The 138333-nt window shown below is 48.4% G+C and overlaps 9 protein-coding genes across 15 annotated transcripts; 4 read left to right on the top strand and 5 right to left on the bottom strand.

Annotated features, from left to right (window-relative positions):
• Positions 1 to 1290: 1290 nt before the first annotated feature.
• Positions 1291 to 10491, top strand: SFTPB (surfactant protein B). Of its 2 annotated transcripts, XM_054475385.2 has the most exons (11): positions 1291 to 1393; positions 1704 to 1831; positions 2325 to 2396; positions 2694 to 2819; positions 3496 to 3684; positions 3912 to 4001; positions 5446 to 5629; positions 5802 to 5947; positions 7178 to 7258; positions 7751 to 7832; positions 9594 to 10304. In XM_054475385.2, the coding sequence occupies exons 1-10, from the start codon at positions 1291 to 1293 to the stop codon at positions 7811 to 7813; spliced, it is 1182 nt and encodes a 393-aa protein (XP_054331360.1). In that variant the 3' UTR covers positions 7814 to 7832; positions 9594 to 10304. The 2 variants fall into 2 exon arrangements, with proteins under 2 accessions (XP_054331360.1, XP_054331361.1); XM_054475386.1 differs by lacking the exons at positions 7178 to 7258; positions 7751 to 7832; positions 9594 to 10304 and adding an exon at positions 10417 to 10491 and having other exon boundaries at positions 1327 to 1393.
• Positions 10492 to 20041: 9550 nt separating this feature from the next.
• USP39 (ubiquitin specific peptidase 39) lies at positions 20042 to 64603 on the bottom strand. 2 transcript variants are annotated; one of them, XM_054475390.2, is made up of 14 exons: positions 64389 to 64603; positions 48859 to 48928; positions 46600 to 46694; positions 44057 to 44193; positions 42144 to 42296; positions 36875 to 37100; positions 31967 to 32044; positions 30648 to 30715; positions 28726 to 28914; positions 28173 to 28315; positions 24232 to 24367; positions 21307 to 21393; positions 20470 to 20562; positions 20042 to 20306 (listed from the first exon to the last, which is right to left on the bottom strand). In XM_054475390.2, exons 6-13 carry the CDS (start codon positions 37014 to 37016, stop codon positions 20515 to 20517), a joined length of 891 nt encoding a protein of 296 aa, XP_054331365.1. In that variant the 5' UTR covers positions 37017 to 37100; positions 42144 to 42296; positions 44057 to 44193; positions 46600 to 46694; positions 48859 to 48928; positions 64389 to 64603; the 3' UTR covers positions 20042 to 20306; positions 20470 to 20514. The 2 variants fall into 2 exon arrangements, with proteins under 2 accessions (XP_054331365.1, XP_054331363.1); XM_054475388.2 differs by lacking the exon at positions 64389 to 64603 and adding an exon at positions 51677 to 52009.
• On the top strand, positions 55481 to 60849 carry C12H2orf68 (chromosome 12 C2orf68 homolog). 2 transcript variants are annotated; one of them, XM_054475396.2, is made up of 4 exons: positions 55481 to 55693; positions 55785 to 55903; positions 57983 to 58134; positions 58502 to 60849. In XM_054475396.2, exons 1-4 carry the CDS (start codon positions 55587 to 55589, stop codon positions 58622 to 58624), a joined length of 501 nt encoding a protein of 166 aa, XP_054331371.1. In that variant the 5' UTR covers positions 55481 to 55586; the 3' UTR covers positions 58625 to 60849. The 2 variants fall into 2 exon arrangements, 1 of the variants encoding a protein (XP_054331371.1); XR_010123236.1 differs by lacking the exon at positions 58502 to 60849 and adding an exon at positions 55998 to 57203 and having other exon boundaries at positions 55490 to 55693; positions 57983 to 58099.
• A 138-nt stretch (positions 64604 to 64741) lies between the features above and the next one.
• On the top strand, positions 64742 to 68920 carry TMEM150A (transmembrane protein 150A). 3 transcript variants are annotated; one of them, XM_054475391.2, is made up of 8 exons: positions 64742 to 64863; positions 65401 to 65581; positions 65982 to 66029; positions 66357 to 66443; positions 67052 to 67119; positions 67451 to 67578; positions 67767 to 67944; positions 68152 to 68920. In XM_054475391.2, the coding sequence occupies exons 2-8, from the start codon at positions 65517 to 65519 to the stop codon at positions 68391 to 68393; spliced, it is 816 nt and encodes a 271-aa protein (XP_054331366.1). In that variant the 5' UTR covers positions 64742 to 64863; positions 65401 to 65516; the 3' UTR covers positions 68394 to 68920. The 3 variants fall into 3 exon arrangements, with proteins under 3 accessions (XP_054331366.1, XP_054331367.1, XP_054331368.1); XM_054475392.2 differs by lacking the exon at positions 64742 to 64863 and adding an exon at positions 65029 to 65169; XM_054475393.2 differs by lacking the exons at positions 64742 to 64863; positions 67052 to 67119 and having other exon boundaries at positions 65177 to 65581.
• A 958-nt stretch (positions 68921 to 69878) lies between these two features.
• Positions 69879 to 71715, bottom strand: RNF181 (ring finger protein 181). 2 transcript variants are annotated; one of them, XM_054475395.2, is made up of 5 exons: positions 71586 to 71715; positions 70812 to 70942; positions 70530 to 70639; positions 70283 to 70357; positions 69879 to 70016 (listed from the first exon to the last, which is right to left on the bottom strand). In XM_054475395.2, the coding sequence occupies exons 1-5, from the start codon at positions 71669 to 71671 to the stop codon at positions 69957 to 69959; spliced, it is 462 nt and encodes a 153-aa protein (XP_054331370.1). In that variant the 5' UTR covers positions 71672 to 71715; the 3' UTR covers positions 69879 to 69956. The 2 variants fall into 2 exon arrangements, with proteins under 2 accessions (XP_054331370.1, XP_054331369.1); XM_054475394.2 differs by lacking the exon at positions 70530 to 70639 and having other exon boundaries at positions 70283 to 70508.
• Positions 71716 to 74062: 2347 nt separating this feature from the next.
• Positions 74063 to 83210, bottom strand: VAMP5 (vesicle associated membrane protein 5). The gene is made up of 3 exons (XM_054475398.1): positions 82964 to 83210; positions 75593 to 75730; positions 74063 to 74505 (listed from the first exon to the last, which is right to left on the bottom strand). Exons 1-3 carry the CDS (start codon positions 82964 to 82966, stop codon positions 74296 to 74298), a joined length of 351 nt encoding a protein of 116 aa, XP_054331373.1. The 5' UTR covers positions 82967 to 83210; the 3' UTR covers positions 74063 to 74295.
• A 2166-nt stretch (positions 83211 to 85376) lies between these two features.
• VAMP8 (vesicle associated membrane protein 8) lies at positions 85377 to 90216 on the bottom strand. Its single transcript, XM_054475399.1, has 3 exons — positions 90083 to 90216; positions 88573 to 88731; positions 85377 to 85832 (listed from the first exon to the last, which is right to left on the bottom strand). The coding sequence occupies exons 1-3, from the start codon at positions 90083 to 90085 to the stop codon at positions 85692 to 85694; spliced, it is 303 nt and encodes a 100-aa protein (XP_054331374.1). The 5' UTR covers positions 90086 to 90216; the 3' UTR covers positions 85377 to 85691.
• Positions 90217 to 102553: 12337 nt separating this feature from the next.
• GGCX (gamma-glutamyl carboxylase) lies at positions 102554 to 115031 on the top strand. Its single transcript, XM_054475400.2, has 15 exons — positions 102554 to 102729; positions 103131 to 103301; positions 105043 to 105201; positions 105513 to 105678; positions 107854 to 107932; positions 108524 to 108630; positions 109811 to 109974; positions 110623 to 110888; positions 111050 to 111181; positions 111553 to 111704; positions 112129 to 112298; positions 112500 to 112630; positions 113025 to 113172; positions 113347 to 113542; positions 113971 to 115031. Exons 1-15 carry the CDS (start codon positions 102687 to 102689, stop codon positions 114161 to 114163), a joined length of 2277 nt encoding a protein of 758 aa, XP_054331375.1. The 5' UTR covers positions 102554 to 102686; the 3' UTR covers positions 114164 to 115031.
• A 3789-nt stretch (positions 115032 to 118820) lies between these two features.
• MAT2A (methionine adenosyltransferase 2A) lies at positions 118821 to 129934 on the bottom strand. The gene is made up of 9 exons (XM_054475401.2): positions 124719 to 129934; positions 122939 to 123016; positions 122722 to 122844; positions 122354 to 122466; positions 122127 to 122270; positions 121726 to 121944; positions 121352 to 121534; positions 121063 to 121196; positions 118821 to 120427 (listed from the first exon to the last, which is right to left on the bottom strand). Exons 1-9 carry the CDS (start codon positions 124807 to 124809, stop codon positions 120325 to 120327), a joined length of 1188 nt encoding a protein of 395 aa, XP_054331376.1. The 5' UTR covers positions 124810 to 129934; the 3' UTR covers positions 118821 to 120324.
• Positions 129935 to 138333: the final 8399 nt, after the last annotated feature.

A 138333-nucleotide genomic window follows, 5' to 3' on the forward strand; every position in this document is an offset into this window, starting at 1 on the left:
GTGCCGGGAGACTGCCCATCCCAGGGACCAGGAGCCAGGACACCCTCAGCTCAGTCACATGTTTAATGGCCTCACACTCCCAGACCGGAGTGCAGTGGTGCAATCATGGCTCACTGCAGCCGCGACCTGGTGGGCTCAAGCGATCCTGCCTCAGCTTTCTGAGTAGCTGGGACCAGAGACATGCACCACCACACAAGGCTAATTGTTTAATTTTTTTGTAGTGATGGAGTCTTACTATATTGGCCAGGCTGGTCTCAAATTCCTGGGCTCAAAGGATCCTCCCTCCTCAGCCTTCCAAAGTGCCAGGATTATAGGAGTGAGCCACCACGCCCAGCCCCATCTCTTTTCATCATGGTACTAATTCCTGCCCTGTCGACCCACAAGAGCACTGTAGTGCTTCCCGAGTATAGAGGCCTGTGAGCCTCCACTAGGGAGAGGGCTCCTGCAGAGATCAGATAAATTGATCACAATGGCCGGGGTGGTGGCAATGTGCTAATGCTCTCTTCTTCCACTCGAGATATCCTCTGTCTCCCTCAGCCTGTGAGCTTTTTCTCCAGTGTGCTCTGCCAGTGGGGGCCCTGCCTGAGAGCCCCTGCAGCTGCAGAGGACAGTTTCTTTCTGCTGAACCCTCGCAGCTATGCCCCAGCCCCTAACCTGGAGGGGTCCCCAGGGGCCATGGGCAGCACCTCCTGTATAGGGCTGTCTGGGAGCCACTCCAGGGCCACAGAAATCTTGTCTCTGACTCAGGGTATTTTGTTTTCCGTTTCGTGTAAATGCTCTTCTGACTAATGCCAACCATGTGTCCATAGAACCAGAAGATTTTTCCAGGGGAAAAGGTAAGGAGGAGGTGAGAGTGTCCTGGGTCTGCCCTTCCAGGGCTTGCCCTGGATTAAGAGCCAGGCAGGAAGCTCTCAAGAGCATTGCTCAAGAGTAGAGGGGGCCTGGGAGGCCCAGGGAGGGGATGGGAGGGGAACACCCAGGCTGCCCCCAACCAGATGCCCCTCACCCTCCTCAGCCTCTCTCCCACGGCCTGGAGAGGTGGGACCAGGTATGGAGGCTTGAGAGTCCCTGGTTGGAGGAAGCCACAAGTCCAGGAACATGGGAGTCTGGGCAGGGGGCAAAGGAAGCAGGAATAGGCCATCAGACAGGACAGGTGGTAAGGCGGGCAGGAGTGTTCCTGCTGGGAAAAAGTGGGATCAAGCACCTGAAGGGCTCTCCAGAGCAAAGACAAACACTGAGGTCGCTGCCACTCCTACAGAGCCCCCATGCCCCGCCCAGCTATAAGGGGCCATGCCCCAAGCAGGGTACCCAGGCTGCAGAGGTGCCATGGCTGAGTCACACCTGCTGCAGTGGCTGCTGCTGCTGCTGCCCACGCTCTGTGGCCCAGGCACTGGTGAGTCTCCCCCAGCCTCCCCTCTCTTAGGCAGCTCCACCACTCACTGAGCACTGCTTTGTGCTAGGCATTATCCCAAGGCTGTCCTCATTTTAAAGACAAGGGAGCTGGAGCTCAGAGAGGGTTCAGAGCTTATCCAAGGTCACACAGCTGGTGGGTCCAGGAGCAGGTGGAACCCAGAGCTGTCTGACATCCACATGTTTAATGGCCTCACACTCCCAGAAAAATTGGATCTAGAGGTTGGGTGAAATCATGATGCCAGGTGTGTAGCCTGGATCCTGATTAAGGTTGCTCTGGCCCCGAACCACAGCTGCCTGGACCACCTCATCCTTGGCCTGTGCCCAGGGCCCTGAGTTCTGGTGCCAAAGCCTGGAGCAAGCATTGCAGTGCAGAGCCCTAGGGCATTGCCTACAGGAAGTCTGGGGACATGTGGGAGCCGTGAGTACCACCAAGGATGCATGGCAACTGGGGGTCTGAAATGAAGGGTGCTGGGTGGGCTCTGGATGGGCAAGAGGAGAGTGGAGCCCCCATAGGGGATGGATGAGATGAAATGGGATGAGATGAAATGAGATAGGATGAAATGGAATGGGATGGATGCGATGGGATACGATGACATAGAATAGATGGAGTCGGATGAATGGGATGGGATGGGATGGATGGGAGGGGAAGGGATAGGATAGGATGACATAGAATAAAGATGGATGGGATGGGATGGGATGACACAGAATAAAGACGGATGGATTGGGATGGATGAATAGAAGAGATGGATGGGATGGGAGGGATAAAATGATATGGATGAGATGGGACTGGTAGACAGCTGCTTGTGCCTTGGAGTGCTCTGTTGGCCTCTTCCTGAGAGAACCTCCCCATTGGAGCTGGGAGCCTGCCCCCCACTCATGTGTCCTCCATCTTGGGGCCCCTCCCTCCCCAGGATGACCTATGCCAAGAGTGTGAGGACATCGTCCACATCCTTAACAAGAGGGCCAAGGAGGCCATTTTCCAGGTAATGAGGCCCAGATCCTGGATGAAGGTTGGGGCCCAAGAGATGAGGGACAGAGCAGGGAAGAGCTGAGCCCCCTAAAGGGGCCATTTCCAGGCTGAGGAGGAGGCCTGGGTGCCTGGGAAGTCCCAGCTCCTCCTGGCTGGGAGCAGGTCCTGGCCCTGAGCTCAACAGCACAGCCAGAGATAGTCTTCCCTGGGGGATTAGGGGTCGGTCTGCCCTGGTGGGGCCTTGTGTCCAGGGACTTGGATGGGGTAGACCTCAGAGAGGCCCAGCTGACGGCTCCCTCTGGCCTCCCAGGACACGATGAGGAAGTTCCTGGAGCAGGAATGCAACGTCCTCCCCTTGAAGCTGCTCATGCCCCAGTGCAACCAAGTGCTCGACGACTACTTCCCCCTGGTCATCGACTACTTCCAGAACCAGATTGTGAGGGCTGCAAGCTCACCTCCTGCCTGCCTCCTCACGCAGACCCCTGTGCCCACCCATGGGGAGTCACGCACACAGCACCCCAGCCAGCCAGACACACACACACACAGCACCCCAGCCAGACACATACACACACAGTACCCCAGCCGGCCAGACACACACACACACACAGCACCCCAGCCAGCCAGACACACACACACACAGCACCCCAGCCAGACACATACACACACAGTACCCCAGCCGGCCAGACACACACACACACACACAGCACACACACAGCACCCCAGCTGGCCACACACACACACACCCTGTCCACAAAGGGCCCAGGAAACTATGTGCCCTTCAGCCATGCACCCGACCACGGGCCCCCAGGTTCAGGTGCACACGGTGGGCCCGTACGCTCACACACCCTTACACCCTCACTCTCACACACATGCTTACACACTTATTCATTCTCATATATATGCCCATGCTCACACAATCCCGGCCACCTGCCCTAAAGTCCCCACACAGCCCTATCTTTGCCTTTTGTCCCCCCACATAGAGTTCTAAACCACAGCACCCCCACTAGGCCTGCTTCCTCCCATTCCAGTGGTCCCTGAGCCCTTGGGCCAGCCTGAATAGGGGTGGGCTTCCCTCCCAGACCCTAACACTCCCACCCTGTGCTGTGCCCCAGGACTCAAAGGGCATCTGTATGCACCTGGGCCTGTGCAAATCCCGGCAGCCAGAGCCAGAGCAGGAGCCACGGATGTCAGACCCCCTGCCCAAACCTCTGCGGGACCCTCTGCCAGACCCTCTGCTGGACAAGCTCGTCCTCCCTGTGCTGCCCGGGGCCCTCCAGGAGAGGCCTGGGCCTCACACACAGGTGAGGGAGGCCCCCACAGCCAGTTAAGTGGAGATCCAGAGGGCTAGAGCCGCCTCCGAAGCCCATGGGCACTGGGCCTTGGGAGAGGCAGAGCCGGGAAGGTGATAGGAAGCTCCAGGCAGGGCCTAAGGGAGGAGGGAGAGAAAGGGAGGAAGAGCGAGGGGAGGAGAGCCTGGAGGACTCTTCTCCCAGCATCCAGCCTGGCCTCCACCTGATTCTTTCCCCAGGACCTCTCCGAGCAGCAATTCCCCATTCCTCTCCCCTATTGCTGGCTCTGCAGGGCTCTGATCAAGCGGATTCAAGCCATGATTCCCAAGGTGAGGCATCCAGGTCCTCACAGAGCCCAGGAGCACACACACACCTGTAGCTCCCCTGCAGCTCCCACCTCTCTCCCAACTCACACCCTCGTCAGGACCCAGCTGGCTTCCAGAAGTTAGGAGGGGAGAGAGCCACTTGTGCATTGCCCCCACCCAGGGGGGCCCTGGGGCTCAGGCTCAGGCCTGGTAGGTGCCAGGCCTACAGTTCATGCAACAAACATTAAGCCCCCACTGTACAGAGGTGCCACGCCAGGAGCCAAAGTACAAAAACGGACAAGACGCAGCTTTGTCCTCCAGCAGCTCACCATCTGATGGAGAAGGATCCCCAGAGGTCTCTGTAGAAAGGTTGCTTTGATCTTTCAAGAGGGGAATTTCCACAGATAGATTCTCCATCCCTGCCTGAGTCTAACTTGGAGTCTTCCAGACCTGCAGTGGCTGTTGTCCAGTGGCCCCGCCAGCCCAGGGCTACCCTGCCCAAATTGGGGCCCAAATGAGGAAAGGCCCTGCCCCCTCAGCCTTTCCCAGATAGGGTTGCGTGGGCCACCGGGGGCACAAGGCAGCAGGTGAGGTTCCTGCTGAGGCAGGTGGTTCACTTGAGCCCAGGAATTCAAGAACAGCTTGGGCAACATGGCAAAACCCCGTCTCTACTAAGAATACAAAAATTAGCCAGATGTGACAGGTGCCTGTAGTCCCAGCTACTCGGGAGGCTGAGGCAGGAGAATCACTTGAACCCAGGAGGCGGAGGTTGCAGTGAGCCGAGATCATGCCACTGTACTCCAGCCTGGGTGACAGAGCAAGACTCCGTCTCAAAAAAAAAAGAAAGAAGGAAAGATCACTGCAGAGATTGCAGTGAGAGGCAGTGGGACAGGGACGGAGCTGAGGGCTGGCCTGGGGATGCATTTGGGAGGTGGGCCCACTGCTATTGGGCATAGATGGGCCTGGAGCATGAGGACCAGGGAGGACTCCAAAGTGACTTTTACACACTGGCCAGAGCAACCAGCCCTCTGTAATGCCAGCAGCTGAGATGGGGAGACTAAAGAAGAAAACAGGTTTGAGCAAAAAAACAGAGAGCTCCCTCCTGGCCATGTTGAGTTCAAGATGCCTGTGTGAAGTACAGGAGAGGAGAGTCAGGCAAGCAGCTGAATCCCAAGCACTGGGGGAAGGTAAGGTCCAGCATGTCAGTCTGAGAGTCACTAACTGTGGGCCAGAGCCTTTGGGGCCAGACGTAGGTCTGAAGCTGGCTCCTATACTCAGTGACCCTGTGTGAGTCCCCTGCATCCCCTGGACTCTCTGATCCCCAGTGTCCTTATTTGTGAATAGCCTTGCCCTCCCTTCTAGAAGAGAATGAGGGAATGTGTAGGAAGTGCCCAGCTGGGTGCTGGGCGGAGAGTGGAGGCTTGCCGAGTGAAGGTCCCATGCTGGCCTCTCTCCGCCCCTGCCCCAGGGTGCGCTAGCTGTAGCAGTGGCCCAGGTGTGCCACGTGGTACCTCTGGTGGCGGGCGGCATCTGTCAGTGCCTGGCTGAGCGCTACTCCGTCATCCTGCTCGACACGCTGCTGGGCCGCATGCTGCCCCAGCTGGTCTGCCGCCTCGTCCTCCGGTGCTCCATGGATGACAGCGCTGGCCCAAGTGAGCCCACTGCCCCCTCCTTAGCCCAATGCCTGCTCTCTTCCTCCCCCTACCCTGCCCCTGCATGACCCTCTCCCTCTCTGGTCCCGCTGCAATGCACCAAGGAGGACAGAAAGCAAACACCTCTGCAGGGTGGCCTTGCCTGCTTTCCCCCTAACGCTTGCATCTCCGGGGTCGCCGACAGGAGAATGGCTGCCGCGAGACTCTGAGTGCCGCCTCTGCATGTCCGTGACCACCCAGGCCGGGAACAGCAGCGAGCAGGCCATACCACAGGCAATGCTCCAGGCCTGTGTTGGCTCCTGGCTGGACAGGGAAAAGGTATGGGTTGGGCACATGGGGACTCGTGGTCAGGGCCTGTTCAAGGCAGAAGGCTGAGCCCAGGAAAGGCTTTGCAGCCAGAGACACCTAGGATGGGCCAAAATGGAGCACAGACAGGCAGACAGGATGTGGGGCAGACAATGGTGGGACTGTAAGTTAGGGCAGAGCCTGCTAAGGGTTAGGAGTCGCCTCTGGACAAAGGGCTGTGGGCTCCAGAGGACCAGCAGGCCCCCTTCACGGGCTGAGTGAGCACCAGGCAAGGCTTCAGAGGCCTGGTTATCTACCAGGAGATGAGTAATGTCAGGGCCAGTTCAAGCCAGGAAAGGGACTAGCCTTCCCTCCAGGGTCCTGATCCCATTACTGCCCCCGCACTCCTCAAGGTGTGACTCACTCAGGACAAACCCATCGGCAAAAGGAGAGGGCTGGGCTTGAAGGTCCTAGGGCCCTTGCCAATGCTCAGTCAATGACAGGAAATCCCCTTCTTTTTTTTTTGAGACGGAGTTTTGCTCTTGTTGCCCAGGCTGGAGTGCAATGGCGCAATCTTGGCTCACTGCAACCTCTGCCTCCGGGTTCAGGAGATTCTCCTGCCTCAGCTTCTTGAGTAGCTGGGATTACAGGCATGTGCTACCAGGCCCGGCTAATTTTTGTATTTTTAGTAAAGACAAGGTTTCACCATATTGGTCAGGCTGGTCTCGAACTCCTGACCTGAAGCGATCTGCCCACCTTGGCCTCCCAAAGTGCTGGGATTACAAGCGTGAGCCACTGCACCCGGACAGGAAATTCCCTTCTTAAAGCGAGATCCTGTCCTGAGGAAAGTCAGCTGATGCTCTTCCCAGGAGGCAGCTGTCCACACTGTGCTCCCTGCTCAGCAACTCCCAAGCCTCCCCACTGCCCATCACATCTGGTCTCAAGGACCAGATGAACGTTAAGGTTCCTTCTAGAACTGAAATGGAGGTGGAGGGAGGGGAGGGTGGTGGCTGAGATTCCACCCCTCTGCCTGAGTCCTCCATCTCCAGCATCGCCTGCTTTTCTGATGGAAGTCCTCCATTTCAGCTGGCTCCGGTTTGTTAAGGGTTTTAACTGCAGCCAAAGCTGTTCCATGAGGGCTGATGGAGGAGTCAGGAGGGAGCGCTAGAGTGATCCAGAGAAGTGGAGAGGCCAGGACCACACGACAGGAGAGTCCTGCAAAGGGCCTGGGTCCCCTCCACAGCTATGTGTCTCCTTCCTCAGTGCAAGCAATTTGTGGAGCAGCACACGCCCCAGCTGCTGACCCTGGTGTCCAGGGGCTGGGATGCCCACACCACCTGCCAGGTACACCCACCCCTCCCAGTTGGTCCTAGGACTTCCCTCGGCTCCCAGAGCCCCCACCCTTTGGGCCCGTGATCCTCAGAGGCCTCACTCCCCTGGGTCCAAGGTGGTCCCAGGTGCACGGGCCAGGGACTGGGAGGCACCCCTCACTGTTTCCATGTAAAAAATCATGAGAGCATGGAAAGGGGGGATGGGAAGGGAGGGACGGCCTGAGGAGTGGGGCTGGATGTCCATTATGGGATGGGGTTGTGTTCCCTGGCCAGTGTGTGCTGGTGGGGTGGGGTACAAAGTGGGTGTTCTGGAGTGAAAATCTCACCTCCTCAGGCTCTAAACCCTAAGGCCTGTGGCTCAGGGAGTGGCCCGAGGGGTCTACGGAGTCACACTGGGAGCACCAGCTAGGCAGGAGGTGGAGTGAGTGCTGTTCTTTCCCGGAAGAGCTGGGTGTGGGGAGCTGAGGGGGCCCAGGCCTCAGCCCTGGTGCTGTCCCTGTGACAGGCCCTCGGGGTGTGTGGGACCATGTCCAGCCCTCTCCAGTGTATCCACAGCCCCGACCTTTGATGAGAACTCAGCCATCCAGGTGAGTCCAGGACCCCAGTTGCGGGGAGGGAAGGGGGCAGGTCCTGATCATCAGGGCATGGGAGGCCCTTCTGCTCCCCAAGCAGGAAGAGGCGGCCACTCCTGCCGGCTGCTCCATCCTCCCTCTCACCGCACAGCTGGAGGCTCCTGAAGGCTTCTGGCCGGCCATCAGGAAAACGCCCTTTCCGGACTCCGAGCACTGCCCTGCCCAGAACCCCAGTCACCGAGTGCCCAACCCCCAGCTCCCCACCCCCCACCCCCACCCCCGCCCAGTCCCAGGTATCCCCCTCAGACCTTGCCCCAGGGACTCTCTGGCCCTCAGGGTTCAATGTATTCTGACCAAGACCAAGCTTTCCTGGGGCTCAGGGGAAATCACACTTTGCTACCCGAAGCTGTGTCCCCTCAGATGCCAGGAAGGCCGCGATCATCTGACTCCACCCTCCTGAGACACATTCTTTCCCTGACTGTCTTGTTCTAAGTCAGTAGAGCACCTTAGGATGGAGGGGTGGAGGCGAGGCCAGATGCAGCCTCTGTGAACAGGTGCCTGGGGGCTGGGAAATGACCCTGAGAGGGCAGGACACAGCAACCGTGGGTTTAAGGTGACCTTGAGAGCAAGCTTGGCCCACTTTACAATTCTGTTCAGAGCCAGCCCCTAACATGGTGGTCATTTATTCATTTGTTCCCTCATTTTAAAAAATGTAAGGCCAGGCACGGTGGCTCACGCCTGTAATCCCAGCACTTTGGGAGGCCGAGGCAGGCAGATCACCTGAGGTCACGAGTTCGAGACTAGCCTGGCCAACATAGCGAAACCCCGTCTCTACTAAAAATATTTTTAAAAATTAGCTGAGCATGGTTGCGGGCACCTGTAATCCCACCTACTCAGGACACTTAGGCAGGAGAATCACTTGAACCTGGGAGGTCGAGGGTGCAGTGTGCTAAGATTGCACCACTGCACTCTAGCCTAGGCGACAGAGCACAACTCCGTCTCAGGAAAAAAAAAAAAAAAAAAGGTATTTCTTTGCCGGGCGCAGTGGCTCACACCTGTAATCCTGGCACTTTGGGAGACCGAGGCAAGTGGATCACTTGAGGTCAGGGGTTCAAGACCAGCCTTACCAACATGACGAAACCCCGTATCTACTAAAAAACTAAAATAAAAAATTAGCTGGATATGGTGGCACACACCTGTAATCCCAGCTACTTGGGAGGCTGAGGAGGAGAACTGCTTGAACCTGGGAGGCGGAGATTGCAGCAAGCCAAGATTGCGCCACCGCACTCCAGCCTGGGCGACAGAGCAAGACTCTGTCTCAAAAAAAAAAAAAATGTAGTGAGTGCCTGTGGCCAGGCCACATCCTAGGGTAAGGGCTATGGCTGAGCCCTGCCCTCCTGGAGCTCACAGCCAAGTCCACTTCTTCCGTCTAACGCAGGGAAGCCAGCCCTGTTCCTGAAACCCTGAATCACAAGCCCCTGTGGGAGGCAGTGGGGAGGGGAGGTCCTCCCCCACTCAGACCTGACCCACAGGGACCAGTTTAATGTGTCCTTGCCCCACTGATGACAGCTGGGGACCTGGGGGTGGGGAGTCACCCAGGACCCGGGCAGTCGCCTTTCCCCAGCTCCCAGGGCTCCCGGCCTTCCCTGCTGAAACAGCAAGACCAGTGGGTTGGCGTGGGAGGCCTGGGCTTCAAACCCAAATCTGCTATCACCTGGCTGTGGGTCCCCAGGCAGGACATACACACAGTCCCTCTCTGGCCCTCATCCTCCTCAGCTGCAAAGCAAAAGCCAAGTGAGACGGCATCCGGGACCATGGTGACCAGGCTCTTCCCCCTGCTCCCTGGCCCTCGCCAGCTGCCACGCTGAAAAGAAGCCTCAGATCCCACACCGCCCTCCTCGCCACCCTTCCTTGGGAGTCACTTCCACTGGTGGACCACAGGCCCCCAGCCCTGTGTTGGCCTTGTCTGTCTCAGCTCAACCACAGTCTGACGCCAGAGCCCACTTCCATCCTCTCTGGTGTGAGGCACAGCGAGGGCAGCGTCTGGAGGAGCTCTGCAGCCTCCACGCCTACCACAGCCTCCCAGGGCTGGGCTCAGGAGAAACCAGCCACTGCTCCACAGGACAGGGGGTAGAAGCTGAGCCCCGCCTCACACCCACCCCCATGCACTCAAAGATTGGCTTTTACAGCTATTTGCAATTCAAAATTCAGAAGAATAAAAAATGGGAACATACAGAACTCTAAAAGATAGACATCAGAAATTGTTAAGCTTTTTCAAAAAGTCAGCAACTCCCCAGCGTGGTGGAGGGTGGACACTGCACGCTCTGGCATGATGGGATGGCGACCAGGCAAGCTTTCTTTCTCGAGATGTTCTGCTGCTTGAGAGCTGTCGCTTTGTTAAGATACAAAAAGGGGTTTCTTTTTGTCTTTCTGTAAGGTGGACTTCCAGCTTTTGATTGAAAGTCCTAGGGTGATTCTATTTCTGCTGTGATTTATCTGCTGAAAGCCCAGCTGGGGTTGTGCAAGCCAGGGACCCATTCCTGTGTAATACAATGCCTGCACCAATGCTAATAAAGTCCTATTCTCTTGTATGAGAAAGAAAAAGACACCGTCTTTTAAAGTGCTGCAGTATGGCCGGACATGGTGGCTCACACCTGTAATCCCAGCACCTTAGGAGGCCAAGGCAGGAGGATCACTTGAGGTCAAGAGTTCGAGACCAGCCTCGCCAACATGGTGAAACCCTGTTTCTACTAAAAATACAAAAAATTAGCCAGGTGTGGTGGCGTATGCCTGTTATCCCAACTACTCAGAAGGCTGAGGCAGGAGAATCGCTTGAGCGCAGGAGAATCACTGCAGCCCAGGAGGCGGAGATTGCAGTGAGCCGAGATCACACCACTGCACTCCAGCCTGGGTGACAGAGCAAGACTCCATCTCAGTAAATAAATAAATAAAAAGCGCTGCAGTAGCTGTGGCCTCACCCTGAAGTCAGCGGGCCCAGGCCTACCTCACTCTCTCCCTTGGCAGAGAAGCAGACATCCACAGCTCCTCTCCCTCACAAGCGCTCCCAGCCTGCCCTCCAGCTGCTGCTCTCCCCTCCCAGTCTCTACTCACTGGGATGAGGTTAGGTCGTGAGGACACCAAAAACCTAAAAATAAACAAAAAGCCAAACAAGCCTTAGCTTTCTCAAAGGCTGAAATGCCTGGAAATGTCCCTTTATTTATAAAATAACTTTTGTCTTATTTCTTATACATGTTTCTTGTAAGAAATTCAGAAACTACAGAAAAAAAGAGAGTGGAAATTACCCACTGTCATGCTTCTGAGCCCAAGCTAAGCCATCATATCCCCTGTGCCCTGCACGTATACATCCACATGGCCTGAAGCAACTGAAGATCCACAAAAGGAGTGAAAATAGCCAGTTCCTGCCTTAACTGATGACATTCCACCATTGTGATTTGTTCCTGCCCCACCCTAACTGATCAATTGACTTTGTGACAATACACCTTCCCCACCCTTGAGAAGGTACTTTGTAATATTCTCCCCACATCTCCTACCCCCCCACCCCCGCACCCTTAAGAAGGTATTTTGTAATATTCTCTCCGCTGTTGAGAATGTACTTTGTAAGATCCACCCCCTGCCCATAAAAAATTGCTCCTAACTCCACCGCCTATCCCAAACCTATAAGAACTAGTGATAATCCCACCACCCTTTGCTGACTCTTTTCGGACACAGCCCACCTGCACCCAGGTGATTAAAAAGCTTTATTGTTCACACAAAGCCTGTTTGGTAGTCTCTTCACAGGGAAGCACGGGACACCTACAATCCCACCTAGCCCCGGAGAGAGCTATTGCAGGGTGTGTATTTTGACACTGAGTTTGGGGCTTTTTCAATCTTCTCCCTGCAGCCTCTGGCTCCACACCTCCACTGTTGAAGCGCCAGAAAGAGCTGTCTATGCAGCCTGCTCTTGGGCTAGTGATGAGACACACAATTCATTGGCTCCTGGATTTTAACTTTTAAGTAGACATTTGTAAATCTATAGCTAACTACTGTCCTTAAAACCATTGTTTCAATTACAAAATCCAACTCTCTGAGAGAAAAGGGTGTTTTAAATTTAAAAAAATAAAAACAAAAAAGTTTGATTGAGACAATGAAGAGCCAATGTTTGAAGAACTAGAGGCATTAATAGTTTATCCCAAAAATAAGAGTGGGAATGAGTGCCTGATAATGAAAAAGGAGGCTTCACTCAAAAGGAGGCTTCACTCAAAAGGAGGTCAAGAGTTGACAGACTTTGGGAGGCTGAGGTGGGTGAATCACTTGAGCCCAGGAGTTCAACACCAGACTGGGCAACATGGCAAAACACCATCTCTATAAAAAATATAAAAATTTGGCTGGGCATGGTGGCTCACACCTGTAATCCCAGCACTTTGGGAGGCCGAGGCGGGGGAATCACTTGAGGTTAGGAGCTCGAGACTAGCCTGACTAACATGGTGAAACCACATATCTACTAAAAAAAATACAAAATTAGCTGGATGTGGTGGTGCATGCCTGTTATCCCAGCTACTCGGGAGGCTGAGACAGGAGAATTGCTTGAACCCAGGAGGCAGAGGCTGCAGTGAGCCGGGATTGCGCCACTGCACTCCAGCCTGGGCAACAAGAGCAAAACTCCATCTAAAAGAAAAAAAAAAAAAAAGATACAAAAATTAGCTGGGCGTGGTGGCGTGTGTCTGTGGTTAGGAGGCTGAGGTGGGAGGATCGCTTTAATCCAGCAGGTCGAGGCTGCAGTGAGCCGTGATGATGCCACTGCATTCCACCCTGGGTGACACAGAGAGATCTTATTTCAAAAACAAATAAATAAATAATTTTAAAAAAGAGTTGACCAGCTGGTAGGAGGACAGAATTGGCAGGAAGTGGCTACGCTTGAGACTTCTAGGGTCCCTGAGAAGTGTCCAACATCCTGCACCTCTGCTCTTAGGAGAGAAGTCCCAGGAGGGATTATAGCCCAAGAGGAGCAGACTTATTCTTCACTTTCCAGGGTGTGGGCTTCTAAGAGAAGCCTGCCTCTCACAGGACATCAGAAAGGGTGAGGACGCTAGCCTGAGGGATGGAGCTAGGCAGCTGGCCTGAGGTCTGCCTCACAGAGTGTCCCCAGTGTGATGTGGTTGCAGAAGAGCAACCTCAACCCACAGACCTAGAGGCAGTCAGAACTGGCTCTGGACAAGATGGTTGCACCTGTAAGAGCCCATGGTTGGGGATGAATCTGTGACAGATTTAGTGGATCTTGAGATGAGCAGAAATCAGATGTGTAGCAGTGATGGCACAAGAAGATGATGATCAGGCAAGACGAGAGACACTCCAGAGAGACCTGGATGGCCAGGGAATGCTTAGTCCTAATCCCTCACCACAGGGCAATCTGTAAATCATTCCCAGGGAAAGGGGAAAGAGGATTCAGTGGTTAGTCAGCCAAGAGAGGCTGAGTATTAAGAAGGGAATGAGTTACTCCAAAATGGAAATAATATGTTTTGAGGGCTCATGAGCCAAAATGAGTTCAGTTATAGAGAAATAAAGACAATTACATTATGTCCCCCTAATGAATAACTGAAATTTTAAATCCACGACATAATCATTATTAACATGTTATTATCTATAATTCCAAAGCTTTCTGTGCACATATACAAAAACAGATACAGCAGATCTACAAAATGGAAACATCCTATACATGCTGCTTTGTAACCTGCACTGTTAATTTAACAATAACTTTTTCAGGTCAATAAATGTAAGTATCTGCTATTATTGCTAATTGCCACATGACAGCTCTGTCTCCCAGGCTAGAGTGCAGTGGTGAGATCACTCCAGGGTTCAAGAAATCCTCCTGCCTCTGCCTCCCTAAGTGCTGGGACTACAGGCGTCAGATACCATGGCTAGCCCTTACTTTTTTTTTTTTTTTTTGAGACAGAGTCTTGCTCTGTCACCCAGGCTGGATTGCAGTGGCGCGATCTCAGCTCACTGCAAGCTCCGCTTCCTGGGTTCATGCCATTCTCCTGCCTCGGTCTCCTGAGTAGCTGGGACTACAGCGGCCCGCCACCACGCCCAGCTAATTTTTTTTTTTTTTTTTTTTTTTTTTTGTATTTTTACTAGAGACGGGGTTTCACTGTGTTAGCCAAGATGGTCTTGATCTCCTGACCTCGTGATCCGCCCGCCTCAGCCTCCCAACGTGCTGGGATTACAGGCGTGAGCCACCGCGCACGGCTGGCCCTTTCTTTTTTTAAGCAACTATTAGAAATGATTTGCGAAAAATAAAAATCCTTGCACTTACATCTTTGTTTGTCTGACTATCTTCTTAGAATCAATTCCAAGACATGAAATTTGGGGGACACCTTTACTTTTAACAGAGGCTGGGTTATCAATCTGGGCCTCTGTGCCAGCTGTACCAATTTCTATCCCAACAGAAAACAAGTGCCTCTTTCCACTCTCACCAAACTGGGGTATTAACAATCTTTCAAACTTTGCTAATCCAAAAATATATATATATTTATATATACAGGCTGGAGTGCAGTGGCACGATCTTGGCTCACTGCAGCCTCTGCCTCCCAGGTTCAAGCAATTCTCTTGCCTCAGCCTCCAGAGTAGCTGGGATGACAGAAGCGTGCTACCATGCCTGGCTAATTTTTGCATTTTTAGTAGAGATGGGTTTTCACCATGTTGTCCAGGCTGGTCTCAAACTCCTGACCTCAGGTGATCCACCAGCCTTGGCCTCCCAAAGTGCTGGGATTACAGGTGTGAGCCACTGCGCCTGGCCTATCCAAAATATTTGTTTTGTTTTGGTTTTGTTCCTTGTTTTTTTTCCCGCTAATCCAAAATATTTTTAAATGATGTCTCATGGTTGTTCTAATTTGCATTTCTTTAGTTACCAAATAAACACCTTTTCACATGTTTATTGGCCATTTATATTTCATTTTTGTGAAATGCCTACGTGGGTTTTTTGCCCGATTTTCTGTTTAGGTTTCTTTTTCTTATTGTTTTACCAGTAAAAATAAACTAGGTATATTCATTTATTTACTGTCCTATACATTGCAAATTTTTCTCTATCGTATATCTGGGGTATTTTTTCCGTATCTATCTTTTCCTCTGTGATTTCTGGCTGTGGGGTCATGCTAAGAAAACATGAATTGAATTTCACTTCTTCCCCATGTGTGGTTCAAACTCTGGCCAGACCTTGAGGTCTCCAAAAGAGGAAGGGCACGCTGGGATCAGCTTTGAAGACATGCAGGCCAGGCCCCCAGCCCAGACAGCAGTGGTGGAAGCAAGCCATGTGTCACCCACAAAGGACCTCGAGATCACACAGGATATGACAGTCAGCTCCAAGAAATAGTCCCTAAACTTTTAAGTGATAATACCTATTTTCACCATCTTGGAAAGGTATAAAGAGACAAAATCATTTGTGCAAAAGGACAACACAGAGAACACAAGCTAAGTACTAAAGCATTTACTCAAAAAATACGGGTGATTGGCCAGGCATGGTGGCTCATGCCTGTAATCCCAGCACTTTGGGAGGCCGAGGCGGGCAGAACACCTGACGTCTAGAGTTCAAGACCAGCCTGACCAACATGGAGAAACCCCGTCTCTACTAAAAATACAAAATTAGCCGGACGTGGTGGCACGTGCTTGTAATCCCAGCTACCTGGGAAGCTGAGGCAGGAGAATTGCTTAAACCCAGGAGGCGGGGGTTGCGGTGAGCTGAGATCATGCCATTGCACTCCAGCCTGGGCAACAAGAGCAAAACTCCGTCTCAAAAAAAAAAAAAAAAAAAAAAAAAAAAAAAGCATGATTGACTTCCAAGTGCCAAGCATTTCCCTAAGGCTGGGCACAAAAGTTTCTATCTATCCTTTGTAACTTGAGAGTTTAGTTGGAAAAATAGGCCTTAATCAAAGAATCACAGAAAACAAATTCTTCAGGTGCAATAAGGGCTATCAATTAGAGATATACAGGGTATTAAGGATATGAGAGGTCATGGAGGAGAAAGAATTAAACGGGAAACAACGCGCATCCCTCACAGAGGAAGCAGATGGTACAGCGGCCTCATGTCATGTGGTATATCTGAGCAACAGAATGAAGCTCAGTGAGCCTGGGCTCAAGAACAAGCAGGGGCCAGGTGTGGTGGCTCATGCCTGTAATCCCAATACTTTAGGAGGCCGAGGCGGGCAGATCACTTGAGCTCAGAAGTTTGAGGCCAGCCTGGGCAACATGGTGAAACACCATCACTACAACAAAAATCAAAACAATTAGCCCAGTGTAGTGGTGCAAGCCCGTGGGCCCCGCTACTCAGGAGGCTGAGGTGGGAGGATGGCTTGAGCCCAGGAGGCGGAGATTGCAGTGAGCCAAGATCATGCCACTACGCTCCAGCCTGGGTGACAGTGCCATACCCTGTCTCAAAAAAGAAAAAAAAAGTAGAAACTTCCTGATAAATTAGGCTAGCAGCTGAGGATTTCACTTGCTATCCTAAGAGCCAGTGAATTGTCTTTAAGCATGAGATCAAAGTATGGGGGAGAAATAACTCAGGTTTGTGTTTTAAAAGATTACTCTGACTAAAGCATGGATAAACTGGGGGTAGGAGGCAAAGAAATGTGGAGAGACCTATTGAGAGCACTGCAAACAGAAACTGGCAATAGCTTAAACTAAAATGATAGTGGCAAAGGGCCGGTACAGAAGTCTGATGGATCTTGGAGAATGACCGTGGACTATTGTAAACTTAATCAGAGTGACTCCAACTGAAGCTGCTGTCCCAGATGTATCTTTTTTTTTTTTTTTTTTTTTTTGAGACAGTGTCTTGCTCTGTCACCCAGAGCTCAAACTCAGCTCACTGCAGCCTTGACTCAAGTGATCCTCCTGCCTCCCATGTAGCTGGGACCACAGGTGCATGCCACCATGCCTGGCTAATTTTTTTTTTGTAGGGATGGGGTCTCACTTTGTTGCCCAGGCTGGTCTTGAACTCCTGGGCTCAAGCAATCCTCCTGCCTTGGCTTCCCAAACTGCTGGGATTACATCTGTAAGCTACCACGCCCGGGGCCAGATGTAGCATCTTTACTCATATACAACAGCTCTTGGCACTTGGTATGGAGCTACCAAGTTAGAATCAAATTGGTAGAATCAAATCTACCAAGTTAGAATCAAATTTCTCCATACCAATTTATAAGGATCACCAGAAGTAGTTTGCTTTTACCTGGCAGGGCCAACAGTATACCTTCACAGTGTTACCTCAGGACTATGTCAGTTCTGCTCTCTAGCATAATACAGTTCACAGAGATCTTGATCATCTTGACAATCCACAAAATATCACACTATGCTGTTGGATCTGATGAGCAAAGTACCAAGCACTTTAGATGCCTTAGTAAGACATAAATAAGAAGTTGGGAGTTAAACCCAAAAACAATTCAGCGGGCCAGGCGCAGTGGCTCACGCCTGTAATCCCAGCACTTTGGAAGGCCAAGGCGGGAGGATCACGAGGTCAGGAGATCGAGACCATCCTGGATAACACGGTGAACCCCCGTCTCTACTAAAAATACAAAAAAATAGCCGGGCGTGGTGGCAGGCGCGTGTAGTCCCAGCTACTTGGGAGGCTGAGGCAGGAGAATGGCGTGAACCCGGGAGGCGGAGCTTACAGTGAGCCGAGATCGCGCCACTGCACTCCAGCCTGGGCGACAGAGCGAGACTCTGTCTCAGAAAAAAAAACAAAAACAAAAACAAAACAAAACAAAACAAAAAAAACAATTCAGGGACCTGCCACCTCAGAGACATTTCTCGGAAGTCAACAGTATAATGTCAAAATATCCTCTCCAAGGTAAGACAGGTGGCTGTACCTCATACCACCTCACACACACACACACACACACACAATGTTTGATAGGTTTTACACACACACACACACACACACACACGTTTGATAGGTTTTTCTTGGCTTTTGGAGAGCACATATACATTTGAGCAGCACAGGCACCCAGTAGCTCCACCTGGCACTCTCCTCCCTGGACAGTTTTGTAGCAGAGGCCTCCAGGGAGACACCTGTGAATGGCTTTCCTGAGTACACTACAAAGCAGATTTTTAACGAGGTTCAGAGGGCATATTTTTAGCAAGGTCTGGATCTCAGCTTTGGACACTGTCAGCCCCAGAACTAGTGGCAGCTCTTTGTATCTGTTATTCCTACATTCTTTACTTTACTTGTTACTAACTAAATCCCGTTTCTACAAATCCATTGTAGTTAATAATTATTGAAATTAAACTTTCCCTGAACAGATTATTATACATGAATTTCTCTAACTGGATAAATAGTGTAATCTTCACCTCAAAAATAGCCAAGTTTGAAAGAGAAACTCATGGCAGGGCACGGTGGCTCATGCCTGTAATCTCAACACTTTGGAGGCCAAGGTCGGCAGATCACCTGAGGTCAGGAGTTCAAGACCAGCCTGACCAACATAGTGAAACCCCATCTCTACTAAAAATACAAAAATTAGCCAGGTGTGGGGCGCACACCTGTAGTCCCACCTACTCGGAAGGCTATGGCAGGAGAATCACTCGAACCTGAGAGGCAGAGGTCGGCAGTGAGCTGAGATTGCACCACTGCACTCCAGCCTGGACAAGAGTGAGACTCCGTCTCAAAAAAAAAAAAAAAAAAAAAAGGGAAACTCACAAGCTCAACTTTTTTTTTTTTTGTAATGACAAGGTCTTGCTCTGTTGCCCAGGCTGGAGTGCAGTGGTGCAATCACGGTTCACTGCAGCCTCAAATCCTGCGCTCAAAGGATCTTCCTGCCTCAGCCTCCCAAATAGGTGGAACTACAGGCACACACCACCATGCCCAGCTAACTTTTGTTGTTGTTATTGTAGAGATGGGGTCTCGCTATGTTGGCCAGGCTAGTCTTGAATTCCTGGCCACAAACAATTCTTCCACCTCAGCCTCCCAAAGTGTTAGGATTACAGGCAGGAGCCACCACACCTGGAAAGCTCAGTTCTAAACAATGTTAAGTTTGAGTTTACTTTAAAACACCCAAAAATAGGGCCGGGCACCATGGCTCACGCCTGTAATCCCAACACTTTGGGAGGCCGAGGCGGGTGGATCACTTGAGGTCAGGAGTTCGAGACCAGCCTGGCCAACATGATGAAACCCCGTCTCTACTAAAAATACAAAAATTAGCTGGGCACAGTGGTGGGCGCCTATAATCCCAGCTATTCGGGAGGCTGAGGCAGGAGAATCACTTGAACCCAGGAGGCAGAGGTTGCAGTGAGCTGAGATCGCGCCACTGCACTCTAGCCTGGGTGACAGAGCAAGACTCCATCTCAAAAATAAAATAAAATAAAATACAAAAATTAGCTGGAAATCACTTGAACCTGGGAGGTGGAAGTTGCAGTGAGCCGAGATTGTGCCACTGCATTCCAGCCTGGGCAACAGAGCGAAGTTCAAGAGTTTAGAAAAATCTGGGATTAAGGTGTGTTTATGAGTCATTTCCATAAAAATGCATAGCTGAAATGGCCTAGGGAAAAAGTAAACAGCAAGGAGAGTGACGCTAGGACTGAATCTTAAGAAATACCAAATTTAATGGCTGGATAGAAGAGATAAGCCTCCTAAGGAAATACTGGAGCTTCCAGAAAGGTAGAGGAAAGTGAGGACAGGGTTGTGTCCAGGTAAAGGGTGGCACCACAGGAGTGCAGGGCTCCTGTCTCCCTTCAACAGAACTTGCTGAGGCTGACTGGCTGCCTCCAGCTGCTTCCCATATCTTTGGACCTGCCACAGTGCTCATGCCAAGGCCACCCTTCTTCTAGGCTGCTAGAGCCCACAACTGAGCTTGATGGGAGCCATTTCTGCTGAATTGTCCGACAGGGAATCTTTGCCCTGGGGCTCCACACTGGACTGGCTGAGACCACCTCAGAATTGCACTGTAGTGAGAAGCGCTTCCTATTTCCTTTCTTTTCTCTTCCCTTACTCATTCCTGCACTGCAGCTGGAAACTGCCCACCTCTGGCCTTCTAGTTAAGCACAATAATAATGTATCCCCTTGACTCAGGTATTTTTTTACTTAGAAACAAATGCATCCTAACTGACACACCACCCACAAGCTGACAGGAAAGGGCGAGTGTGATGTCCACCAGATGTCAGACTGTAGGGTAGAGAGTTTGTGAAGATTAAAAAAGAAAATATTTTCCTCAGCCAACCACCAAAGGAAAAGATATAAAACAAGAGGCTGGTTTAAAAACAGGAGAATATTTAATCCATCTAAAAATACACATCAGGAAATGAGGGGAATCACAGGAAAATCCTCCACCTCTAACAGAGCGAGGTTACTGGCTTTCTGCTTGCTCCAAGAATCCCAAGGCTTGATGTTTGGAAGAAATTATCTGTTCTTCAACTACTCCCAGATACTCAGACATAAGTTACACACATCCGGAGAAGTGTTCTGCCCTGCTGAAGCTAGATGGAAGCTCGATGCATGGGAGAAAGAGCATCAATCTAGAAAAAAATGATCAAAGAACAACTGAGTGACAGTGTGGGGCCATCCCAGGCAAGTGGGCTCCTGGTGCTCTGGTGTAGCCAGAACCCATACAAGCTGGGCTGGCCTAGGGAGCCCACCAGCCAGCCTGTGTTCAGCTACAGCTTCTGTGTTGTTATTTACCATCATCAGCCACAGCCCTTGGGAGCAAAGCCCTAGACACCTCCTTCAAGCCCCCTGCTGGTTGGTTTCATCATTATCTCGCCTCTTCCAAATCTGTAAGAAATGAAAACACAAACTGAAGTCTAGGAGGCATTCAGTCAACAGACACTTGTCAAATACCTATTCTGTGCCAGGCCATGGACAACTCGTCACCCCATTTACAAATCTGCTATACCCCATTTGGAAATCTGCTACAGTGGCTACAGCCACTGAGGAGAAAAAAGTTATCTCTATAAGGAGAGGTATCACTTTCTTCTTACAAAGCTATGGCTTTTGTCTCAATCTTCCTTCTTTTGCCAGGTACGAGGGCAGTTACATAAAGAGAAGACAGAGATGCTCTGTGCTCCACGGGTCAATCCAATGGAGAGGACAGACAGGCAAAGCGATATGGTCGGCACTAAAACAAACATCAAGTAGAAAGCATTGTGGGGTCACAAAGCTGCCTGGGGCTCTGGGGAGCACTTCGTGGTCGACTTCTAGCCAGCCTCCCTGATGAGTCTAGGTTCTTCCTCCCCGAAACCAGACCGCACACTTCTGCAAAACTAACCTGGCCATAATCACAACTTTCTTTGCTCACTCATACATTTTCTACACTTCCTTATACTTCTTTTCTGAAAATCTCTGCTTGACTTTCAGGGCCATACATTCTGGCCCCAACTCACTACTAAGTATTTCCCAATAGGTACCTGGCCCTCCAACCAAGGTCCTAACTCTATCCCTCTTTCTGCCTTGGCCCACTCCTCTCACTGGCCCCATACCCCACCTATTTGTGGCTCACTAAGCCTGTGGCCAACCCACCTGAATGTAAGCCTCTGACAGCGTGATCATCTGGGGAAGGATGTCAGTCACCTGGAGGTCTTGTAATTCATACCATTTGCCTGTCCCCTGCAGAAAGTATGAAGAGCTGGGTTAGTCTGCTCTCTAAAACCAAAAGGGTGTAGAAGGAAAGGATCATAGCCAAGACTAGAAAAATTAGAAGAACAGCCACTAGACATCATCCAGCAAGAGTCATAAAGAAGAGGGTACATGACTTCTGCTGGGCATGATTCAATTAATAGGACTTTTGGTGTGTCAATCATGGCAAACTCAATTCCTGTTGGGAATTTTTTTTAAGTACTGTTTTTTTGTTTGTTTTGTTGTTTGTTTTGTTTTGTTTTTTGAGACAGGGTCTCACTCTGTCACCCACGCTGGAGTGCAGTGGTGTAATCACAGCTCACTGCAGCCTTGACCCTCTGGACTCAAGTGATCCTCCCCTCAGCCTCCCAGGTAGCTGGAACTACAGGTGTGTGCCACTACAACTGGCTAATTCTTTTTTTAATAGAGATGGGGTCCCACTGTGTTGCCCAGGCTAACTCCTGGTCTCAAAAGATCCTCCCGCCTCAGCCTCCTAAAGTGCTAGGATTATGGGTATGAACCACTGCGCCTGGCTCCTTGAAGTACAATGGAGTCTGAAACACTTCTGTACATCTTTTTAAAAGGAATTTAGTGGACACTAAAGATGAGAAAAGAGGAAGCCGTCTAATCATCACCTATGATGTCTCCTTCCTGCTCAGAAATGACAGACTAGACATTCTCACTTATGAGGTACACAGTGTCAACCACTGAGAGAACCTTAAATATGGACATTCCTGGCTGGGCGCAGGGGCTCACGCCTGTAATCCCAGCATTTTGGGAGGCCGAGGCGGGTGGATCACTTGAGGTCAGGAGTTTGAGACCAGGCTGGCCAACACGGTAAAACCCCGTCTCTACCAAAAATACAAAAATCAGCCAGGCCTGGTGGCAGGTGCCTGTAGGTCCCAGCTACTTGGGAGGCTGAGGCAGAAGAATCACTTGAACCCAGGAGGTGGAGGTTGCAGTGAGCCAAGATCATGCCACTGCACTCCATCCTGGGTGATAGAGTGAGACTCTGTCTTAAAAAAAAAAAAAAAAAAAAAAAAGCAACAGGTCATCAAGAAAAGGTGTCCTTGGTGGACACTGTCTATCACACTAACCTGATTCCTTTGGCCTAAGAAACTAGTGCTACAAATACAGCAAAATGTATCTCACTTCATGCTTCCGTGAACAAGGAAAAAATGTTTCTAGATTAAGGCAGAGGCACCTCTGGCTGCCCACCTGCCTTAACCAACCAAAGTTCTAAGAAATGCCAAAGACCACTATTGTAGAATATAAATATTCCAGATCCTCTGGCTACTACAATAGTTGAGAATATAGGAAACATAAAGAAAGCTCAGGATCACATAAGCAAGTTCCCATTCCTGCTTCAAGGACGAGTTAAGAACATGGGCTTTGAAGCAGAGTACCTGGGTTCAAATCCTAATTCTACTGACTTGAGGTCAATTACTGAAACTCTGAGCCTAGGTCTCCTCCTCTGTAAAAAAGATGATACTGACATCTGTCTTGGAGGTGTGTTTTAATGAAAGAAATGAGATTAATGTACATTAAGTAACTGGCGTACTGCCTAACCACAGTAAAGCACTTGATAAACAGAAGCTAGTTAAGATTAAACCCACAGTTCCAGAAGAGACTAATCAAATGAGAACAATTTATGCTAATAATCTATGTGATATCAAATATATCTCAAGTACATATTTTATCTGTTTTCAGCTTGAGACAAATTCACAACATTTTTAAGATGAAAGGGAGCCTCTAAACCAGTGCTTCGCAAACTTTAATTTCTTACAAATCACAGGGTCATGTTAAAATCCAGGTTCTGATTTAGTAGATTTGAGGGGCCTGAGAGTCTGCATTTCTAACAAGCTGATTTCTAACAAGACTGATGCTGATGTTATTGGTCCAAGGACCCATCCCACTTGGGTGGTAAAGCTCTAGTCTAGGGCAGAGGTTCTCAACCTTGACTGCACATCAGGGTCTCTCAGGGAACTTCAAAACATCAAATGCCAGCCAGGCACGGTGGCTCATACCTATATAATCCCAGCAGTTTCAGAAGCTGAGGCGGGAGGATTGCTTGAGACCAGCATGGGCATCATAGCACAACCCCATCTCAATTAACTTGAAAAACAGAAAAGACATCCACCTCCAGACAATCTAACACAGTCTTTAACCTTAATGCTGACTGATGTTTAGGGCCAGATAATTCTTTGTGACAGGGGCTATCCTTCGTGTTGTAAAATACATACCAACATCCCTGGCCTCTGCCCCAGTTGAAAACCACTATTATAACCAGCCTGGTGTGGTGCCAGGCATTGGGATTTTAAAAAGCTCCCGGTTGGTGCGGTGGCTCACGCCTGTAATCCCAACACTTTGGGAGGCCGAGGCGGGTGGACCACAAGGTCAGGAGTTCAAGACCAGCCTGGCCAAGATACTGAAACCCCGTCTCTACTAAAAATACAAAAACTAGCCAGGCGTGGTGACGGGCGCCTGTAATCTCATAATCCCAGCTATTCGGGAGGCTAAGGCAGAGAACTGCTTGAACCCAGGAGGCAGAGGTTGCAGTGAGCCAAGATCACGCCACTGCACGCCAGCCTGGGCTACAGAGAGAGACACTGTCTCAAAAAAAAAAAAAAAAAAAGCTCCCAAGGTGAGTCCAATGTGTAGCCAAAATTGAGAACCACTGCCTTAAACTAACTACTGACAGCACTGTTACTTGCAGAGTCCCAAAGCCAAGGCCAAGCAAGGACAAACTGAAGGGAGCTGCCCTCTGAGATGCCAAAGAAACAGCTGTTTTTGCCACTCTGTGCCAGGAGACAGTCAGCAGCCACTCACATGATGAAGCACGTGGATCCGGTAGGAGCCCTCGGAGGGCTTGCCGTCATGCACGATGTTGGCAATGAGGTCATAGGTGGTATTCTTGTGTACTGCTTGTACTTCTTCAGACAAGTATTCTCTCAGATCCACATTTCTGTTAATGGTGAAAATAAAGCCGGAATAATCAAACAAAGGCTGTGAGGTTAAGGAAACTGTCCTACACAAACGGACCACTAAGTTGTTCAGCCCTATTTTAGGACCCTTGGTCTGGGTAGGCCTGCAGAGTCAAGAAGGTCCAGCTGTGTTAGAATTCACAAAATATGCCAAAATGAATGACAGGGTTACACAGCTTCCCATATGATTAAAAAAAAAAAAAAAAAAAAAGAATGACAGGCAGTGGCTCATACCTATAATCCCAACACTTTGAGAGGTCAAGGTAGGACTGCTTGAGCCCAGGAGTTCAAGGCCAGCCTGGGCAATGTAGTGAGACCCCTACAAAAAAAAAAAAAATTAGCCAGGCATGGTGGTACATGCATGTGGTCCTAGCTATTCAGGAGGCTGAGGTGAGAGGATCACTTGAGCCCAGGAGATTATGGCTAAAGTGAGCCAGGACCACACTATTGCACTCCAGCCTGGACGACAGTGAGACCCTGTCTCAAAAAACCCCCAAAAAGAAGAAGAACTTTCAAATAGTTAAAAAGGAAAATGCATAGACAGTTAACAAGAATATTAAGAGACTATTTTAAATACATAATTTTAGGAAAAATATATCATTTTGGAGTCTACAAATACTTATAAAAACTTAAACAATACAAGGTAAAATAAAAAAAAGACATTGCATCATAAAAGTTGTCTGAGTGCTACCACTCATCACATGAAACAAAACCGTGTTGTCACTGGAAGAGTTCACAAGAAACAGCTAATGGTGGCCACGTCCAGTTATATATCTCCCTTTGAAGTTAGACTGTGAACATATTAACTGTTCAAAATTACAGAGTTTAAAATGTAAACCATGCGGTAATAAACAAACATACAACTTTGTTATAATTATTGTATGTAGCTTTCTATGTATTGGTGACAGCTATTTGTTTCTACAGACTGACAGTGTCCCATATATGATGCAGTCAGACTGCAATAAATATTCACTGTTAAGAAAATGGAGGCCAGGCACGGTGGCTCATGCCTGTAATCCCAACACTTTGGGAGGCCGAGGCGGGCAGACTGCCTGAGCTCAGGAGTTCGAAACCAGCCTGGGTAACATGGTGAAACCCTGCCTCTACTAAAGTACAAAAAAAAAAATTAGCCGGGCGTGGCGGCGTGCACCTGTAGTCCCAGCTACTCGGGAGGCTGAGGCAGGAGAATTGCTTGAACCCAGGAGGCGGAGGTTGCAGTGAGCCGAGATAACGCCACCGCACTCCAGCCTGGACAACAGAGCGAGACTCCATCTCCCACAAAAAAAAAAAAAAAAAAAAAAAGATGAGAGTCCTGAGTCCATGTGAGCTCTAGACAGCCAACCTGCCTTCCTGCTGCTAAAAGCTGACTTCTCATTTTATTTTCTCTTCAGCCTGAACAAAAGCTGACTAGACTTGTCTGAATGAGTATCAGAGAAGTCTTTTTTTGTTTTTTTGAGACAGAGTCTCGCTCTGTCGCCCAGGCTGGAGTGCAATGGTGCTATCTCAGCTCACTGCAAGCTCTGACTCCCGGGTTCATGCCATTCTCCTGCCTCAGCCTCCCGAGTAGCTGGGACTACAGGCGCCCACCACCACGCCTGGCAAATTTTTTGTATTTTTCATAGAGACGGGGTTTCACCGTGTTAGCCAGGATGGTCTCGATCTCCTGACCTCGTGATCCGCCCGCCTTGGCCTCCCAAAGGGCTGGGGTTACAGGCGTGAGCCACTATGCCTGGTCCAGAGAAGTCTTTATACTCAAGATTTCATGACTGAACCAAAACTCTCCATGTGGCAAAAGAGAAATACTACGTTTAATCATTTTGTGCTAGTAAATAAGAAAAGGAGCGAACTATTCATTTTTTTTTTTTTTTTTTTAGTAGAGACAAGGTCTTGCTATGTTGTCCAGGCAGGTCTCAAACTCCTGAGCTCAAGCAATTCTCCCACCTCGGCCTCCCAAAGTGATGACATTACAGATGTGAGCCACTGCGCCCAGCCTAAAAGAGCAAACTATACTCATCTCCCAACCACAGCAACAGACCAGTTAAGAGAATGGCTAATTACCTGAAAGTGAAACTTTAAACCTGCCCTCAAAAATCTCTATCTCCAAATAAGCAGAGGGTGCCTAATCACTATAAGTCTGATAACTCTCTGACAAAAAGAGGATGTGTTATGAATAAAACATAGAAGACAGGTATGAAAAAGATCCTTTTCAAGAAGTATCGACAATGAAATGATCCAGAATTGTATTACTCGAAGTAATTACAGCACATAAAATAATGAAAGTGCAAGTTTCCAGAATTAGTCACAATTTGATGTTCTCTAAAAGACTGCCTAGTTAAGAAGCAATCTTTTTAACTTCTCCGAAGTAAGCTTTCTGAAGGACAAACTTTTATATTGGGCCTACTCTAGGCCCATAAAAGAAACCAATGGGGCAAGGAAATTTCTGTGGCAACTGAGCAGGAAGTACCATTGATACACAGTCTTCCTCCCTCTGGAGCTGCCCTTGGAATCCAGACTGCCCCTACCTACCAGGAACAGACAGGTGACTGGCAATTCACAAGAGGCTAGTGCCAAAATAAAACCTTGATGCACGGACTTTCGAAGAAAGCACCTCTGTCATCCTACTCAAGGAGGCAGAGAACAAACCTCCATGTCCCCCCATTTAATTCTACTGTCTCACAAACAAGATGCTAGTGCAGAAAAGTGTGGGAAAAGAGAAAAAGAAATTCCCCTGTAATTCTCAACTGCAAATGTTCTCTCTCCTCACCCTCCATGGTTCTAAGAGTCCTGGCAATACTATAATAAGACGTTACACCTGGACAAACCCCTAGGGCTCAGGCCCATTTACTCCAAGCCTCTCATTTTATCTATGAGAGAACATATCCAGAAAACATGCAAACTATGGGTCTGAGCCCACCACTAAGACAGCCTAAAACTCAGGCCTCTTAATTTTAGATATTACCTTCTTAAACGCTACATAGAATTTAAAACTGACACTATTTTTTTTTTTGCACAGTCACACTCTGTCACCCAGGCTGGAGGGCAGTGACATCATCTCAGCTCACTGCAGCCTCAATCTCCAAGGTTCTAGCAATCCTCCTGCCTCAGCCCCTCAAGTAGCTAGGACTGCAGGTGTGCACCACCACATCTGGCTAATTCTTTGTATTTTTTTGTAGAGACGGGGTTTTGCCATGTTGCCTAGGCTGGTCTTGAACTCCTGAGCTCAAGCAATCCATCTGCCTTGGCCTCCCAAAGTGCTGGGATTACAGGCGTGAGCCACCACACCCGGCCCAACATCTTCTCAGTGTGAAAAACCTTGTCTCTTGAGAACTGAAAACCAAGAGTCTACCCCCAAAAGGATCTTGCAGAAGTTTTCTGAGTTAGAAGAAAGCAAACTAAATTCATCTAGTACAACTCTAGTGTGCAAAAAGTGTGATGGCCAGCAAATAGATGGGCAGACCCTCACTACTCAGGACATCTTCCAAACCAGGCAGAATCCTACCTGTCCTATCCTACTTGCATCATTTCTTCTTCTCTATGCAGGAGGACTATAATTTCCAGCTAGCAACAGGAGAGAAGATAAAATAGGGATTGCCTCCCAGTAAACATCCACCTTTTGTGGTCCCTGAAATAAGTGTATCCTTCCAATAAAAACTCTTATCTACTGTAGGTAGGCTCTGTTCCTTGTAATCCCCAACTAAGACAGTCCAAAATTAATACTGGTAAAAACACAAGAGAAGAAATCCAGGTTGACTCCCCATGAGAAAAGTGAGGCAGGATGTTACTTACGTAATAGGGAAATTGACAATAGTTGGATTCTTCTCAACAAAGAAGTTGTTCTTAGTGAATCTCTTGATACAAAAGATTAGATATGGAGGCAGCTTGGTAAGCTGGAAGCGCTTCAGAAAGTTCTCCTTGTAAGTCTTATATTCCTATAGAAAGAAGAGAAAATTCTCAAATTAGTGCTGAAGTTCAGTAGTATTAGAGCAGGGGCATGAGTTTTTCATTTCAGTTTTCTAAAATACAATTTTGCCTCACACTTAAGTTCACAAGACTCCTGGTCCCAGAAATTATATATGAGGCTTAGGATGTGCAGTTTGGCTAAGGCTGTTTAAAAAAAAAAAAAGGCCAGGCCTGATGGCTCACACCTATAATCCTATCACTGTAGGAGGCCGAGGCAGGGGGATCACTTGAAACTGGGAGGTGGAGATTGCAGTGAGCCGAAATCATGCCACTGAACTCCAGCCTGGGTGACAAGAGCAAAACTCTGTCTTGAAAAGAAAATGAAAAAGTCGAGCGAGGAAGGATAAGTATAGGCAGGGCAGGTGTGTTAATGGGCTACCTTCTCAGTGATGCCATTGAACTTGGCCAGGATGTTGAAGAGTGGCACTTGGGGAATGATGAGCTGCTCCTTCTCGTCCTTGTAGAGGGGGGCAGTAGGAAGGTCCAGCGTCAGGTACATAAAAGTGGACTCCACCATCGTCTCCTGGTACTCGTCATTATGGAGCAACTGCTCTTTTTCTTCTGCTGGCTAGAAATGAATGAGAAGAAAAGAGAGGAAAGGAGTGTGAGGGGTACAGGAACAAACACAGCACCAATGTTTCACTACGCTGACATTTCCGTCATCTGAAAGAACAAAGAGAAGTGCCTGAGAGATTGGGCAGTTTGGCATGCACCATCTGGTTAGATTAACTTAAGAACCAACAGGTTTCCTTCTTTAAAGAGATTTTGTTTATATACCAGACTATCTAAAAAGCTCTGAGGCCAACTGTGATGGCTCACAGCTATAATCTTAACACTTTGGGAGAAAAAGGTGAGAGGATTGCTTGAGTCCAGGACTTCGATACCAGCCTGGGCAACACAGTAAGACTCCATCTCTACAAAAAATAAAAAATTGGCTGGGCACGATGGCTCACACCTGTAATCCCAGCACTTTGGGAGGCCGAGGCAGGTAGATCACCTGAGGTCGGGAGTTCAAGACCAACCTGACCAACATGGAGAAACCCCATCTCTACTAAAAATACAAAATAAGCCAGGCGTGGTGGTGGCGCCTATAATCCTAGCTACTTGGGAGGCTGAGGCAGGAGAATCACTTGAACTTGGGAGGCAGAGGTTGCGGTGAGCCAAGATCGTGTCATTGCACTCCAGCCTGGGCAACAAGAGTGAAACTCTGTCTCAATAAAATAAATAAATAAATAAAAATAAAAATAAAAAATTAGCCCGGTGTGGTGGTGTGCATCTATAGTCCCAGCTTCTGGGGAGGCTGAGGTGGGAGGATCACTTGAGCAGGGGAGGTTGAGGCTGCAGTGAACCATAATCAAGCCACTACAACTCAGCCTGAGTGACAGAGTGAGATCTTGTCTCAGAAAGAAAAAAAAAATCCATTAAAAAAAGAAAGAAAGTGGGCCGGGCACGGTGGCTCATGCCTGTAATCCCAGCACTTTGGGAGGCCAAGGCAGATGGATCACCTAAGGTCAGGAGTTTGAGACCAGCCTGACCAACATGGTAAAACCTCCTCTCTACTAAAAACAGAAAAATTAGCCAGGCGTGGTGGCACATGCCTGTAATCCTAGCTACTTAGGAGGCTGAGGCAGAAGAACTGCTTGAACCCGGGAGGTGGAGGTTGCAATGAGCCGAGATCATGCCATTGCACTCCAGACTGGTCAACAAGAGCAAAACTCCATCTCATAAAAGAAAAGCTCTAAGACCATCTAGGAAGCTTAGCTGAGGGCCAGGCACAGTGACTCATGCCTGTAATCCCAACAGTTTGGGAGGCCGAGGCAGGCAGATCACCTGAGGTCAGGAGTTCGAGACCAGCCTGGACCAACATGGTGAAGCCCCACCACTACTAAAAATACAAAATTAGCCGGGCGTGGTGGCAAGCGCCTGTAATCGCACCTACTCAGGAGGCTAAGGCAGGAGAATCGCTTTAACCCAGGACGTAGAGGCTGCAGTGAGCTGAGATGGCGCCACTGCACTCCAGCCTTGGCAACAGAGGGAGACTGCCTAAGAAAAACAAAAAGAAAGCTTAGCGGAGCTTTCTGAAAAAACACAGCAGCACCACCTAGTGGCCAGAACACTTAAACCAGCAGAGTACATCCAACCACTAAACTACCAAACTGAAAAAGCTGCCACTAGTTAAGTGCTTTGTTGAACCTCTTCATGGGGCAAGCAGGCTTGTCAGTTCTCTAAGCATCTCTTCATCTCCCCTAAGTCCCCTCATGCAATATAAATCAGTCCAAGACCCAGGCTCAACTAACTCACCAGATCAGGATGGGGAAGCTTTTTAGTGAAGATCCTCATGGACCCCTGGAAAACATCAGTCACAATAGCTGCACAAACAGGAAGCAAGAGACAAATTCTGTGAGGATGGAAAACATGTCTAAAATATATTTCCAGCTTCTAAATTTCTGAAATAAACCAGCATCTTCCAGCAAAAGACCCAGAGCTCTCACTAAACACAGAAGTTTCGTTTTGTACCATATACCACCAGGGTACCTTTATAATTATTTGTGTAAATAATTACTTTATTTCTCTTAAGACAACTTTTTATTCTCCATCACAGGGCCTGGTCCATAAAAGAAAAGGTAAATGTGTTCAAAATGAAGGAATGACTTACAGAGCCCGGTGGTACATGAATTACAAAAAAATTCACAAGCAAAACAAGGTACAGCCAAGGAACTTCCCATAACCATAAGCTACTTTTAAAGGGAGACAATGTCCAAACTGTAATGAAGACAAGAGGACAATGACAGACGAAGACATGGGCCAGAACAGGATCAAAGCAACAAGAAAGCACAACCAAGTTCTAGAATCCTGCCAAGACGCAAGTTAGAGAGCTCAGAGGGTTAACACAGGCTGAAGACACCTGGTAGAGACGGCAGAGCGATCCAGTGGGGAAAGCAACAGGCCACAATCCCACATCAAGACACCATCACATCTATAATCCTAGCACTTTGGGCAGATCACCTGAGGTCAGGAGTTTGAGACCAGCCTGGCCAACATGGTAAAATCCCATCTCTACTAAAAATACAAAAACTAGCTGGGCGTGGTAGCAGGTGCCTGTAATCCTAGCTACTCTTGGGAGACTTAGGGAGGAGAACTGCTTGAACCTGGGAGATGGAGGCTACAGTGAGCTGAGACCGTGCCACTGCACTCCAGCCTAGGTGACAGAGCAAGACTCTGTCTCAAAATATATATAAAATAAAATATCATTGGTACTATAACCATATTCTAGCAAAAACTATGGAGAGGGGCCTGTTCAGAAAGAACATTTAGTTTATCCATAACATAGATACTACTCTACCCCAGATAAACAGTTAACAAAAGAATGGGAAGTTGCCTCAGCCTCCTAAGTCGCTGGGACTACAGGCACATGCCACCACACCCGAATAACTTTTGTATTTTTGGTAGAGATGGGGTTTCGCCATGTTGGCCAGGCCGGTCTCAAACTCCTGACCTCAGGTGATCCACCCATCTCGGCCTCTCAAAGAGCTGGGATTATAGGCATGAGCCATTGCGCCCGGCCGCAAAGTTTTTTAAAAGGGAACAAAAGAACTCCTTTTTATAAGTAAATGACTTACTCTTCTTTTTCTTCTTTGTGCCCCCCAGAGCTGAGTGCAGAGCATTCAGAAACCAAGACAGAAAGTCGACTCCATCCCCTGGAAAAAAAGGAAGGGTGGAAAACGTTGAAGTTAAGTGGCATTAGAGTTAACTTAAACCATGCACTGGTTGGCATTCCTGGTTCTCCCCCTTCCTCTCTGGCCATGCCATCCCATCCCAATTCCCGTGCATCCTCCTCTATCTGATCATTAAATGCTGGCACTCCTCAAGGTCAAGCTCTAACTCCTCCGATCTTGACTCTCTCCATAGGCTCTCTGATTCATACCAGGACTGTATTGCATCACTCAGTGATGACCAAAACAAATGAATATGACCTTTTAACATCCACTTTTCTCCAGAGTGAGCTCAGACTTCCTTCTTCCCTTCTGCAGCTCATGAAGATTCCTGTCTTTTGGGAAAGTGACTAGCACCCAGACTGAGAAGGCATACAGAACAAGGGGTTCTGGAAACAAGCAGATTGACAATATTCCATGAAAATGCTGTCTACGGAGCCTGCCACTCAAGACGTTTTCAGGGATAGTGGCTACTATTTTTTTTTTTTTTTTTTTTTTGAGACAGAGTCTCGCTCTGTCGCCCAGGCTGGAGTGCAGTGGCATGATCTCAGCTCATTGCGACCTCTGCCTCCCAGGTTCAAGAGATTCTCCCACCTCAGTCTCCTGAGTAGCTGGAATTACAGGAGCCTGCTATCACGCCCAGCTAATTTTTGTATTTTTAATAGAGACGGGGCTTCACCATGTTGGCCAGGCTGGTCTCGAACTCTTGACCTCAAGTGATCCTCCCGCCTCAGCCTCCCAAAGTGCTGGGATTACAGGCATGAGCCACTGCGCCCAGCCAGATAATGGCTTCTTTCTCATCAACTAAGATTTGCTTCTATTTAGTTCCTCTTTGCTCACGCAATTAAAATCTCAAAGACTATAGTATATCTTCCTGAACTTCATTTCCCTAAACCCAGAGGCCTCTGACAACTCCATAGAATGATTTTCTTTTTATTCCCTGTACACAGAATGCTTTTAGGTGACAACAAACTACCACAGCAAGAAACACTTCACACATCTGAACACTCATAACCTACTAGGTCTCAGAGATGGAGAAAATTATGTTTATGTGACATCATAACTATCATAGCCAACAGTGGTATAAGAGAAGAAACCAGACACATTCATTCTCAGGGTACCCTGATTTTTCTGCAACTCTACAACCCAATTATGCCTTAACTTTCCAAGCTGCCAAAAGCTCACAGGCCCCACTATCCACCTTCAGGCCATAAGTCACCTGTGGAACACAGTGAATGCTGACACTGATCCATCCATCCATTCATGGTCCACAAAAAAATCATTCTCAACACAAATCTCTTCCTTTCTTGCAGCCTTAATATAAAACCCTGGGAGCTCAGGGAGTTGGTCCAGAAACAGAAATGTCCCTATAAACACAAGATAACCTAGCCACCTAGTTCTTGGGAATTAGATGGTCCTACAAAGCACACAAACAGTCTGTCACCTGTTGAGAAGGGTGAGGCACCCAGATTTTTTTTTTCCCGACACAGCGTCTCGCTCTGTCGCCCAGGCTGGAGTGCAGTGACGCAATCTCAGCTCACTGCAAGCTCTGCCTCCCAGGCCCAAGGAATCCTTCCACCTCAGTTTCCCAAGTAGCTGGGACTACAGGGGTGTGCCATCATGCCCGGTTAACTTTTACATTTTTTGTTGAGAGGGAGTCTCACTATGTTCCTCAGGCTGGTCTTGAACTCTTGGGCTCAAGCAGTCCTCCCACTTCGGCCTCCCAAAGTGCTGGGATTACAGGCATCAGCAAGCGTGCCTGGCCCCAGATTAAGATTTCATTGGCCATGTTGTAACCAACCCAAAGTGTATCTTATTTCCTACTAATCCTGAAACAAGTGCTCCATGGGCCCCATTCCTTACCACCTTGATTCCTCCTATTTCTCTTTAAGTACCAGAGACCCTTAAAAGCCACTACTTGACGTCCCCTCTAAGTCAATCCTCAGCCAGAATAATGTTTTTCTTTTTATTTTACAGACAGAGGTCTCACTCTGTTGCCCAGGCTGGAGTACAGTGGGATGAACATGGCTCACTGCAGCCTCTACCTCCTAGGCCCAAGCGATCCTCCAACCTCAGCCTCTCAAGTAGCTGGACTACAGGTACACGCCACCATGCCTGGGTAATTTTTAAAAATTTTTTGTAGATACAGGGTCTCACTATGTCGTGCAGGATGGTCTCTAACTCCTGGGCTCAAGTGATCCACCCACCTTGACCTTCCGAAGTGCTAGGATTACAGGTGTGAGTGACCATGCCCAGCCAGAATAATGTTTTAAAAACAAATTCATAAGTCTGATGTCACATCTTTGTTAAAAGCCTTCAATAAGGCCATGCACGGTGGTTCACGCCTGTAATCCCAGCACTTTGGGAGGCCGAGGCGGGTGGATCACCTGAGGTGAGGAGTTCGATACCAGCCTGACCAACGTGGTGAAACCCCGTCTCTACTAAAAATACCAAAAAATTAGCCAGGTATGGTGGTAGGTGCCTGTAGTCCCAGATACTCGGGAGGCTGAGGTGGGAGAATCGCTTGAACCAGGGAGACAGAGGTTGCAGTGAGCCAAGATCACACCACTGCACTCAGCCTGGGCAACAGAGTGAGACTCTATCTCAAAAAAAAAAACAAAAAAACAAAAAGACAAAAAAACCTTCAATGACTCCAACTATTTTCAGGATATAATCCAAACTCCTTATGGTAGCTTATAAAGCAGGCCATCTGGTCCCTCCCTCAGGATCTACACCTTGGCTCTCCACTGACCCCAAGAGGCCAAGGGTCCAGCTACTGGCAGTCTCTGACTATGCCAGGCACTTTTCTCTTCTGCCCACCATGTCCTCTCTACCTAGAATGCCCACTCCCCATCCCAATCTGCCTCCACCTCCACCTAAAACTCAGGGTCTCTTCCTCCACTCTGATCTCTGATCTACCTCTCACATGTTCAGTTGAGGGGGTCCTTACTCCATGCTCCCCTCCCATAGCACAGCACTTAACATCTGTAATTACCTTTTCTTAAAAAAGATAGTTGAGCCGGGCGTGGTGGCTCACGCCTGTAATCCCAGCACTTTGGGAGGCTGAGGCAGGCGGATCACAAGGTCAGGAGATCAAGACCAGCCTGGCCAACATGGTGAAACCCCGTCTCTACTAAAAATACAAAAAATTAGCCGGGCGTGGTGGCAGGCGCCTGTAGTCCCAGCTACTTGGGAGGCTGAGGCAGGAGAACGGCGTGAACCTGGCAGGTGGAGCTTGCAGTGAGCCGAGATCGCACCACTGCACTCCAGCCTGGGCAACAGAGCAAGACTCCATCTCAAAAAAAAAAAAAGATAGTTGAAATTTGCTTATTGATTTTTAAAGACAGGGTCTTCCTCCGTTCCCCAGATGGAGTGCAGTGGTGTGATCATAGCTCACTGTAGCCTTGAACTCCTGGGCTCAAGCAATACTCCTGCCTCAGCCTCCGAAGTAACTCAGACCACAGGCTTGTGTCAGCACACTCAACCTTTCTACATAACTATTTCCCCACCAGACTGGGAGTTCTTCAAAGAGAAAAATCGTGTTTCTTATCCCTGCTGCTCTAAAACCTAGCACCATGAGTGAATGCTGAATAAACTAATATGGATGCTAGAGGATACCACATGAGATTCAGGTACTAAGTTACACTGTCCGCTTTACTCATAAGACAGTAACAAATTGGGTTTGGAGAGAAAAAAACAGTCAAAATAGTTCATCAGAGGCCGGGCGCAGTGGCTCACACCCGTAATCCCAGCACTTTGGGAGGCCGAAGCGGGTGGATCACTTGAGGTCAGGAGTTTGAGACCAGCCTGGCCAACATGGTGAAACCCCCTCTCTACTAAAAATACAAAAATTGGCTGGGCATGTTGGCGGGCACCTGTAATCCCAGCTACTTGGGAGGCTGAGGCAGGAGAATCACTTGAACCCAGGAGGCAGAGGTTGCAGTGAGCAGAGATCACACCACTGCACTCCAGCCTGGGCAATGGAGCAAGATTCAGTCTCGAAAAAACAAACAAAACAAAACAAAAATATCATCAGAATACCCTAATGTGGGACACGAAAAAATGAGGATACGTGACAGGTGTTTAATAAAAGCTAGTGTCTTTCCCAGCCTCCTGGTATTTCCCTAAGCCATACAGTTTAATTTACCAAATAAGACCGACTTTCTATTTAGCTAGAATCTCCTGGGACTCTTAGCAGGGCAGATTAGTCAGAGAAGAATGAGGAACCTAACCACACTATCCACTGGACACTCCTGGCTACTCTCAAGATTCACTGCAGCTGGGGACAGTGGCTCATGCCTGTAATCATAGCTACTTGAAGCTGAGGCAAGAGGATCCTTTGAGTCCAGAAGTTCAAGGCTGCAGTGAGCTACAAGTCCCGCCACTGCACTCCAGCCTGGGCAAAAGAGCAAGACTGTCTCCTAAAAAAAAAAAAAAAAAAAAAAACGGCCAGGCGCAGTGGCTCATGCCTGTAATCCCAGCACTTTGGGAGGCCGAGTAGGGTGGATCAAGAGATCAGGAGTTCGAGATCAGCCCGGCCAACACAGTGAAACCCCGTCTCTGCTAAAAATACAAAAATTAGCCAGGCGTGGTGATGCGTGCCTATAGTCCCAGCTACTTGGGAGGCTGAAGCGGGAGAATCGCTTGAACCCTGGAGGTGGAGGTTGCAGTGAGCTGAGACCATGCCATTGTACTCCAGCCTGGGTGACAGAGTGAGACTCCATCTCAAAAAAAAAAAAATTCACTGCCAAGTGGAAATAAATTTGTTCATCAAACTAGTTTTGTTGTCCTGAAACATGAATGACTTGTTCTTACCTTGTTTGGTGATCTGAAAAGTCTTCTTACTGCAAAGTACAACCGCCTGAAGCATCTCATGGGGAGACACATGTGCCTTGAAATTTCGAGGGTTCCAGAGCTTTCTCATCAGCTCTCCAAAACGCTGGACCAACAAGAACATGATATCCCCTGGAGGACGTTTGATGTTCTTATAATTGTCTTCTTCCAGAAAGTAGTTCCGGAGAGGAGGAACATTAGATAGAGCCTGAAAATCAAACACTCCAATTAACCCAAAGCCCCTTTGTAGGACCCCTTGAGCCAAGCTCTTCCAACTAAAGTTCTCCTAATAGAATCTTGTGATGTGCCTGTGATAGCCTTACAGAGCCAAAAGTAAATGGACCCTTGGAGAATCCTATCCAGGCTCACATCACAGAAACATCATTAACATTAGGTTTCATATGAACTCCAGTTCTGCAGACACTTTGCTGATGTGGATACCACAAAGAAGGTTAAAACAAAACAAAACACAGGTATTCAAATCTCTATCAACTTATTCAACAATTTCCTTTTATTACTCTAATTATGCTGTGACAATACTAAATTCATAAGGCAGAAGGCTAAAATCCAAATACTCTTTCCTTCATCATCCATTTTGGCTGAAGCAAAAATAACTACCTAGGAAACATAGTTCTCCCATCTCTCAACTCCACACTAAAATAATATGAAAATTACCTTAAAATTTGATGTTTTCCCATACTAAAACCATATAATTGTACATAAAAGTAAATATAGGGAGCTGTGAGGACGCAAAGGTGTAAGAATGACACAATGATCTTTGGGGACTTGGGGGAAAGAGTGTGGGGGGTGGTGAGGGATAGAAGACTACACATTGGGTACAATATAAACTGCTCAGGTGATGGGTGACCAAAATCTTAGAAATCACCACTAAAGAACTTATTCATGTAACCAAAAACCACCTGTTCCCCAAAAACCTATTGAAATTTTTTTTTTTATTTTTGGAGACAGAGTGTTGCTCCGTTCCCCAGGCTGGAGTGCAGTGGCACAATCTTGGCTCACTGCAACCTCTGCCTCCAGGCTTCAAGCAATTCTCATGCCTGAGCCACCATGCACAGCCGAAATTTTTTTTAAAAAGTAAATATACTCTGTTATGATGGAAAATGGTCGGCCAGGCGAGGTGGCTCATGCCTGTAATCCCAGCACTTTGGGAGGCCGAGGTGGGAGGATCACCTGAGGTCAGGAGTTCAAGACCAGCCTGGCCAACATGGTGAAACCCCCCGTCTCTACTAAAAATACAAAAATTAGCCGGGCATGGTGGCACACGCCTGTAATCCCAGCTACTCAGGAGGCTGAGGCAGAAGAATCACTTGAACCCGGGAGGCGGAGGTTGCAGTGAGCCAAGATGGCACCATTGCACTCCAGCCTAGACAACAAGAGCAAAACTCCGTCTCCAAAAAAAAAAAAAGAGAGAGAAAATGGTGAAAAGGTTTAGGACAATAAAAACAAATTGGATCTCATTAAGCAGAAAGATAAAAACTAGCCATATTAGTTTCAGGAAGAAACACAGGCTCATTAGCCTGAGCTATAAAACTGGGAGGAGGGGTCTGGGCGTGATGGTTCACGTCTATAATCCCAGCACTCTGGGAGGCCAAGGTGGGCAGATCACTTGAGGTCAGGAGTCCAAGACCCGCCAGGCCAACATGGTGAAACCGTCTCTACTAAAAATACAAAATTAGCTGGGTGTGGTGGTGAGTGCCTGCAATTCCAGCTTCTCGGGAGGCTGAGGCAGGAGAATCACTTAGACCCAGGAGGCAGAGGTTGCAGTAAGCCAAGATCACGCCATTGCACTCCAGCCTGGGCAAAAAGAGCGAAATTCCATCTCAAAAAAACAAAACAAAACGAAACTGGGAGGAAGAGGACCAAAGACACCCTAACTAAAAATGCAGTATCCCCACAGGTCCCTCCCGACCAGCACTGTGCTTACCATGAACACACTTCTTTCTTAAACAAGGTCATCTATTCAGGGAGTCAGCTAGAAGTGTTTCTGCTAAATGTAATAACCCAGGCATCTCTAAGGAAGACAACTCAGAACACAGAGAGCACTTTAACCACAGAGGAGATTAGGAAAGCCCCGACAAGCTAAGCTCAGCTAAAGAAACAAGGACTTCCTGTTTGTAGAATAATTACTAAAAAGAGAGATTCACTCTCAAAACAAGAGGATGGATAAAGTTTATCCTAATTCTCAATAGTCTATCTTGTGGAGAAAGGTTGCACTCTGGCCTCAGCAACAATGCAAATAATATTGAGCATCCTCAGAGAGGAATTATCCACCCTCCAGATGGATGACCTGGTCCAGTCAACCCTATTTTAGTGGAAACATCATCATACAGGGTTTGTTCATCCATTTAGTTTTTATAAAGAGACCTTCCTACGCAATCTAAAATTCATCAGAAAGCCAAGACTAACAGCTCTGATCAAATCCAAATTCTATCTGTCCATCCTATAATAGTTTTCACTTGGCGGGGCACGGTGGCTCACACCTGTAATCCCAGTACTTTGGGAGGCCGAGGCGAGCGGATCACGAAGTCAGGAGATCGAGACCATCCTGGCTAACACAATGAAACCCCATCTCTACTAAAAATACAAAAAATTAGCTAGGCATGGTGGCACGCACCTGTAGTCCCAGCTACTCAGGAGGCTGAGGCAGCAGAATCACTTAAACCTGGGAGGCAGAGGTTGCAGTGGGCTGAGATTGTGACACTGCATTCCAGCCTGGGCGACAGAGCAAGACTCCGACTCAAAAAAAAAAAAAAATCAGTTTTCACGCAGCCATGAGAGGATTTAAGAGGAACAATCTGATGAAAAGTCTCCCTCTACCTAAGAATTTGACCTTTACAGAGACTAGGCATGACACCAAGAGCAGATAATGAATGTAAAAAATATGGCTTTACAGTTTTTTGTCCAATTCTTCATGGCAAAAATATCACTTAAAAAAATTTAAAGGCCAAATAAGAACTAGCAGAAAACATTTGCAACATGTGCAACAGAAAAGGGCAGAACTTTATTATATATTTCTTAAAGCTCAGTAAGATGAACTAATAAGAAAGGAGTCTGTAAGGCCCAATAACTCAAGAAAAAAATATAAATAATTAACTTTAGAAGTGATCCAAGGCTAGGTGCAGTGGCTCACACCTGTAATGCCTGCACTTCTCAAAGTCCTCAAATTTCTCCAACAGCCTCAAACTCCTGGGCTGAAGGGATCCTCCCACCTCAGCCTCCCAAACAGCTAGGACCACAGGCATGCATGCACCACCGTGCCCAGCTAATTTTTTTTTTTTTAAATAGAGACAGGGTCTCGCTATGTTGCCAGGCTGATTTCAAACTACTGGCCTCAAGGGACCTTGCCACCTTGGCCTCCCGAAGTGCTGGGATTAGAGGCATGAGCCACCATGCCCAGCCCCTCACAATTTAGACATGTTTTCCCCAATAAGCCTGTGTTTATGATTATAATTTTTTAATCATTTTCTTGGTGAAGTAAGATTATTGTTTTCTTATTATACTTACCAACATTTAAAAATTGGCTGGGCGTGGTGGCTCACACCTGTAATCCCAGCACTTTGGGAAGCTGAGGCAGGTGGATCACGAGGTCAGGAGTTCAAGACTGGCCTGGCCAACATGGTGAAACCCCATCTCTACTAAAAATACAAAAATTAGCTGGGTGTGGTGGCAGGCATCTATAATCCCAACTACTCAGGAGGCTAAGGCAGAAGAATCACTTGAACCTGGGGAGCAGAGGTTGCAGTAAACAAAGATCGTTCCACTGCATTCCAGCCTGGGTGACAGTGAGACTCCCTCTGAAAAGAAAATTTCTACAGTATGCACCTATTACTCGTAAAATTTTCTTAAAAACAACTTTTAATTGAAAATAAGGGATGGGCACGGTGGCTCATGCCTGTAATCCCCACACTTTGGGAGGCCGAGGCAGGTGGATCATGAGGTCAGGAGTTCAAGACCAGCTTGGCCAAGATGGTGAAACCCTGTCTCTAAAACTAAAACTACTAAAACTCTACTAAAACCCTGTATCTACAAAAATTAGCCAGGCGCAGTGGCAGGCGCCTGTAATCCCAGCTACTCGGGAGGCTGAAGCAGGAGAATCGCTTGAACCTGGGAGGCAGAAGTTGCAGTGAGCTGAGACTGCGCCACTATGCTCCAGCCTGGGCAACAGACTGAGACTCCATCTCAAAAAAAAAAAGAAAAGAAAATAGGATAACTTTGGTTTTCTGCCTTTCCCATTTCAGGGTTATGAGCACATGGGCAGGAGAAAGTCATTGATCAGCCAGCACAACAAATATCTACACCATTTTAAAAAAAATGCATCTGGCATGTTTCTTACTTGATACTGCAAGGCAACACAGATTCGGTCCCTCATTCCCTGGAAGTTCCAGAGGCCATGAGCCAGAGGCTAGAAAAAGCCTCACCATTTGACAGCAGCCCAGTGAGCAAAGGAATGCTCTGCCTGTTGCAGAACAATTACTCAAGTAGAGTCCTTAGCAAGACTTGGTGTCTGAGGATCATCTGACTATACTCTACAGGAAGGCAGTAATTTCTTTTTTGGGACGGAGGAGTTTCGCTCTTGTTGCCCAGGCTGTAGTGCAGTGACGTGATCTCGGCTCACGGCAACCTCCACCTCCCAGGTTCAAGTGATTCTCCTGCCTCAGCCTCCCGAATAGCTGAGATTACAGGCATGCACCACCAAGCCTGGCTAATTTTGTATTTTTAGTAGAGATGGGGTTTATCCATGTTGGCCAAGCTGGTCTGGAACTCCTGACCTCAGGTGATCCTCCCGCCTTGGCCTCCCAAAGTGCCAGGATTACAGGTATGAGCCACTGCGCCCGGCCAAAGGCAGTAATTTCTTGGCCAGTACACATACTATTTCCTGTCCCTCTCTTTTTTTTTTTTTTCTTGAAACAGAGTCTCACTCTGTTCCCCAGGCTGGAGTGCAGTGGCGCGATCTCAGGTCACTATAACCTCTGCCTCCTGGATTCAACCGATTCTCCCACCTCAGCCTGCCGAATAACTGGGACTATAGGCTTGCACCACCATATCCAGCTAATTTTTGTATTTTTAGTAGAGACAGGGTTTCACCATGTTGGCCAGGCTAGCTCAAACTCCTGACCTCAGGCAATCCACCTGCCTTGGCCTCCCAAAGTGCTGGGATTATAGGGGTGAGCCACTGTGCTCAGCCTTCTGGGTGTCCTTCTCTTCCTCAATGTTCCCGTCTCGATCTTACCTGAAGGACAGCGTTGGCATAATCATTGGCCTTTATGTTATTCAGTCCCACGATACCCGGCAGGTAAGTGGTACCATCATATGCCCGGGACAATTTGGCTTGCTTGTCCAAGTTTGCAATTTGCTGCTTTGTGAAAGTGGGCTTCAACACATACTGCAAAGCAAAAGAAAATGCTAAGTTGTTTAAGAGCTGAGTTCACAAGAAATGTCTGTAACAGTAATTTCTACAAAAATAAAAAACACTTTGGCCATGAACATCCCAGCACACACAGAAAAAGAGTCCCAACCAGTAGGTGTAAAGATTGAAGTAACACAGGGTAGATCCTCTCCCATGGCTAATCTACAAGGGGATCTCTGTGTCTATCCCAAAATCACTGAATCTCAGATCTTTTTGCAGACCTCAGGTCTGGTCAACTCATGAAAACTGACTGCCAGAAACTATACAATACTCAAGTTCCTAAAGGCAGTCTAAGTCTCAGATAGAACCTCCCAGGAGTAGCACATGGACCTAGCTTTGGAGCAGGAGAGTTTCCTCCAATCTGGGTGGGACTGAGGATCTCCATGAGTCCCTGGTACTGGAAGAGCAGGATCAGACTCTTCCCAGTCACAGAGTTACCAGAGTCGTTACGTCACAGACTGGACAGAGATCATCCCAAACTCACTTTGAAACACTGAATTTAGCCCAGTTTCTCCCTCTATAAATACTGACCATAATTTTTTTTTTTTTTTTTTTAGATGGAGTTTCGCTCTTGTTGTCCAGGCTGGAGTGCCATGGCATGATCTCAGCTCACTGCAACCTCCCCCTCCCAGATGCAAGCAATTCTCCCGCCTCTGCCTCCCAAGTAGCTGGGATTACAGGCATGTGCCACCATGCCTGGCTAATTTTGTATTTCTAATAGAAACGGGGTTTCATCATGTTGGTCAGGCTGGTCTCAAACTCCTGACCTCAAATGACCCACCTGCCTCGGCCTCCCAAAGTGCTGGGATTACAGGTGTGGGCCTCCGCACCAAGCCTGTCCATAACTATTTTAATCTCAACAATTAATAATAGGCTTATAAAACTTTTACAAGTAGAAAAAGCAGTATTTCAAAGACTAAATACCACGCTTTCCTTAAAAATAAACAGAGCATGAACAACCTAGGCAACACAGTGAGACTCCATCTCTACAAAAAATTTAAAAAATGTATCTGGGCATGATGGTAAAGCCTACAGTCCTAGCTACTTGGGAGGCTGAGGTAAGAGTATCACTTGAACCCATGAGGTCGAGGCTGCAGTGAGCTGTGATGGCGCCACTGCACTCCAGCCTGGGCAACAAAGTGAGACCCTATCTCAAAAAAAAACCAAAAACAAGAACAGAGCACTTGGCACCATGAATATGCCCCATGTGCTAAAAAGGAAGATAATAATCAAAAGCCCAACACTAATCAAAGCCCAAGAGGACTTTCCATGCTCAGTACAATGAGTGTCTCTTGGTACAGGTCACAAACTAGAGCCCACAGATGAGACATCTGTGGCTGGATGCTCTGGCCACATCGTATGTTAAAAGCAGCCAGGAGCTGGTGGGCAGCTTGGTAAATACTGTCCCTACACTGGGACCAATTCATATCCCTGCTTCAAAGTGTGGAAGAATAATTTCACAAAAACACTTTAAACTCCATCAGAATACACTCATATTTCTTCAGTCCTAGCCCTCAAAGTTACAAGTAGAAATGACAGTTAAGTTACAGACTACAGGCTGCAATTATGAATTCTGACCTTACTCAGTTTCCCCAGTTCTTCCCAAAAAGGAAAGCAGCCTCTCGATGCCTAAAGGGACTGAGATTCTTCCCGGTCCTCAGGTGGGGCAGTCCCTTGGGAGCCCTGGGATGGCTCATTAAAGAATGGACCCCAAACCAACCCTCTTAGACACACACCGTGATATCCTCCAATGAGGAATCAATGATCTCATAGTTGTCTGGAAGGCAGTAAAACTTGAGGGTGTGGAGGTTGAGGAAAACATGGTGGCTAAACTGGACACTGTGAATGTAGGCGTGAGACTTCAAACCTCGGCCTGTAGGGAAGGGTGAAAGGCTGTAATAGAAGGGCAGATACTAGAATGCGCAGATCAGGTTTGCTTTTCCTTTCATTATTTTCTACCGGAACATGTTAATATCCGCAAAAAACAAATATTATGCCATTCATAAAATGAATCCTCCACATGAAGTTCTCTCATAAAAAAATTAGCAAGAAAAACTAGCACATTAGTTATTTCATTCTTTAGATGGCATAAGACATTGATTAGGGAAACAAATTTCACTATTTTTAACATATATATAAAACATATATAACACATATATAACTATATAATACATATAACTATATATTCATATATATAGTTTCCTATATATATGAAACTAGAAATATCTATGCATACATGTGTGCACAAATACACATAAACATAAATACATATCCTATGACAGTCCATCATCACTCAGTCCTGAATTTCCAAATGCCCATATTCAGGACAATGCTGTATCTATGTAACTTTTTTCATGTTGCTACTCCTTTCTACAATCTCTTTCCCTTAACCATTCAAACTCCTATATCCTGCCAATTCAAGTCCCACCTCAATTCCTCCATGAACTCAACATAAACACTCCAGCTAACATTGATTTTTGCACATTTCAACTCCTATTGCACTTATTTTTACTCAGTGCCACAGTCCAGCAGTAATCTTTATGGTCTAACAGAACTCGCTGGTTGTTTTACATGTCAACCTTGACTCCTTATAAGAGCAAAGAATATAGTTTTTATCTCTTTTTTTTGAGACAGGGTCTTGCTATGTTAGCCAGGTGGGTCTTGAACTCTTGGCTTTAAACAATCCTCCTCCTCGGCCTCCCAAAATGCTAGGATTACACGTGTAAACCACTATGCCCGGCTGTTCTTACCTCATTTGAATCCTCCACTATACTACGTACATGGCATCTGCTTGGTGTGAATGAGTTGAAATGATAAATTTTCAGAAAAAAATGGAATAAAAAAAGTCCTTTGAGCTGAAGAATACTCCAAAAAAAAAAAATTGTAGCCTGGGTAACATAAGGCCTTGTCTCCACAAAAAAATAAAATAAAATAATTAGCCAGACAGCAGGGTGCAATGGCTCACATCTATAATCCCAGCACTTTGGGAGGTACAGGCAAGCACACTGCTTGAGCTCAGGAGTTTCTAGACTAGCCTGGGAAACAGAGTACGATCCCATCTTTAAAAAAAATGTGGCCATGTGCGGTGGCTCACGCCTGTAATCTCAGCACTTTGGGAGGCTGAGGAGTGCGGATCACTTAAGGTCAGGAGTTCAAGACCAGCGTGGCCAATATGGTGAAACCCCGTCTCTACTAAAAAATACTGAAATTAGCCGAGTGTGATGGTGCATGCCTGTAATCCCAGCATCCCAGCTACTCGGAAGGCTGAGGCAGGAGAATCGCTTGAACTTGGGAGTCAGAGGCTGCAGTGAGCCAAGATCACGTCACTGCACTGCAGCCTGGGCGACAGAGTGAGACTCCATCTCTTAAAAAAAAAAAATTAGGCCGGGCGTGGTGGCTCACGCCTGTAATCCCAGCACTTTGGGAGGCCAAGACAGGTGGATTACCTGAGGCCAGGAGTTCGAGACCAACCTGGCAAACATGGTGAAACCATGTTTCTACTAAAAATACAAAAATTAGCCAGGCATGGTGGCAGCCGCCTGTAATCTCAGCTACTCCGGAGGCTAAGGCAGGAAAATTGCTTGAACTCAGGAGGCGGAGGATGCAGTGAGCCAACCTGGGCAACAAAGTGGGACTGTCTCAAAATAATTTTAAAAAAGTAAAAATTAAAAAAATACCTATATTAGAGATTCGAGAACCCAGAGTCTTTGAGATTAGTCTTTCATATGACTAGCTCTTTCTCCCTTTCAGATACATCCAGGTTCTGACCAGTCAGAGAACCTCTTATTGGTTTTCTTTTCTTTTCTTTTCTTTTTTTTTTGAGACGGAGTCTCGCTCTGTCACCCAGACTGGAGTGCAGTGGCGCGATCTCGGCTCACTGCAAGCTCCGCCTCCTGGGTTCACGCCATTCTCCTCCCTCAGCCTCCTGAGTAGCTGGGATTACAGGCGCCCGCCACCACGCCTGGATAATTTTTTGTATTTTTGGTAGAGACGGGGTTTCACCGTGTTAGCCAGGGTGGTATTGATCTCCTGACCTCGTGATCCTCCCGCCTCGGCCTCCCAAAGTCCTGGGATTACAGGCGTGAGCCACCGAGCCCGACCTCTTATTGGTTTTCTAAGAATATTTCCATTTCCTGGGAACAAATAGAAATTATTAGATATGATTCCTGAGAACAGCTTACTTTCTTTAAAAAAAAAAAAAAAAAAAAAAAAGTCCCTCTGGAGCAAATCTGCAGCTAGCTCTACACACTTAAGTTTATAATTCCTAACATTCATTTACCTTGAAAGTACTTGCCACACACCAGACAGGCGTAAGCATTGATGTGTGAGAGGGAGATAGAACACAGTTTCTCAAAGTCGAAGTCCAGCACACTCCTAAGGAAACAAAACAGAAAAAAATAAATAGGATGGACATGTAGGAAGGCACTCAAATGAAGCAGTGTTGGCTCTGTGACCCATGATACCACACAACATCCTTCAGAAAACAGTTCACAACCATATATACACCATGGGGGACACTGATTATTCCTCACCTCCACCCACCATGCTCCAAAGCACTGTTGAGGTGTCTCCACCAGACACATAATACCCACGAGCCTCTTTCTCATTAGTGTTTGTAACCAGTTCAGGACTTTCCATTGCAGTCACTTTCTCTAGAGGGAAAGCTGCAAGTCAGACTAAGGTAACAGTACCCCAACAGCATTCTGGAGGTGGAGAGGACATAAAAAGGGTGAATAAATCCTTGCATAAAAGAAAAACATATCACTTAAGCCCAGGAGTTTGTGGCTAGTGAGCTCTGATCCACCACTGCACTCCAGACTGGGATACAGAGTGGGATCCTCTCTTAAAAACAAATAATAATTAATTACAAAATAAAAATGCATTTTTATCCATAAAAACAAATGGAAAGCCTGAAGAATTTCAGAATACCTACAAACAAACCTATTTATTCAAGTGCAAAGTGAGTACTGGGGAGTAAGGAACAAAAACCTTACCTCCACTGAATCCACAAAGAGATTTATTCTCAAATAGTAATTCTTAATTAACTGATAATGATCCCGAAGAGCTATGTTATCTAATTTATTAGAGGCCACTAGACAAAGTGGCTATTGACAATTAAAATACAGCTGTTCCTCAGTAGCCACAGGATACTGGTTCTAGGACCCCTTCAGATACCAAAATCCACAATGTTCAAGCCCCTTACAGCTAGCCCTTTGTATCTTCAGGTTCCATATCCTGATACTGAAGCTAACTGTAATTCAATTAAATAAAATTAAAATTCAGTTCTTCAACTGCAGGAGCCACTGAAGCCACAGGTAGCTCATGCCTACCATAATGAGCAGAGATAGGGTCTCGCTTTTGTCATCCAGGCTGGAGTACAGTGGCGCGATCTCAGCTCACTGCAGCCTCAACCTCCTAGGTTCAAGCAATCCTCCTGCTTCCGCGCCCCAAGAAGCTGGGACTACAGGAGTGCACCACCACACCTGGCTAATTTTTTGTATTTTTTGTAGAACTGAAGTTTTGCCATGTTGCCCAGGATGCTCAAACTCCTGAGCTCAAGCAATCTGCCTGCCTCAGCCTCCCAAAGTGCTGGGATTACAGGCATGAGCCAGAGCACCCGGCCATAGCTTTTTTTTTTTTAAGTTTTTTTAAAAGATGGGTCTCGTTGGCCGGGCGCGGTGGCTCATGCCTGTAATCCCAACACTTTGGGAGGCCAAGGCAGGTGGATCTCCTGAGTTCAGGAGTTCAAGGCCAGCCTGGCCAACATGATGAAACCCCATCTCTTCTAAAAAAATACAAAAATTAGCTGGGTGTGGTGGCGGGCACCTGTAATCCCAGCTACTCAGGAAGCTGAGGCAGGAGAATCACTTGAACCTGGAAGGCGAAGGTTGCAGTGAGCCAAGATCGCGCCACTGCACTCCAGCCTGGGGGACAAAAGTGAAACTCCATCTCAAAAAAAAAAGATGGGTCTCATTATGTTGACCAGGCTGGTCTCAAATTTCTGGCCTCAAGTGATCCTCCTGCCTTGGCCTGCCAAAGGGCTGAGTACAGGCATGGGTCACCACACCCAGCTCTTACAAGAGTAATTATATTATTGTAGAACATTCCCCTACAATATAGGTTGAAAAACATTCTACATGACACCTGGGAATCAGAGAAAAGAATGCTATGAGGTAAACTACCTCAGCTTTCAAACAAATTTCTGTGTTTTTTTTCTGCTGAATCCCAGGCACCCAAAATAGTATCCAGCACATACTAGATACTCCATAAATATTTCAATGTGCTACTGTTATTTTAGGATACTATGCATCCTGTTATCCCAACATACAAATGCAAAATAAGCTAAAAGCTCTTTTAACAACATGTGTTCTGACACTTTAAATCAAAGAATAAAGAGTAACATGGCAAGAAGCACAACTCTCTAGACAGGTTTAAAAAAAGGAAAGTTTGTCAATGTGCTGTTCAATGTACGGTCCAAAAACTTTCTCCATAGATTCCATTGTTCTTGTGCTATCCTCAGCATCTCTGTCCTACTGACCTGTTAATGGTGTCCAGGTATGGGCAGTGGCGGCTCCTCCGGTCCTCAGAATCCACTCGGCCATTCTTTGCTGAAAGGAAAATCATCACAGGCTTTGAAAATGGGAAACCTATACTCAGGGCCAACTAACAGAACAAAAAAAGAAACAGAAATGGGAAAAACTAATCAAGATGAGTTCCTATTGTTTGGGTGGCAACAATATCGAAAAAAAAGTCCACTAGCCGGGCGTGGTAGCTCACGCCTATAATCCCAGCACTTCGGGAAGCCAAGATGGGTAGATCACCTGAGGTCAGGAGTTCAAGACCAGCCTGGCCAACCATGGTGAAACCCCATCTCTACTAAAAATACAAAAATTAGCCAGGCATGGTGGTGGGTGCCTGTAATCCCAGCTACTCAGGAAGTTGAGGCAGGATAATCGCTTGAACCTGGGAGAAGGAGGTTGCAGTGAGCAGAGATCGCACCACTGCACTCCGGCCTGGGCGACAAGAGCAAAACTCCGTCTCAAAAAAAAAAAAAAAAAGAAAAAAGTCCACTAATAGAACAAGCCACAAACTGGGAGCATATATTTGGTATACATAAAATCAACAGAAGATTTGTTTGCATTTTACATAAAGAAATCCCATAAAGCATGAAAAATATGAAATATGTCACAAGCACTAAAATAAACTAATTGTAATACAAATGTACTATATAGTTGTGTTTGGTTTTTGTTTGGTTTTGTTTTTTTTGAGACGGAGTCTCGCTCTGTCCCCCAGGCTGGAGTGCAATGGCGCGACCTCAGGTCACAGCAACCTCTGCCTTCCGGATTCAAGCAATTCTCCTGCCTCAGCCTCCCGAGTAGCTGGGACTACAGGCGCACGCCACCACACCCAGCTAATTTTCATACTTTTAGAAGAGACAGGGTTTCGCCATGTTGGCCAGGCTGGTCTCGAACTCCTGACCTCGCGATCCACCCTCCTCAGCCTCCCTAAGTGCTGGGATTACAGGCGTGAGCCACTGCGCTCGGCCACAAATGTACTACATAGTTTAAAGAGTGGCTGGGTGAGTGGCTCATGCCTGTAATTCCAGCACTCTGGGAGGCAGAGGCAGGCGGCTCACCTGAGGTCAGGAGTTCGAGGCCAGCCTGACCAATATAATAAAACCCCATCTCTACTAAAAATACAAAAATTAGCTGGGCGTGGTGGCATGCGCCTGTAATCCCAGCTACTTGGGAGGCTGAGACAGGAGAATCGCTTGAACCCAGGAGGCAGAGGTTGCAGTGAGCTGAGATCGTGCCATTGCACTCCAGCCTGGACAACAAGAGTGAAACTGTTTCAAAAAAAAAAAAGTAGAAGAATGTACATGTGTATCTATAAATCTATCACTTGTCAAAAACTTGAGTGGGTCTCAGATCTTACCCTACTTGCAAGCTAACAAGTTAGCCTGTCACAGTTTTATGAATGCTGATGGAAAGCATGTGACTACCTGGCCTGAAATAAAGGACAGTTTATTAGAGCAATGACAGTAGCCAGAATATAGCATTGGAGTCAGTTTTCCAAGTGAATTCCCACAAGGCAAAGTGAAAAGACCCCATGCACACAGTGAGCTGCCTTACAGGAGAGGAACCCTGAGCTTAGAGAATCTGAACTATTAACCATTTTTTCAAACGATGTCTCGCTCTGTTGCCTATCCTAGTCTTGAACTCTACCTCATCCTATAGAGTAGCTGCGATTACAGGTGTGAGCCACCACACCCTGCCCCAAATCTTTTATAACGGATTGTACTCTTGTCTCCTCGTTTTGTAGGGAGACACCATTTCTATCTCCCAAGGCTGCTCACTACACGAACATCCCTAACGAGAGTCCAGGAGCAAAGGGAGTCAGGCAATGGTCGCGGTACGTGCACAAACTCAAGAGACTAATGGAGAATTGGCTCTAGACTTTATTCAGCTTAAAAAGTGCTACATAATCCATACTTTAGTGCAGGTGCCTATTGCTCAAGCATTCTGAATATCTTGATTACAGAAATTACAAGACCTTAGATGTAAAAACTGCGCACGGTGGCTCACGCCTGTAATTCCAGCACTTTGGGAGGCCGAGGCGAGTGGAACACTTGAGCCCAGGAGTTCGAGACCAGCCTAGGCAACATAGCGAGACTTGCCTCTATCTTAAAACGCAAAAAAAAAAAAAAAAAATTCTTTTTTAAAATGGAAGGAAGTAACACTGGTAAAATCAGCACTGAGCCCCCACATCAGGCATTCGATAAAGGGAAGCTGCTGTTGTTAACGACTGTTGTAGTTAGAAATACCATACGGTTGGCCAGGCACGGTGGTTCACGCCTGTAATCCCAGCACTTTGGGAGGCCGGGGCGGGCGGATGACGAGGTCAGGAGATCAAGACCATCCTGGCTAACACGGTGAAACCCCCGTCTCTACTAAAAACACAAAAAATTAGCCGGGCGTGGTGGCGGGCGCCTGTAATCCCAGCTACTTGGGAGGCGGAGGTAGGAGAATCGTTTGAACCCGGGAGGCCCAGGTTGCAGTGAGCCGAGATCGCGCCACTGCACTCCATCCTGGGTGACAGAATGAGACTCCATCTCACAAAAAAAAAAAAAAGAAAAGAAAGAAAAACAGAAATACTATACGATTATTGAGAAGGGTACTGTCTTCATCAGAAGAAGTCAAACAGCAGAACCGTCGAATCTGGATCTCTCCTCCTCTCCACCCCATCCCCACCCCTCCCCCAACTCCGGCGCAGGGACCTGGCAGAAGATTACAGACAAGAAAAAAGGGCGCGAAAAAAAGAGGCTCTCGCGCCTAGCCCGGCCCGGCCCCGCGCACCTCGCACCTCCCGCTCAGGCTCCGAGTCCTCATCGACCTCGCGCTCCCGCTTCACCCGCACAAACGGGACAACAGAAGCCGGGGCCTCGCGCGCGCTCGCTGGCTCGACCTCCCGCTTCACGCGCACAGGGCTGCCCCGGGAGCTCGCCGCCTCAGGCTCCCGCTCCCGATCTCGCTCCCGCTTGACGCGACCGGAGCTGCCCCGTGACTCGGACTCTCGCTTCCCGCGGGTGGAACCGCGAGACTCCCGCTTAGACCGGCCGGACATCTCCAGTACCGGCCGAGTCGTCCAGCGCAGGCGCCAAGCACGCTCGAGCGCGCGGCACACGGCCAATCAGGAGAGGGGCTGGTAGCGAGCCCCGAACTCTCTACGAGTCGCCACTGGGGACAAATCACGCTGCAGAAAATTTGTGGGCGGTGCTGTTCATGCAGTGGCTTCCTCTCCCCTGACAACCTTCTGTGGGCCTACTGTCGTTTACTGAGACGGGAACCTTTACTGGCGACAGTTTTCTGGATAAGCCTGTAATCCCCACACTTTGGGAGGCCGAGGCGGGTGGATCACCTGAGGTCGGGAGTTCGAGACCAACCTGACCAACATGGAGAAACCCCGTGTCTACTAAAAATACAAAATTAGCCCGGCATTGGGCGCATGCCTGTAATCCCAGCTGCTCGGGAGGCTAAGGCAGGAGAATCGCTTGAACCCAGGAGGCGGAGGTTGCGGTGAGCCGAGATCGTGCCATTGCACTCCAGCCTGGGCAACCAGAGTGAAACTCCGTCATACCTACACCGCACCGCACCACACCACACCTGGGCAACCAGAGTGAAACTCCGTCATACCCACACCACACCACACCACACCACACGTGAAACTCCGTCATACCATACCACACCACACCACACCACACCGTGTGCAATTTACTGAATTCTGACTTGAGGTATATGTCAGAGGTATATGCCAGACCAACTCCATCTTGAGTGAGGGTTAGGAAAATGAGGCTGGGACTTGCCAGGCTGCATTCCCAGGAAGTTAGGTATTCCTAGCCTAGAGATGTTTACGGTTAAGGGAACAGAGAGATAATGTTTACTAAACAGATCCAGACTTGGGAGTGTCCTAATATCCCAATATCTGGAGAATAAAGGCATTCCTAATTTTGCTTTAAAGATAATAATATTTCTTCTTGCAAAATATAATAATTAATAAAATTAATCCTTTATCACAAACCCTTGTAGCAGAGCACATCTCCCCATGATCTTTTTATCCTATATATAAACAAGCATTGTAGCCATGGTGGATGCGTTCCTCCTTTTACTTTCAGGAACGCCCTATTCTGTCTATGGAGTAGCTGTACTTTCACTACTTTATTTTTTATTTTTTTTGAGACAGAGTCTCGCTCTGTCACCCAGGTTGGAGTGCAGTGGTGAGATCTCGACTCACTGCAACCTCTGCCTCCTGGGTTCAAGTGATTATTCTGCCTCAGACTCCTGAGTAGCTGGGATTACATGCACCTGCCACCACGCCCGGCTAATTTTTGTATTTTTAGTAGGCACAGAGTTTCACCATGTTGGCCAGGCTGGTATGGAACTGCTGACCTCAAGTGATCCGCCCGCCTCCCCTTCCAAAGTGCAGGGATTACAGGCATAAGCCACCACACCTGGCTACTTTACTTTCTTAATAAACTTGCTTTTACTTTGCACTGTGGACTCACCCTGAATTCTTTCTTGCACAAGGTCCAAGAAGCCTCCATTGGGGTCTGAATACAGATCCCTTTCCTGTAACATATACACCCATGAAGCCATCACCACAATCAAGAGAAGGAATCTGGGCCCAGTACGGTGGCTCACACCTATAATCCCAGCACTTTGGGAGGCCTGAGGCAGGAGGATCACTTGAGGTCAGGAGTTCAAGACTAGCCTTGGCAACATACAGAGATCCCATCTCCACAAAAAAATTTTAAAATTAGCTGGGCATGGTGGCATGCTATTCAGGAGGCTGAGGCAGGAGGATCGTTTGGGCCTGAGAAGTGGAGGCTGCAGTGAGCAGTGATTGCACCACTACAATCCAACCTATGCGACAGTGAGATCCTGCCTCAAAAAAATAAATAAATAAATAAAAAATTTAAAGAATCTACCCAGCCCCAAAGATATCCTCTTCCTCCCAGAGAACCCCCACAAAAATCAACTGATCACTCGGTCACTATAGATTAGTTTGCACTTCCTAAAGTCTTATATAAATGGAATCATACAGAGTCCTTGGCCTCTTTCACTGGGCATATTTACTTTATGATCCATCCATGTTGTTGAGCTACAGATCTTCCTTTGGATTGCTCAGTAATATTCCATCGTGTGGCTGGACCACCATTGGTCCCTGTTTTTTGTTTTTGTTTTTTGTTTTTTGTTTTGAGATGGAGGTTGGACTGCAGTGGCTCGATCTCGGCTGACTGCAACCTCCGCCTCCCGGGTTCAAGCAATTCTCCTGCCTCAGCCTCCCAAGTACCTGGGATTACAAGCGCCGGCCATCAAGCCCAGCTAATTTTTTGTATTTTTGGTAGAGACGGGGTTTCACCATTTTGGCCAGGCTAGTCTCGAACTCCTGACCTCTTGATCCGCCCGCCTGGGCCTCCCAAAGTGCTGGGATTACAGGCGTGAGCCACCACGCCCGGCTCTTTCTTTCTTTTTTAATGTATTTTTTTCTTGTAGGGACAATGTCTCACTGTGTTGCCCAAGCTGGTCTCAAATTCCTCCCTCCAGCGATACTCCCACTTCGGCATCCCTAAGTTTTGGAATTACAGACATGAACCACTGCATCCAGCCGTTTGTCCCTGTCCTAATCATGAATTCCTGATTTTGACTTTTGTAAAAGGACTTGAGAATTTTACACACTATGACGTGAACCCAGTGGTCAGAAAAAATAGAAAAAAAAAAAAAGGGCCAGGCACAGTGGCTCATGCCTGCAATCCCAACACTTTGGGAGGCCGAGACAGGCGGATCACCTGAGGTCAGGAGTTCGAGACCAGTCTGGCCAACGTGGTGAAACCTCATCTCTACCAAAAATACAAAACTTAGCCGGGCGTGGTGGCATGCGCACGTAGTCCCAGCTACTCGGGAGGCTGAGGCAGGAGAATCGCTTGAACCCGGGAGGCGGAAGTTGCAGTGAGCCGAGATCACGCCAATGCACTCCAGCCTGAGCGACAGAGTGAGACTCCTCAAAAAAAAAAAAAGGAAAAAATAAATAAAAAAGAAAATAATACACCCGTAGGTCCCTCAAAAACCCTGGGTCCTCCCGCGGGGACAGTTAAGCCATCGGCGCCGTGAGCAGGAGGCAAGCCGGGCCAGGAGAGCCTTCGCGGCGCCTTCGTGGAGCCTGCGGCCTGGGCGCCGCTGTGTGCCCTGCCTGAGCATTTCAAGGACTCACAATCTATTTGAGATAGGTGCTCTAGGTGTTCCCATTTACTAATGAGGAAACTGAGGCGTGGCAGGGTTACACGGTCAGCCAAAGTCACGCAGATGGTGATGGATTGCACAGCATCCAATTACCAGAAAAAAGACGGGAAGGCACCGCCTTAAGCATCGAGTTGTGTTAATAGATGATTTGCATTTTTCTGAATGTTCTGGTATCAGCTGTAAGCCGAAGTCCTTGTTTCCTATTGATATGTTACGAAAAAACAAACAAAAAAAAACAAAACCAAAAGCCCTCTGTCCGGGGGTAGGAAGTCAAGCATACCCTACTCCACCTAACCCGACCAGACCCGAAAACTCCGCGCGCCGCATCGCTTGGCCAGGCAGGGGCCTCCCAGACCGGAAGTCAGGATGCGGGGCCGGAAGCTGAGCGAGGGGCGGCGCGGACCTCTGGGGGCGGGTGATTGTTGTTGGGGCCGTCGAGGCGGCTGCGACTCTGCGTCCCCGGCTCCGGATGGAGGCGGGGCCGCATCCCCAGCCGGGGCACTGCTGCAAGCCTGGGGGGCGGCTGGACATGAACCACGGCTTCGTGCACCATATCCGACGGAACCAGATCGCTCGGTACCGCCCCGCCCTGCGCCGCCGCCGCCGCCACTCCTGGCCTGGCCTGGCCCGGCCCAACAGTCCCTGACTCCCGCTCGGCTCCCCGCAGGGACGACTATGACAAGAAGGTGAAGCAGGCGGCCAAGGAGAAGGTGAGGAGGCGGCACACGCCCGCGCCGACGCGGCCCCGCAAGCCAGACCTGCAGGTGTACCTGCCGCGACACCGAGGTGAGGCCGCCCGCCCCGCCTGCCTCCAGCCCGCGCGCTCTTCCTGCAACGCACTCCCCTTCTCTATAGGGAAAAACCACTTCTTATTCCTAAGGTTCAGCTCACCTCGTCTCTTCCCGGAACCTCCACCTCAACGCTCCCAAATCTCCGCTGAATGATTCTCCCCAAGAACTGGGACGACTCATAAGCCCCCAGTTAAGCATCGCTGTCAGAGTATCGGGGAGCCAGCAAGAAGTTTATCTGCCGGTTTGCCCCACCGTGCTGTATTTTAGTAAGGTGCTCCGCTACCTAGCAAAGAGAAAGTCTGGCACAGCGATGAGCGACCAGCACATAATTGTGGAATGAACCCAGTAAATGGCCTTTGCCCAGCTTCCCTGCTACCTAGAGATCACACTGGTTAACATATGACACTCAATTTTTGTTAAGCATTATTACTTTTTAAAAAATGTTTTTATTTTTGAGACTAGGTCTCTGTCGCCCAGGCTGGAGTGCAGTGGTGCGATCTGGGCTCACTGCAGCCTTAGCCTCCCGAGTACCTGGGACCACAGGCGTGTGCTACCACACCGGTTAATTTTGGTATTTCTTGTAGAGAAGGGGTTTCCCCGGCTGGGCGCGGTGGCTCACGCCTGTAATCCCAGCACTTTAGGAGGCCGAGGTGGGCGGATCACGAGGTCAGGAGATTGAGACCATCCTGGCTAACACGGTGAAACCCCGTCTCTACTAAAAATACAAAAAAAATTAGCCGGGCGTGGTGGCGGTCGCCTGTAGTTCCCAGCTACTCGGGAGGCTGAGGCAGGAGAATGGCATGAACCCGGGAGGCGGAGCTTGCGGTGAGCCAAGATCGCACCACTATACTCCAGCCTGGGCAACAGAGCAAGACTCCGTCTCAAAAAAAAAAAAAAAAAAGTGAAGGGGTTTCCCCACGTTGTCCAGGCTGATCTCGAACTCCTGAGCTCAGGTGATCTGCCCGCATCGGCCTCCCAAAGTGCTGGGATTATAGGTGTGTGCCCCTACCTTTGTTAGGTATTACTTAAAGTGCTTTTAGATCTTATGTATATTAATTCATTGAGTCTTTATACAACCTCATAAGAAAGCTTCTACTGTTTCACAGTCAGGAAACAGGCACAGAGAGGTTAAACAACTTGCCCAAGATCTCAGCTAGTAAATGGCAGAGCCTGGATTTGAACCCAGGCAGAGCTCTATCCACCCTTCTGCTTTCCAGTACTTTTTGCTAGACAAATGTGCATTGTGTACCTACTGTGTGACAGGACTGTGCTGGCCTCAGAGCAGGGATGCAAAGGTAAATAAGTCCTTGATTGGCAGCACACCAAACGCTTACACTGGGCCGGGCGCGGTGGTTCATGCCTGTGATCCTAGCAGTTTGGGAGGCCGAGGTGGGCGGATCCCTTGAGGCCAGGAGTTTGAAATTAACCTAGACAACATGGTGAAACCCCATCTCTACTAAAAATACAAAAATTAACCAGGCATGGTGGCAGGCGGCTGTAATCCCAGCTACTTGGGAGGTTGAGGAAGGAGAATTGCTTGAACCTGGGAGGCAGAGGTTGCAGTGAGCTGAGATCTAGCCACTGCACTGCAGCCTGGGCAACAGAGCAAGACTCCGTCTAAAAAAAAAAAAAAAAAAAAAAACACCCCACTTACACTGGACCCATAAGAAGATTGGGGCAGCTGGGTGCAGTGGCTCACGCCTGTAGTCCCAGCACTTTGGGAGGCCAAGGTGGGCGGATCACCTGAGGTCAGGAGTTCAAGACCAGCCTGGCCAACATGGTAAAACCCCATCTCTACTAAAAATACAAAAATTAGCTGGACGTGGTGGCACTTGCCTGTAATCCCCGCTACTCAGGAGGCTGAGGCAGGAGAATCGCTTGAACCCGGGAGCGGAAGTTGCAGTGAGCCGAGATTGCACCACTGCACTCCAGCCTGGGCAACAGAGTGAGACTTCGTCTCAAAAAAAAAAGAAGACTGGGGCTTTCTTAACCGTATATTTTCCTGCAGCATCTCTATGGGCAGGGCCTTCAGCAGCACCCCCCTCTTCTTTCTTACTGTGGTTCATCCTTCCAGATGTCTCTGCCCACCCACGCAACCCAGACTATGAAGAGTCCGGTGAAAGCAGCAGTAGTGGAGGCTCTGAGCTGGAGCCTTCTGGCCATCAGCTCTTCTGCTTAGAATACGAGGCAGACAGTGGAGAGGTCACATCAGTTATCGTCTATCAGGTACGCCTGGTGGAAACAGCTGCAGCCTGAAGGTCCTGGGCCATGGTAGTAATCATTGTCAGACCCTGAGCCCTGTTTTCCTCAGGACCCCCAGTGGGAAGCGTCTGCTCCACATGTGAGCCTAGGCCTGGCGGGCAGTGCTTTTGAGCACAAGTCACTCCCATCTCACAGTGATTCTCAGTAGGGGAACAGGGAGGGCTCTTGGCCCCCAGTGGAGAATCACTATTACAGGGGACACCTGGGAAATGACAGGTGCTGGCAAAAAGCCTGTAGCTAAATGGAGTTCTGTGAGAGTGTTTAGGGACAGGGCAGGTCACCTTTCTGGAAGAGGCCAGGCCCTGAGCCTCCTGACTCTTCCTCCACGTAGGGTGATGACCCAGGAAAGGTGAGTGAGGAGGTGTCGGCACACACGCCTCTGGATCCACCCATGCGAGAAGCCCTCAAGTTGCGTATCCAGGAGGAGATTGCAAAGCGCCAGAGCCGACACTGACCATGTTGAAGGCATTCTCTCCAGGCTGGATTCACTGCACTCGGAAGAATTCTGCCCAGGGAATTTAGTGTGGGGGTACCAGGACCAGTTTGACTGATCTTGAGACCCCCAGAGCTGCTGCATCCATAGGGTGTTGCAGGACTACACCTGGCCTGCCTTGCAGTCATTCTTTCTTATATGTTGACCCATTTGCCCAGCCTGATATTCCGGAATTTTTTTTTTTTTTTTTTTTTGAGAATTTTGTGTGGCTAATGTGTTCTAGAAGCAGAGACTCCAGGGAGAAGCAGAATTTATGAAGCCTCGTGCCAACATGGTGCTTTCTCACTGAGGTCATATGCCTGGCTGCTGCTGTTCCACTCAGCTCCATGAGCCATGTTTGTTATTTTATGTTTCCTCTGTGCTTTTGCTCATTTCCACCCATGTGTTCATAGACCTTTTTTCAGCCCTTTTTCTTTGTTCCTTTCCCTCATCTTTTTGCCTCAGGTAGAATCCATCAGTTCTCCTCCCCCTCCAACATGACTGTGTACCTCCAGCTGCTCAGGACTTTGGAGGTGGGGGCGGGGCCTGGGGATCTACCTTTCTAAAAAACTCTCCAAGTAATTCTGATACCAATAAAGTGGGAGACCTCCATTTTTGAGGCCTATTTGCAAGCATGTCTCCCTCCCTTTCCATGGCTTTTTCGTTTCTCGCATGTTCCACTGCTTTGCACTGTCTAGACAGGAAACCTAGGAAGATGTTGGTGCTAAACTGCAAAGATTTCTTACAGCAAAACCTGCCTCGGCCAGGGCTACAGAATTCCAACTTTCAACTTCATTCCTAGCCGTGAACAGACTGTCCTCTGCTCAGACTAAAAGGGAATTATAAAACAAGTGGGAACTTACTCTCCAGTTGTGACTTAACAGTTCTGAACATACCTACAAAGGGAAAGTCAATATTAGCAATAATTGCCTGATTGACAGCACGCCAGAGGGAATGAAATGAGGCCTTCTTTCCTACCTCCCAGGAGTACGTAACTCAGATCCTTAGTATAAAGATCCCCAGGAATACCACTGCTCTAACCCGGTGAACATTTTTTCTAATGCAGGGTTAGGCTTACGTCTGAATTCCACAAGACATCCTCCCCCTCCAGTACGGAAGTTCCAAGGCACTTGTTTTCCAGCATATCAGCCTAACCTCAGTGCCTTGAAATATGGCTTTAAGCCTTTGAGAACTGAGATTTCCTGAAACCATAGGCCCTTGCCCCAGGGGTTTCTCCACATCCGGGTGTTAAGACACCTGATGGCACTGTTGGTTTGTCCCCTATACCCCAGAAAATCTATCCTGCAAGGTAGCTACTTCAATCATGTCATTAAAATGTGGCAAGTCACAGCTCGCAATGCCAAAGGAATGCTGGGGCAGTAAGTGAGGTGGATAAGTGAGAAGGGCCTGGTGGTGAAAGCGGCCAGGGACCAGAATGCTCCAGACCTACAAAGCTGGTCAAGGTTAAGTGCCTTAAACTTACCAATCCTGGGCTCAGTTCTCCTTTGAAAGGAGAAAGTCTTTGTCCTCTACTTAGGCAACCGGGCTAGAAGTGCCTTTTGACTTCTAATGTTAACTACCCTCCAAAGCCTCCTGGTCAGAGAACCAGTCAGTCATTCCAGTCTTCCAGTCCTCAAACTGATCTGATGACTTGGAACATAGGATTTCACTGCAAGTCTGGCTTTTTAGTCTGGAAATACTTTTGAGGTCTTTTCACAGCTGGATCACCTGTTTCCTGGTTTTATTACACAATTCAGAAGGCTAGAAGAGGAGTTTGGGGGCTTGGCACATGAAAATTTAGAGCCCATTCTTAAGGAAGAGGTAGGGAGGCCAAGGCGGGTGGATCATGAAATCAGGAGATCCAGACCGTCCTCGCTAACACAGAGAAAACCCGTCTCTACTAAAAATACAAAAAATTAGCCGGGCGTGGTGACATGCACCTGTAGTCCATCCCAGCTACTCGGGAGGCCGAGGCAAGAGAATCGCCTGAACCTGGAAGGTGGAGGTTGCAGTGAGCCGAGATCACGCTACTGCACTTCCGGCTGGGCAGCAGAGCGAGACTCCATCTCAAAAAAAAAGAAGAAGTAAAAGGCAAGGCAGCATTTAATAAGTACCTGTTGTATCCTTTTAAGTGTTTGTTGTGGTAATCTTCACAAAGACCGGGACTGATGGAAACTCCTTGCTATTAAACTTTTTTTCTTGAGGAATTTTGCTTTTCAAGTGCATATACACTATTAATATTTTCTACCCAAGAAAGCATTCTAAGCTAATTTATGCAGTGTGACTGTATTAAACATTAAGCTTCCTTCAGAGCTGGCCTATCGGAGATTCTACTGCCCTTTCTACAGGTGTATCTGAAATGCCTGCTCAAGGATGGCCCTTAGCCAGTTAACAGCTTTATAGCCCATCCTCATTGCTTACTGCCACCCCTCAGCTGGGGTCCAAGGCAGTACTATCCAGTTTATTCACCAGACCTGCCTCCAGACATCTACTTCTTTCAAAAATTAGTGTTTTCCATCAAGGAGCATGTTCCAGAGCATTTCCCACAGATGTTCCAAAGGACACTGTCCGGTGCTGTGGTGTACAGTGGCAATAGCGTTAGACTAAGTGGAACTTCCCAGCAGGCTGCTTTAGAATCCACTCATTTGACTAGATACGATGTAATTGGCTGTCTTTAAAAAACACACACACACACACACAATCTGATAGGCATATCTCATGCCCATTCAATATGGAATGTTTTTCGCTCACTGAATTTAAGCCTGTATTTTAAGGTTTTGTGGTTCCTCGGCCACAATGGGTGATGTCACTGATAGAACGAAGCTGAGTTTGCAAGGGTTTGGGGCTGTGCAAGAGTAAACACTAGAGCTTGAGTTGTTACCCAGCTGGCAAGCACGGAAGTCTTTGAAGAATGTAATGTAAGAAGGGAAAAGAATGTAAAGCGTTTTGTACCAAATGAGAGTTGGAGCCCAGCCAACAAATGCTTTTCCCTGTGTAAAAGTCTCTCTGGAAGGGACATTCCATCTCCATGGTGCACTCTGAGGGGCACTGTCAACTAGAGATTGGCCCCATCCAGGTGGGAGGAACCCCTTTGGGATGGTGAGTATCCAATCTGCTATGCATTTGACAGGATCTCTGAATGGCTAGGTAATGGATCCCAAGCAGGCTCACAAATTTAAATGAGGACTTTGTGTGCAGAAAGAGGAATAAGTACAGATTACTTTCCTACCACTAGATTTTTGGGGAGAGTCACCATGGAATGTTGACAATTACTTAAAATATTTTAAGCTCCCTTGCTGAATTCCTGTCCTGTCCCTGAGGAATCAGATGGTCATACAACCATAGGCACCCACCCGAAATTTCCCTAGGAGTTGGAGTAATGCTAGAATTGAAGACCTTCTGAGTAAAGGGCTTCTCTGCCTTCTCAGAGGCAGGAGAATTTGCACTGGTTGTGTTAAATGTATAAAAAGCTATATGTTCACCAGTTTACTCATTTCCAATGTGTAGATGAATAAAATGTAGTGTGCAAATTATTTGAAAATCCCAGAAGGAAGGTACTTTTCAAATACAGTATTTTTTTAACAAATAAACTTACTATTTTTACAGCACTGTTTTTGCTAAGAGTTGTGAAATAACTTGTGTACTTGGGGAAGTGGAGGTTAAATACCTGCCCTAAAGTCATTCCACCACCGAGTCAGCACTGGAAATCTCATCTCTTGCTTTGCCACACTATTTTAAGAGTTGTCCCTGTTGGAACATAACAACTAGACAGACTCATGTAGCATTAGAGTTGGAAGGCCTTTTTAAAGGCATCTGGTCCTACTTCTTACATGATACACAATTCCCCCTACCAACTACCCATGAAGAGTCCTTCTGTCATACGGAGCTCTATTCTGGGATAATTCTATTTTAGGAACTATTAGATTGTCATACTAAGCCAAAAGCTGCCTCATGTCCCAGATCTGGACTACTATGCCTTGCCCCCACATCATGTTAGAACTTGAGTAGTCCTCAGGTCTTCATCTTGGTTGGATAGGGACTCAAACCCAGCTCAAGATATAGTGTTAAGAATTGCAAAGCTTCCAATTAGGGTTCACAGCCCAATTGGGCAGATAAGGTGCCTGCTCAATGGGAATGCAGTTGGGCAGGAAGATGGTTCCTGTCAATTAGCAAGGAAGCACACCCTTGTCCTGAGGCACAAAGCATAGCCAGAGGCAGGTGGGCTGGATTTTATCCCCCACTGGTTTATTCAGCCAGGTGTGCTTGTACAGTGATCACTACACAGCCATACTTCTTGGCCCTGTTTTAACTACTTGTCCTAATGTGATTAAGGACAGGGCTCTCCCGCTGGGTGTGGTGGTTCACATCTGTAATCCCAGCACTTTGAGAGGCCAAGGCGAGCAGATCACCTGAGGTCAGGAGTTCAAGAGCAGCCTGACCAACATGGTGAAACCCCGTCTCTACTAAAAATACAAAAAAATTAGCCGGGCATGGTAGCAGGCACCTGTAATCCCAGGTACTCGGGAGGCTGAGGCACAAGAATCACTTGAACCCAGGAGGCAGAGGTAGCAGTGAGCCGAGATTGCGCCATTGCATTCCAGCCTGGGCAACAAGTGAAACTCCGTCTCAAAAGAAAAAGGGCTCTCCAACAGGTTTTCTGCTTCCATTTCTACTTTCCACTGGGTCCAAGAAGGTTTCTCCCTCTTCAAGTCATTGTGCAGTTTATTCTGCTCTACTTCTCTAAAGCACAGGACTCTGTTGTTGCACATAGCCTTTGCCTCACCAGTGTTGCCAAACTTCAGCTCCCCACACCAGGCAGCCTGCGCCTGTGCACCATTCAGGTGATGATCTGTCATCTCACAAGGGCTCCAACAGATACTGGGACCGCCTTTGAGACAGAATGCCAGGCACACTTCTGTTATGTGAAAGTATTTCCACCCTTGCGATAATTTAAGAAACATCCGGGCCGGGCGCAGTGGCTCACGCCTGTAATCCCAGCACTTTGGGAGGCCGAGGCGGGCGGATCACGAGGTCAGGAGATCGAGACCATCCTGGCTAACACGGTGAAACCCCGTCTCTACTAAAAATACAAAAAAATTAGCCGGGTGTGGTGGCGGGCGCCTGTAGTTCCCAGCTACTCGGGAGGCTGAGGCAGGAGAATGGCGTGAACCCGGGAGGCGGAGCTTGCAGTGAGCCGAGATCGCGCCACTGAACTCCAGCCTGGTCGACAGAGCGAGACTCCGTCTCAAAAAAAAAAGAAACATCCAGGAATGCACTCATAGCCTGTAAGTTTTTGGTGAAGCTGGTCAGTAATTTTTCCCACACTATCCTGTTTCCTTTTCCCAGATTCCTCCGGGTCTCTCACTTCCCCTCTTTGCTTACCAACACTGGCCATGTTAATCCATACCTACTCTACACTGACACCTACATGTGTCTATTTAGAATGGATGTCCTCTGGTCTCTGCTGCCTTATTTCAAATAAGTGTTGATCAGTCGGGAAACACGTCTTGGACACTGATTTCTGGCTAGTACATTGTGTACTTGTATGCAGGAAAGCAAAAAGTATCTAATGAAAGCAGCCCTCCTCCGGAGTTTGCTGAGCCACAGGAACCGTAAGCCAAATCCCAGGCGCTTGGATTTCTTAAGAAACAGCCAAGGCATTGTGTCTGCTTCTCTGGACCCACCGCAGCCCTGGCCAGAGGCAGGCATGGGGCGCCACGTTGAGAGAGCTTCCTAGAGGACTCACCGTTAGCCGGTGCAGGCTGCAAAATGTGCGTGGCGGCGGAGAGACGCTCCTCCAGCCATGTGCACGGCGACAATCCTAGATAGAGCTGGAATGCAGGCTGCCCCGAGATCCCCACCTGCTGACGCTTCCCGCGCAGGAACCGGTTAAACGGAACCTCTAGGCATCTCGGTTTTAGAGCGGTCTCCACGCCACAGCCCTCCGCGCCCAGGTCCTCCGAAGTTGGGACACCGCCCACGTTTCCCCCGTGACGCGGGCGCGGGGGCTCGGGAGTTGTAGTCTCGGGCAGGGCGCGGGCACCGAGGCCGGGGCTGCGCGGACTCCACGTCCCGGCGGGCGGCGCGGCGAGGCCTGGGGCCGCCAGGGGCGGGGCCGCTCGGCCCTTTAAACCTTTCAGGGCTGCTCCGAGGGCCGCAGCTAGAGTCGGCGCCACGAGGGGGCCGAGCGGGGTGCGGCGGCGGCGGGGCGCTCCGGGGAGGTGCGTACTGGGCTCCTTCCCTTCCTCCGGGCTTCCAGGAATTACCTGGGGAGTCTCGCGTCCCGGGTCCTGGGGGGTCGCCGGCCGCAGGATCCGTCCCCAGCCGGGGTCCCCGCGCCCAGGCGAGCGGGGGCCGGGCCGGGCTTTCCGCGTGAACCCGCCCCTCGCCCAGGGCGCCGATGGTCAGGTGGTTGCCTGCGCGCCGCCGACTCGCCACCTCTCCACTGGGCCGGCACCCAGCCTCTCCTTGGCGTGGCCTCTTCGGTTGTCCAGCCCTTCTCCCAGCCCTGGTCCCTCAGAAGGAGGGTAACTCCCTTCCAGATGTTACGGTCCGCCTGCGTCTCTCAGCACGCCGGTGGCATTTGGGTTGACCGCGGAGGCCCCCAGTGCCAGAGGGTGTCCACGTTCTGCCGTGGGCTCAGCCCAAACTTTGGACGCTCAGAGACCCAACGAGAGCGCTGGATAAGGTGTTGACCCCCTTCCCCTCCCCCTTCCCGTCCAGTTACCCACTCCTGGACTTTGATCTCTCTCCACCAGGCCAGGGCAGCTGATGGTTGTGGCAGAAACATCTCAAGGTAGCTGGTCCGCCCCCACTTCCCCATCTACCTCTTGTCCTCCCCCCCACACCACCACCACCCTGGCTCCCCTCCCTCATGACCGCCTGGATCCTCCTGCCTGTCAGCCTGTCAGCGTTCTCCATCACTGGCATATGGACTGTGTGAGTAAAGCGGGGTGCGGGGGGCAACAGGAGCTTGATGATGCACACAAAGTCCCTTGTCCTGTCATAGCCAGGGTGGTACCCAGAGTCACTCTGGCTGTCTCAAAAGCCTGGCTTGGTGCCTGGGCACACAGCCCCTTGGGACAAGCTGGCACCACTGCTGTCCAGCAGGGTGGCCCTGACAAATATACTTCTAGCCAGGGCAATTTCCAGAGGGCCTCTAGCTGGGGGACATGCTGCAGCTGCTGGTGTGGCAGCAAGCCTCAGGGACCTCAACTTGAGTCCCCAGCAACAATAATGAAGCTGAATGGGGCCAGAAATCAAGGTTGAAGAGAAGGGTCGTGGGGTAGGTTGAGTGGGGCTCGGGAAGGCTGCCAGAGTGACAGTTCTGTTCCCACAGGTATGCCATGGCTGTGATGAACCACCATGTATGCCCCGTGGAGAACTGGTATGAAGGACTCTGCAGACAACCTCGCTCTAAAGCTTCCTTCATCTCTGTCCCCTCTTGGGCCTGAGGCTGCCACGAGCCAGACTGCAACCCTGAGTCTCACTGCTCTTCTCTGAAATTGGTCCCCAGGCATGGCTTCATGCCACCTACCCACTTACCACCATCCCTTTGCCCCTTTGGTTACTGCTTCAGGCGGGCACTGGGGAGTGGGATCTTCTGTCCCTGTCGGGGAGGTCTGGGAGAGAGTCCTCTTTGAGGCCTGAGGCTATAGGCCAAGGGCCTGGGGGCAGTCCCTTCCCCCAGTCTACTCCCTGTCCTGCCTGCCAGGTCCTACAACGAGTCCTGCCCTCCTGACCCTGCTGAGCAAGGGGGCCCCAAGACCTGCTGCACCCTGGACGATGTCCCCCTCATCAGGTAAGGCCTGGACATTGGGCAGGTCAGGGAGATCTAAGGGCCTCCCAGACAGCCCCTCAAGCAAAGAGCTGTCCTTGGGTCTCAGGAATAATAAGTATCCTAAGAGCCACTTAATAACAACACTACTTGCCAGTTACTATGGGGCAGGCACTCTGCTGAGTGCTTTATATGCATTGTCTCTTTTCATCCTCCCAGGAGTGAGGCAGCTATTGTTTTCACCATTTTATAGGTGAGGAAACAGGCTCAGTCTTACTCATCCAGGTCACAGAGCTAATAAGTGGAGGCACCTGGATTTAAGCTGGAGCCCTCAGATTGCCCAGCCCGTGTTCTGGCTCAAGGATAGCCAAACTAGCCGCAGGGCTCAGCAAAGAATATCAGGGTTGCCTGAACACTCCTGGGCACTCCCTTCTCTCTCACACACATGAGCTCTGCTTTGGGGGCCCAGCCTGGAACCAGTTGTTCATGAGGGACCCTGGATCTTCACATAAATCAGTGGCCTGCCTGCTAAGGAGCAGGTGCAGGTAAAGCAGGGGAGAGCCAGTGAGCCAGAATGGGGGCCCCCCGGGCCTCCTGCCCCCCTCTTACTCTGTCCTTCCCCCTCCTCGCAGCAAGTGTGGCTCCTATCCCCCAGAAAGCTGCCTCTTCAGCCTCATTGGCAACATGGGTGCTTTCATGGGTGAGTTGTACCCTTAGCCCTGACCCTGCGTGCCCAGCCCAGTGCTCCCTACACAGAAAGGCCCAGGAAGCCCTTCCTCTGTGCAGCCCTCCCCACCAAGGGCTAAGGCAATAGAGGCAACTTCTCTCCCCTTCCTTGAAGGCCAAAAGCTGACTCCCACACAGCCACCTTGCTGGCTGGAGCCTGAGGAAACCTAGTTCACCACCCGCCTGTCTGTTCCCTTCTGCCCCTCAGAAAGGGCAGGAGCACCACCGCGTCTGGGGGAAGCTGACAGGCTCGCTGGGCAGGGCCAGGGCTGGAGGAAGGCCTCAACTGTGCTCTCCTCCCCCAGTGGCCCTGATCTGCCTCCTGCGCTACGGGCAGCTCCTGGAGCAGAGTCGGCACTCTTGGGTTAACACCACGGCACTCATCACAGGCTGCACCAACGCCGCAGGCCTCTTGGTGGTCGGCAACTTTCAGGTGCTTCCCCTTCTCCCCCGCCAACCTTGAACTTTACCTAACAAGGCCTGGCTGCCTGCAGTGTGGCACCTCAGGGTTGGGGCTGGAAGGAGGGAGAGGAAGGAAGAGGGAGAGAGGAGATTCATTGAAGGAGGGGTGGAGAGGTGGGGCCATGGCCACATCACCAACTGGCCCTTCTCTGGGCCCAGGTGGATCATGCCAGGTCTCTGCACTACGTTGGAGCTGGCGTGGCCTTCCCTGCGGGGCTGCTCTTTGTTTGCCTGCACTGTGCTCTCTCCTACCAAGGGGCCACCGCCCCACTGGACCTGGCTGTGGCCTATTTGCGAAGTGTGCTGGCTGTCATCGCCTTTATCACCCTGGTCCTCAATATCCTTTCAGGACGGGGCAGCCAGGAACTCATCCTCTAGCTCAACCTTTCTCCTTCCCAAGAGGATGGGGGGTGGAGGCCTAACACTGCCATGTGGGGGAGAGGACTAACACCTCTCCCTTTGGAGAGGTGAGGCCTGAGACTGCAGAAGGGGTGTTGCCAGGTTTCCATATGTCCTACTGAACATTTCCTTAGCCTCATTTTAGGTGGAGTCTTCTTTGTCCATGAGAGTTCTCAGCTGCAACATGGGGCAGCCCTGTGTGAGTGGGTGTGTGTCATCGATATCCTTATTTTCTATGGCACCTTCAGCTACGAGTTTGGGGCAGTCTCCTCAGACACACTGGTGGCTGCACTGCAGCCTACCCCTGGCCGGGCCTGCAAGTCCTCCGGGAGCAGCAGCACCTCCACCCACCTCAACTGTGCCCCTGAGAGCATCGCTATGATCTAAGGGCTGGGGAGGGTGGCTGGCCCGGCCTCCGCAGCACCCCACCCCATATCTTCTTTCCATTTATTTTGTACCAAAAACAATTTTGAGAAAGTATTCTGTTGGGATCTGGGCTTCCTCACTTCTGGAGAAGTGGCCATCCCATGCCCACCTGTGCCATAGAGGAGTGGGCCCTGCCAGCTGCCACAGCTGCATGACCTTCCCCACCCCACGGTGTCGTTTTGTTTTTAAAGGTCACCTGTCCTCACTCACCCAGCCAGCCCTTCAGGTGCCTTCTACTCCCAGTGCCAAAGCCAGACCACTGGGGTTTCCTGCTGCAGGAATTGGGGGCTGGGAACAGCAGAGGGGATAGAAGTCTGGTGGAGGTGGAGTGGGCACGCCTTAGCCTACAGAAAGGCCCATTTCTGGGCCCACTGAGCTGCACTGGGATTCTTCACTCTGCCCCTCACTTCCTTTAGGGCAAATAACACAGCAGAACCACGTGGGTATTTTAGTACTTTTTTTTTATATTAAAAGAATTCTAATTTGCATGTTTGTAGCCTGTTCTGGAGAGTTGGGGGGCCTGATCTGGGATGGCTTTCCATAAGCCAAGGATGGGAGGAAGCCCTTGCCCCCCAGGAGTGCTGAGTGCACTCTGTTGCCAGAAACAAAGGATGCCAGGTGCCACCCAAATACCCCTTCAAAGGGCTTGAAACCCTTCTGGGCCTCTAAGCAATCTAAAGAACTGACTTGGTCTGATAATCTCACCCATCCCCCACTCAGAGTCTGGTTTGAACTTTGATTCCTTAGGAGGCGTGGGGGGAAGGTGGGGGTGGTACAGAGAGCAATTTTAAAATATTAAAAGTGGCTTTCTCAATGGAGCGAAAGAAAACCTGTGGGATTACAAAGTTAACTAGACATTGCAGTGGGAGGAGGGTGCAGGCTAGTTTATCAGCTTTTTTTTTTTTTTGAGACAGAGTTTTGCTCTTGTTGCCCAGGCTAGAGTGCAATGGCATGATCTCAGCTCACTGCAACTTCTGCCTCCCAGGTTCAAACAATTCTCCTGCCTCAGCCTCCCAAGTAGCTGGGATTACAGGTGCGTGCCACCATGCCCAGCTAATTTTTGTATTTTTAGTAGAAACGGGGTTTTACCATGTTGGTCAGGATGGTCTCGAACTCCTGACCTCGTGATCCACCTGTCTTGGCCTCCCAAACTGCTGGCCTTACAGGCGTGAGCCACTGCACCCAGCCTAGTTTATCAGCTTTAAGTAATTAACTGGGTAACAGACCCTGACACATTTTGCCTTCCAACCATGAACACGTAGGCCCAAGCCCTGGCTGATGCAGTAATCCAGTTCTTTACCACTGCCATGAGTCCAGATGGGCCAGCAGGGAGGAAAACCACAGCCTGGTGCCTTCTGTGGTTTAGGATCACCTTCCCCAAAAGAAGTAGAGACCTGATGGAGGATGCAGAGCCCCTGGCCAGGTCTGTGATCAATACAGCCTCAGGGTGGGTAAAGAAACCTTTAATGAGGATTTAAGGTTAATAAGGAAGACGCAGAGGGCTAGCACTCAGCCCCAACCTCCTCACGTGTACATGGCTCCATGGAGGTTCTCCAGTCGGTGTTGCTGCTGCTGTTTTCGAGCCTGAAGGAAAGAAGGCACTCTGGGCAGGGGCCAAAACTGAAGGCCTATGGGTGAGGGGATGGGCAGCTATTATGGGGCTGGCTCTGTTTTCAGGCCTCTGGCGTCTGCATTGCTGAGGCTCTTACCACAAATCAAAGTCACTAAGAAGACAGCCAGAGCCAGGGATTCTGAGGCCTACCCAGTCCTGCTGAGGTGGGAAGTGATGGCAGCAGGGACAGGACTGAGGGAGCCCATTACGACCCCTCCACTTAACCATCAGCCCCTACCTTATCTCGTCTGTGCTCCTCGTAAGTGTCGTCATCAGTGGGCAGCTCATGGCGGCACAAGGGACAGGAATTTGTCTGAGAAAAGTAGAGTAGTGTTCTAGCCTTGGTCTGATCTTCATAAGCTGATAACCACCCTCCCCTGCTCCCATCTGCCACTCTTCTTCCATCCCCCAGCAGTCCATGAACAGAAAGAAGCTTGAGTACTGGGCCCAGGGCAGGGTGAGAGCTGGAAGAAGAGAAGCAGTACCTTGCTTAGCCAGGGCAGAATGCAGCTGGAATGGAAAAGGTGATGGCAAGGCATCTCAATGGCAGTCTCCTCCTCCTCAAATTCCAAAAGACACACGGGGCACTTGAGCTCTTTAGGAAGGAGTGCTGATCAGGAGAGCTGCTACAGGCTCTGCCTCCCAAGCTCCCACTCCTGAAGGACACTTGCCCCCACCTGACCTGGAAAACTGAAGGACCAGACCACAGTCTGGCTTGGGGAAGGGGTGGGTCTGGCCCAAATAGCAGAAAGAATTAGTGTCCTCACCAGCCTGAGAGCCTCTGATGACTGTCCTGGGGAGGTTCTCAACCACAGTCTTGGCAGCTGGTGGAGGCAGGTGGTGGTCCCAATCTACTACCAACCCCAAGTCTTCAAAGTCCATCCTATTGAAAAGTGACCTGGGGAAGAGGATGTAAAGTCAGAACAAAGGAAAACTATGCTTTTTCTTTGCCCCCATAATCCACTATACATTAATAAACACGCTGCCCAACTAGTAGGAATAATAGCTACCCTTAGTAGTTAGTAGATGCTCACTAGATAAAAAGCACGATGGGAAATAGTTTACAACTGCTATCAGACCGCCCCAGCACGTAAAGTGTTTATTCCCATTTTACTCATGAGGCAACAGACTCAGAGAAGTTACTCAGGCCACGCTGAATAACCTGGTAGAGCCAGATTCCAAGTCAGCAGTGCCTGCTGTTACTGATGAATATAGCCACTCACAGCACACGGCCCCAACCCCGCCCCCATGCCTCACCTTCTCTGAGACCTCCCATAGCCTGCTGTCCTTCCGCCCCCACGCCCACCACTCTCCAGCTCCAATCTTTCCCGCAATCCCCTTGCCCAGGCCAGCCCAACGGACGGCCCAAATTATCGAGATGCTTGTCCCCACACCCTTCAGTCTCGCCGCCCGGACTAACACTCCAGATTACTTATCTGTCCTCCCCCAGAATCCGCTGCCCCTGGTAATCCGCCTTCTCCAGCCAGCCCCAGCCCAGAAACCTGCTGGTTGGACCCTATCCTCAAGCCCCGCGCACCCACCTTGCGAGCTCCAGCAGCATGTTGGTTCGCGTCTCCTGCTCAGGGTCCGACGGCTCGCAGTCGTGTTCATCGAAATAGGACGCCATGGCTGCCCAGCCTTCTGACACAGCCCTCTGACCCTGCTCGATAGCGGCCTAGCGGCGCTGGCCAATAAACTGACGAGCTGAGAGAGGCTGGCCAATCAGAGTATCCGAGGGACTGGCATAGTGGCTTGTTAAACAGCACGGAAAGCGGAAGTACTAATTCGGCCCCCTCTCATTGGCTTGAACAAGTCAGGTGACCAGAGACTAACGCCAATGATGGAGATCAGGCTGGTGAGGAAACATTTGTTTTGGAATCGGAGCCAAGACTGAATTCCCGGGGATTTCTGGCGCGGTCGCGTCCAAGTGTCTGGTGTGTAAGGCTCTTCAGTCTGCCCTGAAGCTCGGAGGGCTTCGACAGTACAGATGCTAGAGGCCTCTGCGAGAAAAGGCGGCGCTGGTCCAGGGGTTCAGGTTCCTGCGCGCGTTGGGCCACGGCGCTTCCGGATGCGCTGTCCGGATCGTCGCCGGACACTTCTGCCCCGCGGCGCTCTAGTTGGTTCAGGAGTTTGCGTTTGATTGCTCCCCAACCCCGAAAAAAAAAATTCCTGCTCATTTCTTATGTGTTAGGCATAATAATAAAGGGTGGGGCAAGCCTCCCCAACTGAGAGAGAGAGATCTCTCTGCCGGAGAACCTGGGGCCTCAACCAGCTCATGGGACTGTTACCTTCAGCCCGTTGCTATCCCTAGCTTCTGTAAAACTGGTGGCTTGTACTAAGACCTTTCCATTCCTGGCTACACATGAATTCCCAGAGGAGAGAATGGGCGCGGAGGAGCTTTAGAAACACCCGTGTCTGATACCTTCGAAGATTCTGATGTAACTGATCTGTGGTGGGGCCTGGGCAATGGCACTTGTATAAATTCTGCAGGTGAAGCAGGTTTAAGAACCACTGCACTCAATGATTTGGATGATAGGTACTATTTAGCATCTAGAACTGTTAGTCTGATGGATGTTTTACACGCTCCATCATCCCCTCAATAGACCCAGGAGCTAAGCGTCATTATGCCCTTTTTACCTCAGAAGTGGCTTGCCCAAATTTGCAGTCTGTAAGTGGTGTTGCAGACCAACTGCAGGGCCAAGTGCTTTCCTCCATCTTTCCCGAGAGAGGAAGACGCTAATGCGCTCAGTGAAACTAACACGCTCTGTAAGGGGTAAAGCTCCACACAACTCAGGCTTATTCTGGTTTCTGTCAGTAGCCCCACTTTACCCAGCAAGGAACTGCTTATTTTACACACTTGACCCTGAATTCCCCTTGCCACTCACACTTGAGTTTGAGCTGCAGTTAAGTAGCCCAGGCAGAGGCTGCCCTGTTTCCACAGTCTTGGTGTGGCTTTATTTCCTTCTTCCATGCCTTTGCCCAATGATCTTTGCTATGGCCCTGAAGGCACTGCCTGCCTGGCCCTATATGGCCCTGTAGCTTTGAAAAGCCTGAATTCAGGCTGGGCATGGTGGCTCACGCCTACAATCCCAGCACTAAAGGCAAGAGAATTGCTTGAGCCCTGGAGTTCGAGACCAGCCTCAGCAACATAGACCCCGTCGAAAGAGGGAGGGAGGGAAGACACAGGAGAGACCCCGCCGAAAAAGGAAGGGAGGAAGGGAGATGGGAATACCAAGGAGCGCTTTAAGGTCCCCATCTCTTGCTGTCACTTTCCCCATCTGCAGTCTGATGTAAAGCTTGAGGTAGATAGAATGTGGAAAGATAAATTGAGGAGTGGGAAGTGTTCAGAGGGGAAACCATTTATCTGAAGGTGAGAGCCTTATAAAAAATTTTTTGGGCCAGGCGCGGTGGCTCACGCCTGCAATCCTAGCACTTTGGAAGGCTGAGGCAGGTGGATCACCTGAGGTGAAGAGTTCAAGACCAGCTTGGCCAACATGGTGAAACCTTGTCTCTACTAAAAATACAAAAATTAGCCAGATGTGATGGTGGGCACCTGTAATCCCAGCTACTTGGGAGGCTGAGGCAGGAGAATTGCTTGAACCCAGGAGGTGGAGGTTGCAGTGAGCTGAGATCGCGCCATTGTACTCCAGCCTGGGCAACAGAGCAAAAACTCTGGTCTCAAAAAAAAAAAAAAATGGTGAAATGCTTTCTTCTTTGTCATCGCATCTACAGTCTCATTGGTTCTCTAAGCATCCCCAAGATGACAGAAAAATAATAGATTTCATTCTCAGAGAAACAGGCTCAGATGGGGAGGACTGGTTCAAGGGTCTGGTTTGGGGGCCATTGTGTTCTTGCATCCACACTCCCTGTCTGTGTAGGGTTGGATCAAGTAGGGAAGGGAGAGGAAGGAGCCATCTCCCAGGGGTGGAGTCCTTTGGGTGATGGGCTTTTTAAGCAGCCCTAGGGGTAGAGACAGATGGATTAACCAACCTGGGGACCTTCACACACAGATACCAGCTTTTACTCAAACAGCAGCTTTTACTGAGCTCCAGGTGGGGCTGGCCCAGCATGGCCAGTACAGCAGGCTGCCCTCGAGGGCCAGTCTGTGGCATGACAGGAAATGCAGGGGTGCACATGTTGGGGCTGCCCTTTGGCACTCACTGGGGTGGGTCAAGGGAGAGCAAACACCAAGGTCCTCTGGAGACCAGAATTGGCCAGTGCAGCCATTTGGCTTCTTCAGAACCAGCTGGGTCAGTCCCCAGGCCCTGAGGCAGTGCCTGCATCCTGGGTCCGTGGGGCACTACTGCTGTCACTGCTCTGAGGGAGAAAGACGACCAGCAGCACAATCAGGATAATGAGCAGGACACCGACCACCACCAGCCCCACGCAGATCCGGTAACGGACGTTCTCCCAGCGCTTCTTCTGGGCCAGGGTCTTTGTAGTCTTGCTGAAGGTTGAGCTCTGTGGATACCCCCAGACACAAAGTGGGAGTTAGCTGGCACCCCCTTGGCCTAGGAGCCAGCTCCTCCCAACCCCATCTCAGTAAGGCTTAGTCTCCTCCTCTATCCTCCCCATCTTGTCTACTTTCTTTCTTTTTTTTTTTTTTTTTTGAGAAGGAGTCTCTCCCTGTCACCCAGGCTGGAGTACAGTGGCACAATCTCAGCTCACTGCAACCTCTGCCTCCCGGGTTCCAGCAATTCTCCTGTCTCAGCCTCCCTAGTAGCTAGGACTACAGGCACACACCACTGCGCCCGGCTAATTTTTGTATTTTTAGTTGAGATGAGGTTTCACCATACTGGCTAGGGTGGTCTCGAACTCCTGACCTTGTGATCTGCCCGCCTCGGCCTCCCAAAGTGTTGGGATTACAGGTGTGAGCCACCACGCTCGGCCTTGTCTGCTCTCTTTCTATACCACCTGCCGTGGAACCCTCCCAGCCTGACTCATCTCAAACACCGGTGTGGCCCTTGACTTTCAGCCCTAGTGTCTCACCCTCAGTTAACAATGCCAGTACTCAGGCTGGACACAGTGGCTCATGCCTGTAATCCCAGCACATTGGGAAGCCAAGGTGGGAGGATCTCTTGGATCTAGCAGTTCATGACCAGCCTGGGCAACATGGTGAGACCTCATCTCTACAAAAAATCAAAAATTAGACAGGCATGGTGGTGCATGCTTGTAGTCTTACTTCCTCAGGAGGCTGAGGCAGGAGGATCACTTGAGCCTGGGAGGTAGAGGCTGCAGCAAATATGATTGTGCCACTGTACTAGCCTGGGCAACAGAGTGAGACTCTGTCTCAAAGTAAAAAAGAAACAAAAAACAATACCAGTCTTCTACCTTTAGGAAGGTCCACAGCTTCAAACCAAGGCCTTCTTATCTTGTGGGGTCTATCTGTTGCATGTCTAGGCTATGGGTGCCTGAGGAAACCCAGAGGCCCCACACTGGCCCTCAAGAAGGCCTCAACCCCACCAAGGACCTGGAGATCCTGAATACAGCCCAAGAGAGACTTTCCTAATCCTCTCCCCTCCCCTCCGTGCTCCCCCAGGCCTCACACCATATCCAGGAGTTGGTCTGAACGCTGCTCCAGTTCGGCCAGCTTCACACCACGCTCCAGGACCTTGCCAAAGTTGTTACGCATAAGTTCCGTCACCTCGTTCGCCTGCTGCTGGCACCGCTCCAACTCTTTTCCTGCCTGGACACCAAGCCCGAGGTCAGGGCTGCATGAGGCCCCCACCTGGCCCACATCTGCCCCGAGATCTAGAAGCCTCCTTCTCCCCCTGTAGGTGGGTACAGCATGAGAGTAACAGCATCCTTCGTGTAAGGGTATGATATGTGCGGAGTGAAAGTCTGGCCTTCGGGGTGCGTGCGGCACACCTTAGGTCTCACAGGCTCCTCCCCTTGCACATCAAGGCAGGGCCTAGGGTCTAGGTAAGCCCTGGCTTCCAGCACCTCAGCTTCCTCTAAGCTGTCCCAAGGTGGGATCTTCCCAGGACCCCACCCTCCCACAAAGCTGATTCTTTTCTCACCTGCTCCAGAATGGCCTCTACCCAATCAATGCACAGCTGCCCTAAGGTTTCCCACTGGCCTAAGAAGGCAGCAAAGAATGGGTAACCAAGCTACCTGGCTGGAACACACAGGGAGGAGACCTACCCTATAGGCTAGAAAGGTAATTTTGAAGCAGCACACATCATAGTCTCTGCCTAACCCCTCTATCCCCAAACTGAGAAGCTCAGATCTTCCTCCTTGGGCCTCTGACTGGTCAGGCCAGTTCTGCCTCCTGGCCTGATCCTGCTCCCTATATCACTGCCCCAACTTCCCTCTCTGCCTGGGAACCTCAGTGGTACCGGCCTCTGGCCTCCAGCCTTCCACTCAGCTGGGGTCCTCACTGGGTCCAACTTACAGATATGAGACTAACTCTTGGATTTCCCAGCCTGGGCGGCAGCTTTGCCTAACAGAAAACACCAGCTCATTTCAGAGGACTGGGAAGGGAGGTCTTGGATCCAAGCTGGGGAAGGTTGAAATGACAGGGGAGAGAGAAAGTCTGGGTCATGTGCAAGAAAGACACTGGGCTTTGGGTGCACGTAACAGAGAGAGACCCCAGGCAGGAGGCCCTGGTATAAGCCAGAAGCCTAGGAGCAGGGACATTTCAGGGAGATGAATACCAGTGGATTAGCAAACCACAGAAACTCCTTCCTCTTAGCCTAGTTCCCCACAGCCCATCCCTGTTCCCTTCCCCTCCTTACAAGAAGGGCAAGCTTCTTTTCCTGCCAGCCCACGTCACCCATTGTCTACAACAGACATTTTGGCACTTGACTGAATTCCACTTAAAACCAGAAAACTTAAGTGTTAGAAGAGATCTGGTGGTCACAGAGGGCCACCTCCCACTCAGCCAAGAATCCTCCTTCAGGATCCTTGCAGCTGCTTGGTACACAGCCTCCAAGAATTCCCAGTGTATGAGTCCTATCTCCCCAGCTGGACCACAAACTCCCAGAGGGAGGGCAGGGAGCAGTGCCCTGCCTTTGTCCACCACCATCCCGCCGGGAGGCCAGCACAGTGCTGACCATTGCAAGCAAGGACTCAGTGAGTGGGCCAATTACGATACAGCCTAACCAAAAGCAATTCTTATTCTCAAGAGATGTTCTCCCAGCATGTTTTTCTAGCCCTGCATGAGTTTCGAGGGGCAGGCATTTGAAACCCAAATAGGTCAATATTTACCCATGAGGTAGAAAAGCAACCTGCTTCAAGAGAGGTCAGGCAAACCACTGTAGGGGACGGTGCGCTCACAGGCTGGAGGAAGCAGTAAGCAGGAAACACAGGAACAACGAAGAGAGCAGGGAAACTGCACTCTCACCTTTTCCTGAGAGTCAGCCATCACTATTATTACCACTATAGCATTCAACAAGGCTCCATCATTCAATCCTTTGAACTTCCCCACATTCAAATACTCCAAGGCAGGCTGGGCACAGTGGCTCACACCTGTAATCCCGGCATTTTGGGAGTCCGAGGCAGGCAGATCACTTGAGGCCAGGAGTTCGAGACCAGCCTGTCCAACATGGTGAAACCCTGTCTCTACTAAAAATACAAAAATTAGTCAGGCATGGTGGTGCATGCCTGTAATCCCAGCTACTTGGGAGGCTGAGGTGGGAGAATCGCTTGAACCTGGGTGGCAGAGGTTACAGTGAGCCGAGATCACACCACTGCACTCCAGCCTGGGCAACAGAGCAAAACTCCGTCTCAGCAAACAAAACAAAACAAAACAAAAAACAAAATTAAATAGTCCAAGGCAAAAACTTGAGAATGGATAAAGACTCGAAAATAAGAGTCACTGCTAGAGACTGGGAAAATGCTGGATATTATCTTTTTATTTTCTATTCTAAATGCTACAGCTGTTGTTACCTTATTCTTCAACAAGGGGTGATATTTGGGTCACATTCTCCAAAGAGCTGGCTGTGCTTCCAGCTGTAATCTGGACCAGTCTCCCTCAATGCGAAGCCAGGCCTGCCTGGAGCCAAGATGCACCCAGGCCTAAAAGAACACATTCGCTCCAGGGAACACAGAGGCCTTAGACTCAAGTCTCGGGCCCTCCTTGGCCCCCACTCAACCAGAGGAAAAAGGACACTGACTATATACACAGGTCTCTGCTGGCACTGTGAGAAATAAAGCTCCAGGGACCCTGGAAGGAGGTAAGCAAGAGGACAAGGGCCACACTGCCTTACGCCACACTGTAACTCAGCATAATATCTGCGGACAGCAGAGATGTGATAAACAGTTCCTGAATGAATGGTGCCTATATTTTTAAAGATGGGGTCTTGCTATGTTGTCCAGGATGGTCTTGAACTCCTGGGCTCAAGCAGTCCTCCCACCTCAGCTTCCCAAAGTGCTGGGATTATAGGCATGAGCCATCATGCCTGGCCTAATTGTGCCTATTCTTAAAGAGACCACTTTGCCCTGGGTAAAAGACACATGTAATACAATTAGAGAAGAGTAAAGAGTTACACTGTGCGACACAGATAGTAAGTGTCAGAGCTGCCACAGAGAGGGTGCCATGGGGGGGGTGGTGACCCCTTGAAGGATGACATGGAGCGGGGACATTCTGGCACTGAGAGCTAGGGATACACCCTGACAGTGAGGACCAGGCAGAGGATGGGAGGGACGGGGCAGGACAGAAGGCAGAAAATGTCAGGTAGAGAAGACTGGCTCCAAGCGATTGATAAAACTTAAGAGCTAGTGTGGGTTTTTGAGCCAAGGGTGACAGTGAAGAAGTGCTTCAGGATAATTTCTCTATTGGTGGTAGACAGGCACAGGTAGAAGTAAGAAAATGGCAAAGAGGCCAGCCAGAGGGGTGGAGAAGTACCATCAGCAAGACTGTGAGGAGATGGCCACCAGGCTGGAGAGGGGTGACAAGCAGAGCGTGGAGAAAGGAAGAAGGGTGAGACGGGCACTTCTGAGACCTGAGGCCAGAAGCCTTCAGGGCTTGGAATTTTGAGCCAGGGTGAGAGGGAAGCAGTGGTGTAATTGCCAGAGAGTGGCAGTTACACAGGAAATGTTCTTGACAGACTGTTGCCCCCTGTACAGAATATCCCCTCTATGACACTCAAACCTCTCAGGTTTTTCTGGGCTCAATCTCTTTGATTCCTCCTATGAAAACGCAGTTCTCAAAACCACACCATCTGGGCCAGGCACGGTGGCTCATGCCTGTAATCCCTGGACTTTGGGAGGCCAAAGTGGGCGGATCACGCCTCTACCAAGAAATACATAAATTAGCCAGGCAAAGTGATGCCTGCCCGTAGTCCCAGCTACTCGGGATGCTGAGGCAGGAGAATTGCTTGAACCTGGGAGGCAGAGGCTGCAGTGAGCCAAGATTGCACCACTGCACTCCAGCCTGGACAAAGGAGTGAGACCCTGTCTCAAGAAAAAACAAAGAAACAAAACCAAAAACCCTCCCTATCCTAACTCTCCTTGTCTCCCCGTCTCCTGTCTAGTATCCAAGAAACTGTTCTAACTGTCATCAGATGAATGGGCGCAAGTACTGGTATAACATTGCCTCCCTAAGTCAGCACTCAGCTCAGAGACTAGGAGCAGGGCTCTGCTTTGCACTCCTCTGATCTGCCACTCACCAGCTGAGTGACTGAGACTGAGGATATGACCTTTCTGACCTCCACTTCCTCTTCTGTAAAGTGCTGATAATAATGACTTCTCATAATGTTAGCTAAGGATTATGTGACATATTGTAAATCAAAAGCTTAGCACAAAGCCTGGCACATACTAAATGCTCAATAAATAAGAGCCATTATATTGATGTGGCCCACATTTCCCTAGCTCCTTTTTTTTGTTTGTTTGTTTGTTTTAGCAGTCAGATCTCAAGAATTGTACAATATGGCCAGGTGTGGTGGCTCACGCCTATAATCCCAGCCCTTTGGGAGGCCAAGGCAGGTGGATCACAAGGTGAGGAGTCCGAGACCAGTCTGGCCAATATGGTAAAACCCTGTCTCTACTAAAAATACAAAAATTAGCCAGGCGTGGTGGCGGGCACCTGTAATCCCAGCTACTTGGGAGGCTGAGGCAGGAGAATCGCCTCAGCAGGAGGCGGAGGTTGCAGTGAACTAAGATAGGGCCACTGCACTCCAGCCTGGGCGACAGAGCGAGATTCTGTCTCAAAAAAAAAAAAAAGAATTGTGTAATACATGTGGTCAATAAAACCTCTTTGTTTTACAAAATGCACAGCCAAGCAAGCTCTTCCCTATGGCAAACTTGTACACATAGTACACATAATTGTTTCTAACCTGTGGCTCAGAACTTTATATGGGCCTTTGGTAACTAGCATCTAATTTATTTTCTTTCTTTCTTTTTTTTTTTTTTTTTTGAGACAGTGTCTCACTCTGTCGCCCAGGCTGGAGTGCAGTGGCGCGATCTCCACTCACTGCAAGCTCTGCCTCCTGGGTTCACACCATTCTCCTGCCTCAGCCTCCAGAGTAGCTGGGACTACAGGCGCCTGCCACCATGCCCAGCTAATTTTTTGTATTTTTAGTAGAGACAGCGTTTCACCATGTTAGCCAGGGTGGTCTCGATCTCCTGACCTCGTGATCCACCTGGCTCGGCCTCCCAAAGTGATGGGAGTACAGGTGTGAGCCACCGCGCCCGGCTGCATCTAGTTTATTTTCATCTGGCACTGCAGGCTGTTGAGGTTTTACATCTTGAGCAAGAATAACAGCCACCATCCAATGGGCACATACTCTGAGGTAGGCACTATGCTGCTTGCTGTTCATTTTCTCTGTCTCATTTAATCCTCACCCAACAACCCATTGAAGACCATATTATTAACCCAGTTATTTTGTTTGTTTGTTTTTGTTTTGAGACAGCCTTACTCTGTCATCCAGGCTGGAGTGCAATGGCGTGATCTCAGCTCACTGCAACCTCTGTCTCCCAGGTTCAAGCGATTCTCCTTCCTCAACCTCCCGAGTAGCTGGGACTACAGGCGTGTGCCACCACACCTGGCTATTTTTAAATATTTTTAGTAGAGACGGGTTTCACCATGTTTGCCAGGCTGGTCTTGAACTCTTGAACTCGTGATCTGCCCGCCCTGGCCTCTCAAAGTGCTGGGATTACAGGTGTGAGCCACTGCGCCTGGCCTTTTCCGTTTTATGGGAAACTTTGGCTCAGAGGTGTTAAATCACCTGTCCAAGATCACAGAGCCAGTGAGTAGAAGATCTGGGAGCTGAACCAACACAGACTCCAGGCACTACATTCATAACCCGTGTGCTAAATTAGATGCAGGTACAAGGAGGTCAGACACTTTAGCTGACTGGCTAAAGAATCACCAAAACTTTTGATGCTACCAACTTAATTTGTGTGCATATGAGGGAGGCCCGTGGCTCAACACACACATTCTTTGAAGAGAGGATCATCTACAAGATTAATGAATTCAAGTAATTACTCATTCCATTTCCATCTTTCCCATCACTGCTTTGTTCCTGCTCTGTCCCCTATACTTGTCACCATGCTGGCATGAAGGACATTTCCAAGAAATCCTTGTTGGTTGAATGAGTCATAGAGAAGAAAAGAAAAGTGAAAGGAAGAAGGACCAGGGAGGGAAAGGGGATGGGTGCAAGGAAGGGAAACAGCTAAAGGGGCAAGAGTGAAAGAAGAAACAGGAAGAGGCTAGGAGATGGATGGGTGGAGGAGCGACCTCCCCAGCCTCTGCTCCACAGACTGCCTCAAATGTACCCGTGACAATCCCCAGGTTTCCCAGTATCTACCTCCCCCAATAAATTATCCTGCCTTCAGCCTTCACTTCAGGAACTTCTCCCGAAGAGCGAAGGGCCGGCTGAAGCCCACCCCGCGCCTGACCCCTTGCCCCGCACACCCTTAAGTGGGCTCTGGGTTCTGCCCTATTCTCAGAGCCTTCCTCAGCTTCCTGGCCTGGCCTCAGAGCTCAGTGCTACCTTCCTGCCCCACTTCCTCTTCCTGCCTCCAAGTTCCCTGGAGATGAGGCCATCCAGGCATTGACCCCTAACCAGGCCACATCCATCACACCTCTGTCAGTTTCTCCAAGGCAAAATCTTAAAGCACCAAGCCTACTTCCTGCCCAGTCCATCTTCCCAGGAGCCCTAGGGAAAGGGAGAAACTGGCACCAGCTGTTCCTGACATCTTCGCCTTGGAGATGGCAAGTGAGGACAGAGGCCAGGATCTGCAGCAGGAGTGGGGATGACTCAACTCAGGAATGTGTCACTAGGTAGAGGTTAGCAGGGAGTCAGGCCTGTGCCACACTCTGATAACTTCAGTGGAACTTTCAGAGTAAACATCTCCCTTTCTCTTTCTCTAGGGGAGGAGTTCGCCCTCCAACACCCTGCCATGGGGCTGGAATGGCCTCTGCCACCCCATCTGCTCAAGTTTCCAACTCCTGAGCCAGGCTTGGCTCCTCACAGCTGCGGAAAGGGCTGACGAGGTCGTTACATTTCCTACCACTTCTTAGCAGTGGGTTCTGAGTGCCAGGCGGGTCTCTGCCATTGTGTCTCCTTTAACCTCGCAAGGACCCAACAAGGCAGGTATTACTGACCCCACTTCACAGATGCGGAAAAGGAGGCTCAGGGAGGTTAAGTGACTTGTCACAGAGCTGGGATCCCAGCCCGGAGTCCGACTCCAAAGTCGGTGCTCTTAACCACTTTGCTTCAGGAGAATGGGGAGCCCGCGCCCTGCTCGCTCTGCGCGGTGCAGCCAGGACGGGGCTCACGCATTTCTCTCTCAGGCGGCGCGCGGGGTGTGGAGGGTCCGCCCCGTCCTGCTCCAGCTGTGGTCACCGCCTCAGGTCTGACCCGCGTGGGCCCCAGGGGAGGCCCCCGCCCGCGGACTTTGGACTCCTCTCTCCCACCCCCGCCACTCGCCCTCTGCCCGTCGCAGGGCTGGCCAGCCCCGCCCGGGCCCTCACCATCGCTGCTGCCGCCGCCGCCTCGCCCGCTCCCGGCTTCTCTGCCTGCGGAGCGGCCGCAGTGCCAGTGGCCCCGAAGGAAGCGCAGGGGCGGGGCGGGGCGGGCCGCCGAGCGAGAGGCCGAAACCAAGTCAAATCGAAAGCGATGGGCCACAGCCACCTGGCTCCGTAGAGTCGCCTCCTCCCGGGCCCCAGGAGCCTGAATTCGGATGACACCGCAGCCTGGTGAACGGGCACACCTCGGGGCCGGATCTGTGGAATGGGCACAGTGGAGTGAGCCCTGGAGTCTTCTAGGTCGAGTTTAGCTGAAGAGGCATCATTCATTCACTCAACAAACACCCTACGAGTGCCACGGTCAGGCACCATACTAGGTCCTGGAGATGCCATCAACAAGCCAGTCAGGGTCTTTATCACTTTGGTGAGTGCATCTCACCCAGAACCAAAAACAGGTACCCAAAAAGTTTTGAAACTAAAGACAAGTGGTGGTTGCACAACATTCTGAATACATGTCACTGATTTGTACACTTTAAAATAATAAACTGTATGTTAGGTGACTTTCACCTCTATTCAAAAAGAAAGCAGCCCCACATGGGCAAAGTACTAGCTCTAGCCTTTCTGTATGTCTTTCCTCACCATGAGGGCAAGTGCAGCTCTGTGCTGGCATGCACCCGCCATGCACCTGCTCCTCAGTCAGAGGATGTGGGAGGCTGGTGTATCTGCTACCACTTCAGAGCCTTCCTGAGCCAAATCTACCCATCCTCTCCTCTCACTGCTGCAGAGAAACCACCAGCTACCTGTTCTCCACCACTCCAAGCTGCCTCGGACATCTTAAAATAAGGTCCCTCTTTTTTTTTTTTTTTTTTTTTTTTTGAGAGAGACAGGGTCTCACTATGTTGACCAGGCTGGTCTCGAACTCCTGGCCTCAAGCAGTTCTTCTGCCTCAGGCTTCCAAAGTGTTGGGATTACAGGTGTGAGCCACTGGGCCTGGTCCCTCAAATGAGGCCTCTCTTGACCAACAGAGTTGAAAGTTTCCCTCTCTGGGGCTGAGCGTCTGTGAATACAGAAGTCCCAGACCACGAGGGTTTCACAGACCCTCACCCCCACCTTGGACAGCCTGGGTCCCGAGGCAGAAGCTTCACTTCAGTTCCTTACACCTTGAATCCAGGAGAGAGATGATTAACATAGTTGTAGCAAAGACTACCCCAAGGCTGGGCACAGTGGCTCACACTTGTAATCCCAGCATTTTGGGAGGCCAAGGTGGTAGGATTGCTTGAGCCCAGGAGTTTGAGACCAGCCTGGGCAACACAGTGAGACCATGTCTCTACTAAAAATACAAAAATTAGCCAGGTGTGGTAGCACACACCTGTGGTCCCAGCTACAAGAGAGGCTGAAGCAGAAAGCTCTCTTAAGCCCAGGAGGTGGAGGTTGCAGTGAGCCATGATCACACCACTGCACTCCAGCCTGGGCAATGGAGTGGGAACCTATCTCTGAAAAAATAAAAATAAAAATATCACAAGGGTCTTTTCTGACCTTTCCTCCTCCCTCCCCAAATTTCAGAGCATGATTCTTCCAGAGCCTAACTTGCCAATCTAGTCCCAAATCCTGACTCTCAACCCTTCCCCTTCTTCCCAACGACAGGTTGTTTCCAATTCTGGAAAGCCTATGGAGGAAACAGGAACAGAGATAGCAAGAACCCTCCCTGCAAACCAAGGCGGACTGGGCACTGGAAAAAGTGACAGTGATGGTGGAACCTGGTAGGGAGGAGGGGGGCCTGAAGACAGAAAGGCTTATTGTGCACAGAGGGGAAGAAGGGCCATTGGCCCTGTCCTGTGACACTGACTGACTGACAGTGTCCAGCCATGGAATGCCGAGGAGAGATGCTTGCCCCCGGAGGCCTTGCTAAGTCCCAGAAGACAAGGACAGAGAAAAGACAAACAGAACATGCAGAAGCACAAGGAAAGGAATAGCAGTCCATTTCCTCCATCCCTCGGCTCTAGACTACAGGGTCGTTGAAGAGAGATGGCTCTGGTGGAAGAGGCAGGAGGCCTTCAACCAGCTTCATGCCTCAGGCTAACAATTCCAGAAGAAAAGTACTACATGGCCATGGCAGGACCCAATGGGAACACTTAAAAATCTTGCATACCACCCCAAAATGCTATGAAGGTTTTGAACTTTCCATATGCCAAGACTCCCAGAAAATTCTTGTTCTTGAGACCTGTGACAATGAATGGAACCGGGAGGAATAAAGACGGGGAGGGGGGGGGCTCCATCTTTCTTCTCTAAACATATACTCTTTGCCCTTCCAACAACTTGGACCTCAGATGAGAGAATTTCAGCCAGAAGGTATCCTCGGGAAGAAAAGAAATAGAAAAGCCAAAGGCAAAATGGGAAGAGAGAAAGTGCCTCACACATATAGGGATACTGAAAGGTCTTTATTGCCCACTGGCCACCAACAGTTTCCCAGCCACATGCTGGGCCCTTTAGGTCTCTCCAGCCCACTCTAAGGACCCAAGAAATGCAACCACAGTCCATATCTCTTTTTTCTCTCCTTCCGGGGGACCAAGGTACCTTCTGGGGCATACAACGTGGCAGCAGGGCCTTGGGGAGAGGGGTAGGAGGACCGAGCAGCATTCTCTGTAGAGGAAGATAGGAGAGGAGACCCTCTTGGCACACATTTATGGAGGGTTGTCCCTGAAGAGAAGGGCAGGTGGGAGAGGTTCCCTGTTACTTAAGAGAAGGCACCAGTGGCAAAAAGCACAATGAAGAGGATGATGATAAAAACAATCACGCAGATAAGGACAATCATCTTCACGTTCTTCCACCAGAATTTCCGAGCCACCTTCTGCGATGTCGTCTTGAAGTGCTCAGACTGTTGGGGAAAAGGCAGAGTGAGTGACCCAGTGGCTCCTCCCACTGGAACAAGAGTATAAGAGTATAAGTGCAGCCCACAAGCCATACTTTTTTTTTTTTTTTCTGAGATGGAATCTCGCTCTGTCGCTCAGGCAGTGGCTCGATTTTGGCTCACTGCAGCCTCCACCTCCTGGGTTCAATTGATTCTCCTGCCTCAGCCTACTAAGTAGCTGGGATTACAGGTGCCCACCGCCATGCCCAGCTAACTTTTGTATTTTTAGTAGAGATGAGGTTTCACCATGTTGGCCAGGCTGGTCTCGAACTCCTGACCTCAAGTAATCCGCCCGCCTGGGCCTCCCAAAGTGGTGGGATTACAGGCGTGAGCCACCACGCCCAGCTTACAAGCCAGACATCTGTTTGTTTGCTTGTTTTTGTTTTTTTGAAACGGAATTTCACTCTGCTGCCCAGGCTGGAGTGCAGTGGCGCAATCTCAGCTCACTGCAACCTCCACCTTCCGGGTTCAAGTGATTCTTCTGCCTCAGCCTCCTGAGTAGCTGGGATTACAGGCGTGCACCACCATGTCCAGCTAATTTTTGTATTTTTAGTAGAGATGGGGTTTCACCATGTTGGCCAGGCGGGTCTTGAACTCCTGACCTCAGGTGATCCACCCACCTTGGCCTCCCAAAGTGCTGGGATTACAGGCGTAAGCCACCATGCCTGGCCTTGTTTGTTTGTTTTTTGAGACAGTGTCTGGCTCTGTCACCCAGGCTGGCGTGCAGTGGCACAATCTCAGCTCACTGCAGCTTCCATCTCCAGGGCTCAAGCAATTCTCCCACCTCAGCCTCCCTAGTGCTGGGACTACAGGCACATGCCACCACGTTCAGCTCAAGCCATACACCTTAATACTGACACTGTAAGCTGAGGTAACAAACTGCTAAATAAAAGATGCTCTGGCCGGGTGCAGTGGCTCACGCCTGTAATCCCAACACTTTGGGAGGCCGAGGCAGGTGGATCACCTGAGGTCAGTAGTTCGCGACCAGCCTGGCCAACATTGTGAAACCCGCTGTCTACTAAAAATACAAGAAAATTAGCCGGGTGTGGTGGCAGGCGCCTGTAATCCCAGCTACTTGGGAGGCTAAGGCAGGAGAATCGCTTGAACCTGGGAGGCGGAGATTGCAGTGAGCCAAGATTGCACCATTGCACTCCAGCCTGGGTAACAGAGCAAGACTCCATCTCAAAAAACAAACAAACAAACAAAATGCTCTATCTGCCTACCTTGACAAATGTACCTTCCTAAAAATCTGGAAGGCCGGGTTGAAATTTAGAATTCTCAGGATCCTAGGAGGTCTCCACCTAGATATGACTAGGGGTCCCCTCTCTCTTCTTACCCCTGCACTGTCATGCACACTGAAGGGTCCTCGACACCTGCTTACACCCAAGGGTACAACACTGGCAGCACAATCTGCCCTTGGGAGGGCAGACCCTGGGACTGAGGGGTGCAGGCTCCAGGTGGGCACATCTCCCAGCTCCAGGACTCCTTGCCCCATCGGGACTGCTGAGGCTGGAGGAGGGACCAGGACAGTAGAGAGGGTTGGAAGTAAGGGAACTCCTCCTCCTCCACCCACTCTTCCCCATGCCCAGCAATTCAAGTTATAGACACTAAATTTCCTGGGGCTTGTCCAGGCATGGTAGCTCAAGTCTGTAATCCCAGCGCTTTGAGAGGCCAAGGCAGGTGGATCACCTGAGGTCAGGAGTTCGAGACCACCCTGGTCAACATGGCAAAACTTCGTCTCTACTAAAAATACAAAAAATTAGCCAGGTGTGGGGGTGCACACTGTAATCCCAGCTACTCAGGAGGCTGAGGCACGAGAATCATTTGAACCCAGGAGGTGAAGTTTGCAGTGAGCCGAGATTGCATTCACTCTAACCTGGGCAACAAAGTGAGGCTCTATCTAAAAAAAAAAAAAATTCCCGGGGCCATGCTACCCAAACTAAGCTACAGTTAAGCTACAGAAACAGGCAATGAGCCCCAGGGAGACAAGGGAGCAATACCCAAGAGCCAAGAGTTCACAAAGGACTCAGAAAGCCAGAGCCAGCCTCCCCGCTGAACACAGAACCTGAGGCTCCAGACTTTGCTCAACTTTGGAGTTACTTCCTCCCTGAAACAGCTGGCCTCAGCCCCTGGCTGGAGAGAGAAAAGAATGAGGTCTAGCAAGATGTGTGGGAGATATTATTTTAGCCTTCATCTAGCAGGGGACCCTGGGATCAAAGCATTTCACTGCTCTTTCCCCCTTCTTTTTAAAGCCAACTCAGCAAGATGCCAGCAATTTCCCACCCCTTGTCTAATAGCTCCTAGAAAAGGCTAAAGGCCACAGGGGGGGTTTCCTCAGAGCCAATATTTCTGCCCTGGGAAGGTCAGATCCAAATGATTGTCATGGGCAGGCTTCAAAGGGAAAACAAGTTTCCTGGGAGAGAAGCCTGAGAATGCATGGGCTGACTGAGCTATCGGTCTCAGAACATGCCGCTATGGGCGAGCTGCCACCTCAAGCCCCAGTCATGGGATCCATTCCCTGGGATCCATAACAATCTGTGGATCAGAGTAGATTCAGAAGTGGAGACTCAGCTCACATCAGCTCCCAAACCAGGTGAAAGGCAACAGAAATGTCAAACTTCTGGCCCTCCTGTCCATTTTGCCCCACCAAAAAGAAATTCCCTCCCTCCCTGTTTTCCTCCAGCCCCCAGTGGGCTCCTTGTCTCACTGTGGCTTCCAGATCCTCTGTCTTGTTGCGGAGATGTTCCAAGTTTTCCCCTCTGGCCAGGATCCGCTCCACATTCTGGGTCATAATATTCTTAACTCCCTCCACCTCACTTTGCAGATTCCGCACACGATCATTTCCTCCACCTTCACTGGCTTCCTCCTGTGCAGCAACATGGGGTTAATTAGACCAAGTGGTGGGGGAACTGGAGACTTGGCCTCAGAGGTCTGGGGAGGGTAAGGCCTCAGGCAGACTTCAGCTTTTTGTAAAATGCTTGAAATGTTTACAAAGAGAATGTTTTCATGTAGTACTTCTGTAATCAAAAATAAATGCATTTGTAAGCCCCAGAAGGTGAGATGTGATGCTAAACAGACTAGATCAAACTTCTTTTGGGGTTATTAGGGCCCCTGACAAGGAAAGGCAGCACATCACTAAATACCTCCCCACTGCTTCCTTGCTCCCTAGAGAGGGCCGTAGAATACAGCAGGGCCAGCATCTCACAGTGTTCCCTTCCAGGGCAGAGCCTACCACTATCTACAATTCCCAGAGCCACCCCCCTTTCCTGATTTCTTGGGATCCTGGTTGAAAGTGTCTGTGCTGGCCAGCAGAACACCCTCACCCAGCCCCACCCATCTGCCCCTCTAAGCCAGCTGCTGGAGCACGGCCCTGGCCGCAATGCCGTTGCTGTGACCCAGAACAACAGGCAACCAAGTACCCCAGAAGGCGCCTGGAGCCGTTGAGCCACACACTTCTGCTTTCCCCACCACTGGGCACCACGTGCAGGCACCAAGCAACTGCCTGCTTATGCAGATATTAAATAAAAATACCCGCCTGGGTGTTGGGGGAAATGGAGGACTAGTCCTCCCTGGCTGATGTCTCATCTCGGAGGCTTCATGACAAGGTTTTTGAACAAGGAGAGAAAAATATTATTAAGCTCCTCTCTCCTTGACCTCCAAAAACAGGCTAGTGGCATGGGTCAGAACTAGATTATCACAGAGAACCAACTTCTGGTTCTCTTATAAACCCTTAGTTCTCTTCTCCATGTTAATGGAGAAAGGACACCCAAAGGACTCAGTGGACACACAAATCCTTTGTGTTTCTGTGTGGGGATAAAGTGAAAGGCCGGAGAAGAGAGCTCCTGCCGCTGAGCTGGAATCTGAACCGGGAACTGCCCAGGCGCTGCCTGGTGGTGTCACAACACCCGCCTCGGGCTCCCTGGAGGAGGAAAGCACAACTCTTTGCCTGGAATTCGGAGCCCCCATCGGCGCTGGCACGGAAGCCCAGCTCCCCACCAGCACAGAGGTCAGGGGAGGGAGGGAGAAGGAGTAGAAACACCTGCCAGGACGGCTCAGAGCTATTTGCAGCCAAGTTGTCAAAGACAGGCCACAGCAGCACTGGCCCAGCCCTCTAACTTTGCCACCAACTCTCCTCCCCCTACACAGCCAACCCCCAGTCCCGAGCCCCCTCTGGCTCCTCTTTAAACCAGCCCTTTCCTAGTTCCCAGTTCACTCACCATGTCTCAGAGCAGCCCAGGCCAGTCAGCAGGTGAATTCGCCTAGTCGGCTTCCTCCCAGGGTGGCCCTCGGCTCACTTCCTGCTTGCTCCAACTTTCAGCCTGCCCCCGCCCACCTCGCATCTCGAGTCGCTCCAGCCACACCTAACTCAGGTTTCCCCAGGTAGGCGGGCACTCTTCACTGTCCTCCCAGTGGCTTCCCAAACTAGAGCTTAAACTTAAAGTAATAGGGCTCTCAGAAGCCAAAGGTCTTCTAACTTGTTAGGAATTAGAAAAAAAAGATCAAGCAGCCCTCCGAGGTTTCCTGAGGCTGGACCTTCTGATCTAGAAAGGGCAGCCACCTCCTTTTTTTTTTGTTTTTAGAGACGAGGTCTCACCATGTTGCCCAGGCTGGTCTCAAACTCCTGGGCTCAGGCGATCCTCCCACCTCAACCTCCCAAAGTCCTAGGAGCCATGATGCCCCACCAGCCATCTCCTTTTAATGTCTTGAATGTCTGACTCCAGTTTCTAGAGACTGAGATCAACCATGCCAGGCCTAGCTCACAGGGAAACAAAATGCAGTTATGAAAATGTATTACTGGATAACACTTGTTCCCAGGTCCCTGGGTGGCAGAAAGCACTAAAACCCCTGAAGTCTGGAATACTGTGATCCTGGGCTCTGATTCAGAAAGCTCTGGGTTACTAGTTACAGGCCCCTCAGGGAACCTTTTCACCTCTGTGGAGTTTGCAGGTGCTGATGTTCAGCTCAGATGGTGCTGGTAAGAAGCAAAAAGAGGCCGGGCGTGGTGGCTCATGCCTGTAATCCCAGCACTTTGGGAGGCCGAGGCGGGCAGATCCCAAGGTCAGGAGTTAAAGACCAGCCTGGCCAACATGGCGAAACCCTGTCTCTACTAAAAATACAAAATAATTGCCAGGCGTGGTGGCAGTTGCCTATAATCCCAGCTACTCAGGAGGCTGAGGCAGGAGAATTGCTTGAACCGGGGAGGCAGAGATTGCAGTGAGCTGAGATCATGCCATTGCACTTCAGCCTGGGTGACAAGAGCAAGACTCTGCCTCAAAAAAAAAAAAAAAAAAAAAAAGAGGCAAAAAGATAGCATGTGCAGTGCAATGCCACTAGCACAGTGTCTATAATGATGGCTCACCAAACCCCTCCTTCCCTTCCAGAGTTCAGCAATTCTGCATTTCCCTTTAGGGGCTACCGCAGAGATAATTGATTCCAGTCGGTCATCAGAGGACTGCCCCAGTGGACCAGAGCAGGGGGCCCAAGGCAAAGGATTTTTCCACTAACCTGGCTCCAGGCCAGAGAAAATCTGTTCTTCCTTGACAGTGTTTATCAAGACAGAAGAACAATAACAGGGACATTCTGAAGGGAACGGACATTCTTGACCCATTCCAGAAGAAATCAGTTCCAAGGAGGAAATGTCAGCTTCTCCAACAAACACTTTTTTTTGTGTTTATTTTGTTTTGGTTTCTTGAGATAGTCTCCCTCTGTCACCCAGGCTAGAGTCCAGTGGCATGATCGTAGCACACTGCAGCCTTGAACTCCTGGGCTACAGCGATTGTCCTGCCTCAGCCTCCCCAGTAACAAACTACAGGTGCGAACCGCCATGTCTGGCTAATTTATTTTAAAACTTTTTGTAGAGATGGGGGTCTTACCATGTTGCCCAGACTGGTCTCAAACTCCTGTTCTCAAGTAATCCTCCCTCCTCGGCTTCCCAAAGTGTTGGGATCATAGGCGTGAGAAAGCCAAGAGAAAGAAAGAAAGAAAAGAGAAAAAGGAGACTAATGGAGAAAACGGAATGAGAAACTAAGAGAAAGGGAATATTACCATCTGAAAAGGCAACCAAGCAAACTTTCAGGTACATAACCCTTGGCATATATCCCAGTCTTCTGATTTATGCCCCAGGTGGGCAGTTTACTCCTATATCTCAGAGGAAAAAGGCTGGAGAACAAGGAAAAGGTACATTCAGGAGGCTCAACTGAACCTGATTCCTGAAGGATCATGAAGTTCTCACTACTGCCAAGGTTCATTTCTGTCTCCAAACCTCTCTGTAGCGTGTTATGCTGCTGGCCATCCCTCCTGTCTCCTAATGTGCCCTTTTCCTCTCTGAATATGCCCCTAGAACCCAGCGATTCTGCCCTTGGCGATCTTTCTTTTTCTTTTCTTTCTTTTTTTGAGACAGAGTCTTGCTCTGTCACCCAGGCTGGAGGGCAGTGGCACTATCTTGGCTCACTGCCACCTCCGCCTCCCGAGTTCAAGCGATTCTCCTGCCTCAGCCTCCTGAATAGCTGGGACTACAGGCATGTGCCACCACGTCCGACTAATTTTTTATATTTTTAGTAGAGACAGGGTTTCACCGTGTTAGCCAGGATGGTCTTGATCTCCTGACCTTGCGATCCGCCTGCCTCGGCTTCCCAAAGTGTTGTGATTACAGGCATGAGCCACCGTTCCCGGGCCGTTGGCAATCTTTCTTCCATCTTCTGAAGAGAACCACTCCGTTTTAGAGCAGTGTTTCTCAGTGGGGTGATTCAGGGGTCATTTCACAATGTCTGGAGACTTTTTTGGTTGTTATAGCTGGGGGTAGGGGTACTACTAGTGTCTGGTGGGTCGAGGCCAAGGATGTTGCTAAAATATCCTACGATGCAAAGGACACCCTCTCACAAGAAAGAATCTGGACCAAAATGGCAATTGTTTTGAGGCTGGAAAACCTTGGTCTGCCTATATGGAAGTGCAGTGCCACTACGGCTTCAATAGCCATTTATGAAAAATCCCCAAATTTATTATCTCCAGCCTGGTCCTCTCCCTCAACTACCAATGCTGCCTCTCCAATGCCCTGGACAGTTCACAGACACCTCCAACACCCAAACCAAACCCTTTATCTTTTCTCCATGTTCCTCCTCCTGGGTGGGACTCCCATTCTACCCACTTCTCAAGCTAGGAACCACAAAGCATCCTCCACATGCAAGGTCGTCACCAAGCCTTAGTTCATACTTTTTTAAAAAAATTTTTTACAAGGGCACAAAAATCAGGCAATTGGTTCATTCTTGGTCATGCCTCTCATATCCACCACCTCCTTGGTCCACCAGCTCCTGCCTCCTGATTAATGCCAGCAGCATGATCTCTTCCCTGGACAATTCCAATCCCCTCTAAATTCACCTTTCTTTTCCCATCTACCCCTCTGTGGTTGATTGCTATCTTCCAGAAACACATATTGTATGCTCCACCCTGCCTCCAGGATAGAGCCCAAACTTCTTAGCATGGCGTTCCAAGACTGTTCTCAACCTGCTTTTCTGAACTTCTCTCCCATTAGATTCACCTCCCATCCCTCCAGTCAACCAAATTGCATGTCCTTTCTCAAACATCGTACACCATCCACCTTCTATATCTTTCCCTAAGGCCTTCACTCATCACTGCTTATGACAATTCTATTCACATTTAAGACATAGCCTCCATGAAGCTTTAGAGATTTCCCCTCTGAAGCTAACTTGTTCCTGTTCTGATCTCCATCACATTTTATTTCTTTTAAAGAATCTTTCACATATTTGTCATACATATTTGACCCCCTCCAACACTCTAAGTCCTATAAAGGCAGGCAGGGACTGAGTCCTCACTTTGGTACCCTTTGTAGTATATGACATATGTCCTAGACATGTAGGCAACTCACTAAAGGTTTCAGATATTGAACTGAGAAGTCTGAAAGAAAGCTTCTTTCTCCACAATACAGAGAAAGATGATTTTTGTTGGAAAAGATTTATAGAGAAATTTCTTTCCTAAACTTTGGCCTATTTTATGGATAAATGAATGCTAAATATCACAAATCTTTGTATATTGGTCCTGAAAGGAAAAACTGGAGGTACTGAGTTAGCAAGCTCATTTATTAGCTGTATTTTTCTTTTTTTTTTTCTTTTTTTTTTGAGACGGAGTCTCACTCTGTTGCCCAGGCTGGAGTGCAGTGGCACAATCTCGGCTCCCTGCAACCTCCACCTCCCAGGTTCAAGCAATTCTCTACTTCAGCTTCCCAAGTAGCTGGGATTACAGGCGCCCGCCACCATGCCTGGCTGATTTTTGTATTTTTAGTAGAAACGGGGTTTTACCATCTTGGCCAGGCTGGTCTTGAACTCCTGACCTCGTGATCCACCCGCCTTGGCCTCCCTAAATGCTGGGATTACAGGCGTGAGCCACCGCACTCGGCTATTAGCTGTATGTTTCCTATACAGAATACTCTTGTTCACCCAAGACTATTAAGAACTTTTGATCTCCAGCTGGGCGAGACGGCTAATGCCTGTAATCACATCACTTTGGGAGGCCAAGCCAGGAGGATGCCTTGAGGCCAGGAGTTCCAGATGAGTCTGGCCAACATAATGAGACCCCATCTGTACAAAATATTTATTATTTTATTTTATTTTAGAAGCAGAGTCTCGTTCTGTCGCCAGGCTGGAGTGCAGTGGCGCGATCTCGGCTCACTGCAACCTCCGCCTCCAGGGTTTGTTGTTGTTGTTGTTGTTGTTGTTTTTGAGATGGAGTCTGGCTCTGTCACCCAGGCTGGACTGCAAGCTCCACCTCCCAGGTTCACGCCATTCTCCTGCCTCAGCCATCCGAGTAGCTGGGACAACAGGCTCCCGCCACGACGCCAGGCTAATTTTTTGTATTTTTAGTAGAGACGGGGTGTCACCGTGTTAGCCAGGATGGTCTTGATCTCCTGACCTCGTGATCCGCCCGCCTCGGCCTCCCAAAGTGCTGGGATGACAGGCGTGAGCCACCGCGCCCGGCCCGCCTCCAGGATTTAAGTGATTCTTCAGCCTCAGCTTCCCGAGTAGCTGGAACTACAAGCGCCTGCCACCACGCCCAGCTAATTTTTGTATTTTTTTAGTAGAGACTGGGTTTCATTATGTTGGCCAGGATGGTCTTGATCTCTTGACCTCATGATCTGCCCACCTCGACCTCCCAAAGTGCTGAGATTGCAGGCGTGAGCCACTGCGCCTGGCCGATTTTATTTTATTTTTTTTTAATTTTATCTTATTTTATTTTAGAGATGGAGTCTCACTCTGTCACCCAGGCTGGAAGGCAGTGGCACAATCTCAGCTCAATGCAACCTCCACCACCTGGGTTTAAGCAGTTCTCCTGCCTCAGCCTCCCAAGTAACTGGAATTACAGGCATGCACAACCATGCCTGGCTAATTTTTGTATTTTTAGTAGAGATGGGGTTTCAGCATGTTGGCCAGGCTGGTCTTAAACTCCTGACCTCAGATGATCCACCTGCCTTGGCCTCCCGAAGTGCTGGGATTACAGGTGTGAGCCACCGGGTCTGGCCAAAATATTTTTTAAATTAAAAAAAAGTTTGAAAAGAACATGATTTCCCTCTCTCCTTTCAAAACTGCACTCATCCTTCAAAGCCCAAGTGAGACCGGGAGACCCTGTCTCAAAAAAAGCTTTCCTGATTTCTCTAGTGTAATTCATTTCTTCCTCAATGCTCCCATTGCATTCATTTAATAGTATTTATGACTTTCTACATTCTATTACTGTTATTACTATCCTATTATTTCTAAATTATTTTATTATTTTCATGTTTCCTTACCATTTAACTCCTAGAAGACAGAGGCTACAATTGAGTCATTTTCCCCTCTCTGTAACTTGTTCAGTCCTTAGCACATAACAGACCATAAATGCTGAACTTAATGGAAGCATTACTATTGAGCAGTCCTAGAAGAGTTGATACAAATTTCCTAAGCCAAACTGAATTTGTTTGGGCCAGTATTTGACAGTGGATTAAGAAATACGTCTCAGACTGGGAGCAATGACTCATGCCTATAATCCCAGCACTTTGGGAGGCCAAGGTGGGAGGATCACTTGTGTTCAAGAGTTTGAGACCAGCTTGGGCAACATAGTGAGACCTTGCCTCTCCAAAATATAAGAAATTAGCCGGGTATGGGGGTGCACGCCTAGTCCTAGTTCCTCAGGAGGCTGAGGCGAGGAGATCACTTGAACCCAGGATGTCAAGGCTGCAGTGAGCTGTGATCATGCCACTCAGCCTGGGTGACAGAGTGAGAACCTGTCTCAAAAACAAAAACAAAAACAAAAAAAGCCAGGCATGGTGGCAGGTGCCTGTAGTCTCAGCTACTTGGGAGGCTGAGGCAGGAGGATCACTAGAGCCCAGGAGTTCTGGGCTATAGTGTACTATGCCCATCGGGTATCTGCACTAAGTTCAACGTTATTATGGTGACCTCCGGGGAGCAAGGAACCACCAGGCTGCCTAAGGAGTGGTGAACTGGCCCAGGTAGGAAACAGAGAAGGTCAAAACTCCCGTGCTGATCAGTAGTGGGATCGCACCTGTGAATAGCCACTGTACTCCAGCCTGGGCAACATAGTGAGACCCTGTCTCTAAAAAGAAAGAAAGATGGGTCTGGGCATGGTGGCTCACACCTGTAATCCCAGCACTTTGGGCGGCCAAGGCGGGTGGATCACTTGAGGTCAGCAGTTTGAGACCAGCCTGGCCAATATGGTGAAACCTCGTCTCTTCTAAAAATACAAAAGTTAGCCAGGCGTGGTGGCAGGTGCCTGTAATCCCAGCTACTCGGGAGGCTGAGGCAGGAGAATCGCTTGAACCCGGGAAACAGAGGTTGCAGTGAGCCGAGATCGCGCCACTGCACTCCAGCCTGGGTGACAGAGAGAGATTTGGTCTCAAAAAAAAAAAAGTGACTTGACCTGCCTTGCCTGTTAGAATAACCTAGAAGCGAGCTATATCCTCAACAGCAGGAACACAGTTTGCCTGGTGATTCCTCCTGCTAGAAATCCATCTGGTACCAATAGCCCCTTTTATGTGTCTACCTCTGCCATTCTTTCCCTTTAGGACAATAGTTCTCGGTGTGTGGCCTAGGAACTCCTGGGGTCTTTGAAGACAAAATTACTGTAGTAATACTGAGATATTTACCTTTTTAATGGCTAGCATTTGTACTGATGATGCAAAAGCAATGGTGGGTAAAAGTGCTGGCAACTAAGCAGGAATGAAGACGATGGCATCAAATTGTAGTAGTAGCCATTGTATTCCTCAATGCCATGCACTTGCAATGCCACTTTCTATTAAGAACGTCCTTGATGAAGCCGGGCATGGTGGCTCATGCCTGTAATCCCAGCACTTTGGGAGGCCAACACGGGTGGATCACCTGAGGTCGTGAGTTCGAGACCAGCCTGACCAACATAGAGAAACCCCTTCTCTACTAAAAACATACAAATTAGCTGGGCATGGTGGGTGCGTGCCTGTAATCCCAGCTACTCAGGAGGCTTAGGCAGGAGAATCGCTTGAACCAGGGAATCGGAGGTTGCAGTGAGCCAAGATCATGCCACTGCACTCCAGCGGGGCGACATGGTGAGACTCGATCTCAAAAAAAAAATGAATATCATTGATGAAGCAGTACAAATTATTAATTGTATTAAATCTTGACCCTACAGTACATGTCTTTTTAATATTTTGTGTGAAGAAATGGGAAATATGCATATAGCACTTCTGCATATAATAGTTGTCTCATGGTTTGTCAAGAAAAAGCACTTGTGCAATTAAACTAACCTTTGGCCTGGTGCAGTGGCTCGAGCCCATAAACCAAACATTTTGGGAGGCCAGGGCAGGAGGATTGCTTGAGATCAGGAGTTTGAGACCAACCTGGGCAACATGGAGAAACCAGATCTGTATAAAAAATTAGCTAGGGGTGGACACCTCACCCGGCTACTTTTTTGTACTTTTTTGTAGAGATGGGGTTTCACCATGTCATCCAGGCTGGTCTCAAACTCCTGACCTCAAGCGATCCTCCCACCTTGGCCTCCCAAAGTTTTGGGATTATGGGCGTGAGCCACTGTGCCCAGCCCCTCTGCCTATTTTTATTTGGGTTGTCTTTTTCATTGTTGAGTTGCAGGAGTTCTTTACATATTCTGGATACTAGACCCTCATCAGATATGGTTTTAAAATACTTTCTCTCATTCTTTTCACTTCCAAGTATCCCTTTGATGCACACACCCAAAAAAGCAGATAGTGTCCAATTGCATTCTTTGATGAAGAAGAATACAAGCAGTAAGTCAATTACAGCCTATTTTTTTCTTTTCTTTCTTTCTCTCTCTCTCTCTTTCTTTCTTTGAGACAGGGTCTTGCTCTGTTGCCCAGGCTGGAGTGCAGTGGCACAGTGACAGCTCACTGCAGCCTCGACCTCCTGGGCTCAAGCAGTCCTCCCACCTCAGCCTCCTAAGTAGCTGGGACTCCAGGCATGCGCCACTGCGCCTGGCTAATTTTTGTATTTTTTGTAATTTTTTGTAGAGATGGGGTTTCACCACATTGCACAGGCTGGTCTCGATCTCCTGAGCTCAAATAATCCTCCCTCCTCAGCCTCCCAAAGTGCTGGGATTACAGGCATGAGCCACTGTGCCCAGTCTACGGTTGTTTTTAAATTAACAGACTAGGCCAGGCGAGGTGGCTCATGCCTGTAATCCTAGCACTTTGGGAGGCCGAGGCAGGCGGATCACGAGGTCAAGAGCTCAAGACCATCCTGGCCAACATGGTGAAACCCCGTCTCTACTAAAAATACAAAAATTAGCTGGGCGTGGTGGTGTGTGCCTGTAGTCCCAGCTACTCAGGAGGCTGAAGCAGAATTACTTGAATGTGGGAAGCGGAGGTTGCAGTGAGCCACGATTGTGCCACTGCACTCCAGCCTGGCGACAGAGCGAGACTCCATCTCAAAATAAATAAATAAATTAATTAATTAATTAACAGACTATTTTGGGGGGACAATTTTAGGCTTACAGAAAAATTGAGCAGAAAGTACAGAGAATTCCAGGCTGGGAGCAATGGCTCATGCCTTTAATCCCAGCACCGTCGGAGGCCAAGGAGGGAGGATCACTTGAGCTCAGGAGTTTGAGACCAGGCTGGGCAACATGGTGAAACCCCGTCTCTACAAAAAATAAAAAAAAATTAGCCAGGCACAGTGGTGCACACCTGTAGTCCAGCTACTTGGGAGGCTGAGGTTGAAGGATCACTTGAGCCCAGAAGGACAAGGCTGCAGTGAGTCAAGATTGCGACACTGCCCCTCCAGCCTAGGCGACAGAGGGAGACTCTGTCTCAAAAAAAAAAAAAAAAAAAAGACAAAAAAAAAAGAAGAAGAAGAAGAAGAAAGTACCGAGAGTTCCCATATCCCCCTTCAGGCTTCCCATTTTTCCTATTATTAACTTTTTGCATTAGTGTGGTACATTTGTTACAACTGATGAGCCAGTATTGGTATATTATTAACATAGGCCACCTGGGCGCAGTGGCTCATGCCTGTAATCCCAGCACTTTGGGAGGCCAAGGCGGGTGGATCGCCTGAGGTCAGGAGTTCGAGACCAGCCTGGCCAACATAGTGAAAACCCATCTCTACTAAAAAATTAGCTGGGCATGGAAGCGGGTGCCTGTAATCCCAGCTACTCAGGAGGCCGAGGCAGGAGAATCGCTTGAAACTGGGAGGCGGAGGTTGCAGTGAGCCGAGATCGCATCATTGCACTCCAGCCTGGGCAACGAGAGGGAAACTCCGTCTCAAAAAACAAACAAACAAACAAACAAAAAAATTCCATATTGATACATTATAATTAACGAAGTCCATAAGTTACATTAGGCTTTACTCTTTTCCACACACAAGTATGACATGTATCCACCATGACACTATTACAACATCATACAAAATAGTTTCACTTCTGTAAAACTCCCCTGTGCTCCACCTACCATCCCTTCCTCCCCCCAACTCCACCTCCCTGGCAGTCACTGATCTTTTTATTATCTCCATAGTTTAGCCTTTTCAGAATATCATACAGTTGGGGCCAAACGCACTGCCTCATGCCTGTAATCCCAGCACTTTGGAAGGCTGAAGCAGGAGGATTGCTTGAGACCAGAAGTTTAAGACCATCTTGGGCAACATAGCAAGACCTTGACTCAAAAAAATACATATATATGTCATATAGATGGAATCATAATTTGTAGTCTTTCCACATTGATTTCTTTCACTTAGCAATATGAATTTAAGTTTCCTCCATGTTTTTTAATGGCTTGATAGTTTTTTTTTTTTCCTTGAGATGGATCCCATTATGTTGCCCTGGCTAGTCTCAAACTCCTGAACTAAGTGATTGTCTTGCTTCAGCCTCCAGAAAAGCTGGGAATAGCTGAGACTACAGAAATATGCCATTTTTTTTTCCTTTGTAGTACAAGTTAGAAAGTTTTTTTTTTTTCTTTGAGACGGAGTCTTGCCCTTTCACCCTGGCTGGAGTACAGTGGCACAATCTGGGCTCACTGCAACCTCTGCCTCCCGGGTTCAAGCGATTCTCCTGCCTCAGCCTCCCCCGTAGCTGGGATTACAGGCGCGTGCCACCACACCCGGCTAATTTTTGCATTTTTAGTAAAGACGAGGTTTCACCATATTGGTCAGGCTGGTCTCGAACTCCTGACTTTGTGATCCACCTGCCTCAGCCTCCCAAAGTGCTGGGATTACAGGTGTGAGCCACCATGCCCGGCCTTTTTTTTTTTTTTTTTGAGACAGAGTCTTACTCTGTCACCCAGGCTGGAGTGCAGTGGTTCGATCTTGGATCACTGCAACCTCACCTCCCGGGTTCAAGTGATTCTTCTGTCTCAGCCTTCTGAGTAGCTGGTATTATAGACGCCCGCCACCACACTCGGCTCATTTATTTTGTATTTTTAGTAGAGACGGGGTTTTACCATGTTGGCCAGGCTGATTTCAAATTGCTGACCTCAAGTGAACCAGCCGCCTCGGCCTCCCAAAGTGCTGGAATTACAGGCGTGAGCCACCGCGCCTGGCCTCAAAAAAAAATTTTTTTTTTTTCGATACGGCGTCTTGCTCTGTCGCCCAGGCTGGAGGGCAGTGGTGCGATCTCGGCTCACTGCAAGCTCTGCCTCCCGGGTTCACACCATTCTCCTGCCTCAGCCTCTCGAGTAGCTGGGACTGCAGGCGCCTGCCACCGCGCCCGGATAATTTTTTGTATTTTTAGTACAGACGTGGTTTCACCGTGTTAGCCAGGATGGTCTCGATCTTATGACCTCGTGATCCACCCGCCTCGTCCTCCCAAAGTGCTGGGATTACAGGCGTGAGCCACCGCACCCGGCCAAAAGAATTTCTAATACGGCAAATACTGAAAAATATAATCCACATAAACAAAGCTTTTAGGGTCTTCTATAATTTCTAGCACTGTAAATGGTTCCCAAGACCCAACTGTTTGAGAACTGCTTCTCTGGGATGCCTTCTTCTTTTCCTGCTGGCTAATCCCAGTGGAGAGATTTAGGTATTCAATTCTGTTCCAGACTCGCCTCTGAGAACCTTCCCTGATGGGCCACACTCTACTGACTGCCCTTGCTCTGTATCCCCTTTTCAGTTATGTTGTTCCTGTTTCCCCGGCTGCTTTTTATTTTCTTTCTTTTCTTCCCGCCTTTTCTTTCCTTTCTCTTTTTCGTTTTTTGTTTTTTTTGTTTGTTTGTTTGTTTTTTGAGACGGAGTCTCACTCTGTCGCCCAGGCTGGAGTGCAGTGGCGCGATCTTGGCTCACTGCAACCTCCGCCTCCTAGGTTCAAGAGATTCTCCTGCCTCAGCCTCCCGAGCAGCTGGGATTACAGGCGCGCGCCACCATGCCCGGATTATTTTTGTATTTTTAGTACAGACGGGGTTTCACCATGTTGGCCAGGCTGGTCTTGAACTCCTGACTTCAAGTGATCCGCCCGCCTCGGCCTCTCAAAGTGCTGGGATTACAGGCTTGCTGCCGCATCCGGCTTGCTTTTTTTTTTTTTTTGAGACGGGGTCTCACTCTGTCCCCCAGGCTGGAGTGCAGTGGTGCGATCACAGCTCACTGCAGCCTCGAACTCCTGGGCTCAAGCGAACCTCCCACCTCAGCCTCCCGAGTAGTTGAAACCACAGGAGCGCGCCACGACACACAGCTAACTTTTTTTTTCAGTGTTTTTTCTTTTTTTGTTGTTGCCTTTTTTTTTTCTTTATCGATCCTCCCGCCTTGGCCTGCCAAACTGTTGGGATTACAAGCGAGAGCAGTGCCCGGCCCCTACTGCTTTGAAACCTCGGTTCTTTGCAGGTCCTGGAAAAGAAAGTGAAGGGGTCGTACAATAGCTCAAAACCCAGGTAACCCTTCCAGGCGCGTCCTCAACTCGGCGTCACTCTTGACAAAAAGTTTGCCCTTTGCGCCCGATCCCTCACACCAGAGAGCACCGCAGGCACGGAGGGACGGAGAGGACTAATGGGACCTGGGAGGACCCAAGGAAGTTGGGGAACTCGGACTCTTTTCAGTGTTTAAAAAGCAGAGGCCCGCTCGGAAGGCATAACAGGAGAGTCTAGCAGTGCGCCTGGACATCAACGGCACTAGGAGGTACCTTTGCCCCGCCCCAAGGCTCCTCGTTCCGCCCCCTGCCGCCAAGCAAGGAATCCGGCGCCGCCGGTCGGGGGTAGTATTTACGACAGTGCTGGCGCTTTGCGGCCGGCCGCACAGCTGCTGACGCGTCGGGAGGTGGAGCCTAGGGAAGCAAATTCTCCTGGCCGCCTCAGTTCAGACGCGGCTACTGTGACCCACCTGCCTCCTCCGCAGAGCAATGGCGGTGTCTGCCCGGTCCGCGCGGACCTCGCCCGGCTCAGGTAGGCTTAGGACCCCGCCCTCCGGCGGAGAGTTCCTAGGAGCGCTGCTCTCAGAGGGGCGGGGGCGGGAGGACGCCCAGTGTCTCCAGGTGAGGCGGGGGGGGGGCCTCTGTGGGGAAGGGGGCGTGCTGTGAGACATTTGTAGCCCGCGGCTTCTGGATGATGATGACATTTGGGAACACTTTGCTGTTAGGGGACTGTAGTCTGAGGGGTTCTGGGACATTAGGGGATCTTGGAGAAGGGGCTGCACTGCAGGGATGTTTCCTATAGTCAGATCATTGAGGCAACCTCATTGAGCCAACTCGGGTGGGCGGAAGCTCTGGGCTGTTGCTGCTGTGATTTCTTTGATTTGAGGTGGAGCCCACCCCCGCACACACATTTTCTCCATTTATTGGTTGCAGATAAAGTACAGAAAGACAAGGCTGAACTGATCTCAGGGCCCAGGCAGGACAGCCTAATGGGGAAACTCTTGGGTTTTGAGTGGACAGATTTGTCCAGCTGGCGGAGGCTGGTGACCCTGCTGAATCGACCAACGGACCCTGCAAGCCTGGCTGTCTTTCGTTTTCTTTTTGGTGAGTCCAGTTTATGGGTGGGAGCAATTTGGTTGGGAGTGAAGAATGACAATCTCTATTTTTTGGTTGCAAGTAGACTTAGCTCCCTTTTCCTCAGAGCTGAAGACATTGGTATAAAAGAAGAGGTCTTTGCGAAGTTAGGATTAAACCTGCTTTGTCTCCTACAGTTAGGATTTACTTGGTGGTCAGAAATGCTTTTTTTTTTTTTCTTGGACGGACTTTTGCTCTTGTTGCCCAAGCTGGAGTGCAATGGCGCTATCTTGGCTCACTGTAACCTCCACCACCCGGGTTCAAGCGATTCTCCTGCCTCAGCCTCCCGAGTAGCTGGGATTACAGGCGCACACCACCACACACGGCTAATTTTTTATTTTTTTTGTGTGTGTGTGTTTAGTAGAGACGGGGTTTCACCATGTTGGTCAGGCTGGTCTCGAACTCCTGACCTCAGGTGATCCGCCTGCCTCGGCCTCCCAAAGTGCTGGGATTACAGGTGTGAGCCACCGTACCCAGCTAGAAATGCTATATGATATGTAGAGGCAAGGCAGCAGTGACCCATTTTGCTTGTGGCATGAAGTTGCCCAGAAGACTCAGAGAAACAGAGCAGGGGGCCACAGGGACCATACATTTTGGCTGTGACTCCCTAATCAAGAGCTTCTTAACTGAGGCCGCAGCATGGTGTGCTTGGAATGGTTTACAGATGTGCGGAGATACTAGTCCCCTTAGCCCAGTAGTTCTCAACTGGAGGGAGTTTTGCTCCCTGGGAGACAATTGGCAATGTTTAGAGACATTTTTAGTTGTCACAACTTGGGGGAGGAAGAATAGGTGGCTGCTGGCATCTCTATAGAGGTCAGGGATGCTCCTAAATGTCCTGTAGTGCATTGGATAATCTCCCTCAATAAATAATTAACCAGCCCAAAATGTGACTAGTCCTGAAGTTGAGAAACCCTGCCTTATCTCAAGCTGGCTTCCTGATCTGAGTAGCCTCTTCTGTTTATTCCCAGGGTGTTGACGAAATGCAACTGTTTTTGGAGTGTGCCAGGAAGCAGAAAAGGTTGAGAAGCACTCCCAGAGCACTTTCTTTCTTTCTTTTTTTTTTTTTTTTTTGAGACAGAGTTTCGATCTTGTTGCCCAGGCTGGAGTGCAATGGTGTGATCTCAGCTCACTGCAACCTCCGCCTCCCAGGTTCAAGTGACTCTCCTGCTTCAGCTTCCCGAGTAGCTGGGATTACAGGCATGCACCACCACACGTGGCTAATTTTTTTGTATTTTTAGTAGAGACGGGGTTTTTCCATGTTGGTCAGGCTGGCCTTGAACTCCCAACCTCAGGTGATCTGCCCACCTCAGCCTCCTAAAGTGCTGGGATTACAGGCGTGAGCCACCATGCCCGGCCTCCCAGAGCACTTTCTGAAGCTCAATAGGATGGATCTTTATAGCTGTCAAGACCCTAACGGTTTTTATAGCATTTTGTGCATTTCTGTAATTTAATCCTCTTTGTAGTCCTGTGATGTATTCCCCTTCTCACAAATGGGGAATTGGTTAACCAAGCTGCAGGGGCTGTTCTAGATGGCACAACAGATGTAGTACTGTGCAGAGTAGGCACTCAATAAGTAATACTGAATAAATGGCAGAGCCAAGATTAGAAAAGAAGTCTGACCCTGGAGCTGCACACTGTCAACTGTGTTCCACTGTATTCTACTGCTTCGTTAGCTGAGGCCCAATGACCAACTCCCCTATTGCCTTCTTAGGGTTCTTGATGGTGCTAGACATTCCCCAGGAGCGGGGGCTCAGCTCCCTGGACCGAAAATACCTTGATGGGCTGGATGTGTGCCGCTTCCCCTTGCTGGATGCCCTACGCCCACTGCCACTTGACTGGATGTATCTTGTCTACACCATCATGTTTCTGGGTGAGGGGAACTGTGGGAAATATTGACTGGCCTGCCAGAAACACAGAAATAGAAGCATGCTGGTGAATGGTCAAAGTCTTTGGCACCTTATTTCACTTCTGCTGTGATCAATTTCATGCTGTTGACCTGTGTGTCACTTAAGCTGTGATCCCATAATTCTTTTTAAAATATTAAAATAACATTTAATTTTCATTTAGTTTTATCTGATTATACAATGCTTGATTTTTCTTAATTCCAACCATATCCTGGTCCAGGGAAACTGGGCCTGTGGTGATCTCTTGACCTCTTAATCCTCTCCCTACAAATCCCAGGGGCACTGGGCATGATGCTGGGCCTGTGCTACCGGATAAGCTGTGTGTTATTCCTGCTGCCATACTGGTATGTGTTTCTCCTGGACAAGACATCATGGAACAACCACTCCTATCTGTATGGGTTGTTGGCCTTTCAGCTGACATTCATGGATGCAAACCACTACTGGTATGAGTCTGGGGGGACAAAGGGGAGGGGTTGTCTGGGTCAGAATGGTTATCAGAGATAGGGGCCCAGTGAGGTTCTGGAATTTTTCAGTCATGCTTTGCAAAGTATGGTTACAAGGTCACTTTGATCTAGGTGGATTTGGAAGGGGAAAGGGCCAACTAGTTGGAGCGCTTGGGATGACACAAAGCAAAATGGCTCCATCCCACCCCTTCAGTCTTTCCATATCTCCCCAGGTGCCTTGATTTATTCACCTCTTGTAACCCTCTTAGAGAGAAAAACAGAATACTAAAGCCAGACATGGCTGTTTTCAGATACTTTAAGGGTGGTTATGTAGAAGAGGGAGCAGACTTTCTCTGTGTGAGTCCAGAAGGGCAGAGTTAGAGCCAAAAGTAGAAGTTGCTGTGAGGCAGAGATCATGTCAGGAGAAGAGGGCCCACCAGGGTTGCTCAGCGTTGCTGTTCTGGGAGGAGGTAACCCTTCCCCATTTCTGGCTTAGGTGACTGTCTCTAAGGGGAGGTGGAGAAGGGATTTGGAGATAAGGTGGTAGGGCATTTGACCTTAAGGATTCTTTATATGTTGAGTGAAAAGCAATAAAATAGGTGTCAATAACATGAGTATGGGGAAAAAAATCTCAAACATTGAATTCAGTAACAGTCATTAAGTTTTATTTATTTTTCTTTTTATTTATTTATTTTTAAATAGAGATGGGGTCTCACTTTGTTGCCCAGGCTGGTCTTGAACTTCTGGGCTTAAGCAGTCCTCCCACCTCAGCCTCCCAAAGTGCTGGGATTACAGGCATGAGCCACTATGCCCGGCCTATTTGTTAATACACACATATAAAACCCCTTTGGTAAAACTTGAAACTCATTCAGAACGGCCAGCTCTGATCATAGAGAATTAAGAGGCAGTTTTGATGGAATATCTCTGAAAAGTTTCATTGTGGGGATATTTGTTGAGATGGCGTCTCACTGTGTCGCCCAGGCTAGAGTGCAGTGGCGTGATCATAGCTCACTGCAGCCTCAACCTTCTTGGGTTCAGGTGATCCTTCCATCTCAGCCTCCTGAGTAGCTGGAACAACAGGTGTATGCCACCACACTCAGCTAATTTTTAAAATTTTTTGTAGAGATGGGATCTCACTATGTTGCTCAGGCTAGTCAAAAGTTCCATTTTTATGACTATGCATTTTGAAAAAATCACTTATCATTTATTCAGGGTTTTCCACATCGCAGGCACTGTACTAAATATTTAGAGTTTTTCCTCATTAAAACCCTATAAGGTTGATGGTGCTGTTCACATTTTATGTTTTTTGGAGTCAGGGTCTTGCTCTGTCTCTGAGGCCAGAATGCAGTGGTGCAGTCATAGCTCACTGCAACCTCAAACTCCTGGGCTCCAGAGATTCTCTTGCTTTAGCTTCCCAAAATGGTATTATAAGTATGAGCTACTGAGCCTGGCCTGTTCACATTTTAAAGATAAAGAAGCTAAGTATTATCGACGAGTGAAGAATTTGCCTAAGGTCAGCTAGCAGTTAAGAAACAGAAGTGAGTCCGGGTGTTCATGACTGCAGAGTCCAGTGCTCTTGACCACAGTGTAAGCTGCCCCTTTCCCAGCTTCTACTTCTTGAAAACTTGCTTTGCTTCTGCTTCCCCCGAGTACATCTGGTGTTAGTAGCCTGGGTCTATCAGTTCTCTTCCAGAATACAAGCTGTTAGCAGGGACCCTCTTATACTGGATCCTGGCATCCAGGTCTATGAAATGTTAGTTTATGTTGTGTGTTACTCTGCTGTTGAGTGTTTTGATTTTTTTTTTTTTAAATAATACACTGCATATTTATTTACACACACATAGCTTTTCAAACACTCCATCAAATTCCTCCCCTTTTTCAATAATTTTCTAGTATTGTAGTCCTTTTTTCCTGATTTGATCCATTAGAACAAACTCAACTGGGAGCTAACAAGAAATACTGAACTTTTTGCTGTTATAACTTAGTAGCAATATTTCTTCTATGACTTGTATAATCACGTAAATTTGCTCATATAATTCTAAAAGGTCTCAGAATAACCAGGGAGGATATGGGAGATGTGCCCAGGATAGATAGGATTATCGTGTATAAACGGAAAGATGGAGATGTAGCTGCATTAAGCAGCTCCCCCCTCAATGTTTACCTCCCTCGGTATAGGTCTGTGGACGGTCTGCTGAATGCCCGTAGGAGGAATGCCCACGTGCCCCTTTGGAACTATGCAGTGCTGCGTGGCCAGGTACAGCATTTTAGGACAGAGGGAGGAGCTCCTTGACAGCCATGTGATCAGCATGGCCATCCCACTGCCAGACTACACTCTCCGCTGCCTCCCTGGATCTTCTGTTTTTAGTTTTTACCCTTTGCTGGAAAGCTAGGCTGGCTTCTCATTTTTTCCAATCCCTTAATCTCTGAATTCTCTTATTTGTCAAGGAAAGACTAGAGCTTTGTCCCTGCTAGATTGGAATCCTCATGACAAAGAGAAAGGATTCAGTCTGTGCTTTATGACTTCTTCCTTGGTGCCTGATACTGTCGCTGGCATTGTTTGGATGTCAATAAATGCAGTTTGGATGAGGTGAATTTCTGAGATGAATGAGTAGAAGACGGGGTCTATTCTTCCTTGGGCCCTGGAATCAGATCAGTATTTATTTTATTCATTTAAAAAAAATATATAAGTAGATTATTTGGGTCAAGGACTGTAATATTTGGGTCAAAGACTGTAACTCAGGAGCATGGATTCAAGTTGTCCTAACTATATGCTCCTTATTTTATTCTTGCCTATCTGTAGAAAAGATTCTTTTTGCTTGAACTTTGTGTCACATTTTATTTTCAGATCTTCATTGTGTACTTCATTGCGGGTGTGAAAAAGCTGGATGCAGACTGGGTTGAAGGCTATTCCATGGAATATTTGTCCCGGCACTGGCTCTTCAGTCCCTTCAAGTGAGTGGCAGTCATGGTGGAGGCCTCTTTGAGGCATGGGTACAGAGCAGGTGACTCATCTCTCTCAGTAATGGCACCTGTTCCTACTTTGCCTGAATTTGCCATGTGCCTTCCTTTGTCCACTCATCTCCCTATTCAGCAGAAGCAGAGTCAGTGGTATCAAAAGATTGAGCCCTAGCTGCTCTTGGGAGATATATGGTATAGGTGGGCAAGAAAGGAAAAGAAATTTAAAAAGGAAAGGAAAGAGCCAGAACTGGCTGACTTGGTGAGTGAGCCAGTGCCCTCAGCAGCTGCCTTGGATGGTGCCTGTGTCCTTGCCTTGCCACTCTAGCCTCCCATCAGAGCCCTGCAGCTGATGTACTGAGAAGATGGTCACTCACTGTTCAGCCTCTGACAAAACCATTATTACCACTTCCACAAAACAAAGGGTCACCTTTCTGATTTCTGTCTTCTTCCCATTTCTTCTTTCCTCTTGTTTTACTTTATTCTCTTTCTTCTTCCCTGTTATTTTCCAGTTCCTGAAGTTTGACTTCATTATGATGTTAGCCAAGCATTCACCTTTTAATCACCTTTTAAAGTGTCCTCTCACTCATGACCTCCGTGGGGAACCTCCCTTCCACAACACACACACATCTCAGTCAAATTTTGTCCTAGGAGATCTGCCCTTGCTTATTACATAGGATATGTTAGAAAACATTGAACACCTAAAGTGTGTGAAAATGCAGAGGGGGCTGGGCATGGTGGCTCATGCCTGTAATCCCGGCACTTTGGGATGCTGGGGTGGGAGGATTGCTTGAGCCCAGGAGTTCAAGACCAGCCTGAGCAACATAAGACCCTGTCTCTACAAAAAAATTAAAAAAACAGCTAGGCGTGGTGGCACGTGCCTGTGGTTCCAGCTACTTCGGAGGCTGAGGCAGGAGGATTGCTTGAGCCCAGGAGTTTGAGGCTACAGTGCACCATGATCATGCCACTGCCTTCCAGCCTAGGCGACAGAGTGAAACTTCGTTTCAACAACAACAACAACAACAACAAACAACCTAGAGGAGTGTCTTCATGGGTGGATTATGTACCTTAGGCATCTACCCAGCCACTGGAGTAGCCAAGGCACATTCGTGCTGTGAATGTGCTTTGATGTGTTCTCCAGTGGGCTGGTGCTTGAACTTTCTCCATGTGTTTGCAGACTGCTGTTGTCTGAGGAGCTGACTAGCCTGCTGGTCGTGCACTGGGGTGGGCTGCTGCTTGACCTCTCAGCTGGTTTCCTGCTCTTTTTTGATGCCTCAAGATCCATTGGCCTCTTCTTTGTGTCCTACTTCCACTGCATGAATTCCCAGCTTTTCAGCATTGGTCAGTATCGGTAGCCTGGTAGGAAACAGGAACCACAGTTTTGCAGGAAGGGACTAGCCAGAGGCATTGTTTGGGAGTGGGAGAGGGTGGTGTGAGCAGGAGCTAAATTGAACCCAGGGCAGTCACTATGAAGTAGGCATAAATGGGGATAAGAGGACTGGGGCTTCTGGGCTCAGTTAGTATGTTGTACAGTAGGGAAATTCCAGGAAGAACAAATATCTTACAGTTAAGAGCTACTTTCTGACCGGGCGTGGTGGCTCAGGTTTGTAATCCTAGCACTTTGGGAGGCCGAGGCGGGTGGATCACCTGAGGTCAGGAGTTCGAGACCGGCCGGACCAACATGGTTGAAACCCCGTCTCTACTAAAAATACAAAAATTAGCTGAGCATGGTGGCGCATGCCTGTAATCCCAGCTACTTGGGAGGCTGAGGCAAGAGAATCGCTTGAACCCAGGAGGCAGAGGTTGCAGTGAGCTGAGATCACGCCACTGCACTCCAGACTGGGCAATAGAGAAAGACTCTGTCTCAAAAAAAAAAAGAAGAACTACTTTCCTTTTTAGTGGAACACCTGGGAGAAGTCTCCTAAGGGAACAGGGTTGAAGAGGCCCAACCAAACTCCTGAAATATGTATTTTCTCCCTGCTTTCCTAGGTATGTTCTCCTACGTCATGCTGGCCAGCAGCCCTCTCTTCTGCTCCCCTGAGTGGCCTCGGAAGCTGGTGTCCTACTGCCCCCAAAGGTTGCAAGAACTGTTGCCCCTCAAGGCAGCCCCTCAGCCCAGTGTTTCCTGTGTGTATAAGAGGAGCCGGGGCAAAAGTGGCCAGAAGCCAGGGCTGCGCCATCAGCTGGGAGCTGCCTTCACCCTGCTCTACCTCCTGGAGCAGCTATTCCTGCCCTATTCTCATTTTCTCACCCAGGTTTGTAGGGGCTGTGGAGTGTACAGCAAAGGCTGGGCTTAGAAAGGAACGGATGACAACAGTTGGGAAAGAATGGGGCTGGTTTTGCAGCCCCTTCTTGGTAGGGGATGGGGTCAGTGTGAGAAGCATTGAGCTGATTCCCCTCTGCGCTGCCTTCCCAGGGCTACAACAACTGGACAAATGGGCTGTATGGCTATTCCTGGGACATGATGGTGCACTCCCGCTCCCACCAGCACGTGAAGATCACCTACCGTGATGGCCGCACTGGCGAACTGGGCTACCTTAACCCTGGGGTGAGATGTCTGATGCTGACAATTTACTGTTCTTCAGAGCCCCCTTGTGCTTTGGGGTCTGGTTTTGTCTTACACACACCATAAAGCAAAACAAATTTGAGTCTGCTTTGCCTTTTCTCAAGAGCCAGATTGAACTGTCTTTTGTGTGGGTTGAGATAGGGCAATGCATTCATTTCCTTGAACTGAGATTAGATTCAGGAAAAGTAAGCACCACTAGCCCAACAATGAAAAATTCATTCCAAAAGGCAAGTTCCATTTTTTTCTAGCCAGAATGGGCAGCAGGCAGGGATCTCATTGTGCCATTGGCAGTGCATGACCTGTCTTGGAAGTTGATAATGATGAGGTGGGACTAATATGGGGGTTTGGGGCAGGTATTTACACAGAGTCGGCGATGGAAGGATCATGCAGACATGCTGAAGCAATATGCCACTTGCCTGAGCCGCCTGCTTCCCAAGTATAATGTCACTGAGCCCCAGATCTACTTTGATATTTGGGTCTCCATCAATGACCGCTTCCAGCAGAGGTGGGCAAGGGGAGCAGAGAGTGGGAAAAAATGAAGCACAGTTCTTTTTACCAAGATGAACAGCCCTTGCTTCCTGGTATTGTCTTGCTTAAAAAGCTGTCCTTCCTCTAGTGCATGTCCCCATTGATCTGGTTGTGGGCATAGCTGGTTGCTTCCAGCAGGGGGCACCATCATCCAGGAGAAAAGTGAGTTGACTTGTTCTTTACACAGTACCTTCTCAGGTAGCCACTAACCCCCATTATTCCCATGCTCCAGATCTCTTCTGCCTTCTCTCTCTGCCCTGGACTGGCAATAACATGCTGACACAGGCCATTTTTTCTACTTCTATTCCCTGTCCTTAGGAATGATGATGAAAGGGAGAGAACTGGAAGTTCTGGTGGGTGGGTGGCTGTGATGTCCTTAGAACATGGTTTTCTTTCCTAAGGATTTTTGACCCTCGTGTGGACATCGTGCAGGCCGCTTGGTCCCCCTTTCAGCGCACATCCTGGGTGCAACCACTCTTGATGGACCTGTCTCCCTGGAGGGCCAAGTTACAGGAAATCAAGAGCAGCCTGGACAACCACACTGAGGTGGTCTTCATTGCAGATTTCCCTGGTATGGAGGAAAGTGAGGAGAGGCTTTTCTGTCTTTCCTCCTGGCTTCCTTGGCCAGGGACATTCCATGTGGTGGGAGGGGAGAGGGAATGTTTTTGAAACCTAAGGGGATGATGGTGGTAAAGGTGTGATGTCTCTGTTCTGGCTGGGAGTGAGTTCACTCTGCAGTGGGGTGGGATGATGAACTCTGTTGGTCTGGCAGGACTGCACTTGGAGAATTTTGTGAGTGAAGACCTGGGCAACACTAGCATCCAGCTGCTGCAGGGGGAGGTGACTGTGGAGCTTGTGGCAGAACAGAAGAACCAGACTCTTCGAGAGGGAGAAAAAATGCAGGTATTTTGCTGGGATTAACAACAGCAGAAAGAACTGAGTGCAGTGGCTCACACCAGTAATCCCAGCTTCTTAGGAGGCTGAGGCGGGAAGCCAGGAATTCACAGTGAGCCTGAGCAACATAGTGAGACCCCATCTCTAACAATTTTTAAAACAATGGCAGAAAGCTTAGATGAGCCAGATTCATTTATTATAGACTGAAAATATTTTACCATAGCAGTAATACAGTGGAGCTCAAAAAACAAGGGCCCCTGGGACTGTGAATAGCCTCATCCAGGATTCTAGAGGTCAGTTACTTTCAATTCCAAAACACAATTGAGTAGAAAGAAGCCAAGAGTCATAGAGTCATGGCTAGAGAAAAGCTGATGAAATTTATCCATTTCTTCTCCCTTGTCAGTTGCCTGCTGGTGAGTACCATAAGGTGTATACAACATCACCTAGCCCTTCTTGCTACATGTACGTCTATGTCAACACTACAGAGCTTGCACTGGAGCAAGACCTGGCATATCTGCAAGAATTAAAGGAAAAGGTGGAGAATGGAAGTGGTGAGTGTATGAACATTTGGGCTGAGATAGCCTCTGGTTTCAAGAAGTCAGGGTTATGAATGATGTTCTAGCCATTCAAGAATGAACTTGAAGTCTCTAGCTGGCAGAAGGGGAGTTCTAAGGGGAGAGAGTGATCCATCTCAGTGATTCCTCTTTTTTCTGTCTTCCGGGCAGAAACAGGGCCTCTACCCCCAGAGCTGCAGCCTCTGTTGGAAGGGGAAGTAAAAGGGGGCCCTGAGCCAACACCTCTAGTTCAGACCTTTCTTAGACGCCAACAAAGGCTACAGGAGATTGAACGCTGGCGAAATACTCCTTTCCATGAGCGATTCTTCCGCTTCTTGTTGCGAAAGCTCTATGTCTTTCGCCGCAGGTAAGTTCACAACAATATTTGTCATTGCCATCATATGTTGGCAAGCTTGGTAACTTTCCCCTGGGGAGAGTAACTCTAGAGACTGTCATACAGGAAAGGACAGTTTAGCTCTAGATATCTTTTCCTGCCATTCTTCTTGATTTACTGGAAGAATAAGTGGCCTATATCTGATGGCCTGCTTTCTTGTTCTGCCTCAGCTTATCTCCAGCCTCTCTGTGGGCTGTTCCTACCCTATCCTGGAATCCTCTACCAGACTGTATAAAGAGTGGGGTACCCTTCCAGCTGGGAGATGGAGGGTCACTTGGGGGGAGATTCCCATATATGCCTGTGTGGGAGGAGTGAGGACCAGGTGCCTTCTAAGGGCTTTAGCTGAAATTCTTCCGGTGAAACAGAAGTTTGAACTTGGTCGGCTTTTTCCTGTTTTTCAGCTTCCTGATGACTTGTATCTCACTTCGAAATCTGATATTAGGCCGCCCTTCCCTGGAGCAGCTGGCCCAGGAGGTGACTTATGCAAACTTGAGACCCTTTGAGCCAGTTGGAGAACTGAGTCCCTCAAACATGGATTCTTCACATTCTAATCCTCCTGAGTCAAATCCTGATCCTGTCCACTCAGAGTTCTGAAGGGGGCCAGATGTTGGGTGCAGATGTAGAAGCAGCCAGGCACAGACCTATTCTATGCAATGGACATTTATTTGAAAAAAATTCTCAAAAGTTTTTTGCTTTTTTTGGTGGGGGGGGAGTCTAAAGCTGTTTTTAACTCCGAGATTACAACTTAGAGGAACCAAGGAAATAAAGCAAATAAGATTTAACAACCCAAGATTAAGAGGCCAGGAGGAGGTTAGAAGCAATGTGAAACTGTCCTCCTAGGATAAGGTTTAAAGTGGCTTTTTGGGGGCTGGGTGCCGTGGCTCACGCCCGAAATCCCATCATTTTGGGAGGCTGAGGTGGGCAGATCACTTGAAGCCAGGAGTTCGAGACCAGCCTGGCCAACATGGCAAAACCCCGTCTCTACTAAAAATACAAAAATTAGCCAGACGTGGTGGCGGGTGCCTGTAATCCAACTACCCAGGAGACTGAGGCATGAGAATCACTTGGGCCCAGGAGGCGGAGGTTGCAGTGAGCCAAGATCGAGCCACTGCACTCCAGCCTGGGCAACAGAGCAAGACTTCATCTCAAAATAAATAAATAAAGTGGCTCTTGGGGAAAAGCAATTTAATGTACCACGATGAATAGCTAACTGTTCCCAAGTGTTTGCTATGTGCTACACACCGCGTGAGCAGTGTTACCTGCATTATCACATTAGGCTGAGAGGTAAAATAATTTGCCCAAAGACATACAGCTAGTGAGGGACGGACTGATGGTTTGAACTTAACGTCTGTTTGACTTAAGGTCCTGCACCCTGCCACTTAATAATTTTCAGAATCACTGATAATCTGAAATAATGCAGCTTAAAACGTGTTTTCTTAATTAAAAGTATAATTGGATGGTGGTCAGGTTGTAAGTGCACACAAAGTAATTTATCTTCATTGCAATTTTGGTTCCTTCTTTGTTCCTATTATCTATATACACCCAGTAAGTGTTTCACTAGCAGTTATGAGAGCAGTCAGAATAGCAGCATCAAAGTTAAATAAGGAAATCTAGATGATTGCTAGATTTTCTCTAAAAATAAGCTTAGTATTTGGTATTATTCTAGCCTTTGGTGAGCAGAAGGGGAGGTAAAGTAAGAACCAAATTTAGTAAGGGATTAGGGAATGCTTAGACATTTTGTAGGTTTGGGTGTACAAGGGTAACTCAGGAAGCTCCTCAGTTCAGTGAAAATTCAAAGGGTTGGCACTGAGCTAGGAAGCGAGAATGCAGGGTTATAAAAAAGGGTCCCTGCTTTGGGAGCTCATGGACTTGTAGCAGAGACTGGTAGTAAATTGGCAGTCTCAGTAACTTCTGTAAATGATTGCATCTCTTTGCAGGCTTCTCTTCCCATACGCTCTCCCACTCCTCTTTGGACAGTGTTCCGGGGGTTCTTTCCTAAGCAACTGCTTTTTCAGTATACATACTTCAGATGATTGTGTCTACTCCAGGATTTCCAACAATGATAGGTTTCTTTCCTGTGCCCTAGACGTATAGGTCTAAGTTCCACCTGGATATCCCACAGGGCTATCAAGCTCAGTTCATCCTAAACAGAACTTACATTCATCCCCAACTCAGACTTGCTTATTCTTCATTATTGAATGGCAGCTCTTTACCTTAGCCAAGCTGTTATCTCTAGGTCATCAGCCTTGACTCTTCCCTTTTCTTGCATTTCTTATAATTGCCAAGTCCCATCAATTTTACCTCCTGGATACCTCTTGAATCTATTTTTTTTAAAGACAGGGTTTCAGTCTATCACCCAGGCTGGGGTTCAGTGACACAATCTTGGCTCACTGCAGCCTCCACTTCCTGGATTTAAACGATTCTTCCACTTCAGCCTCCCATGTAGCTGGGACTACAGGTGCCCACCACCATGCCCAACTAATTTTTGTATTTTTAGTAGAGACGGGGTTTCCCACGTTGGCCAGGCTGGTCTCAAACTCGTGACCTTAAGTATCCACCTGCCTTGGCCTCCCAAAGGGCTGGGATTACAGGTGTGAGCCACCACGCCCAGCCGAATCTGTTTTCATTACTACCTATATCTGTATTTTCAACCTTTGTGTTAGCATCTAGTTAGGGATAGACCAGGACAGGGCTGACATGTTAGTTGTCAAGCAGATTGCCACCCTCCCCCACCACTGAGGAGGTCAAATGGGGTTTGGTGGAAAATCCCTAATTCATTCAAGGTATTATATGGGCAAGCAATGGCTGTGGCACAGGGTCCCCGATTACTTTGTAAGAATGGGTGGGAGGGACGCTGATTTTCAATGCTTTTGCAGATCTTCTCTCATAGTAACACGATAGAAGATACCTTGCCACTATGTTGTTTGCCAGCAAGTTTAGCTCTTTCCTTCTGTTTGCCAAACTCACTGTACCTACTGGACTGGTAACAAAAGTCCCAAGAGTTATTTGGGAGAAGACACTTGAAAAAGTATTTTTCTAAATATGGGCAAGGATGCTGCCCTTCCCCAAACTGTTAGTATACCACCTCTCTGACCAATTTTCCCAAGGAAGATGTTGGGGTAGGGTGAGGCGGAAAGAAAAAGTGGTCATGTAAATACTAGCAATAAAAGCTGTTCAGTGGGGTAGAGTTGGGTTGCAACTGTAGCCATTCTAAAAATGGGCTATCGATGTCCTTTTAGCCAGAAGACTTTAGTATACATCCTCATTCTACCCTCGGGATTTGGATCTTTGCCCCTGATGGGTATCCATCCCCTTTGAAACTTTTTAGAAAGGCAGGTTATATACAGAATATTCAACCTAAAGACATTCCCTTAAGTCATACTTTCATGCTTTCTAAACTATAATCACCCTTATCATCCCCTGCTGTTATGCTTTCCCTCTGCTCTCTGTGGCTTAATGTTCATCTACCACCTTATTAACCTTCAGGATACCTTTCCCCTAGGCTGGGCAGGACACCACTATCCCCTTAGTCCACAAACTCCCTGAAGGTTGGGGAATCTTTGTTTACTTAGCAAATACTGAACATTACCTTAAAGCGGTTACTTTGGAAAACTTCTTATGCTATTCTACCAACTTAGAGGCACCTATCCATGCTCATTCCCTAATGTAGCTAATATGGTTATCTGCCATGTATTGGCATCTAAAAACTCCCTTATGAAACTGCCAGACTTGTTCTTGAACACTTCAATTATATGCAAAATTCAGGTTCTCAGGTTGGAACAAGTCTAACTGATATACCTGCATAGGTTTTAACCTTGCCCTCTCCCTACTTCCCAAGAGATTGCCAAGTTTTTTGAGAAGGAGCCTTCCTCTGGCCCAGGCTGGAGTGCAGTGGCGCCATCTCGGCTCACTGCAACCTCTTCCTCCTGGGTTCAAGTGATTCTCCTGCCTCAGCCTCCTGAGTAGCTGGGATTACAGGCGCCTGCCACCACACCCAGCTAATTTTTATATTTTTGGTAGAGACGGGGTTTCACCGTTTGCCAGGCTGGTATCAAACCCTGACCTCAGGTGATCCACCCGCATTAGCCTCCCAAAGTGCTGGGATTACAGGCGTAAGCTACCATACCCAGATTTCCAAGGCTTTTTTTCAGACAGTCTCACTCCGTTGCCCTGGCCGGAGTGCGGTGGCACGATTTCAGCTCACTGTAAGCTCCACCTCCCAGGTTCACCCCATTCTCCTGCCTCAGCCTCCTGAGTAGCTGGGACTACAGGCGCTTGGCTAATTTTTTGTATTTTTAGTAGAGACGGGGTTCCACTGTGTTAGCCAGGATGGTCTCGTGATCTGCATGCCTTGGCCTCCCAAAGTGCTGGGATTATAGGCGTGAGCCACCACTCCCAGCCACCAGATTTCCAAGTTTTTAAGCCTCCATGCAAACAGGAATAAGCAAGCACTCCTTGGCTCTACATTTTCAGGACAAGAGTAAAAAGTGGACTACCATTCAGATGTTGCTAGAAATGTAATCCAAGTGGCTACTCTCTACGCATGTTGCTTCTAGGATCAAGAGCAGTGTGGTCTGCAGATTTTCTACACAACCTGCCATCAACGAAATTTAAGCCTTTGGAAATTTATAGCATTTTCAGTTAATTTGCATATTTATCTCTGCAAGATATCGACTAGAAATCATGTTTCAGAACTTCTCAAATGGAAACATACAGCCCTTAAAACTAAGCTTGTAATTTAAAAATGTATGCAGATTAATAGGCTTAACTTGCCAGGACTTGACATTACCACTTCCAGGTTAATACTTTTAGTGGTTTTTATGCCTTCAATGGTTTGAAGCCCTTAACTTTAGTTAAAAACTTAAAAATGGCATTGAATGGCTGCTGCAATAGGGACACATGAATTTTGGCCTAAGTAGACTAGGAGGACCAAATCTTGCTTAGGCTTTTAAAAAATGCCCACACACTGGGTCTAGGGATTGATGTTATTTTCCTGAATTATGGCTAATTATGGATTACAATTCAGGGTTAAAGATACACATATAGTATTCTCATGTCATATTCCTATGATAGCTTTTAAGAGCCAAAGTCTCAGTCACCCAGGCTAGAGTGCAGTGGCTTGATAATGGTTCGCTACAGCCTCCAACTTCTATGTTTAAGTGATCCTCCTACCTCAGCCTTTCAAAGTGTTGGGATTATAGGCACATACCCATGGCCCCAAAGCACTTTAACAAATGAGTAACAGACACAGTTAAGGTAGAACCTAGCATTTTATTTAGATCTTCATTAAACTGTTGGAATTGAGAACCAGACATACGTAATAAACCTCCAAAAATAGATCCTGAAAGGCACTTTCTGCTTAGGGCAAGCAGTCATGGAATAAGCATGTAAACAAGCTGGCTTCTCTGTACCACACCAGCCAAGTCAGCTTTCTCCATGGCCAGCCGCACCAGCTCTGCCCTCCCTTCTGTTAACACCAGCCAGACCCCCTGTAGGTCTAACCCAAGGTTTTTCTGTAGGACACCTTGGCCTACCTGGGAATGCTGGAAACATGTTGTTAAAGGAATCATGGTGTTGAGGAAAAAAAAATCTTTTAAAAGCTGCCATCTGAGGTGATGGCTTCTCTGTACTTACGCCATACCCCAGAATACAATAAATAAGCAATTAGAAAACGTTCAAGTATGAAGGGATTTCCTCCTCCCCGCCAAAAGCACTGCTCTCTGAAGGAAGCTGGTTTCTCTGTAGCTACACCAGCTGTTCAGAAAGCTCATTGGACCTGGTTTTGAAAATAAAACAAAGTTAAAACCCTGGGAGGAGTTATTGTGCAGTGTGGAGTACTCAGGCTTTCTTATAAAGAAAAAAAAAAGTTATCTGGTACCAAAGTGTGCAACCTACAGACCCTCAGGTACTGCCCTGTGACTTCTCTGTATGACATCACAAGGCTGCCAAGTGCCTGTTTTTCTAGAACTAGGAGTTGGTGAGGTTTGGCTAGTGCTGAAACCATGCATAGGATTGGTTTACTAAATTAAAACCTTATTACGTACGTCCTCCAAAAGACAGCTGAAAGTGGAGAGATTTTAATTTGGTGCTGTTAGAGGTGGCAATTAAGAGCATAAGCACCAGGGAGATGGTTTAATGGTAACTGCCTTTTTTGATGTCAGGCTGGAGCTCCAACTGGGAACTTGCGTTACATGCAAGATTGATTGGATAGGGAACACTCCCTGACAAAGAGCTACATAATTAGAAATGGATCAAGTTACAGGGAGGATAAGGGGAAGGCTTCACATTCATAATAGAGCTCAAGACATTACAAATTCATGCTGACAGGGCTGTGGCATTGCCAGACAGAAGCTATAAGTGGAACTACAAGTACTTTACGTGCACATTACAAGGACATTTTCAGCATCTGGTGGGAAAGTCAATGCAATTATGACTTTGGAGCGTTGGGTGATAGGGCACAAAGGTTCAATTTCAAAGCATTATTTACTACAGTGTTGTTTCTAGGCAGTTACATGGATCACCTATGCTCACTAAATTCATTATAATGGTGAACAAAACACCTAGGGACAGAATAGCAAGCCCAACTTACAGTCCCCCACAAAAGGCTAAAATTCATGTCATTGACTAGAGTGACTGCAACTGGTCAGGAGCTGAAAGAGGACAGGAAAATTTAGGAAGGAGGGCCCTTTCCCTCAGAGCTTGAAGGCTTCTCTGTAGCCTACGCCAACAAGTCTGGGGAAAAAAGGCTAACACTTTCAATATTTAAGCTTTTTGGGCACTTCCCATGGGAAGCTGTCCCTACCAAAGTGGCCATAGGCTGCAGTCCTCTGATAAATTGGCTTCTTCAGATCCAGATCCCTGGAATATACAAGTCCGTAACTTAATATGTAGCATTAAATTAAAATAAAGCAAAACAATCAGCAAGACTCATTTTCAAGAGCTCTGGCAAATGAGTTCTCTGGGATATGCTAGGAAAAAAATTTGTGGCAAAAGTGTTACTTCCCTGGTGTCCAAACTCCTTGCACAGTCCTTATTAGTAACTATAGTTGTTTTTCCGTCCCTGGCTCAACAAATACGAAAACTTGTCATTATTCTGAGAAATTTCAATTGTCAAAAAGCTCACCTGAGATCACACAATACTTACCAAGGTCCCGCCGCCCACACCCTACCATGGTTTTTACATTGTAACAAACCTTGAGCATCCCACTTTATCTCTATTTTCTTAACACCCTTAGGTAGAAGAGCACAAAGCTCAAATATCAAATCTGGAAGATTCTCTAGAGTGGTTATCCTAAAGCCATGGAGCACCGTAATTTTAAATTTCTCAAATAACTAAGTCTTCACTAAGGCAGCAGTTCAAAACTGTTCCAGAAATTAAAATGTATTCCCATTTGAGGAGTCTTCCTTCACACCTTCACCTCCTCAGCCTTAAGTATATATACACACACCCACACCCTCAATACTTGACTAGCAATAGGCTTTACCATCTTTACCTGACAATGACCCCAGGGCGGAGATCGAAATTCTTCTTCACAATCTCTAATAGCTCTCTCTCACTCTTCTGAGAGGTACCATAATGGAAAATGGAGATAGATAATGGATGAGAAACTCCAATAGCATAAGAGACCTAAAAGGATTCAAATGTCGTAAGAATCAGTGATTGCAAAGACCCACATACTTGTATAATACACTGGTATAAAACAAGTAGTTAAGTAGATTACTACTAAATACCCTCCCACTTACATGACTTTTAATCGTTCCAGTTACATAAAGAGTGTATACCTGAACAAGAACCCTCCGGCACAGACCTCCTTTAACAAGGGATTTTGCCACCCAACGAGCAGCATAAGCAGCTGAACGGTCGACCTTGGTATAATCCTTTCCTGAAAAGGCACCTCCTCCATGAGCACCCCAACCGCCGTAAGTGTCCACAATGATTTTCCGTCCAGTCAAACCAGCATCACCCTGAAATTACAGGATTTAAGTTACTTTATGCCTAGTGCTTTCCAAGTGGATCAGGTTGCCTATTCTGAATTCACTCAGCAAATATCCTCCGATGATTCACATGTAGGTTTCAGAAAGCCTGAAAAAAATGTAGTAGCCAAAATTTTAAGTAACCATCAAAAATCCAGAAAAATGCAACAAAATGACATTACCTGAGGCCCACCAATAACAAATCTGCCACTTGGCTGTAGGTGGTAGATTGTATCCTCATCAAGGTATTTCGCAGGCACAACTGCTTTGATGACTTTCTCCTTTAGTGCATCCCTCATCTCATCAAGACAAACCTCTTCATCATGCTGAACAGATATAACAATTGTGTGGACTCTGATGGGAAGCACAGCACCTCGATCCTGCATATATTGCACAGTAACCTTGAAGGCAACACAAGTCATCAGAACATTATACCAAACAATAGCTTTGTATTTGTTTCTCTACCTGAAGTTACAATACAGGAAAACAAATGCTATTTTCTTCAGTTAGCTATTATCAAAATTATGGATCTTCTGTGCTGATGTAATAAATGAGATAACCAAGCTTTATGATCATCACTTACTTGAGTTTTAGAATCAGGGCGTAACCAAGGCAAAGTGCCATTACGGCGCAGTTCTGCCAGTTTGGCATTTAGCTTGTGTGCCAAGACAATGGTTAAAGGCATACACTCCTCAGTTTCATCAGTGGCATAGCCAAACATTAAGCCCTAAAGAAGGAAAAGTCACCAATGTGATCAAGCTCCCGAATTTATTGTTAGAAGAGATTAAAACAGCCTCTACACCAAGATACCTGGTCTCCAGCACCAATGTCTTCTTCATTTCTGTCAAGATGAACACCTTGAGCAATATCTGGTGACTGCTGCTCCAAGGCTACCAGCACATTACAAGTCTTGTAGTCAAAACCTATAAGCAAAAAACACAACATCTTGTTTAGGTCCTAGAAATACCTGCTGTTTACAGCAATTATCTGGAATTCTAAACACTGCTGAAGAAATCAAATACACCTAAACCATCAGACCTTTTTAGAGAATGAACAGAATAGGGCTTAGTGTATAGGAAAATACAACTGGAGTTTAGGATTAGCAGGAACATTCTAGGAGTTTCTTCAAACCTCACAGCTGTTACCTAGAAAAAATGAGTAAAATCATTAAAACACACCTTTGGAAGAATCATCATATCCAATGTGTTTAACAGCTTCACGAACCACTTTCTGGTAGTCAACAGCAGCTCTGGATGTAATTTCCCCAGCAAGAAGGATCATTCCAGTTTTAGCGACAGTTTCTAATAAAAAGAGACATTCAACTCAAACATCACGTCTATAAAAATAATTTTTATGCTATCTTTCCACCAGCTGATAAGCACATTCTGAACCTACCACAAGCTACTTTGGCATCAGGATCCTGCTGAAGGTGGGCATCAAGGACAGCATCACTGATCTGATCACAAATCTTATCTGGAAAAGAGAAATTCCTGGCTCAATTTCTTTAACTTTAAACGAAGTATGTATGTACGTATGCAAGCTCCCTCCCTGTTACTATCTATCTGTAAAATCTTTGGAGATTTTAAAAAACATGCTTAATACATCTTAATTCATTGTATATGCACTTTCCTCCTAAAATTCAAAGTTTGCATTATAAATCTAACCACCAGAAAGGTGAATTGTTAGTCCTATCTCCTTTAAAGAACAGAATTTGCCCTATATCATATTCACTTCCACAACTGTACCAAACCCCTCTGCACCTGGGAGTCTGGTAGAACTGAGGCCACAGGTAGGCCAGTTTCCCTAATCTTAAGGAACACCAATTATAATCAGCAACAAGATAATTCAATTAAACAATTAAATGAAAAGCATTTTCTGACTAAAATGGCAATTATCTGATTTTGCTGTTAGGAGTTGCGCAGGAAACAAAAGCTCAACAGTGTAGAAAATGCTCAAACGTATTCCGAAGCCATGTCTCCCTGCTTTGTCATCTATTGTTAGGAGGAAGAAGAAACAAATATCCCCCTAATTCAAGTTCGTTTTTCTGAATTTTCTATAACCACCTAAAACAGAATCCAAACATAATGTGGAAGCCAGACTGCAGGCTCTGAACTTCGGTCTACTACTAACTGGTGTAACAGTTAACCTTCAGCACTCACCAAGATCCTGGGTTTGTCCTCTTATACCACTAAGTTACTTGTGGGATTTCATCATGGGCACAGTAAACTGACCAGACCCTAAAGCCACCAGACAGATAGCTACTGCGGTCATCCTAAGGGCAGAAACAGCCTGAAGAGCCAAATAATCATCTTTACTAGTCGATATGCTCAGGCTGAGATTTTCAGTTCCTGGAAATAGCTTTACTCCTCCTTCACGTGCCAATTGATCCCCATAATGGCGGTTGAGCGGACAAAGCCTCAAGTAAATGCGAACCCAAAGCAATAGCAGCTCCTAATTCATGCTTCCCATCCTTTTCACAAGGGGTCCAAATAAGGACTGCCTTCTTGGACATGCGCTATATTTAGTCAGAGGCCGTCACCTTGGAGGCAAGGCCATATCCGCCGAAGGGCATGCGCGTATTCTCCAGTGTGTGGTCAAGACCTAACCACTGAGGCAGTGGAGCCAGACGACGTCGCGAGGCATAGGTCCCCCACCCCTCAAACCGAGGGCCAGGACAGCCGGGGAGGCCCACGGCTCCCCCTCGCCCAGATACCACATGCGACAAACACGTGGTCGCCGCTGCAATGCGGGGCGCGCGCTCCCGAGGGCCGGACGCGAGCACGCGGGGCGGGTCGCCCACTCCAGGTTTGTCAGACGGCAGGGCCGGGAGGGGTTAACAGTGCCCTCCCTTCCCGGCCAGAACTCACTAGCGACCACAGCCCCCGCCCTTCAAGTTTTCTGGAACCTTCCGCATGCCTAGGCGCGCGACCGAATGGAAAGGGAGGGGTGGAGAAGGGAGGGGAGGGGTGGTGTGGGGAGGGGAGGGGGAAGAGGAGCGGCGGCCACGCGCCAGGCCCTGGCGGCGCCACGAGGAAAGCGCGCGGTCGCCGATCTTCCCACAACCCGGCAGACGAGGACGACCCGCGCGTGCCCCACCACCGGCCGGCCGCAGCCAGCCGGACCTTGGCGCTGCCTTCCGCCCCGCCCCACGCTTCGCTTCAGGCCGTCCCCTCACCTGGGTGGCCTTCCCCGACCGACTCTGAGGTGAAAAGGAACGTGCCCTCCTCGATGAACGCCTCGTGGAAGCCGTTGAGCTGTCCGTTCATGTTGGTGTCGGTGACTGGAAGTGGCGTTACGAAGGAGCAGCGGCGAGGCGGCAGCGGCTGCGAAATGCGCAAGCTGCGGACAGCGTTCTACTCGGAGCAGGCGGGCGGCGAGGAGCGAACGAAGCGGCGGGCGGTGCGGCCCGGTATTTATAGAGCAGCGCCCGCGCGCGCCCGGCTCGGGCCCCGCCCCTCGGCGCCGCGCGCCAATGCACCACTTGCGCGGGGGTCGGGGGAGGAAGGGCACCGCGCCCCGCGGAGTCCGGGCTGAACCACACTGCGCGGCCGCGGGAGGTGCCGTGGCAATCCGGCCGTCCAGAGACCGTTCAGCTATGTTGAGCCGCTAGAGCTGGGGGAAAAATGCAGACGCGAGGAGACCGGGGGGGGTTTGCTCTTCCTTGTTTGATGTGGGAGAAAAAGCGACTGGGGCTTGCTGGACCCGCTCCCCTGTGCTGTGACATGGCACCTCCCTTCCGACCGTTGGCCGGGATAGCTTTCCCGGAGGTCGCGTCCCCCAGCGGAGGTGGCGGGAATCGCGGAGGTTTTGTGCTGCGGCTGGGGTCTTTCTGGCCGCCCCGCCTCTAGATGCCGGGTGGCAGGGAGCCGGTGGCGGTCGGCCATGTGAAGGTGGCCATCTTGGCCGGCCAGCGAGGGCTCCTCACGGCCTTCCTTCGGCGTCCCCACCCGGCTCGTTGCCGGCCCCGGGAAATCTGAGTGGCGCCGGCCCACCTTCTGGTCGTTTCCTGGTGAATGGCTCTGCTGAAGATGGCCGGAAAGCAGATTAATGAGGGTGCTGCCATCGATTTAAACATCGCCCTCCTCCCCACTCCCCTGCGCTAAAGTTTCTGAGGGATCCTCACCCTTCGTGGTTCGTGGACTTAAAGTAGAGGCAGCGCTCCAGCCTTTCCCTCCAGAGAGAAAGGAGGCCGCTCCCAAGGCCGTCCTTGCCCTGTGGCCTTCCTGTGCCTTTGAAGGGGTGGGGGGGCGGGGAATCGATGTTTCAATCCTCTATTCAGGAGAATATGGAACGAACATTTCTTTTTTGGTGGGTGGGGGCTATTCGTTCCCTTGAATGTGCTTAAGCAGATCTCTTGACGGCGTGGAATGGGCTGTTTCATGAAGCTTTCACTTTAAAATGTCCACCTGCGTTTGTCCCAGTTTTGCCCAATAAAGGAATTACAGGGGAAAAGAGCGAAACAAAACTTGAGCCAGCAAGGAGTATGGAGGCCCGTTTGGAGGGAGCCCGTCTTGGGGGCGGGGGTCTCTGCAGCTTGTTGTGGGGCTGGGCCTCGGTGCAGGTCTGGTCAGGGGCTGGTGGCCTGGTGGCCCTGAGCGGAGCGCGTGACAAGAACGCCGGGTTTAATGAGGTTCTCCGGGAACGGCCTGCTCCTAGCGTGGGATGCACTTTACGCTGGGGAGGTGAAGGAGACCCCTAGTAACAGTCTCCAGCTGCCTACTGCTGGAGGCAGTAGAACAAGGTGCATTCCCAAGAACAATCCTCTCCGCCGGTGCAGGAGGAAAGGTGGGATTTGCTAAAGGCTCAGTGGGAAACAAAGGAAGCACTTGGACTGTGCTGGGGGCATCGACAAAGAAGATAAAGGGCTCATCCCCAGACTCAGTGACCACATCCACGGTCGCTCAAAGCAGGCAGCAAGAAAAGGTTCGACCACAAAAGAGACAATAGGTCATGATATTTTTATTCGTTGCTTTTTACTTTTCAAGCTAATCCTTCATGGGAAAGTAACTGTATAAGACTATTAAATTTTTTAGTTATTTTTTTAAGCAGAATGCCAATTTATTAACTTACAATGAGTAATAAAATTGTCAACTGGAACAAAATGTGTGTGTAGACTGGTCAGTGCATTATCTCCCAGCAGAAAAATCTATATGGGAAGCCAGAATATAACTAGAAGGTTATTTTATTAGGGAGTCAGAACAAGGAGCGTAAAGTCAATGATTGGCTCATTAAATCCTGATACCCCTGTGCTACCAACTCCACAGTGGGGCTAGGCCTGCCAAGGAGATGAGAATCAGCTGTACATAGTTGCTTACCTGCTTCTCTCACTTGTGAATAGTGTGTAGGTGTAATACAGTAAGAGTAGGGGTTTGGAGTCACGACCTCTCTATGCATCAGTATCCTCGTTCTGTAAAATTGGAATATTAATAGTACATCATGGGATTGTTTCAAGGATTAAAATAGTGCAAGTAGAGTCTAGCACAGTATCTAGTACATAATTTGTTTTCATGTAAGCTGTAAAAAAATTAACTATATTTCCTGTGAATTACTTTTCAGTGGCTTTCAATTGCTGTCGGGATACAGACTAAAATCTCTACATACTCAAGGCCCCAGTGTGATTTGGCTGCTACTTCTGCAACCTTATCTTGTGCCACACTCTCCTTTCTGTGTTCTACTTGAATTTGTTTTTTAGTTAGTAGCAGTTAATTTTATTAATTGCATAGTATCAAAACAAAGGAGGACACATTTTCATTTATTTTATATTATTCGTATTGTCCCTTCCTCCCTTCCACAAATATTTATGGGCACATCTGTGAGTCAGACCCAGGAGCAAATGCTATGACAATCCTGGTCTCTGCCCACTCGGCGCTCTAAATGTGGGGAGATGCCTGGCTAACTCTTTATCCTTCTCACTCCAGCTCAGCTACCACTTCCTGGATGAAGCCTTCATCTACACAGATTTGTCACAGGGGCCTGTGTTTTATTTCATGGCACTAAGTGCAGTTTCAAATTATAGATTTGGTGATTATTTGATGAATGTCTCCAATTCCCAGTTAGGCTTGTAAGCTCCATGATAATGAGAAGGTTTTGCTCAAGCTTTGTTACTGAATGCCTGGCACACACAAGGTGCTTAGAAATGTTCAAGAGAGAGAGACAAGAAAGGAAGGGAAGGAAACGAAAAGTGAATGAATATAAAGATGGCAGAAGGGGGCCGGGCGCGGTGGCTCATGCCTGTAATCCCAGCACTTTGGGAGGCCGAGGGGGGGTGGATCACGAGGTCATGAGATCCAGACCATCCTGGCTAACACGCTGAAACCCCGTCTCTACTAAAAATACAAAAAATTAGCCGGGCGTGGTGTCGGGCGCCCGTAGTCCCAGCTACTTGGGAGGCTGAGGCAGGAGAATGACGTGAACCCGGGAGGTGGAGCTTGCAGTGAGCCGAGACCGCACTACTGCACGCCAGCCTGGGTGACAGAGCAAGACTCCGTCTCAAAAAAAAAGATGGCAGAAGGAAGCAGAGAAATGAGAGACTCTGGCGATCATGTGAAATCAATGGAAAGAGGTCCTGCTTTGTTTTAGTAGTAAGCATTGTAATTAATAAAATTAAGACTTCTTTGTTAACAGGGAAGCACATGGCCATCCTGTTCTGACAGGAATAAGATTTCTGATTTCATAGATGAGTGTCCTAAGGGTGAACTAAACCAGGGGAAATCGTTGGTTTATTTCCTGTTTATCGTTAATGAATTTGTTGAATGTGAAATGTTGTAAAGCACGTAGGAAAAATCTAATCACTGCCTAAAGGCTTCAGATTTCTAAAAGCCAGAGAACATTAATGTAGCAGTAACCCTACAAAAAAGGCAAAGTTGGGATTGGATAAAAATGGTATTTGTGACTCAAACAGCAAATAAAATAACTCCTTATCAGCCTGTCAGTCATGGGGAGAGTTCCAGAAAACATTTGCAGTGCAAGAAGCTGTTGATGTGGCAGGAGAAAAGAGGAAGGTGACAGTAGGGGTAGCAAAGAGCAAGTGAAGGTGTGGAGATGTTGAGAAGGAGGCTCCTAGGCTGTGTGTCTTAAGAGCACCTTCTATGTGAAGACAGGCCAAGAAGAAAGAAATGTAGGCCACATGTCTCCAAATTTGTGCCAGTCCTTTAGGGCCAAAGCTTAGATATCTCGGATGGCCTCAGAGGCAAGCTAGTTCCAGTGGGATCAGAAACAAGTACTATGTGAACCCCCTCATTATTAGGCTTTTTGTATTTTGTTTTTATTTCTATGTTTTTCTCTTTTGATACTTAAATCTTTTTACAGTCCCAATAAAGAAGTCCTGAATGGAAGAATAGATATGGTACAGTGAAGAAAACACTGAAGGAGATAATAATATGATGACAACAGCTACACTTTATTGTGACAGGCACTGTTGTAATATCTACTACTCACAACAGCTCTATTTCTCTTCCTGTTTTACAGATGAAGAAACTGGCATGTTATTCGTCCGTGTCACACATCAAATCAGTAGTGGAGCTAGGGACTTGAACCTGGTCTGACCTCTAAATTCATGCCCCTTCTTATAGACAAACAATAAATACTGCATACTCCCTGAGGGCATTAATATTAACAATTTGGTTTATATCCTCCCATTCCTTTTTCTGTGAACACACACACGCACACATCTTACTATTCAGAGAAACATGGATTTTTTTTTCTTAACAATTTTCATGACTGTCTCTCCAGGATACTATGTAGAGCTGTAAATCATTTCCTTCTCTTTTACTGTGGGAAAATATACACAACATAAAATAAGTAGGTAGCTCACCAAGGAGAAAATGCAAATTGCAATAAACATATGAAAAAAATGCTCAACCTCGTTGATAGATGTGATGTTAATATATGTGTGAATTTATATATGTTTTTATCCATGGTTCCTGGCTCATAACTCCCATAGCCCTTGTTATACAGTGTTTTTGTTATAATGTTGAGAGTGTTAGGACTCAGGAGCAGGCCTCAGGAAACAGAATCTCTCTGACTTTTTCCTGCCTCTCTTTCACCTGCCCCAAGGCAGGACTCTAATCTTGCCCTGCCCTTCTGATCATGGGTCATAAGACCCTCATTCCAGAGAGGGTCCTACCCCATACCCTGGGACAAGGAATGCTGAGAGGACTGGGTTCAGAGAGTTTCTGGAGAGCTGAACAGGTGGAGGCTGACAGGAAAGTGAATAAGAACTCATCCACGTGCCAGGAGGGCGGCACACCCCAACTCCATGGTAACAGAAGCTCCTACACTTGGGACCCTTCCAGACCTCACCCTATATATCTCTTCATCTGGCTGTTTGTTTGTATCCTTTAAAATAACCAGTAAAAATGAGCAAGTGCTTTCCTGAGTTCTATGAGCCACTCTAGCAAAAAAAAAAAAAAATTTTTTTTTGAGGCAGAGTTTTGCTCTTCCACCCAGGCTGGAGTGAAGTGGTGAGATCTCAGCTCACTGCAGCCTCCACCTCCGAGTTCAAGTGATTCTGCTGCCTCAGCCTACGAGTAGCTGGGATTATAGGCGCCTGCCACCATGCCCTGCTAATTTTTGTATTTTTAGTAGAGACCGGGTTTTGCCATGTTGGCCAGGCTGGTCTCGAATTCCTAACCTCAGGTGATCTGCCCACCTCCGCCTCCCAAAGTGCTGGGATTACAGGTATGAGCCACCGTGCCCGGCACACTCTAGCAAATTAATCAGACCTAAAGAGGAGGTGGTACCATGACTGTGGTCTGTATGGATCTTCACCTTTACTCTAGGGGCAGGAGATACTTGGGAATGCTGTCATCTGCTCTCCTTGCAGGTGGTCCGGTAGCTGGACAGACAGTGACCCTTGCTGGACAAGTACCTGGTTGATAAGATTGCTCAAAACCTGCAAATATACTACACATGGTCCACTGCTGTAGTGAAGTGCCAGCCCCCTGTACCCCAGTGACTTGAAACTTTTTAAATATCTGACAAAATCTATGGATCTCCCTAGAAATCACACACACACACAGACAAACATTTTATGTATAATTTCTGAAACTTAACCATATATTGCAAGTAAAGAATCCTTGCTAGGGCCGGTGCGGTGGCTCACGCCTGTAATCCCAGCACTTTGGGCAGCCAAGGTAGATCACCTGAGGTCAGGAGTTTGAGACCAGCCTGACCACCATGGTGAAACCCCGTCTCTATAAAGATACAAAAATTAGCTGGGCGTGGTGGTGCATGCCTATAATCCCAGCTACTCAGGGGGCTGAGGTAGGAGAATCACTTGAACCTGGGAGGCGGAGGTTGCAGTGGAGCCGAGATCACACCACTGTACTCCAGTCTGTCTGGACAACAGAGTGAGACTCCGTCTCAAAAAAAAAAATTTTTTTTAAATCCTTGCTGGTATCTCTCATAAATTTAAATTCACATTCCCTGGTATTCTGCAGTCCCACCTCTAGAAAGCTATTCTAGTCCAGGCACGGTGGCTCAGGCCTGTAATTCCAGCACTTTGGGTGGCCAAGGTGGGTGGATCACTTGAGGTCGGGAGCTTGGGACCAGCCTGACCAACATGGTGAAACCCCGTCTCTACTAAAAATACAAGAATTAGCTGGGCGTGGTGGTGGTGCCTGTAATCCCAGATACTTGGGAAGCTGAGGCAGGAGAATCACTTGAAACCCGGAGGTGAAGGTTGCAGTGAGCCGAGATCGCGCCACCGCGCTCTAGGCTGAACAACAAGAGTGAAATTCTGTCAAAAGAAAAAGATGAAGGAAGGGAGGGAGGGAGGAGAAAAGAGGAGGGGAGGGGAGGAAAGGAAAGCCCGGCGCGGTGGCTCATGCCTGTAATCCCAGCACTTTGGGAGGCCAAGGTGGGTGGATCACGAGGTCAAGAGATTGAGACCAGCCCGGCCAACACGGTGAAACCCCGTCTCTACTGAAAATACAAAAAGTTAGCCGGGCGTGGTGGCGCATGCCTGTAATCCCAGCTACTTGGGAGGCTGAGGCAGGAGAATCGCTTGAACCTGGGAGGCAGAGGTTTGTGGTGAGCTGATTTTGCGCCATTGTACTCCAGCCTGGGCAACAAGAGTGAAATTCTGCCTCAAAAAAACAAAACAAAACAAAACAAAAATTTATATATTTTGGATATGGAGTCTCATTTTGTCACCCAGGCTGGAGTACAGTGGTGCAATCTCAGCTTACTGCAACCTTTGCCTCCCAGGTTCAAGCGATTCTGGTGCCTCAGCCTCCCAAGTAGCTGGGATTACAGACGCCCAGCACCATGACCGACTAATTTTTTGTATTTTTAGTAGAGACGGGGTTTCACTATGTTGGCCAGGCTGGTCTCAAACTTCTGATCTCAAGTGATCTGCCCGCCTCAGCCTCACAAAGTGCTGGGATTACAGGCATAAGCCACCATGCCCAGCCACAAGTGTATATTTTTTTGGTTCATAGAATAAATTCTGGGAATCTACACACCAAACTTTACAATGAGTATCTCTGTGGGTGGGATTTCTACTTTTCCTGTACTAACTCGTGTTATTTGAAATTGTAAAAATTTGTGAGAATTATTTCTGCAAGTTAACCAAAAAAGATTAGCAGCAAATGTGAGTTATCTCTAGGGTATGGAGTGTGGTGAATAAACAGGTTATAGGAGCCAGGCAGTAGTGGTTTCATCCAAGTGAGCTCCCCCAGTGCAAGGAAAGCAGGCTTTTTTTTTTTTTTTTTTTTTTTTTTTTTGAGACATGGTCTTTCTGTATGTAGTGTTGCAATCTTGGCTTACTGCAACCTCTTAGGCTTAAGCAATCCTCCCACTTCATCTTCCCGGGTAGCTGGAACCACAGGTGCATGCCACCACACCTGGCTAATTTTTATATTTTTTGTAGATAGGGGGTTTCACCATATTGCTCAGGTTGGTCTCAAACAACTGAGCTCAGGTGAGCTGCCTACCTTGGCCTCCCAAAGTGCTGGGACTATAGGCATGAGCCATCATGCCTGGCTAAAGCAAGCATTTTCTATGGCACACCTTCTATGGGGAAGCTCCCAAATACCAGATAAACTGCCTCAGAGGTGCCATCACCACTGCAGAGCCCTCTGTGAAAAGGACAGCCAACCCATGCTTCATTGTGTTGATTCTTCTGAAGTCATTTGTCACCTGATGGACCACTGAACTTTTTATTTTATAAATATGCAAAGTATACACAATAGACACCCCCACCCCCACACATATCATGGATACTGTCACAGTCCCAGCCTAAGCTTCAGTGTCCTGAGATACTCTATATGCAGGGGCAATACTGTCCTAGGCATTCCTTTAGTTTGAGAATCGTACTTGGAGATTGGACTACACTCATGGTGTCTGCAGTCTGGCTGGGCCTTGGGAACTACGTGTCATAAGTTACCTGATGGGTAGCCCTTGTGGGCATGGCCTGGTGTGTACAGACTCTGTGCTCTCCCTGGAATCCTGCCCATGCCAGGCCTACTGCTGCCACCAACACTGGCACTGCCAGGCTCTGCCCCTTGGCCTCCTGCCATGATTTTTTTGTTTTTGTTTTTGAGATGGAGTCTCGCTCTGTTGCCCAGGCTGGAGTGCAGTGGTGCCATCTCAGCTCACTGCAAGCTCCGTCTCCTGGGTTCACACCATTCTCCTGCCTCAGCCTCCCGAGTAGCTGGGACTACAGGCGCCCGCCACCATGCCTGGCTAATTTTTTGTATTTTTAGTAGAGATGGGGTTTCACCGTGTTAGCCAGGATGGTCTCGATCTCCTGACCTCGTGATCCACCCGCCTCAGCCTCCCAAAGTGCTGGGATTACAGGCGTGAGCCACCGCGCCCAGCCTGTGATTTTTTTTTTTGTGATGGAGTCTCACTCTGTCACTTAGGCTGGAGTACAGTGGTGCAGTCTTGGCTCACTGCAACCTCTGCCTCCTGGGTTCAAGCAATTCTCCTGCCTCAGTCTTCCGAGTAGCTGGGATTACAGGCACCCACCACCATGCCAGGCTAATTTTTGTATTATTTTTAATAGAGATGGGATTTTGCCATGTTGGCCAGACAGGTCTTGAACTCCTTACCTCAGGTGATTGGGCTGCCTTGGCTTCCCAGAGTGCTAAGATTACAGGCGTGAGCTACTGCACCCGGCCCATGATCTTGGTTTCTTAGAAATGACACCAAAAACATAAGCAGCCAAAGAAAGATGAGCTAAATTGGATCTCATCAATTAAAAACTGTGTTAAAGGACACTGTCAAGAAAGTGAAAAGACGACCCACAGAATGAGAGAAAATGTTGACAAATCCTGAATCTAACAAGGGTTAACAAGGATGTGGAGAAATTGGAACACATGTACACTGCTGGTGGGAATGTAAACTGGTGCAGCCACATTGGAAAACAGTTCTGTAGTTTCTCAAAAAGTTAAACATAGTTACTATATGACCCAGCAGGCCCACTCCTAGGTGTATGCTCAAGAGAGCTGCAACACATGTTTACACAAAAACTTGTACACAAATGTTCATAGCAACTTTTCATTGTAGTCAAAAGGTAGAAGCAACCAAATGTCCATCAACTGATGAGTAGATAAATATAATGTGGTATATCCATATAATGGAATATTATTTGGCCATAAAAAGGAATAAAGTACTGATGCATGCCACAACATGGATGAATCTTTTTTTCTAAGACAGAGTCTCCCTCTGTTGCCCAGGCTGGAGTGCACTGGCATGAACTTGGCTCACTGCAAAATTCTGCCTCTCAGGTTCAAGCAATTCTCCTGCCTCAGCCTCCCAAGTAGCTGGGATTACAGGTGCCTGCCACCATGCCTGGCTAGTTTTTTGTATTTTTAGTAGAGACAGGGTTTCACCATGTTGGCCAGGCTGGTCTCAAACTCCTGACCTCCGGTGATCTACCCGCCTTGGCCTCCCAAAGTGCTGGGATTACAGGCATGAGCCACCGTGCCCGGCCAACATAGATGAATCTTGAAGACATTATGCTAATTGAAAGAAATCAATGACAAAAAGCATACACTGTATAGTTCCATTTGTATGAAATGTCCAGGCTGGGTGCAATAGCTCATCTTGTTATCCCAGAACTTTGGGAGACCAAGATGGGAGGATCACTTGAACTCAGGAGTTTGAGTCCAGCCTGGGCAACATGGTGAGAACCTGTCTCTACAAAAAACACACAAATTAGCCAGGCATGGTTGGCACACACCTGTAGTCCCAGCTACTAGGGAGGCTGAGGTGGGAGGATCACCTGAGCCTGGGAGGTTGAGGCTGCAGTGAGCTGTGATTGTGCCACAGCACTCCAGCCTGGGTGACAGAGTGAGACCCTGTTTCAAAAAAAAAAAGCCAGAATAGGCAAATCGAATCCATAGAAACAAAAAGTAGATTCGTGGTGGCCAGGGGCTGGTGGAAGAAGGGAGTGGAGAGTAACTGCTAATGGGTATGGAGTTTCTTTTTGGAAAGATAAAAATGTTCTGGAATTAGATAGTGGTAATGGTTACAAAACGCCATGAATATACTAAACATCACTGATGCACATCAAAAAGGTGAGTTTTATGGTATGTGAATTATATCTCAATTACAAAAATTGTCTTTTTATGTTTGGAAAAATAAGAGAAAACGACCTATACTGCCAGCTCGTTAGCAAAACTACTGTTAACATCCCTTTTGGGTTTTTAAAAAGTATAATTTAAATATATTTATATGTAAATAGTGTAAATGTATTAGTTTCATCAAATGTTAAATCATTGTATTATTAGCATTTTTCTGTCATCACCCTGTCTTTATATTTGTAATCATTAAGCACTCCGTGATAATAAATTCAAAGGATTTTCTGAGCAATTCCTGAGTGTTGGACCTACAGGCTGTTTGAAGTTAGTTTTCCATTACTTAAACAACACTGTAAATGAACTTCTTGTGCATAGAAGTTTTTTTATATTTGGAATTCTTTCTTTAGGAAAGATTTCCCAAAGTAGAATAATAGGTCAGAGTAGAAGTACTGGGTCAAAGCTTATTGATTTGTGCTGCTGCAGTTATTTCCCAAAGAGACAAGCGGCTTTGGACCTGGTCAGTTACCTTGCCACCTGTTCCTGATGTTATGCACCAAATGGGAGAAGGGAGAAGATGGTGACTGCTCCAACTTGAAAGCTGTGGATGATCAAGGAGTTTCAAGCAGTCAAGTGGTCAGCCAAACACCAATGGACAGAAAGCACCGGGAGCGATCCCTTACTTGAGCATTTTAGGGCTGTTCAATCTTCTTTGATTGATTGAGGCTCCTACTTGGGAAAAGGTGAAATTCATGGGGTTCTATCACTCTATTAACTTCCCTAGGACAATAGACAATGGTTCAGACACCTGGACTCATAAAGTAACCACCATACAGGCAGAGGATGTGAACAGATTACAAGAAATACAAAAGCCAATAAGTATGTGAAAAGATATTCAACCTCACTCATAGTCAAAGAAATGTAAAGCAGAATGAGTTTCCACTTTTCATCATATTGGAAAACAAATAAAAATTTTGTAATGCCCAGTATTTTCAAAATTATGGAGAAATAGACACCCTCATACTTTGTTGCTGGGAGTGTACAAACAGATTCAGGTCCTCTGGAGGGTAATTTAGCAGTGTCTGTCAACATTTTGAGTGTAGGTACTGGTGGATTCAGCAATTCTACTACTAGGAATTTGCCCTAGTGGTAATTGTGCTGGCAAAATTATGCCAAAATCATGTACAAGGATGTTCACTGCAACATTATAATAACAAAAAACTGGAAAACAGACATCCATCAGCAGGAGACTGGTTAAATATATCCATGTAATGGAAAAGTATGCAATCACTGAAATAGGAGGTAGGAGTATATATGTTGATAGGGAAAGTTATTCTAAATACGTTATGCCAGAAAACAATATGCAAAGTAATATGATCTCATCTGTGTTAGATTAAAAAGAGATATACAGGTATATGTAGACTTTTCAGGAAGGATTCAAAACAAATGGTGGTAGCATTTGGAGAGTGGCTCTGGGGACTGGAGGGAGAAGGTAAATTTTGCTTTTTGTTTGACACTTTTCTATATTATTTGAATTTTCTATACTAGGTGAATGTAAGTCTAATTTTTAAAAACGTATTTTTAAAATAAATTTTTTTTTTTTTGAGACGGAGTTTTGCTCTTGTCGCCTAGGCTGGAGTGCAGTGGTGAGATCTCGGCTCACTGCAACCTGTGCCTCCCGAGTTCAAGCGATTCTCCTGCCTCAGCCTCCCAAGTAGCTGGGATTACAGGCATGTGCCACCATGCCTGGCTAATTTTTGTATTTTTATTAGAGACGGGGTTTCTCCGTGTTGGTCAGGCTGGTCTCGAACTCCCGACCTCAGGTGATCCGCCCACTTTGGCCTCCCAAAGTGCTGGGATTACAGGCATGAGCCACCGCGCCCGGAGAAAATAAATAAATATTTTGAAAGCAGACAGGGAACATGGACAGACAATGAAGAGAGAGAAGAGGAATCCCTCAGATGGGAGATTATGGTTTGTTCTGACATACGACAACCTTGTTTTTTAGCTGCATTAATGAAAGCATTGTGACCAAATCATTTGTTTTTTCTGAAGACCACCAGGGAAGCATCCTGGAAGATGGAGAGGAGATAAGAAACTAGAGTTGAGGGGACCAGTAAGCAGATTTCTGCAACAGAGCAGGGCTCAAATTTAAGAGGTGGTGGTGGGGGTGGAGGGGCAGCCCCAGATAGGAAAAGTTATTGAAAAGACAAACTGACAGCATTGGTGCCTGATTGGATGAGACAAATGAGAAAGAAGGAGGGATTAAGGAGACAGCCCAGGTGTTTGCCTTGGGTGGCTGAGTGGATTGCGATTCTGCCCAAGGGAACACTCAGAAGGAGAGAGTTCAAGACCAGAAAAGGATGGGGAAGAAAATAATGAGTTCAGCTTTGAGAATAATAAGTTGAGGCCAGGCACGGTGGCTCACACCTGTAATCCCAGTACTCTGGGAGGCCGAGGCAGGCAGATCACCTGAGGTCATGAGTTTGAGACCAGCCTGACCAACATGGTGAAACCGTGTTTCTACTAAAAATACAAAAAATTAGCTGGCCGTGGTGGCACGAGCCTGTAATCCCAGCTACTCGGGAGACTGGGGCAGGAGAATCGCTTGAACCCAGGAGGCGGAGGTTGCAGTGAGCCAAGATCACGCATTGCACTCCAGCTTGGGTGACAAGGGCAAGACTCTGTCTCAAAAAAAAAAAAAACCAAAACCAAACAAAAAAACCCGGATGCAGTGGCTCACACCTGTAATCCCAGCACTTTGGGAGGCGAGGCAGGTGGATCACCTGAGGTCGGGAGTTTGAGACCAGCCTGACCAACATGGAGAAACCCCATCTATACTAAAAATACAAAATTAGCCAGATGTGGTGGTGTATGCCTGTAATCCCAGCTGCTCGGGAGGCTGAGGCAGGGGAATCACTTGAACCTAGGAGGCGGAGGGTGCAGTGAGCTGAGATTGCACTATTGCACTCCAGCCTGGGCAACAAGAGCGAAACTCCATTTCAAATAAAAATAAACATAAAAAAAAAAAAAATAAATAAATAAAAATAAAAAAAGAAAATGATGAGTTGAGGAATATGCTGCATGTGAACACATTGAGTAGATCTACGGATCTAGTGCTCCAAGAATTCTGGGTTGAAGATGGATGAAGTAGATGAGATGTGGAGCAGTTTGCTTTTGAAGACAGCAACATCAGAGAAAGTGGCAGTTGAAACTCGATATGAGGAAATTGTGTAGACCAAATGAGTGGGACTCTAGAGAGCA

The sequence above is a fragment of the Pongo pygmaeus genome, chromosome 12 (assembly GCF_028885625.2).
Source record: "Pongo pygmaeus isolate AG05252 chromosome 12, NHGRI_mPonPyg2-v2.0_pri, whole genome shotgun sequence".
Lineage (NCBI taxonomy): Eukaryota > Metazoa > Chordata > Mammalia > Primates > Hominidae > Pongo > Pongo pygmaeus.

Bases quoted from the DNA above. Each gene is read 5' to 3' on its own strand.
- VAMP5 (XM_054475398.1), bottom strand. The intron at 74,506-75,592 runs GTGTGAGGCCTG...GGGTATCCACAG, and splicing joins CAGACCAACTCCTGGATATG to AGCTCAACCTTCAGCAAGAC.
- C12H2orf68 (XM_054475396.2), top strand. From the start codon at position 55,587: ATGGAGGCGGGGCCGCATCCCCAGCCGGGGCACTGCTGCAAGCCTGGG. The intron at 55,694-55,784 runs GTACCGCCCCGC...GGCTCCCCGCAG, and splicing joins CGACGGAACCAGATCGCTCG to GGACGACTATGACAAGAAGG. The intron at 55,904-57,982 runs GTGAGGCCGCCC...TCATCCTTCCAG, and splicing joins GTACCTGCCGCGACACCGAG to ATGTCTCTGCCCACCCACGC.
- GGCX (XM_054475400.2), top strand. From the start codon at position 102,687: ATGGCGGTGTCTGCCCGGTCCGCGCGGACCTCGCCCGGCTCAG. The intron at 108,631-109,810 runs GTGAGTGGCAGT...ATGTGTTTGCAG, and splicing joins TGGCTCTTCAGTCCCTTCAA to ACTGCTGTTGTCTGAGGAGC. The intron at 110,889-111,049 runs GTTTGTAGGGGC...CTGCCTTCCCAG, and splicing joins ATTCTCATTTTCTCACCCAG to GGCTACAACAACTGGACAAA.
- SFTPB (XM_054475385.2), top strand. From the start codon at position 1,291: ATGCCCCAAGCAGGGTACCCAGGCTGCAGAGGTGCCATGGCTGAGTCA. The intron at 1,394-1,703 runs GTGAGTCTCCCC...CCCGAACCACAG, and splicing joins GCTCTGTGGCCCAGGCACTG to CTGCCTGGACCACCTCATCC. The intron at 5,630-5,801 runs GTGAGCCCACTG...TTGCATCTCCGG, and splicing joins GGATGACAGCGCTGGCCCAA to GGTCGCCGACAGGAGAATGG.
- USP39 (XM_054475388.2), bottom strand. From the start codon at position 51,944: ATGTCCGGCCGGTCTAAGCGGGAGTCTCGCGGTTCCACCCGCGGGAAG. The intron at 44,194-46,599 runs GTAAATGAATGT...CCTTCCCTACAG, and splicing joins GTGTGGCAAGTACTTTCAAG to GCCGAGGTTTGAAGTCTCAC. The intron at 30,716-31,966 runs GTAAGTCATTTA...CTGTTTGTGCAG, and splicing joins CACAAAGAAGAAAAAGAAGA to CTATTGTGACTGATGTTTTC.
- VAMP8 (XM_054475399.1), bottom strand. The intron at 85,833-88,572 runs GTGAGACAAGGA...TTTCCCCAACAG, and splicing joins CAGAGGATCTGGAAGCCACA to TCTGAGCACTTCAAGACGAC.
- RNF181 (XM_054475394.2), bottom strand. From the start codon at position 71,671: ATGGCGTCCTATTTCGATGAACACGACTGCGAGCCGTCGGACCCTGAG. The intron at 70,943-71,585 runs GTGGGTGCGCGG...CCTCTTCCCCAG, and splicing joins ATGCTGCTGGAGCTCGCAAG to GTCACTTTTCAATAGGATGG. The intron at 70,017-70,282 runs GTAGGGGCTGAT...TCTTTCCTTCAG, and splicing joins AGGAGCACAGACGAGATAAG to GCTCGAAAACAGCAGCAGCA.
- MAT2A (XM_054475401.2), bottom strand. From the start codon at position 124,809: ATGAACGGACAGCTCAACGGCTTCCACGAGGCGTTCATCGAGGAGGGC. The intron at 122,845-122,938 runs GTAGGTTCAGAA...TCTTTTTATTAG, and splicing joins TGATGCCAAAGTAGCTTGTG to AAACTGTCGCTAAAACTGGA. The intron at 121,945-122,126 runs GTAAGTGATGAT...GTTGCCTTCAAG, and splicing joins GCCCTGATTCTAAAACTCAA to GTTACTGTGCAATATATGCA.
- TMEM150A (XM_054475391.2), top strand. From the start codon at position 65,517: ATGACCGCCTGGATCCTCCTGCCTGTCAGCCTGTCAGCGTTCTCCATC. The intron at 65,582-65,981 runs GTGAGTAAAGCG...CTGTTCCCACAG, and splicing joins ATCACTGGCATATGGACTGT to GTATGCCATGGCTGTGATGA. The intron at 67,579-67,766 runs GTGCTTCCCCTT...CTCTGGGCCCAG, and splicing joins TGGTGGTCGGCAACTTTCAG to GTGGATCATGCCAGGTCTCT.